The sequence below is a fragment of the Anolis carolinensis genome, chromosome 5 (genome assembly GCF_035594765.1).
Source record: "Anolis carolinensis isolate JA03-04 chromosome 5, rAnoCar3.1.pri, whole genome shotgun sequence".
NCBI classification, from domain to species: Eukaryota; Metazoa; Chordata; class Lepidosauria; order Squamata; family Dactyloidae; genus Anolis; species Anolis carolinensis.
Window position 1 is genome coordinate 97,998,712 of NC_085845.1, and position 121,896 is coordinate 98,120,607.

At 40.8% G+C, this 121,896-nt stretch overlaps 2 protein-coding genes and 1 long non-coding RNA gene across 7 annotated transcripts; 2 read left to right on the forward strand and 1 right to left on the reverse strand.

Annotated features, from left to right (window-relative positions):
• Window positions 1-9,517: 9,517 nt before the first annotated feature.
• nup50 (nucleoporin 50) lies at window positions 9,518-29,452 on the forward strand. Of its 4 annotated transcripts, none has more exons than XM_008111393.3 (10): window positions 9,518-9,860; window positions 12,152-12,223; window positions 15,172-15,228; window positions 16,609-16,689; window positions 17,937-18,020; window positions 20,891-21,089; window positions 25,682-26,332; window positions 26,881-26,959; window positions 27,846-27,964; window positions 29,065-29,452. In XM_008111393.3, exons 4-10 carry the CDS (start codon window positions 16,621-16,623, stop codon window positions 29,265-29,267), a joined length of 1,404 nt encoding a protein of 467 aa, XP_008109600.1. In that variant the 5' UTR covers window positions 9,518-9,860; window positions 12,152-12,223; window positions 15,172-15,228; window positions 16,609-16,620; the 3' UTR covers window positions 29,268-29,452. The 4 variants fall into 4 exon arrangements, with proteins under 4 accessions (XP_008109600.1, XP_003221458.1, XP_062838034.1 ...); XM_062981964.1 differs by lacking the exon at window positions 9,518-9,860 and adding an exon at window positions 9,894-10,153; XM_003221410.4 differs by lacking the exon at window positions 15,172-15,228 and having other exon boundaries at window positions 9,519-9,860.
• A 9,222-nt stretch (window positions 29,453-38,674) lies between these two features.
• Window positions 38,675-97,817, reverse strand: kiaa0930 (KIAA0930 ortholog). Of its 2 annotated transcripts, none has more exons than XM_008111392.3 (10): window positions 97,512-97,817; window positions 71,735-71,883; window positions 55,479-55,583; window positions 54,223-54,300; window positions 53,626-53,727; window positions 51,939-52,079; window positions 51,611-51,805; window positions 50,863-51,025; window positions 49,323-49,478; window positions 38,675-45,023 (listed from the first exon to the last, which is right to left on the reverse strand). In XM_008111392.3, the coding sequence occupies exons 1-10, from the start codon at window positions 97,666-97,668 to the stop codon at window positions 44,983-44,985; spliced, it is 1,287 nt and encodes a 428-aa protein (XP_008109599.1). In that variant the 5' UTR covers window positions 97,669-97,817; the 3' UTR covers window positions 38,675-44,982. The 2 variants fall into 2 exon arrangements, with proteins under 2 accessions (XP_008109599.1, XP_003221457.1); XM_003221409.4 differs by having other exon boundaries at window positions 55,479-55,586; window positions 97,512-97,816.
• Window positions 97,818-98,222: 405 nt separating this feature from the next.
• On the forward strand, window positions 98,223-105,542 carry LOC134299344 (uncharacterized). The gene is made up of 3 exons (XR_010006532.1): window positions 98,223-98,328; window positions 103,778-103,820; window positions 105,330-105,542. It is a non-coding gene; the product is annotated as an uncharacterized LOC134299344 (long non-coding RNA).
• The last annotated feature ends 16,354 nt before the right edge of the window (window positions 105,543-121,896 follow it).

Here is a 121,896-nt window from a genome sequence, read left to right on the forward strand (position 1 = left end):
AAATACTGTAAAAGTGCACTTGATTTCTTTTGTTGGCCATCTACTGATATCTGCACACCAAGTATTTTTGTTGCCTTCAAGTGCAAGTATACTGCAATGTTGGTTGCCCTCCTGCTTCATTTCTCGATCCTAGGCCAAATTATCCAACATTTGGTCTACTTCATTTCCTTCTTTTGAATGCCAGTTACCTAAAATTATCATGTCCTCTTTGGGTATATGCCCCATTTTATCCTGGGCACCTACATCAAATGTTTCGATATCTTTCTCGTTTGCCTCTACAGTTGGAGCGCAAACTTGGATAAGGTTTATATTCATTGGTTTTCTATGCAGTTTTATTGATACTCTTCAGATTTTCCATTTGCTGTATCATGCTTATTTATTAACACAACACTGTTTCATCATATAACCGCAACCACTCTTTTGTGTTTTCTGGACTACCTCTTTGGGTTTACCTGGACTGGACATAAAAGTTAATCATGGGACTATTTGCATCTGACGTGAACACACTCCTGGCCTCATACCCCTCACGGGGACAGACGTTTAAACAGAACTGGACTTTAAACTAGACAACCACTGTTCCTTTTCCCAGCTAGGGGGGAACTCCTACATCCAGTGATGTCAGAAGGAATAACTACCCAACAGAAGCCCGGATACAAATTGGATCGTTTTTTCAGCCAATCAGGGGAGGGCAGGGTATTTTGAATGGCTATCAAAGTTGATAAAATGCTCTGCATCTCCATGTATGCTTTATTGTTGGCTTTTTTGAGCACCGCATCTGTACTGCCAGAAAGAAAGAAAAAACTTCTGTTTGTTTTGCCTTTAAGCCGGTTCATATATTGATCTGGCCTTTGGAGTAGTGAAGCATGCCGAGATCCAAACCTGTGTTTTAGCGATTTACTGAATTCACTCAACAATTGTAAATTCTAGACAGATTCAACTGGGAGAGATAGCATTTTAAATATCTATGCCTGGGCAATTTCAACATACTAAAATATTTGAGCAATGAAAGGATGTTCATATTTCATTGACACAAGAAAAGATTCCAGTTTCAGAAAGATCTTAATAGATACAGCAGAAGAATTTATTGTTGTCTCAGGGGATCTCATGTGAATCTCATATAGTCATTTAGAATTGTGATGCTTCTCCCAAGGGCACTGTGAAGTTTCTGTACAATGGAAGGGCAAACAATGATATCAAAGGATAACAGGTGACTACAGATTGGAAAACTTACTTTTAACACTATAGTTTTCAGATACTTACTTCTTGTGCCATAACCACTGTTTCTGCTATAATCAGTATTTGACTGCAGTGAGTTACAAGGCACAACCAGCAGTGCTGCTCAAAGTTATTTTATTGCACCTCAAGGATTCTTCACATGGGCTTGTTTAGTGGAAAAGGGAAACCTGAAGAAGACAGGCTTGGACAACATTTTCACTTCTCTCATATATTCTTGTGATTGAAAAGACATTGTAGCCTTATCTATTTAAAAGGGATTGAGGTACCTCTTGACAGAGTCTTCCTTCCAAGTACCACCCATCAAAGGCATCATACACAACATTTCTATATTTTATTGCTGAAGGTATTTTCCACATGAAGCAACAAGAGAGCATAAACAGTCATAATTCAGAAATTGTAGATGGTATCAGGATTACATCAGGGACATACAGAAAAGACCAAATTTGCTGGTAGACTTCTAGGTGATTTGCAGTTTGGAACCCATTCTAGTTCCTACTTGTATATTAATACTTGTAAAATCTCACCCTATCCCCCATTTATAATGCTGAAATTAAGTGCAGTTGGGCACTTGGGAGTGGATTTTTGTATGATAGGATGGTGACCTCGGTTGAGTTCCAACACTCAACACACATTCCTTATGCATGGCTTCTGCATCAGTTTCTGGTTTAACTAACTATAGAAAAATCAGATTACATGGCAAAATAAGGAACATCATACTTGCCAAGAATGCAGAACTAAAGCAGAGGTTTGGATAGAGCTGAATAATAAGCAAAGATTCATAGCCAATGTGAAGCTATTATTGGTTATCTTGGCAATGCAAATAATTGAGAAGGAAAAGAAGTCTCTTCCAGAAGTCTGCAAACATGGAAGAAAATGTGTCTGCACTCCTCACAAACACATTAAAATGTCTCCTCTGTATTATTTATTAAATCTCAGCAACTCAGTATGGCTGTTTGGAGTGAGGTACTACTTATTTTTTGATTTAAAGCAAGAAAGATATGCCCCTGAAATAACTTGCCCCGAGTCAGAGACCACCTATTGAAACCTACAATTTTCAGCTGCCCTGGTGTGATGGCTGATGAGAATAGTGTGGATAGTAACCTTTTCAATGTAAATAGAATGTGCCTTCCAGTGGCAGCTCTGGATTACCTTTTCCATTCCTCTTTATGTCCCCTTGACTCCCTGTAGAGACAAAATCTTTATATTCAGCATTTATACTGAAGATAGTGTTGGCTGTAGCTCCAGGCTCCTTGATAAAGCACAACTAATGTCTGAGGAATGAAAACATACTCTTGACCTATGATGACACTTGGAGAGATGTATTTACCTTTGGCATGCACCACCATGCTCCATATAACAGCATTCTTTTTAGACACAATATAGAGACCTGAAAAATCAGGTCATATTTTGGATCAACACTACTTTGAAGGTCTACACAAATGTAAAAGGAGCTATTTTCTCTGATACATGCCATTTTTAAAGGAATGTACAGTTTGAATGCAAAAAAATTGTGATCAAGAAATTTAAAGCATGATTCACAAAAATCATACTGAGTACATTAGGCCTACCATCACTATTTCATCATCATTTTTTGCTGAAGGAAAATAATAATGTAATTGTTGTTGGAAATGACAACCTTCTTCAAGACTCCTCTAGTAATGTTTATCTATGATCCTGTTGCTTATTGTTTCTTGTAAGTATGTTCTGATAGGCAGCTTCCTTTACACTATGGTCCCTGATAAGTTGTAGGAGGGGCTGCAGATCACATGATCACTCTAGCGGACTACAGACTACTTCAGATCTCAGATCACACACTTGCATGCTGTTTTGCTCTAGGAGAGACATTCTGGCCAGATGGCACAGAGAATTATCTCAAATATTTCTGAAACTAGACTGATAAGTTTTGTACATGTGTATGCTGAACACATAAAGGTTGTGAATAAACCAAATTGTGTTATGTTTTATCAAAGTCAACTTCGTTTTTGTCTCTTGAGTGCATGATATAAAACAAGTTGTTTTATGGGACAGTATATATTTTTGGGCACTGAAAACACTTCTAAAGCTCTGCTGTTTTTATGCACTGACAAATCTGTTTTTCTAACAGATCAGAGATAACAGGTTATTTAGTCTAACAACTGAAACCATTTTTAACCAGTTTTATCCATACCTCACAACCTCTGAGGATGCCTGCCATAGATGTGGGCAAAACGTCAGGAGAGAATACTTCTGGAACATGGCCACACAGCCCGAAAGACATACAACAACCCTGTGATCCCGGCCATGAAAGCCTTCGACAACAAACTGAAACCATTGCCTTTGATAATTATATCTGGTTGTATACCACAAGATTCTACTCTAAAAGGTTTTTGGGTCTTCTCTGAAAGGTCATGCTTTTCTTTAAAAAGTTAGGATCTCCAAAAGGTGTTTATTATTATTATTATTATTATTATTATTATTATTATTATTATTATTATTAAACTTATATACCGCTACTCCCGGTTTGGCTCGGAGCGGTTTACAAAAATAGATTAAAACAATACACTTGGCTTTAAAATAGCAATAAAAACAATAAAAGCAACAATAAAAGCAACAATAAAAACAGACATAGCCCCGAGTCTTTCACCCATTGAATGGTCGGAAGAGCAAGGTTTTGCAGGCTTTCCGAAAGGCAAGTAAGTCTCGGGTGGTTCGAGTTTCCACTGGCAAGGCATTCCATAATTGAGGGGCTACAATCGAGAAGGCTCTCTGCCTAGTGGAAGACAAATGATAAGTCCGTATGTTAGGGACTTCAAGCAAATTTTGGTCTTCGGACCGAAGTAATCTCTGGGGTTGGTAGGGTGATAAGCGGGCCCTCAGGTACGCTGGCCCCAGACCATGTAAGGCCTTGAAAGTTAGTACTAGTATCTTGAAAGTAATCCGGTACTCAATCGGTAGCCAGTGCAGCTGTTGAAGAATTGGGGTGATACGCCACCTCGCCGGCACCCCGGTGAGAAGACGAGCCGCCGCGTTTTGCACCAGCTTCAGTTTCCGGATCACTGACAGAGGAAGGCCAATGTAGAGGGCGTTACAGTAGTCGAGCCTCGAGATGACCGTCGCCTGGATCACCGTCGCCAGGTCGTTCCTAGATAGGTAGGGAGCCAGTCGCCTAGCCTGACGTAGATGGAAAAACGCAGATCTGCTCACAGCAGAGACCTGGGCCTCCATTGTGAGCAGAGGGTCCAATAAGACACCAAGACTTTTTACCGAAGATGACGGACGTAGTGTCTCACCATCCAGGGTAGGCAGCTGGATCTCCCTCCCACCCGGACGGCCCAGCCAAAGGATCTCCGTCTTCGCTGGATTCACCCTCAACCTGCTGGCACGCAACCATCCAGTAACGGCTTCAAGGCACTGATGGAAACTATCAGGTACGGAGTCCGGCTGGCCCTCCATCCTCAGAATGAGCTGAGTGTCATCAGCGTACTGGTGGCACTCGAGCCCAAAGCTCCGCACCAGTCGGGCAAGTGGTCGCATATAGATGTTAAATAATAGAGCAGAGAGAATAGCTCCCTGTGGGACCCCACAAGTTAGCAGAGACCACGCGGAAACCAACCCTTCCCTCACCACCCGCTGTTCCCGATTTTGGAGGAAGGAGGACACCCATTTCAGGGGTATCCCCCTAACCCCCGTCATGGCTAGGCGGTGGGTCAATAGATTGTGGTCGACCATATCAAATGCTGCTGTGAGATCCAATAACACGAGCAGCGCTTATCTGCCTTGATCCCTCTGGCAGCGAAGTTGGTCTGTGATGGCGACCAGCACAGTCTCCGTTCCGTGCCCCTTACGGAAGCCGGACTGGAAGGGATCAAGTCCGGCTGTGTCATTGAGGAACTGCTGCAACTGTTCCACTGCTGCTCTCTCAACCAGCTTGCCCAGAAACGGAAGGTTCGACACTGGGCGGTAGCTAGCGGGAACCGAACGATCTAAGTCTGGTTTCTTCAGCAGCGGAGATACCGATGCCTCTTTTAAACCCTCTGGGAAAACTCCTTGCTCAAGGGAGCTATTTATTATATTCAACAGAGGTTCACGTAATCCATCTAGGCAGGATTTTACTAGCCAGGAGGGACACGGATCGAGGGAGCAGGTGGTCTGCCTAGCTGCAGTCATGATCCTGTCAACAGCCTCTGCATCCAGCGGGGTAAACCGGTCCAGGATGGGCCCAGAGAGTGACCACGGAGTCTCAAGTTCAGTTACTGTATCCATCGTGGCAGGGAGTTCCCAACGAAGAAGCGAGATCTTGTCTGCAAAATAGCTCTGGAAAACCTCAGCAGAAGGAGCCAGGTCATTATTGTTTGGAACAGAAGGGACCTTTGTCAGGGATCTAATGATCTTAAATAATTGTGCTGGGTGTGAGCTCGCAGACACTATCAAGGAAGCATAATACGACTTTTTTGCCTCGCTGATAGTCTGCTCATAAGACTCTCTGGACTTCTTATAAGCTGATTCCGATTCCTCATCACGGCGTTCCCGCCACATGACCTCTAGCCGTCTCTTCTCCCATTTCATCGCACTGAGCTCCTCAGTGAACCAAGGAGACTGATTCTTACGGGGTCGGAGAAGGCGTCTAGGTGCGATCTCATCGAGTGCATTGGCTAATTTGGTGTTCCATGTATCCACTTGCACCTCCAGTGAGTCGCTGACAGGTTCTATGGCCATTAGAGCATTCAGGAACCTGACCGGTTCCATTAGTCTCTTTGGGCGAACCCAAATAGGTTCGGCGCCCAGGTTGGGTGGGTTGGTGTGCTCTATACAGATTCCTAGTGCGCAGTGGTCCGACCATGGAACCTCCAAAACGGAGGTTAGGATCACTTGGATTCCAACCCCAAAGATCAAATCTAGTGTGTGGCCAGCCTGATGTGTAGGCCCAGTATTATAAAGTGAGAGTCCTAGTGTCGCCATGGTAGACACTAGGTCTTCAGCTGCTGAGGAGAAGGAGCCTGCATCAGCGTGGACATTGAAGTCCCCCAAAACAATAATCCTGGGGAACCTCAAGGCCCACTCCGACACAACCTCTAGCAGCTGTGATAGGCTGTCCACTGGTGCATTAGGCGCACGGTACACCAGTAGAAAGGCTATACTCTCCTGTGAATCCCACACAAGGCCAATGCTTTCCATACCAGAGATGTTCGGAGTGGGAGCCGCCCTCAGAGATAAATTTTCTCGTGCGAGCATTGCCACTCCACCCCCCCGTCTACCGGTCCGCATCTGGTGGGTGATAACAAAATCTGGAGATGATAATTCCTGGAGGAGGACCTCATCGCCCTCCTGCAACCAGGTTTCTGTGATGCATGCTAAGTCAGCCCCACTTTCAATAATGAAGTCCCTGATGGTATTGATCTTATTCCGCACTGACCTAGCATTCACCAGCACCAAAGTAGGAGGGGAGCTATTTGAAGCCCTGTCACCGATGTGCCTAGGGATAGCACACAGGTCAGAGGAGGGTCGAGTCTTCAAGTGACTCAGCCTCCCTCTCACATACGGCCTGCGGCCACCGCTAAACTTCCCCCTCCCACAGATTACAGGGATTTGCAATCCTCTGTTTGGCCCTGAATGGGATGTGGCTAGGTGTCTGGTCGTCTGCCTGCCCACTGAAAAGGGGCTTGTGGAGAACGGTCTACATCACACTCATTGATGGTATTTTCAGGTTGATAGATAGTCACAGTAGCTGTTGGCTCGGTGCAATCCGATAATTGTTCACAAGATAAGTCTTCTGGTAGGGCTCTTACGAGGTTTCGGTTCTCAACGCATTGCGGAGTAACCCTCTCCATTGTGATTTCAGAGGGTGGTAGTTTGCTCATTTGCCTGACTTTTGGCTCTTGAGGACGTAAAGATCCCACTGACCTAGAACCACGTCTAAAACCCACCCCCCAGAAAACTTTGGTCTTAAATTTTCTCAGGCTCTGCCTCTTTGGCAGCCTATTAAATTTGTTTCCAGTCACCGCTCTTCTCTTTCCCAGGTTATCCCTGGGGGCTACTGGGGCACTGCTCTTACTTGGAAAAGCCGCTTCCCCCTCGAAATTAGGGGGATCTCGAACCTCTCCCTTAGGCAGAGGTGGAATATCCGTGTTCTCACCGGGGGAACATAGGAGTATCGTCCGTTTTTTTCCACTTCCGGTTTTTAGGCCGCCGATAACTGCGCCAGTGTACTGGCCCTTCTCGGCTTAAAGGGGCAGATGCTTGTTCGCCAGTGGCACCAAAGCCATCCGCCTTTTTAAAGTTCTGCCTCAGTTTCCCAAAAGGTTATAAATGCCATTTTCCAAAAATCATATTGTCAAAGGCTTGCATGGCCGGCCTCACTGTTGTGTGGTTTTCAGGCTGTATGGCCATGTTCTAGCAGCATTTTCTCCTGACATTTTGCCTGCATCTGCGGCTGGCATATTTAGAGGAATTCATGGTAGTAAAGCAGGTGGAATATATATACTTCTGGAATGTCCAAGGTGGGAGAAAGAACCAGTGTTTATTAACCATGTGTGAATGATGCAATTAGCAAGCCTAATTTGAAGACATCTGTATGGAAGTTTCCAGGCCTTTGTTACCTTGGGAGAGTTGATTGCTTGTGGATTTCAATGGCTTGTCGAGTAGTCTGACAAAGTGGTTGTCAGAGTGGTCCATAATTTCTGTGTTTTTGAATAATATTTTGTGTCCAGCTTGTTCATCATGCTATTGCTGATATTTCTGGCTGAAGTAGTCTTCAATGCCTTTCATGTTCTTTGATTCATGTTTGGGCAATGCTGCCTTATGTAGACTTGTCCACAGCTGCATGATATACAGTAGACTCCTGCAGAGGTGAGAGGATCCCTCTTATACTTTCCTGAACGTAGCATTTGTTGAACTTTCTTAGTGGGTCTGTAGATAGTTTGTAGTTTGTGTTTCTTCATCAGTTTCCCTATGCGGTCAGTGGTTCCCTTGATGTTTGGTAAGAATACTTTTCCTCTGGATGGGTCTTTGTCTTTACTCTAGAGGCTTCTTCTTGGATCTTGCAGCTCTTCTGAGGTCTGTAGCGGGATATTCATTGGCCTGCAGAGCCTGGTTTAGGTGGTTCAGTAAACCAGGCAGCAACAGCCATGCTTTGAAGCTGGCCAATTGCAACATTCACGCTTGCTTCAAACATACAGAGTTCTTTCGTCCACCTTGGACATTCCACAAATATATAAACCCCACTTGCCTTATTTTCACCAGACCTCACAACCTCTGAGAATGCCTGCCATAGATGGAGGCAAAACAAAGGATGTCCCCAGACAGTAACAGCCAAGCTTTGAAGTTTTTTTTTCAGTGTCAGGAGTGACTTGAGAATCTGCAAATCGCTTCTGGTGTGAGTGAACTGGCCGTCTGCAAGGGCATTGCCCAGGGGACGCCTGGATGTTTTGTTTTTGATGTTTTTACCACCCTTGTTGGAGGCTTCTCTCTATGTCAACGCATGTAGCTGGTGCTGATAGAGGGAGCTCATCTGCGCTGTCCCTGGGTTGGATTCGAACCGGCAACCTTCAGGTCAGCAACCCAACCTTCAAGTCATCAGTCCTGCCGGCACATGGGTTTTACCCATTGCGCCATCGGGGCTCCTAGCTTTGAAGCTGCAAGACTATTCAATGCTAATCAAGTTGGCCAACTGCAACATTCACATTTGCTTCAATCAGACAAAGAGTTTTTCTCTCATCCTGGACATTCCAGAAAACTCTCATTTCCAACAGACCTCTGACCAAACCTCCGAGGATGCTTGCCATAGATGTGGGCGAAACGTCAGGAGAGAATGCTACTGGAACATGGCTATACAGGCCGAAAAAACTCACAGCAGCAACCCAGTGATTTCGGCCATGAAAGCTTTGTTTCACTACCAATATCGCAAGCTCCTGCTTCCTTTTACGTTTTGGTGGATATAGGATAGGATATCATTGTGCTCTATGTACACTTATGTGAACCTGCTCCAGGAAGACTGAGGGACGATTCTCTCACGCTGCTGGCCTTATTCTCTGGCTATGGCAGAAAGCTCTCTCTACCATTGTGCCAAATACAAGACCCGACCCCTCTCCCCTTTATGTTTCCCCCTGAGCCCGGGGCTGTGCGGGGCGACAAGAGCAGGACACAAGGCACTTGGCGTTCAGGAAGGCGCTGGAGAGAAGGCCGGCCTGTTCCAGAACCTTCGGGCCCCGGTCGCGTGGCAACGGCCCCCCTTCCCTCGCGCTAAGCCCCGCCCCCTCTCGGCCTCTCCGCTTGGGCCCGCACCTCGCAAGCTCGCCCCTCAGGGCATGTCTTTCAATCGCAGTTCTGTGGGAAGGGCTTCATGAGGCACCCCTAATGTGTACACTCCGTCCTCGGGGCTGTGGGGTGGGCAAATGTCTCGTTAAAGAACTCAAAAGTGAGGTAGAAGGGGAAGACTCTCTCTCCTCCGGCTTCCCGACAAGAACGCGCAAGGCGCCGAGCGGGAAAGTCAAGGGGCGACGAGCCAAGGAGGGCGAATGACGGGCCGCGCTGTGAGGCCCCGCCCCGTGAGGAAGAGCGAGAGCGGAAGTGGCGGGGCTCCGGAGCTGCGCGCGAACTGCGCGCCCTCCCCGAGCCTCTGGGCGCGAGACGCAGCCGGCTTCAGCGAGGTAGAGCCTCCTCCGCGCGCGGGGAAGGGAATGCAAAGGAAACGACGGCGCTTCTCTTGGCGAGATAAGGCTTCGCGCAAAAGGGAGGGGAGGAGGAGGGACCCGGCCTTCGTCTGGCGCTGCCGACTTGTGGGGAGAGGGAGGGAAAGGCTTGGGCCGCGGAGGAAGTGGGGGTTCCTAGACCGGCTGCCTTAGCGAGTGGGCCGCAGCTGCCTCCTTCCTGTTGTCCCAAGAGGAAGACGCCAACCCTTGGCGCGTGGGGCCTCGCCGTGGTTCCGCCTCCTGGGAAGCGGGTAAGGAAGGGGGCGAGGAAGGAGGGAGGGAAGGGAGCAAAGGCGGCCAAGGACCTAGACCACTTTGAATCCAGTTTCTTCCTCCTACAGAATCCTGGGGTTTGTAGTTTAGGGAGAGGCGTTTACACTGTTCAGCCAGAGGGGTCCTTGGCCCCCCTAAAGTACAAACCACAGAATTCTGCAAGAAACGGAAACTGGATTTAAAGTGGATCCATGCTCCAGAGCAGGCATGGGCAAACTTCGGCCCTCCAGGTGTTTTGGACCTCAACTCCCACCATTCCTTACAGTCTCAGGACCCTTCCTTTTTCCCCTCACCGCTTACGCGGCTGAGGGGGAAAAGGAAAGGGCCTGAGGCTGTTAGGAATGGTGGGATTTGAAGTCCAAAATACTGGGAAGGTCGACGTTTGCCCATGCCCGCTCTAGTGTGATGAGGCACAAATGACCGTGTTTTTCTTGCGTCTGCCTCTGCCTGCTACCTTCACTGGTGGCGCCCCAGTTCCACGCCATTGCTCTGCGACTAGCCGGCAAAGCACACAAAAGGCATCCTGGAAGGGGTTTGTTTTCTTGTACACGTGACAGGAAGTCTTACGTTTGTGTTGTCGAAGGCTTTCACGGCCAGAATCACTGGGTTGCTGTGAGTTTTCCGAGCTGTATGGCCATGTTCCAGAAGCATCCACTCCTGATGTTTCACCCACATCTATGGAAGGCATCCTCAGAGGTTGTAAGGTATGTTGGAAACTAGGGCAAGGGAGGTTTATATATCAATGGACTGTTCGGGGGGGGGGGGGGGGGAGAAAGAACTCTTGTCTTCTTGAGGCAAATGTGAATGTTGTAATTAGCCACCTTGATTAGCACTGAAAAGCCTTGCAGCTTCAAAGGTCTATTCCCATCCCAATTTGCACTTCCAAGAATTTGCAGCACTTTATCAGTCACCTCGTATTTACAATATTTATATGGTGCACCTTACCCAGACTACTTTTACAACCTCTCCGTTTTAATCCATGTTTTTATTAGTTCTTGTCATTTGTTTTTATTGGCTAATGTTTAAATTTTTATAATTGTGCATGTCTTTTGTCTATTGTTGTGTTTTATATTGTTTTTATTCGGGCTTGGCCCCATGTAAGCCGCCCTGAGTCCCCTTTGGGGAGATAGAGGCGGGGTATAAAAATAAAGTTATTATTATTAGTAGTAGTAGTAGTAGTATAAAGCTGGCTGCTTTTTGCCTGGGGGAAATCTTTTGTTGGGATGTGTTAGCTGGCCCTGATTGTTTCCTGTCTGGAATTCCTCTGTTTTCAGAGTGTTGTTCTTTATTTACTGTCCCAATTCTAGAGTTGTTTAATACTGGTAGCCAGATTTTGTTCATTTTCATGGTTTTCTCCTTTCAGTTGAAATTGTCCTCATGCTTGTGGGTTTCAATGGGTTCTCTGTGTAGTCTGACGTGGCTGTCAGAGTGGTCCAGCATTTTTGTGTTCTCCGATAATATTCTGTGTTCAAGTTGCTTCATTAAGTGCTCTGACTTCTCTGGTTGAATTAGTCTGCAGTGCCTTTCATGGTCCTTGATTTGTGTTTGGGTGCTGTGTTTGGTGGACCCTATGTAGTCTTGTCCACAGCTGCATGGTATATGGTAGACCTGGACCAACCTGGCTTGAAGCTGCAAGGTTATTCAATGCTAATCAAGTTGGTCCATTACAACATTAACACTTGCCTCCAGCACCCTGGACATTCCACAGATATATAAACCCCACTTACCTAGTTTCCAACATACCTAACAACCTCTGAGGATGCCTGCCATAGATGTGGGTGAAATGTCAGGAGAGATTTGGAACATGGCCATACAGCCCAGAAAATTCACAGCAACCCAGTCTTTCATATTTTTTTTCATATCTCAGTATTAAAAGTCCATTGAATATCAATGGGTGGCTTAGAATTGTGTCAGCCGCAAAGCACTGCAGGCTTTGTACCTGCTTAGATCCTTATGATGTTTGTTTGCTTCCCCAGTAAAGATGTGCGTGCGTGCTGGATGAGAGGTGCTTGGTTTGACCAATCCGTGTGTGATGCCTGAAGTCAAAGGTATGTATGCTTTAGTCAGTTAGAATAGTTTTCAGCTTGGGATTATAGGAAGCGGCTGTGTCCATTCAGAGTATCAATAGTAATAATAGAATAATTGAGGTGGAAGAGACCACATGGGCCATGTAGTCCAACTCCCTGTCACTCGGGAAAAGCACAATTGAAGCAATCCCAACAGGTGGCCATCCAGCTTCTGTTCAAAAGCCTTCAAGGAAGAATCCATCACCACATGCTGAGGCAGAGAATTTCACTGTTGAACAGCTTGTACCGTCAGGAAGGTCTTCCTAATGTTCAGGTGGAATAATAATAATAATGAACCTTTATTTATATCCTGCTTTTCTCCCTAAATGGGATCCAAAGCGGCTCACAACATTTAAAAAACAATACAAATCTCCTTTCCTATAATTTGAACCCATTGCTCTGAATTGTAGTTTCAAGAGCAGAAAACAAGCCTGATCCCTATTCCTTCTGACACCCTTTCACATATTTATGTATGGCTATCATGTCTCCTCTCCAATCTTCTCTTCTGCAGTCTAAACATAACCAGTTCTTTATGACACTCCTCATAGGGCATGGTCTCCAGATCTTTGATCATTTTAGTTGCCCTCCTCTGGACACCTGATGATAGTGCTGATCTCTGATGCACGCCAACAGTGATTTTGAAGAGAGTGAAGTCCCTGCAGGGCAACAGACCATACTTGTATTATTGTATAATAGCTTTATCCATGTTACATAGTCTTCTGATATTCCGTGGGACCGTAGTGCTTGCCAGATCAGGTCATGGGGGACCCGATCAAATGCTTTTTCGAGATCATAGAATGCAAAGTGCAGTGGTTTCTTCTTTTCTTGATGTTTTTTCGTGAGTAACTGGGCAGCATGTATTGCATTGTGCCACACCCCTGATAAAGCAACACTGATTTGGTGTAACAGCTGTGTGACTTCTTTGCATTTTGTCCAGTATTCTTTCAAATCTCATGACACAACAGGTGTATTGGGTGGCATTTTGAACAATTGCAGATGTTTCCCTTCCAAATTGGTATGCTTATACTGGTCCTAGTCCTTGGGGGTTGATTTTTCTGTTACCATTGTGTTGAATAGTGATGCTAGAAAGGTAGTACCACAGTCATCTGTCAAAGACTCGGAATAAGAGCGATCAGCAAGAAAATGCAGGAAGCAAGATTATGGTGGTACAGCCGTGTCATGAGAAGAGAACCAATATCAGTAGCACAAACAGCACTATATTAGGGGATTGCAGGATGGTGACCATGTGGACGGTCAAAGAAAAGATGGATGGGCACCATCAGTGAAGACATGCGTGCTGCCAACCTAAGACCTGAGGATGCCCAAAACAAAGCCCTGTGGAAGCCAGAGACACAATGCTAACCCCATCCATTGGGAAAATAGCTTAGAAAGAAGATCATAGGAAGCCTTTGCTCAGATTAAGACAAGGCCGTGGCTTTAAGGAGAAAGAGTAATCGAGGCTAGAGTTGCTGTAGACCTGCCAGGCAAGGCTTCCACATTTTTGTGGTGCTAATGGAAGCACAATCAGTAAAAGAAAATAAGCAAGTGATTGATGCAGTTGAAATAATGCTAGGCTACTCATTGCATTTTCAGGCCCCTTCTACACTGACATACAAACGAGATTATCAAAGCAAATAATCCACTTCATCTGCTTTGGACTGGATTATCGAAGGTCGGTTCTACACTACCATATAAAATCCAGATTATCTGATTTGAACTGGATTATCTGGCAGTCTATACTCATATAATCCAGTTCAATGCAGGTAATATGGATTATCTGCTTTGATGATCTGTATTGTATGGCAGTGTAGAAGGGGCCTGAGTCTACACTGCCATATAATCCAGTTCAAAGCAGATAATTGGGATTTTATATGGCAGTGTAGAAGGGGCCCCAGACTTGAAAACAATTATACCTATAACTTCAGATGTTTCTTACTGGGAAAAGGAATTGTTGAACCAAGAGCATTGGGGAAGACTGCGAGAGCCCTCCAGTCCACCCCCCCCCCCCCACCATGTCATGGTAAAAAGTGGTAGTGGCCTTGTTTGTGCTGACATATACAGTTCAGTGCAGTTATATTGCATTATATGTCTACACTGACAGTATAATACAATCAGACACTGTAGATGACAGTGTAGATGGGACCTTTATGATATTCCTTGGGAAAGTCACTTCCCACTCCTTTCAATTTTCTCCTGCTGTTTTACAGAATGCTTTGAACCTTTTATCTTTCAGCTGTTTTGGATTTTTAGAAAGCTCAGCCAGCATTGCTAAAGATATGGGTCTGTAGAAGTTGCATTGTCAAAGGCTTTCATGGTCGGAATCTCTGAGTTGCTGTGTGGTTTTTGGCTGTATGGCCATGTTCCAGTAGCATTCTTTCCTGACGTTTCCCCTGCATCTGTGGTTGGCATCTTCAGAGGTGCTGTTGCTAATGAGGCACATATATATACGCCCCACTTGCCTCACTTGCAACAGAACCTCTGAAGATGCCAGCCACAGATGCAGGGGAAACGTCAGGAAAGAATGCTACTGGAACATGGCCATACAGCCCGAAAAACTCTCAGCAATCCACTGTAGAAGTTGTAGTTCAAAATATCTGAAGAGCCAGAGATTTCCCACCTCTGCAGAAGATAATGCATCTTTGCTTTGTTTAAGTTATACATAAAAGTGGTAGCCCTCCTTCTTTCAAGCATTCTCATAGAATCGGGAGGTATCTTGGAAAGGGGTAGTTTTTGATGGTATAGTTTAACAAGTAGGAAGCTTATTCTTATTACATGAGACTGCTGTGCTCGATCGTGCGATGAATGTTTTGACAGGTGGATTTATTCCATAACAAATGGCCCAAATTCATTCTTAACCATTTTTCTTTGGAAGTGAAGGAAAAGTTCCAAAAGTTTTATTCATTTTCAATGTATATCTTGCCTTTTTGTAGGTAGTACTCAAGACAGTTGACAGTAAAAGTGTAAAACTATAATAAAACAGTTTCAGAGTAAGTAATGTTGATTTTTAAAAAAAATATGTATAGATATTTTAGCATACTGCAGAAAATGTAATGAAATGTCTCGCACCTTAGAAGTTGAGAGATTGTTTCCTTTTAACTGATGGTAGTGATGCATATGGCTCTGCTTTATTCTCAGTGTTATTATTCAGGTTAAGTACAGTGGCTATGCACAGCAGCAATTAAAAAGCCTCTTCCTTGTTTTCTTATACTAACTTGATAGCTATGTTGAGAGAGGTCCTTCATGCCCTCGTTTTTGGTGCAGAGAAGTGACCTGGTCAACTGGTGATCCAGGAAAGTCATTCTCTCCCCTGGAATGCAGCTTGTTACCTTTCCCTTGATTGAGGCTGTTGAATGTAGGTGTAAACCTATATTTCAAGGGATTGGCACTGCCTAGGTAATTGCTGGTGTGTGTGCATACAAAGGTGTGAGCAGGTTTATATATGCCAGCACCATCACTGCTGCTGGCATGTGAATCCTGTGGCATTTTCCTCTAGTGCTGATTGATAGCCAAGGATTTATCTCCCAACATATGAGTCGGTTTCATTTATTCAAGCAAGAGAGAACAATCAACAATTGTTGCTACTGTACATGGTCAGTGCACATATCTTGGACATATTTTAATTTAATATTTATGGTCTTCTGTATTTCCTGTTTATACCCCTCCTCTCAATATATAGTGCTGTGAATTGGAATTGGAAGGCGAATTTAAACTGTTGTAGCTGTTTGAGTGGGTATGGCATTCCTCAGTACTTGAGCCACAATAAGGTTTTTCTACTTTTTAGAAAGAAAATTTATTCTTAGTAGCAGATGAAAGAGACAAAATTTAATCAATACTCAGGAGACAGTGTGCCAGTTCTGATAATATGATAAGCCAGTGGCACGCATGAACCCTGGCTTATTGGCCACAAGCATTATGGCCATATATTCTACCCTACTGCTCTTGTTTGCCATAAGAGCAAATGAACATGAAGCACCGAGCTTTGTGTCCTGTTGTTTGTCTCTGCCCCCATGGCTTCTCTTGATGAGAGGGGCTGGAATACTAACAGAATGATCCCCCCTCTCCTACAGCTACAACACATCCTGAAAAAACTTTTCTCAGATATCTGAGAGAACTAGAGAGGTCTATCACAAGTATGACACTGAAATGTATCCCCTTATGAATGCATGAGGGTCTATCCATTCTATTTAATTTATATATAATAACAGTTTTTCTCAAGTTCTTTGATTGCCAATTGTGAAATGCAGGCTTTTTATCTGATAGCTATTTATTACATAGACTGTCATTTGTAAGTTGGTTGTTTTGGCCAACTGTTTAATAAGTACAAGATTTGAAGTGTGGATAATTTATAGTTTTCCGTTCCACTACAGCACTGCTATAAAATGGCTAAGAGAATGGCAGAAAAGGAGCTCACTGATAGAAATTGGGATCAAGAAGAAGACACTGAGGAGGTAAGCAATACCAGTTGTTCTTACTGCTAAAATTGAAATAGCTGACAAAAGAAATGTGCACATGTTGCATGTAAAATTATGTCATATTACTTAGTAGTCCTGTATTTGGGTAAATCATGAAGACTGTAATAAGAAATTGCCAGTTTGTCTTTGCTGCATTTGCAAATTTCAAGGGCAAATATGCTGGAGGGAAATTGCATTGGAATAATCTGTATTAATATATTAAGTCTTTATTTGTAAAGTATGTTTCACACAAATAGCATTTTTGTATTAGAATTCAGTTGTTTTATATAATGAAGAAACCATTGTTCTGATTGCTTTGTTAAATGAGTTGAGAGGAGACACTTTGAAATTCCCTTTGGTGTTTGTTGCTGCTTTTCAATAGTTGCCACTCTCACTATTTTTCCATGGCTTAGTGTTGAATATTTGACCAGTTAAAACATTTCGTCAACTAAGCTTCTTTAAATTTTTCATGTTTCAAACTGTATGCATTATTCTTTCAAATGTTTGTAACTATGATTATTTCCCATCAGCTACTAGTTAAAAGTCCATAGTTAAATCAGTAAACTTAAACTTCACATGGCTTACATAATCTTATTGATCTTGGGAGCATGTTATATAGAGAATGATCAACATCTTAAATGATATTGAAAATGATTAAGTAGTAAAGATTCTGATATTCTATTTTAAATGGATGTATGAATCTCATTATGTGAATAGTGAACGTATTTCAGTATTAAATGTTTGTAACACAATAGATTCCTGAAATATGGCTTCAGAGTTCCTGCACCACTATTACATAGTGTAAATTTCCATATATGTGTTATGGAGCCTTTGTGTGGAATAGCAACATTGAACAATTGAATTCCCCTCTAAATGTACAACCAGGTGGACATGCTATCAATGTGGTCATGCACCGTAGCACCATGTGCATTACACCACTTCAATCTTGAACTGAATATAGACAAAAATGTCCAAACATCTCAACAGAAGATCTCTAGCTAATGACTGACCTCCTGACAGCTCTGTGTGTAGGTACACCAAGCGAATTATCCACTAACCCTTTGTGCTGTGTTATGTTTTGTTTCAGATTTCACTCAGCCCCCACAGTTGTTTAGGGGATGGATGGGTGAAGGGCTGTAGTAAGTAGAAGGGTGCTCCAGTGCTGTGCATTATCTTTTGGGATTCCATCCAGTATGTTAAATGCTTATACCTTGTACATTCTAAGAATGTGATGTTTTTTGTAGGCAGGAACTTTCTCAGTCGCCAGTGAAGACATTTTGAAGAACAGAGCTATTAAGAAGGCAAAACGGAGGAACGTGGGGTTTGAGGTACATAAAGACATCTATAAGCATTGAAGTTCTTAATCAGAATATTCTGTATTGTTTTAAATTAAACATACATTCTCTAAGTTATGAACAAAATGGGTTTATTCTTAAGTTAAATTTGTTTGTGTGTTGGAACAGATACATTTTAAGTGTATCTACAGCCAAATACATATACATGTATATGTATATATAAGCTTTGGATAGCATAGAGAATGGTCAATACCCATGCAGTATTTGTTTTGCTGCCTTTGCCCCTGCTCAGAAGATTTCACCCCACTTTCTGTCCCTGTGATAATTTAATTTTGAAAAAAAAATGCTTGTTTGTGGAAACATGGATTGGTGAGGAAGCTTCAGCGGAGACCCCTTTTCCCCATGATAACTCTTTCAGGAGTGAATTTCCCTTCCGAGGGGCAGATTTCTCTCACTTCCTGTTGTATCACCCCCATTCTTAGCTATGAGTCATTTGAGAATGACAAGGATTTTTCTCAAATGTCTGTAACTTGGCAACTGCCTGTACATTTAGTGTTAAAGTGTGGACAGCTGAATACTTAATTTTTCAAATGTTCAGTGACTATTTAATGCCTGGACTTTCCTTGTTAATATTTGTAGTTGAAGAAAAGATAAAAGAAAACATATACATTGCTTATTATTTGCATTATCCGCCTGCTTGCCCTTCTGAAATCTGCACATAGAATCTGTCTGAAAAATTGCATAACTTTTAAATAAGACTATAAGGTTAGTTTGTCAACCTGTAATCTATTTTTCTTCAGAGTTAGTCTTTTGAGTACATGTTCAGATTTCTGATTTGTTTTACTGAGAGCCTGGAGTCAGAAATCTATTACTTTTGGAATAGCAGGTAGTTTAATTCTCATTTGTTCTTTAGAAGTGATTTTATTGCTGATGGTTTACATCAGTCACATGATAGCTTCTTTACTGCTTTAGGGATCACTATATCAGAATTGTATGGGAGCACAAGGAAGGTCCTGTAAGGGAGGTCCCAGAAGCAGGAAGTGCGCACAGAGCAGTTAACAAACATAAAGAACCATCTATCTGAGGCTGATGACAAAATGTTGGGGGCATGGCATAGCATTTGAGGCTGGGTCTTCCTCCTCTCTTGGGGATTGGGAAAGTTTGAGGTGCTGAGATGGAATCCATGCCTTTCTCTCTTTCAGAAGCTTTTGAGGTGGTGCTCGAAAATGTTGCTTTATGTTAGTGGACCTGCCAAAATACCACTTACCCCAAGATTATAGGGTACCAGCTCATGGTTACTTCTTCCTTCCCGACTGTCATAAGTTCTTGTCATTCTTACAACTAGCTATTTACTGGAACCTATCTATGTATGTCCCTGGTCAAATAGACTTATAGTCCCTCTGCACCATGTCTTTTTGGAGGATGACAAAATGGCAGGGAGTTGGTGTCAGCTCTTGATTTCACAGTCTGTCAGGGGAAAGAAGTGATTCTAAGATGCAACCCCCATTTTTAGATATGTTTATATGGAGTGTAAAGTACATCTTAGAATCAAAGTAATATAGTAATTTTTTTCTCTTATTGGGTTCTCAAATTTGGTTAACACAGTATTTGTCTGAATGTGGTGGAAAGCTATAGAATAATGAGTTCACTCATACATTAATATAATTTTTATCAGTGTCTAACATATAAAGCAATTGGAATCTGAAAGAGCCTAACTGAAACAATAGCATTTGGTGTTATTAAAATGTGTCATTATCTTGGCGGTGCATTGCAAATAGAATTAATCTGGTTTGAGAACATTTTAACTGTTGTGGTCCCATTCTATGGAATCCTGAAATTTGTAGTTTGATAGGGCACCAACACTCTTTGGCTATTGCACTGTAGCATTGGAAATATCTTTTCATCCAGCACCACACCAAAGTCCGGTAGTTTCTAACTACAGCAGTTTATTTACAAAAGCATGTACAAAAGGGGAAAAAGGCATTTCCCAAAAAAACAATAGAAATGTTGCTATAAAATAGCAGTAGTCCATATATACAAAGTTCAGTTATCTAAAATGGCAAGGTACATGGAATCCAAGAAATCAAGATCATAGGCATAATTCCATAAACATGAAAATATGAACTTTTCCAGGGCAAAAACTTTTGCAAGAACATAGCAAACACAGGGGACTTGAATCATGAACTTGAGAGCTAAAATTGAATCTATGGCAATGTTGTCTGCTCTGGAGAGACCCATTAGACATCACTTCATTTAACTTCAGGCCATGAGGTCATGCCTTTGACACCTGGATCTCAAGGACTTCTCACAGTCTTTCTGAACAACTAATTAATCTATCCTTCATTCCCTCCATGCGGAGGCCTAAGGAGGCTTAATCTGATATTGCAGAAAACCTCCCCATCTTCTGCTGAAGGTTGATTCCCAAGAGAAAGGACTTTACCACGGTTGCTAAGAAACAAACATTGGAATCCCAAATATACTTGTCAACTGCAACTGCTGTCCTTCTCTCTGATGCAATTCACTTTGCTCACACACAGACTCCTCAGTAGGTAACCCATCACTCCCCTTGTCCTCTGAGAAATCCTCAACATCTTGCTGAGCCCCAACATTGGCAGTGAAATGTGCAAGTCCCATGACTCCATAGCATTGAGCCATGGCAGTTAAGTAGTGTCAAGTTGCATCAATTATGTATGGTGCTCAAAAATGATAAACCATGATATTGTGATTCCGATGTACTCTCTATGTATAAACTTAAGTGAATAATTCATTGTAATGCAACAGTCCTGTGTGGTGCTAAATGATTGTCACTTAGTCTGGGACCTGAGTAAACATATGTTGGATTGAACTTGAGGTCACTGAGCTATAAATTGACAGGCAACAACTGATTTATATTTCCTTTTCAGTCTGAAGGTGGCGGAGCTTTCAAAGGATTTAAAGGTTTCGTTTTACCTTCTGGAACTGGTGGATTTTCTGGTTTTGGCAATGGCACAGGAACTAAACCTTTAGGAGGGCTATCCAATGGCAGCAGCAGTAGCAGCAGCATTACAAAGAATTCTTCATTCTCTGATTTAAAGACAACTGGCGAATCACAAACTGCATTTAGTAAGTGCACATCTATGTTCTACTTTATAGAAATATTTTTATAATGTCTAGGTATTCTGACTCAATAACTTGGTTGCAAGGGTGAGGCTGTGGCAGTACCCGTAGCTATCTCCATTTTTATATGGAGCCCTCGGTGGCGCAATAGGTTAAAGCCTTGTGACTTGAAGGTTGGGTTGCTGACCTGAAGGCTGCTAGGTTCGAATCCAACCCAGGAAGAATGCGGATGAGCTCCCTCTATCAGCTCCATGCGGGGACATGAGAGAAGCCTCCCACAAGGATGGTAAAAACAGCAAAACATCCGGGTGTCCCCTGGACAATGTTCTTGCAGACGGCCAATTCTCTCACACCAGAAGCGACTTGCAGTTTCTCAAGTCGCTCCTGACACACACATAAAAAAATTATTTATAACAATGAGGCTGGGTGGCCATCTGTCAGGGTGCTTTGTTTGTGCTTTTGGTGCACAAAGGCAGAAGGGGGTCGAACTAAATGGGTCTCTTCCAAACCCCTTTATTATTTTTATGATGTTGATGATTATTGTTATTATTAACATTGAGGCTGTATTTGTTCTCGTTTTGTTTTTTTTACTTCAAGATATGTGAAGTGTGCATAGGAATCGGCTCATAGTGTTCGTTAAAACTATAGTCTGGCCCTCCAACTGTCTGAGGGACCATGAACTGGCCCCCTGAAGTTTGGGGACCCCTGTCCTAGGGCATGACACTAGGAGATACATTAAAAATGAATAGCATCTAAAATGAGAGATGAAATCTTTATGCATGTATGGCCTATGTGAGGAGAAAGCTGTAGTTCATTGGTAAAGTTTATATTTTCCAGGTCATGCTCACTCCTTTGTGTAACAGTTAAAATACACTAAGTTACAGCCCAGCAGAAAGGGAGGAGGAAATACTTGGGTGTGTAAAGGAAGAATTACTTGAAATAGGATGTTGCAAAGGTCACACATACCTTTTATAACATGAATTAATGATTCTTGGCAAATAATAATAATAGTAATCTTTATTTATATCCTGCTTTTCTCCCTAACGGGATCCAAAGCAACTCACAACATAATACAATACAAATCAAAGCAGATTTAACATCAAATATAAGACAAAAATCACACAAAGCACAACAAAGTCCAGAATTAAGACCTAAATTAATATTAAGCATTAAAAACATTAAAAACCAATCACAATTATTGTGAAGACTCAATTAAATAGTATATTTCGCTAAGCTCAGTTATCAGTGATAAACATGCGCCATCAAATAAATTAAAAGAAGTCTCCACAATAAAAAAATAAATATTTAGAAATGTAAAAACGTCCCTACTAACGCCCAGGAGGAACAGAGTCAAAAGTTGAGCATCAGCAGAGAAGTCAACGGCCCCAAGCTAAGCCAAGTGCAGTTTCAGTACTAAGTTGATGGTCAAAGGGGAGCTGGTTTGTAAAATTCCCCAGTACTGTTGTTGCTCATGCCAGTGATCGGGTCTGATTGAGACCATAGGCGCCTGATGGAATCAGACCCTCAGTAAAACACTAGACAACCAGGCAGCCGATGGAAAATGCCTCCCCGAAGCTATTTAAGATGACGGGAGGGCCTTTCAGCGGATGTTAGAGGGTGCCTGGTTGGTAGACTGGCTCCCTCCCACTCAGCGGCCGGTAGAATGGCAGTTAAAGATGGCATGAGGGCATCTCAGTGGCAGGAGGACCTCTTAACGGCTGCTGGGGAGTGCCTGGTTGCCAGACTGGCTCCCTGCCACTCAGCATAAGGTGGAACGGCAGTTAAAGGTGGCAGGAAGGTCTCAACGGCTGCTGAAGAATGGCTTCCTCCCACTCAGCGGCCAGTGGAACGGCAGTTAAAGGTAGCAGGAGGATCTTTCAGCGGCTGCTGGATGTTACAAAGGGTACACCTACCTTTTATAACATCTATTAATGCTTCTTGGCTAATAAGGTAGTGAAGTTGATCCCACAACAATGCTGTAGAGCATAGAATCATAGAATCATATAATAGTAGAGTTGGAAGAGACCTCATGGGCCATCCAGTCCAACCCCCCGCTAAGAAGCAGGAAATCGCATTCAAAGCACTCCCGACAGATGGCCATCCAGCCTCTGCTTAAAAGCCTCCAAAGAAGGAGCCTCCACCACAGCCCGGGGGAGAGAGTTGCACTGTTGAACAGCTCTCACAGTGAGGAAGCTCTTCCTGATGTTCAGGTGGAATCTCCTTTCTTGTAGTTTGAAGCCATTGTTCCGTGTCCTAGTCTGCAGGGCAGCAGAAAACAAGCTTGCTCCCTCCTCCCTATGACTTCCCCTCACATATTTGTACATGGCTATCATGTCTCCTCTCAGTCTTCTCTTCTGCAGGCTAAACATCCCCAGCTCTTTAAGCCGCTCCTCATAGGGCTTGTTCTCCAGACCTTTGATCATTTTAGTTGCCCTCCTCTGGATGCTTTCCAGCTTGTCAACATCTCCCTTCAACTGCGGTGCCCAAAATTGGACACAGTATTCCAGGTGTGGTCTGACCAAGGCAGAATAGCAGTGGTTCTCAAACACTGGTCCTTTGGGTGTGTTGGATTTGAACTACCAAAAGCCCCAGCCAGCTTGGCCAGTGATCAGATGTTTTGGGTAATGAAGTTGAAAACATCTGGAAGTAGGCATTTTTTACAACTGTATTTGTTGAAGAAAGCTCTAATACGTTTTCAGCAAGAGAAAAGCTATGCCTCCCTTCTTACTACAGGGGGTAAAACATGGATGGGATAGCAAGCATAACTGGCCTTGCCGATTGTGGGCTTTCCCTCCCTCCCCTAGAATCTTGGAATGAGGCTTTTTGAGGGCAGAATGATTATCGTCAAGAAAATCACATTTACTTTATCATAAAATTATTATTTTATTTTTAATTTTTTTATATTTATCAAAAAGAGCAGCAAAATCTATACATACACAGGTATGTATATATGTGTGTGTGTGTGTGTGTACACATACATACATTTAAATGCAATATTTCCTAACATCTATACAGTGGTTGTACCTGACTATGCGCGTCACCCATCCCGTTGTAGTAACTTCCTATTCTTTGGGTTTGCGATAGTCATGTACAGTTATAGTCTTCCTTCCTGTTACAGTATTTTTCCTTACATAATAGTTATCATTTAAAAATTAAATGCAAAAATTCTGACAGATTAAATTATTAAGCGTTCTATAAAAACCTTTCCCTCTTTCATTTTTACAAAATTTAGAAATGGTTCCTAGTCTTTGATTTTTTTAAAATGGGGTTTTTGGTTCATCATAACCAATCATGAACATATTAGTTTTAATCACATTTCCTATTTTGATAGGAATAGACATGCAAAATATAATAAGTTGCATGCAGACATTCGTATTGGTTTTTAAGATCTGGCCTTTTAACCCAAACATCTCATGTATTACATCCACCCAGACAAGAGATACTTGAAAGGAAATGGAACATGGCAGCTTCCTGGAAGTCCAGGGTTACTATCCTTACTAGAATTGCCTGTTTACTAGGAATGTGATTCTGTTTTAGAAAGTGGAGCCGCTTTCCAAACAAGGATCAAGTTGCAGAGAAAGCAACAGATACTGATAACTTCGCAAAATGAAAGATAGATGTCCATTTTGTTTGGTTAATAGGCCCCTTTTAAAAGTTGCTTAGAATTGTTTTCAAGTGACCTTATTTTTCCTGGCTGCACTGTCATGAATACTTTAAAACTTAAAAATGTTCTTTAATCCGTTTTCAGTGGGACAGATTGCATTAGGCACTTCCAAATTTTCCTGATGTTGTTACCTTGATTGATTGACAACTTATTCTTCAGTTAAAACTTCCTGAAACTCCATCAATTTCAGTCAGATGTTTTTTTTTTCTTGCTTAATGTAAGGAACCATTGTGTTTGACTTCCTTAAATTAAAGGATAATTGTCTCTGATCATGTAAACATGTTGTTTACCCAAGAGATCCCAGATCAATTATGTCAGCAGTTCTCTTCATCATCACTTTTTATGTCCTCCATAATGCAGTTTCAGCCTCCATCTTTTTAGGATACTATCTTCAGTCTTGGCAAGCCTTGCGAGACTCTAGCCATACACCCATCATTCAATTTTATTCAATCCATATATCACAACAGTGGTCAATGTTTGGAATCAAATCTTAATGAGAGAAGTCCTATGGTGTCCAGCCAAGGTCACCCAGGGTGTTTATGTGTTAGTTGTGGGTTGTGTGTGTGTGTGAAGGGGGTCTTGTTTGAAATTGCCATCCAAGTCTTGACTCTAGAGATTTCCAGGTTATTGCTTAAATACAAGTCTGTATTACAGTATCAAGTAAGAAGTTTCACACGCTGAGTGCCCCCATGCTTGTAAAGAAAGTAAACTATTGTCCAGAGGAGGATAGAGGAGATCTTAATAATACTCGAATCTGAGGTAAAAGAAAATCCAGGGTACTTTTGTTTTCTTTATCAGTTTTTTTCCTTTTGTGTCTCCATTCTGGCCAAAAGATTTGTGTAATGACTTTAGGATGAATGTTGAGCCAAAATTAAACTTTGGATGATTTGTTTTGCTGTTAATCACATTGATAGATCACCTTTCTTTCTAATAGGTTCTGTAGTATCCAGTGGCTCAGTCAGTAATACTGCAGTTGAGAAAATGTCTGCAAATATGGAAGTTAATGGCGAATGTCAGCAGCCACTGTCATCCGGATTCACTCAGAGTAAAGCATGCAGCCCTGATGTTTATCATAAACAGTTAGCTGCTCTAAATTGTTCTGTGCGTGACTGGATAGTAAAACATGTAAATGCCAATCCGCTCTGTGACCTGACGCCGATATTCCGAGACTACGAGAAATATTTAGCTGAAATAGAAAAACATGGAACCAGTGGTGACAGCAGTTCTGGAAGCAACAGTAAGAAGGCAACTGGAACTCAGTCTGGCTCTACATTTGGGAATTCATGTCTGCAGCAAGGCTCTGCATTTTTATTTAACAGCAAGAAATCTGAAGATACAGCAGGAAAGAAGACTGATCGGGAAAAGAAAGCAGAACCAAACCTAGGGTCTTCGTCAACTGTCTCATTTACATTTAGCAAGAGTGTTGACAACTCTGGTCTGAATTCTGGTACTGTGTCTAGTTTCTCTTTCTCTTCGGGAAGTACAGGGTTATTTGGAAAAGAAGCAAAGCAGGGAAAGGCTCTTCCTTCATTTTCCAGTAGCGCGTTAGGTACACCAACAGAAAGTGGTAGCAGCGAAAATAAAGGTAAGCAACAAAATAAAGCGTTTTAAGTTTAACTTATATTACAATATTATATATGGATACTGGTGGGGAGAAGAGGTAGGGACAATCCCACTACCATATATACCCCTTTTCTCAGTTTGGTGACAACCTTTTATATGATGAATCATAAAACATCTCAGTTTGGTTTTAAATTGGCTGTTAACGCTTTTTGCTTGTAATGACAATAATTTTTTTAAAAAACTGTTGCTATTAAAAATAATTATTAAGTACATATTGATATTCTATTTATTTAAAATTGACTTTAAAAAGACTTTTAGGTTGGGAGGTGCATATTGCTAACCAATGCATATGAAAATGCATTCCAAAATGTAGACTGTTAACCTTTTACCTCCCCGCCCACTTCCACTTTCTTATGTGCTTATCTCAAAATTCTAAATATCACCATACCGTCATACTGATATCCCCATATTTTCTGTCTTTGTGGTTCATGCAAAAATATCCTCATATATGATACATTTATACGTGGGGAAAAGAAAATATAAGAATGGGCCAAATCTTTCTTCCTACAGAAGGTGATGAAGACGAAGAGGAGCCACCAAAAGTACTAGTTAATGAAGTAAAGGAAGAGGATGCCTTCTACTCAAAGAAGTGAGCTGCCTTCTTTAATGTTGAAGCTGTACTAAGATTACACTGTTGGGATGGATGCATACTGCCCTATATCCCAGGATCTCATCCCAGATTATTTGCTTTGAATTGTATTATATGAGGCCCCTTCCACACAGCTAAATAAAATTCCACATTTTCTGTTTTGAGCTGGAATATATGGCAGTGTGGACTCAATATAACCCAGTTGAAAGCAGATATTGTAGGATTTTCTGACTTTATATTCTGGGTTATATGGCTGTGTGGATGGGCCCTAAATCTCCACTGCCATATAATCTGGGGATAAACAGATAATTTGGGATCAGATACTGAGATATAGGGCAGTGTAGAAAAGGAGCCAGGAAAACTGTTGTATTAGATATTGTATTCTTCTTTTCATATGTTTCATAGCTTTGCTAATTTATTTAATTTGGATGTAGTTGTCTTTACTCTGCAGTGGTCCTAGGTATCAAAAAGCCATCTATAGACTTTATAAATTGCTTGTGGTTTTTAATTTCTTGTGTTTTGTTTTTAATGATAAACAGTATTTCCCATAAAAACTCCCCAAAATTGCAAAGACAGTTTCCCATTAAACATAGAGAATGCTGTTCCCTAAACAGCCTTGTAGCCCACTTGATGTTGTATCGCCATTATTTGATTATTTCAAGTTTTTGTTTTGAAACATTTTAATAGGTCATATGATCAAAGATTATTGATGTTTACCTGGTCTTTTCTGCCATGTGATTAAATGTCTTTAGTATTTATATGTTGGTGTAAAAGTAGTGAAGCCATACAGAATATTTTATTATACTGTCCCTAATGCACTTCCATTCTGTGAAATATATCTTCATCTTATCTGCCTACTCATGGTGTATAATACATGTATTTTCAGATGTAAAATCTTTTACAAGAAAGATAATGAGTTTAAAGAAAAAGGAGTAGGAACACTACACTTAAAAACTGCAGGAAATCAGAAGACTCAGCTCTTAGTACGGGCAGATACTAATTTAGGTATGTAACTTTTCTTATAAGTAATTGTGAAAAAAATGATCAGCTGAAGGCTGCTTGCTCCCTTCAAATAATTAAAATATTTGCTCTCAAATCTATCATTTGGCCCCCAGAAGTATTCATCCAAGAATATTACATGTGTTTGTATCGTTCAGCATTTGTTATGGTCTGTGTACCTAGTAGATTGGATGCATTGGATAGTACAGGTTTTTCAGAGGATTTGTGCCTAAGTCTTGGTGAATTGACAAGTTTGTCACTTTGGCTTTTCCATCATCTAATACTTGGCAAGTGGATTCAAAAGTTAATCTCACTGTTTTGTTTTGTTTTTCAAATGATGAATGGCAACAATATGAATAAAATATTCTTCAGTGGCAACTTAACTCTTCTTCAGGAATAGTGGCCAATGCCATAAGACCATTATGTTAATGGACAGAATTTAACTGTAGCAGAACAGAAGCTATCAAGCATTTATTGCTATTATTATTAGTAGTAGTATTATATTTATTTATAATATAATAAAAATATTTATCTCCCCAAAGTGGATTCAATGAGACCTTAGAGTACAGTTGCTCTCCACATTTGCAGGTTTAACTTTTGCAGATTTTATTGTGGAAATTTATAATAGTCTTGTTCTAGAAGACCTAGGCTGGATCTACACTTTCATATAATGCAGTTTCAGAATCCAGATTAACTTCATTGAACTGGATTATATGGCAGTGCAGACTCATATAATCTAGTTCAATGCAATTAATCTGCATTCTGAAACTACATTATATGGCAGTGTAAATGAGGCTTTAGAGATTCCTGACGCGATGCTCCTTCTGACTATTTTTTTGTTTGTTATTATTCATCAAAGGTAGTATTTATATCCCATACCACAATATTTCTGCCATGCTTCCCAAGTATTTGTGTTTTGTCTTTCAAAGACAGAGCAATGTGAGTCTGTATCAGTATGCACAAGGCTCCTGCAGTAGTGCCTTTCAGACTGAGAAAAAGAAGTTTTTACAGCTTAACTTTACATAGGATATTTTATGTTTTTACCTTTCTTTGTTGAATGGTGGCACAGAGTAACCTGCTGTTTTGTCCACCTCGCTTACATGTAGGCAACATACTGCTGAACATTTTGGTGCCCCCCAAGATGCCATGCTCAAGAACGGGAAAGAACAACGTCCTCATTGTCTGTGTCCCAAATCCTCCTGTTGATGAGAAGAATGCCACCATTCCGGTTCCTATGCTGATAAGAGTGAAAACAAGCGAGGATGCAGATGAGTTGCACAAAATTTTACTGGAGAAAAAAGAGATCTAAAATTTGGCCTGTTGAATGTTACGAGGGAAACTTGCCAAATTGCTGCTTCTCATTTTTCCCCCTCTCCTTGACTATATTTTAAACTTTTAAACTCACTTCTGGGACATTCTGAGGACTGTTTTAGGAATTCTGAAGGTTTTCGTGAGGGAAAGAAACTAAGACGGCCAATAAAAGCTTTAAACCTGTCTCAATCTCTCCTCCCTTTTAATTTGAAATATCTAATGCATGATTCATATTAAGTAAGAATTGCATATCAAAAAAAAGAAAGCATCATATATAGCAGAATTCCTGAAAGCACACAAACAGTTGTACAATTTTGCACCAGAAATGCATAGAAGTAAATTGTAAAGGTAGGAAGAAGAGGATGGACCCAAGCTTCTGGGACTTATTTCCAAATCTGAATTACAATTTCTCTCCTTGGAGTAAAACTGTGCTTTAGATTTTGTTGAAAGAACAAATATATCAAATGGGATTGTTATAATTTTGTGTTTCAGTAACACTGATGCTGTACAACACTTGATTTTTAACATATTTGGACTTAGACATGCTTATAGAGTTCTGGAAAAATGGTCTATTCTATGTATGTCTAACCCAGTTACAGAAGAACTCTATGAGCATTATCCCTTCTATATGCGTATAATCAGTTACACAGCTTTTAATGTGATGCATATGTTGAAGTCCTCTAAGAGAGGCCCAGACGCCAAAGTTAGGTGCAGTTTCCTATCATTCCATTGAGAAATAGTTGAAGGGAGATCATAGAAGGACTATATTCTTCTTCTATTCATGGATTGGCTGTCTCTTGGATGTTGTTGCGACATCGGCAGCTTTTGTTGTAATCCTTCAGTGTCTCTTGTCCTTGGGACCTTTTTATTAAAATCCTTCTGCAATGTTCATGCTTGAAAACCCAGTCCCCATTAATGTCAGGGGACTTGTATAGGAGGACTGTGAATTGTGCCCACCCCATTTTTGTATGTATGTGTATTCCACGTACAGATGCACACATGCTTAACATGATGAGCAGTCAGGCCTTTAATACCATGCTATTTATTATACGAATATAGTAGTAAATAATATAGCCACACAATAGTCTAAAAGGTACTGAATTACCGTGTGTTCTGAAATGTCTGGATTTTTAATGTATCTAACTCTGAACTGGAAGGGAGCTGAAATGCTGTAAAATAGAATTCATTTTAAATATGAGTTTGTGCCTTTCTACATCAGGTTTAAAATGTTAACCTTCTAAAGTAGTATGTATTTGAAGAGTTCACCAGTATACGCTTGAAATATTTTGGTTTGCAATCCAGTCAGTTGCCCTACACAAGCCTTACTGAAATCAAAGTAAGATCCTATTAATGAGACTTGTTGTAGTAAATTTGTCACTCATTTTTAATATTCAACTGGATATGGAACCACTGCATGTGATTTGTTATAAGTGGATATTGACTTCAGTTTTATAATTAGAGGCTCAGCTATATAGTCAAGAGCTTCAGTAATGCTGCTTACTCTTATCTTTGAGAAATAGTGTCTTAAAAATCTCTGGGAGTCTGGGTACTGCAGGTATCTGGAGCAAATAGTTTGCTTTTTTAGTAAGCAGATAATGAGTTTCATTCCTACACACACACACACACAACACAGTTGTCTTACATTGAGACTGTTAGTAGTGTGTGTTTTCTGTGTTTTGAACTTGTCTGATTCTGTAGTGCAACTGCTATGTTTAACAATTCTCAAATTACTGAATAGAATAAGAAACCTTTAACAATTCAAGAGGGAGTTTATTTTCATATCTTTTTCTATGTCATGTGTGATGCTTTTTCTGTATGAAATCCAGTGGTACAATACAACTCCTGTATCTGCAGAGGATCCGTTCTAGGGTTTTGCATGGATATGCCTGACTTGGGAAAAAAGGACATGATGTCCAAGAATACTCTGGAATAGTATGGGAAGGCTTGGGGGAAAAAACGGAAGAAATGTGAAAAAAAGTTTTTTCGTTTTTTTCCAAACGTATGGAAAAATTGTATAGTGTGTAGAAGATGTTCTTTTCCAATGATAATGTATCTGTGACATGGTATTCAAACTATATAACATTAAGATCTTAATGAAAGATTTCTGAAACTTTTTGTTTCTACACACCTTTTCCCCAATGTTGCCAGAAAAAAATGGCTTTCGGGAAAAACCTCAATATTTTCCTAATTTTTTTCTAGTTTTTTCCAGGCTTTCCCATTATGCAGAACTACAAAAATCCTAGAGAGTATGTGTTTTGTCAGACTTAGATAAATGGATACAGATCCTACAGATATGTCATTTCTACTGTACACACATCGCTATTTAAAAACTTCTCTTTTGTGAAATTTCAAACTGAGTGGATGAGTGCTTCTTATATCCATTAAATATTTGCCAAAGGTGCTCAAAATTGGAGATTCAGTGTGTCAGTACTGACAAGTAATTAAATTTGATGGAAATACCAAATTACATCATATACAGCATAACAAAGATAATAGTGGTAGCATTTCAGAAAACCAGTTCCTATGAAACACTACAAATCACAGGTATCAATACCAAAGCTATTACAATTACAGGGTGTCTGAAAGTTATCTTTACAATTTTGCTTTGTGAAAGTGTATGTGGGAGCAAAGGGTCTGCAGTCTGGATACATAAATGGTTAGAGTGGTTAGAGTTCTGGAGTTTTCAAAGTAGTTTCTAATGTGATGTGAATGACTGGTAAAACATCATAGAACAGAAGGACGCCAGAAATTACAACTAGAAAAAGAGGGCAAGAAACATGTGGCCTCTATATGAGTGGAGTTCATCTTTTACCTTAATATTCTGAATGACTTTGCTCTGTTGACCTCTCTTGCCTCACTGCAACATGTAACATTGAAGAACAAACCTGTCACATTACAGTCATCCTGGACATGCAAGTATGAACCTGGCTAGGTGTGGAAATCCAAAAGTGAAGCCATTAAAAGACACTTTGGGAGCAGCATTGATCAGAGCAAACATTAAAAATTACATTGCTGAGAAGGAAGGCAATCCGTTGAAAAACATTTGGAGCTATGCATTGTATGTTGACATTTCTACCTTTCCCATGGTACATACTGTTTAATAACATCAGGATAACTACTATATGTGCCTCAGTCAGTCTATGCTGTGTATGTGGATCATAAGAAAAGATGTACCAGTTTCAGCAAAAAAACGGAAATAAGTACCATTTGTCCTCTTCCCTGATTTCCTCTACACTAGTGAATTAAACGTATAGGAAAGTTGATTTTAAATAGAAAAGTTTAACTTTGTAATTAGCCCTTCATTTTAAATTACAGACATCAGAAGTTTAACTTGTAAACCAAATTACTGCTGTTTTATTAGGAGAGACTAGTCTTCACTTGTAAAATTTAGATGGGGCCCAGGTTGACTTGCTCCCATTGAAAAATAAGTTTTTGGTTGTTTGGTGATGATTCACAGGATCTGTTCAGAGCAGGTTTAAAAGCCTACAAAACTAGATGACAATTTTTCCTTTTTGCACAGAAATGTAGCTTTAAATGATTTTTTTTAAAAAAAAACAATTAAAACAAGCTTATTGATAAGTGCTACCTAATGAGAGGATGTGGTCTTAAGTTGCAATTGTCGCCTTGTATGCAGTGTTTGTAGTCTTTTATTTCTGTGGGATTCATTTATTCTCTTGTCTGTTTGCAAGATTTCCAACTCCACTTACAGAGCGGTTTTTGTTTTATGATAACAGAAGTGAGCCTAAAGTTCAATCCTCGGTTTTGCTAAATGTTGCCGTTTAATACATGCAGAGTTCTCTCTTGGAACATCAGGATTGAGGTCTGGTTCTCACTGAAGTGTGAAAGCTGTGTCTGAGGTGTGTATTACTTTTGGCAAGAGGTGAGCACTCTCCAGAGGATCCAGGGCCAATTGCCAGCCCCCTCCCCAAACGTTACCCCAGGAAAAAAAAAAGTTAATGGAGTTAATGTTGCCCACTCCTGTTTTTCAGATGTGCCAACTGGGTGATGATAACTGGGGGTAATGGAAGTTGCTGTCCCAAAATCTCTGGTGGATCTCTGTTTTGGGGAGGCTGCTCCAGACTGGATATTGAATGTAAGCCAAGTAGAGTTGGACAGTTGAATATTTCTTGATTTGAATGGTGTTCGGCCTGATCGTCTTCCAGAAATGTAACATACGTGTAGGGAAATGCTTGCAGGCTATCCAGGATGCAAGCTTATCACATCACTCAGGAGTAGGGCACAACTATATGTTTGAGAACAGGGCTGTGAGAGTCCTCTTAGTGTCTTACGTTAGAGTAGCACTACGTAAGTCACATGGAGGAGCAGTGTAATGGCCGTCAGGGAAAGCTGTCTCCATTACCAGAGAATGTTTCACTGCTGGCTCTTGAGCATCTGCAGGACAGTTTTCTCCCAACAGAAATGGCTTTCACTGACATCACTGTGTTGCGGTAGCTTCTTCGTTCAGGTAACAGGAGCATGGCCTCTATTTTTTTTTTCAAAAAAAGTATTTAACAAGTTTGTCATCTGATGAATTCTTGTAAGTCTTTCCATGAAACAGAAAATGAGGGATGTGGGGGGAAATGCAGCTACTTTTTATTTTCAATCTGTACCAAAAGTCTAAAAACAGTTACCTATAATTAAGTGTAAGGTTTTGTTCCAACATCCTGTGCAACATTGTGTAGCCTATTTAAAAACACTAAAGACTGTTCTGTTCTAAAGCCTTAAGTTATCTTTAGCAAAAGTTGCTAAATTGTGTACCATAAAACATTGGATATACTGCACAGTGCATGGAAATAAACGCTTAATGAGCAGTTGTCTAAACAATCAATTTGAATCTTTCTGTCCTCTTATTATCAAAATAAGCTTTGTTTTTGTTCCCACCATGATAAGCACCATCTTAAGAAGTGAGCCAGCCTAACATTTTTTTCATATGTAATTTGCTAGTTGTGCTTTCTTAAGAAATGTACAAAAATCCATGGAAATGTGAATAAAAAATGGGAGACATACATTTTGATTTGTGCATTTTTGCATCCTACCTGCCTTGGGTGTGGTTGGATGGGAAGAGTACGGGGTCAGAAAGGACAAATACAGTGCGCTCATAAATTCAGTAGCAGAATAATACTTGTTTTGTCTGCAGAAGGTCCTACATTCAGTCCACAGCTTAAAAGGCATGTTATTTATAGAAAGAGTGAATTGGCCCACCCTTGTTTGAAAAGTCTTTTCTCCTCCTTGATCAGGGCAATTTTCTAATTATTTAATAGTATGCTAGTACCATCCTCAATGACTTTTAGTTTTTATTATAGAAGAAAAATATTGCTTTGCATTCTAGCACAAGTTCAGGATGTTTAGTGTCCTCCCACATCATAGGTGATCACTTGTGGAGGAGTATAATTGTTTTCCAAAGGTAGAGTCTTGGCGGTGGGTTAGGGTCATTAAATCTATTCATATCCACGGGCCTGTCCAGAGCTAGGGGCTTCCAGATTTCACAAACCAGCACCTGTTATCACTCGCCGATTGCCATGGGACTTTTGTTAGTTTTGGTTTGTTTGGGAGATACCTGTGCGTGAGTTTGTTTTATGTGTGGAGATTGGTGCACAGCAACCAACATGCAATCTTCACAGAAAGAGAATCTAGTCCAATAGCATGGATACAATGATTGGTGGCCTGATTTGTTGCATATTTCATCCATCATTACTACCATTATAACATGCACCATGTGATTATTTGTCTGTTCTGCCATTAAGGGCTGCCTCAGATCATTCCTATTACATACAAAATACAATATAGCTTTGTTTTGCTGGCTGCCTCCCTCCTCTCAATTAGTGGTACGGCATTTGAAGGTGGTGGGTTGGGCTCCCATCAGCTGCTGGATGAGACACAAGTCCTCTCGCAATCAAAGTGAGCCACTGAGGCTTTCATGGTCTATATTCTAACTTTAAAAACTAACAAAACAAGACTTTGTAATATAACTAAATGGTGCTTCTCTTATAAATAAACATGCACAAACAGAACACACAAGACTTAAAAATCCTTTATTGGTAGTAGAATCTACTATTCATCATGGCCTTATGTAAGATTAGGGCACTTTTTAAAAAGATCATATACAAAATGTTCCTGTTGCATTTTCCTTGCTCAGTGGGTTCAGCTATACAACTGTAGGACAAAGTAGACTGAGGAAAAACCAAGCAATACAGATACTGTATGAAACACGCACAGGTATGTGCAGAATGAGGACCACAGTGCTTATACTAGTCTCTTTAGCTTGGCCCCTCAGTATCATAACGTTGCATAAATAATTTTTCAAGAATTGAATACAGGCCACTTCACTCTCCTGTACATACATATCCAGCTACTGCTGCACTGGCTTATGGGGGGTAAAATTGAAAGATAAATAATTATGGGTAACTATTAGGATATATACATGTGGTCCCAAAATTGCATCCAAACGTCACTTTGAAAGGCATCATATATTCTGTATGACTAAAAAAATCAAGTACTTGAGAATATCACTAAGACTTAAAACAAGCCCAATACTCTGTGGTATACAATATTTCATGGCACTATTATAAAACGGAACTAATTAGATTAAGCCTAAGCCTTACTTCTGAAGTTTACTGACTGCTTTAGTCATGAACAATCAAAAACAAGTGAAGTTACACTAAAGCCAGCTGACTCAATGGGTTTCCTCAGCTGTTTGCTAGAGTGGTAGAATCATGGAGTTGGAAGAGACCTCGTGGGCTATCCAGTCCAAACTCCAAGAAGTTCTTCCTAATATTCAGGTGGCATCTCCATTCCTGTATTTGAAGTTGTTGTCCTAGTCTCCAGGGCAGCAGAAAACAAGCTTTTTCTTCAACTCACTCTCAAAATGTATAGCAAATGAAAATAGGATTGTGGGCTTTGAAATTATTTGAACTGTATTCAGGTGTGCTTATTTTCTTGTAGAGGGATGGGAATAATAAAACTATTAAAATGATGTTGGACTTCAGTATTTTTGCCATTGGCTATGATGGTTGGGATGGATAGGAATTGTATTCCTACTCCTGGCATGTGTCTATTTAGGATTGTACTCTGAATTAGGATTGTAACCCAGGATACAAGAACAACCAAATGGATGAAATTGAAAGATCGCACTATAATTACGCAGAAATGTGACTGCTGAAGATATTGAGAAATGTTGACTAGGACTGGAAACAGCAGCAAAACCTATTGTTTCTTAGCTTTTAGTGTATGTTAATCTAAATGCACATTTTGTTTTGGATATTGTAAACTGTTTAGTGACTAGCACCAAGCAAGACGTTAAGGTCTACAATCTTTAAGAAGTTCTTCAGGTTGGATGTTACATTAATTGAAATGGCAGAAAGTGGGAAAGTATTTGTGAACACAATTGCCAAACACTAATTTCTAGTCTCAGAGTAGGCTCATTGAATAAATGACGTAAACAAGTGTTGCCTCACCAAGTTGTCATTGAAGTCTAACTGTAGTTGGACACAACAATTAATTTTATGGCTGAGTGCAGGCTATTGGCTAATTATAGAGATGCATAAAAATATTCCATGATTCGTAAAAAAAAAAATGACTCTTAGGCCCTGAATCTACTATTGAAAACTCCCACTAAAAGTGTGTTTGTGATGTGTTTAGTAAACGCAATACTAACCTTAGATGATGAGTGATGTAGTCATTGCTGACAGAGAGATCAATCTCTCTCTTATGACTTTTTTTTTACATAGGCAGCCATTCCTGACATTGCTGGCCTGCAATTGCCAGCAGTGCTAAACAATATAGTCAATAGTGGGGGACCTTGGAGCTGTAATCCAAAGTATCCCTAAATATGGGAGCGATGTCAAGAAGTTTATGCAAACCTGTATTTCACTTTCTATATAACTCTACAATATTTTAACAGGGGCCCTATGAGATACTATTCTTGCAAAACACTTGTGTTTGAACCGAGTGGAAATGCTGTTAAAGTTGCAGTGGAAGCTACACTTCTAAACATGCCTACTGATCACTGGAAGTGGTGGATAAGATTCATGATTTTTGTGTGTCAGGAGTGACTTGAGAAACTGCAAGTTGCTTCTGGTGTAAGAGAATTGGCCATCTGCAAGGATGTTGCCTAGGGGATGCCCGGATGTTTTACTATCCTGTGAGAGGCTTCTCTTATGTCCCCGCATGGGAAGCTGGAGTTGACAGACGGGAGCTCACCCCACTCCCTGGATTCGAACCACCAACCTTTCGGTCAGCAGTCCTTCCAGCACAAGGGTTTAACCCAGGGGCTCCTAGATTCATGATTATCAAGAGACTGTTTGCATCACAGAAAGGACATATGTTGAAAGTATTGAATTCATGAAAAGGCCAAAGAAAGATGTGTCAATATATGCCACTAACAAGATGCAAGCCATAATTTTATTTATTAAATGTTGTGTTGCGGACATTGATGTCGCTGACATTAACCATAGAAACAGCTAATGTAGTAACCAGCAGAGCAGAAGAACAGAATTAAAGATACAAGACAATGGAGTGTGGAGATAATCTTCAAATTACAGTAGAGTCATGCTTATCCAACCTTCGCTTGTCCAGCGTTTCGTATTATCTAACGAAAGTCAACCTTTTAGTAGTCAGTGTTTTTGCAGTCAATGTTTTCAATACATTGCAATGTTTTAGTGCTAAGTTCGTAAATACTGTAATTACTACATAATGTTACCATGTATTGAATTGCTTTTTCTGACAATCTGTTGTAAAACATGATGTTTTGGTGCTTAATTTGTAAAATAATGTAATTTCACATTTAATTGGCTTTTCCTTAGTCCCTCCTTATTATTCAACATTTTCGCTTATCCAATGTTCTGCCAGCCCATTTATGTTGGATAAGTGAAACTCTACTGTATTCAGAAACTTTAGTGGTCTTATAGAAAATAGTGGGAACTGAAGAGCCCAGTGTCCTGTTTATTCTCTCCCTCTTTTCAAAGAAATGCACAGCTATGTTGGCCTAAATCTCAAGAAAACTCCAGCATTTTGTTGGTTTCTGTAGTCAACTTTTTCCAAAACCTTTTTTCCACCATACAGATCCATCAAATATGGAAGAAGGTGTCTTTCTGCATTTTATATCTCCAATATTCCCCCCTTTGGGGTTTATTAATTTTAGCCAGAAACCAACAAAATGATTACTAAGAAAATTAAGAAAAATTCAAAAATGTGCTTATTGGGCTTGTTTCAGGAGAGAATTGGCTAAGATGATGTAGAAATTTGCCAATATAGTTATGTGGCAGTGAGAATTATTATGGCAAAATCATGAAAAGGGGGGAAATATTTATTAAGAATTGGAGAAGTAGTAGAGTATATCCAAACAACCAATCTCTCCAAAGACTGGCCTTTGCTTATTTAAAAAAGAAGACAAAATAGATTTTGAAATAGCTGAACAGGTGATTTATTAGTGTAATGACATGGACAGATTTTTGTTAGATACTAATTCCATATGGGGTGATGTCAGAAATCATGGGTGGTGGTTCATGGGTGTGAATGTGGAGGGACTGGGGAAACAATACTTGTATTTTTATTGTTGAATCTTGAAGATTGCATGACTTCGTTTTTTTCTCATATATCACAATAAATATTTATACATAAAAAAGAAAGAAAACACCAGTTAACTTTGTTGGACAGTAGTGAACAACAGGTTATAGCTGTATGAACAGTTACCCTGTTCATTTCATTCAAAGGCATAGCTGTACCAAGGGATGTTGTAGCACCTTTGAGTCTGAAAGAGATAGGTAACATCGGCTTTCACAGACTTAAACTGATTCCATCAGATACATAGAGTGCAGTGCCTGGGAATGAAGCTTTGGTGAAAAGGTGATAAATTCAAGTTTCATTTTTAAATGTTCCTTTAAAAATGTTCATTTATGAACAAGAGGGGTAACTATGGCCCTCTGGTTGCTAGACTTTGACTCTCATCACTGTGGTTGATGGGAGTTGTAGTCCAACATTGTGAAATCCATATGATCCCAATCAGTGATGTGCATACATAAGATTCCTGCAGAAAGCTAACAATAGTTTTGACATCTTGAGAATGAAAGTTTCCACACCCAATCTTAGGCCCTTTCTACACTGCCATATAAAATCCGTATTATCTTATTTGAATTGTATTATATGGCAGCATAGACTAAAATAATCCAGTTCAAAGCAGATAATGTGATTGTTTAATTTGATCATCTGGATTATATTGCACTGCAGAAAAGGCTTTAAAGAAGTGTCTTGCATGAAGTCTGCAGCCATAGCACTTTTCAAAATCACCTAGTGATCTGTGAGAACCAGATTTACTTCTCATGCTTTAAAGCAGTGGTTCTTAACCTGTGGGTTAGGGTTTAAAGCAGTGGTTCTTAACCTGTGGCCTTCAACTCCCAGAAATCCTAACTGCTGGTAAACTGGGAGGGATTTCTGGGAGTTGTAGGCCAAAACACCTGGGGACCCACGGGTTGAGAACCACTGCTTGAAAGAGAATATCAGGAACTGCTTTGTAGCTGCAGCTATGTTCTTAGGTGGAAGCTTAGTTCTCACTGGCTGGGATACAGGATGTAGACAGTGACACCTATAGCTTTATCCTGGACGTAAACCAATATATTCTAGGTAAAGGTAAAGGTTTCCCCTGACGTTAAGTCCAGTCATGTCTGACTCATCTCCATTTCTAAGCCGAAGATCTGGCATTGTCCGTAGACACCTCCAAGATCATGTGGGTGGTATGACTGCATGGAGCGCCATTACCTTCCCGCCAGAGCGGTACCTATTGATCTACTCACATTGGCATGTTTTCGAACTGCTGGGTTGGCAGGAGCTAGAGCTAACAGCGGGCGCTCACGCCGCTCCCGGGGTTTGAACCTGGGACCTTTTGGTCTCCAGCTCAGTGCTTTAACACACTTCGCCACCGGGGCTCCTAAACCAATATATTCTAGAAGAGTTAAAACGCTGCTTTGGGAGGCAACAACTCAAAGTAAGGCCAAAACCTTTCCCTAAAATTCTCATCCACTGAATACACCAGTCCACATGGATGCACATTTCTCAGATGGAGTTATATAGCTGGATGTGTGGGCAACATCCCAGCTCTTACTTAGTGCAGTCAAATGTACTGCTCTCAAATTGACTGGTATAGTTTACCATTAAGAGGCGAGTTTGAAAAGGCAGTCTTTTAGAAAAATGTATTCCCTTGACTTTAAAAAAAATTATAAAAGCACTACTCAAACTAGAGTGTTTCTATAGCACTCGAGTCACCAAATGAACTGATCCTACAGAAAGGCTTCCGTGGCTTCCGTAGAAAACTCTGCATTGAGAAGGATTTAAAGGAACTGCATAGTGCCCATTTAGTTCAGAAAGACACTTTAGCCAAACCTGCTGCATTTCTCATTAAACCCTATGAACTCAAAGGGTGACTTTGAACATCAGCTGATTCCACATCTGCCCCCCTTACTGACACATTCATGGAGGAATTCCACAAGGAGTCTGAGAAAGCCAGGGCATTCAAGCAAACAGTGCAAACGTTAGCTTATGCTTATCTCAGAAAATCTTTACTTTTCTACAAGACGTTCATATGCAATAATTCTTTACACCATTAGCATGTTTGAAATTTATGCGGGTGTCCCCAATATGCAAGGACCCAGTTTAAACATTCCAATGTAATGAGTAGAAAAAAGAAAGAACGAATGAGCAAACCCAAATAATCAAGAGAAACACACTAGTTTGACACTGATTAATACACCAAATTTGAAAAATGTAAACTGCTGACTCTAGTTGTGACATCTCTTCCTGTTTTCATTCTTTATGTGGCTGAAATTTGCAATAAAAAAAACAGATGTCCATCCTTACAAAAAACACGAGATTACCAGCCTTTTAAAAGCATACTGATTGAATCTGTCCACAATCAGTTTAATGAGGATTACTAATAAAACATATTAAGATTGTATTGAAATCATTTTGTCAAGAGTGCTTCATTAGTCCCTTCAAATGTGTTCACTGGCACCTGCATTGAAAAAAAAATGCACTTCCAAAATACATCCATACTAGTCTAAGAGCAGGCTCCACTGAACATAGTGGGGCTAATCTTTGGGGTCGCATACATACCACTTCACTTTAGGTTCAGTATTAAGTGTAGAGAAAAACCTACTATTTCATCCTCATATTACTTGCATTGGCCCGTAGCATGATTCAATAAAAGTAGTTTTTGGATTCAAATCTCGTTCTCTCATATATAATTTCACTTACTGATGGCCACTCAAATAAGGACATGCAACTGTATAACAAAGCAGTATCACATTATGAGCAAGTGAAACATGTTCCAGAGAAAATGTGACACTGTTTAGAAAATCCTGGCGGCAGCCCCTCATCTTTTGTTATACATAGTTGTATTCCATAATGTGAAATGTTGAGGCTTTGTTGTTTCAAACAGCAGATTGGGAACTGAATACCACCAGAATGCCAATTACTCTAAGTCTAGAAAAGTGCATTTTCCCTGTACAGTAGAGTCTTCCTTATCCAGCATTCTGTATTATCCAACGCAATCTGCCTTCCACCCGGATCCACAGCTGTTTTTCTCTAGGCAGCAATGCACAGTGGGCCAGCATGTCCAACAACAACACAAGTGCAGCCACACTCCCAAACAAGTGGTAGACTTGATGTAAAACATGTTTTGGTGCTCAATTTGTAAAGGTAAAAAAGGTAAAGGTTCCCCCTGATGTTAAGTCCAGTCATGTCTGACTCTGGGGGTTGGTGCTCATCTCCATTTCTAAGCCGAAGAGCAGGCGTTGTCCGAAGACACCTCCAAGGTCATGTGGCCGGCATGACTACATGGACCGCCGTTACCTTCCCTCCGGAGCAGTACCTATTGATCTACTCACATTGGCATGTTTTCGAACTGCTAGGTTGGCAGAAGCTGGAGCTAACAGCAGCCGCTCCCGCCGCTCCCGGGGTTTGAACCTGGGATCTTTCAGTCAGCAAGTTCAGCAGCTCAGTGCTTTAACACACTTTGCTACCGGGGCTCCTAGGGATTTTACGTTTGTAAAATCAACGTAATTTGACATTTAATAGGCTTTTGCTTAATCCCTCCTTATTATCCAACATTTGCACCTATCTAACTTTCTGACGGCCTGTTTATATTGGATAAGCAAGACTCTACCGTATATACAAAATAAGTATGTCAGAAAGAAGGCCTGGCCCTCTGTACCGTACACTATTTTTGTCCGTGAAGGGAAGGTTTTGCTATAAAGAATAGAACAGACATTTCAAACACCCAGTGTTTCACCTATAGTAATCTAGTCAATTACACAATGTTATATAAATACAGCATTCTCTCCCTACATTTGACAGGATTTCAGTCAGCTGAGATTAACAGCATCCATTCATTTTAATGGGTCTGTTCCAAAGTATGACTAACCCTCAGTTTTGTTCTATGTGAGAATGTTAATGAGTCCACTCTCTACCTCGATCAAGCTTGGGATAAAGAGAAACTGCAGCTGCTCTTGAAACAAAAAAGGTCTAAAGCAGAAGAGCAAATCATCTGGCCCACCAGAAGTTGTTCAACTGCAGCTTCTAACATTCTTCACCATGGGCTATGCTGGCCAGAGCTGTGGGACATGCAATCCAGTCATTGTTATTTATGCACAAAGAAATCAAATGGCATAACACTCATTAACAACATCATTTGTAACAGTACAACAAAAGAAAGAAACAGACATTTTAATTGTGTGTCGTGCTGGTAATCTCAGTACAGAGTGCAAATTCCAAAGAATCGGAGGAGCACTTGTTTATGTTCCTGATCTCTACATGCAATCTTTCTGCCAAAGTATAATCTTCAAACATTTTGTTCTAGTTGCTCTAGAATAGAAACAGAACCCACTTCTCTTTGTTGCTCTTATTTAAATAGGAAGAACCCACACACAAATACATAACGTACATATTTTCCCATTTTAAGTTGTGAACAAAATCTGTTCAACAAGGTTCTTGCAGGACGTGCCGCGAAGGCAGAATGAGATTTACAATTCAAAGAGCAATTTCAAGAGGAAAACCATCACTGAATAGGTTGTCTTCAGCTGTGGAGACAGCCCGTCTTAGCCACAGTGTCATAAACTGGCTGGAGTTAGAGCAGGAAACACTCTTGATCAACCCCCTTTGAAAGCAGTGCATACGAACTTCTAGAGCTTGAATGAAGTTCCCTTTTTTCAATGAAAACTCAGTGAGAAAAATGGCTGGAAGAAAAGAAAATCCCGAGGCTCTGTCTTACTTTACATGAAAGCAAAAAAAAGGGGGGGATATTTAATGTACAAATGCAAAATTGCTTAAGATGGGGAAGGGAATTTGTAACACTGCAAGCACCAATCAGCTACAGCCAAGATTTAAATTCAACTCTTATAAATATTGTTTTAAAAGAGCGAACTTAATAGGTGACATGTTCACGATACTATCTTCACTACACTCCAAATTGCACTTGTATGCATCGTCTTTTTATAAATACAGCAGCCTTGATCTACAGTCCACATGCCACAAACAAATATCCACCAGCATCCCTTTCCAATGCTTTTTGTTTGTTTTTGTTTCAATTATTATGGTAGTGTTTTGGAGAACCTAAGAGTTAGGCTTCTTGTATACCAACGTGCAGCAAATTACAGAAGAAATACAGCAAAGATCTACGGGAACCGGTTGAGTTTGTAAAGTATTCACATCTATTTTAAAAAATTAAAGTATGATGCTTTTCAATAGCCCATGTCAGTGGGTCCCTGTTTTCTATAGTTAGGATAATGTGACTATTTGAGGCCTGCTGGGGTTGTTTTGCTTTTTGTTGGGTTTTTTTCCTTGTTTTTTTTTTTTATAATAGTCTTTATGTTAATGTTCTCCCACTTCTTATCAGAGATACCTATTCTACTGGAGACAAATTGACTCTCCATACTGGACCCAAATCAGTCACACACCCAGCAAGTACATTTCTTGTACTGTACATCAAAGTCACACTTTTAGATATATATAGCTGGGTATTTCACTAATCTTTGGTAGATGAAGAAAATATAATTGTCGACTCAAGTTTCTGCAGCAAACTTTAGAATTATACCACCGACGGAACTGGGGGCCAAGCCACTTCATTGCAGTTGGGCTACTACATTGTAGCTTGAGATCATTCAGTTTAAATCTGTAACTTCCCTTTGCTCTTACACTATACTGCTATCCTATCAAGTTTAAACCATATTCATAAAGTTGTTTTTAATGCAATAAGGAGGGGATGTCAACAGTCTATTAAACAAAGTTCATTGGTACATCAGTAAGAAATCCTATGGACTTTTCTCTCAAAGTATATAAAGAGTAATACATTCTGTACAGGTTGGTTTGTTTCCAGTTATGAAGTAAACACTGTAACAAATTGTTCATAAAGCATTGTTTTTTTTAAAAAAACAAAACAAAACACAGGCCCTACTTTTGTGGTGATGTGTGTGTGTCTATCAGAAGTCTTCTGCCAGTCATCTCTATAAAGAGGTGGTGTCTTTAATTTAAATGGAGCACACAGTATTCTAGCAAAGGAAGGAAGAGGCACTTTTGATTGGCTGGCTGGTAATCCTAGACATCCCTTTTTTCAGTGTAATATTGTATCTCCAACACTAGATGGTGATGCTGCAACAGAAGATCACTGTAGTTAGGGTTTTTTTTAGGCACTTGGCTGCACATTTTCCAAGGCAGTGCCCAGTTCTCTGCTATGTCATCAAAATTGGTTTCTGCCGCATCTCCAGAATATCTAAATGGGAAAAAATTGGAAAACATAATGGTCAGGATCCAGCTGCGAAGTTTCTTCTATTACAGTGATACCTTGACCTAAGAGTTTAATTTGTGGGTTGCTGTGAGTTTTCCGGGTTCAATGGCCATGTTTCAGAAACATTCTTTCCTGAAGTTTCACCCACATATATGGCAGGCATCCTGAATCACCTAAGCGTGGCTCTACAGGCCAATGAATACTCCACCACAGACATCAGAAGAGCTGCAAGACCAAGAACAAGCCACGAGAATAAAGATGAAAATCCACCCAGAGGAAAAGTGTTCTTATCATACATCAAGGGAACCACTGACCGCCTAGGAAAGCTGATGAAGAAATACAACCTACAAACTATCTACAGACCTACTAAGAAAATCCAACGAATGCTACGTTCCGCAAAGGACAAGAGGGATTCTCTCACCTCTGCAGGAGTGTACTGTATACCATGCAGCTGTGGACAAGTCTACATAGGGACCACCAGACGCAACATTGCCCAAACATGAATCAAGGAACATGAAAGGCATTGCAGACTAACTCAACCAGCCAAGCCAGCCATAGCAGAGCACTTGATGAACCAATCCGGACACAGCATATTATTTGAGAACACAGAAATGCTGGACCACTCTGACAACCACCATGTCAGACTACACAGAGAAGCCATTGAAATCCACAAGCATGTGGACAATTTCAACAGAAAGGAGGAAACCATGAAAGTGAACAAAATCTGGCTACTAGTATTTAAAAAACTCTAAAATAATGAACAACACTTAAAAAAAAAAACCAGGGGAATTCCGAACAAGAAACAATCAGGGGCAGCTAACACCTCCCAACAAAGGATTCCTCCAGGCAGGAAGTAGCCAGACTTTAAAAGCTCCAACTGATTAGCTTTTCAATGCTAATCAATTTGGCCAATTGTAACATTTGCACTTACCTCAAACAGGCAAGAGTTCTTTCTCCCACCCCACGGATATATAAACCTCACCTTCCTAGTTTCCAACAGACCTCACAACTTCTGAGGATGACTGCCATAAATGTGGGCAAAACGTCAGGAGAAAATGCTTCTAGAACATGGCCATACAGCCTGAAAAACTCACAGCAACCCAGTGATTCTGGCCATGAAAGTCTTTGACAACACAGTTAATTTTTTCAGGGATCGAGCTCTTAACAAACCACTCTTATCTCAAAACAAATTTAATTCATTCCAGCCCCCCAAAATCTCTCCCCATTTTTCTTATGTGTTTTTTAAATAAGAAAATGTACTTTATAAATAACAAATAATGTATAAAGGCACATTCAAATGGAACAATAAAAAAGAACGATCAACTTTAAAATGGTAGAAGCACAAAGTTGTGGCAAGGAAGCACAAAGTGAAGAGGCAGAAGCATCATTTTCTTCAGTAAAAAAACATGACCTCAGGTATACAGCCATATAAAAGACCAATAAAAATGAAACATTTGCTGATAATAAATCAGTATTTGCAAGCCTTGCTATAAACAGGTTCATTTTTTTTCCTTTTGGGGAGTACAGCTGAAGCATTTTCTGCAGAGTCCACTGTAAACACTGCATGTCATTGCTAAAGATTTGTGTAAATGAGTGGACTTCAGAAACCAAATTTTTGTGACTCCAATATTGAGCTAAGGGGTCCCAATTTGGGGTCAGGATCCACAGTTTAAAAAACCGTGGCTTGTTCAACCTTTCCGCTTCGGACCCTCTTCTGCCTGAGAAATGTTTACATGACCCTGGATATATAGGATAAATAGGTCTAAAAATCAAACATTTACTGATAAAAAGTCAGCATTTGCGAAGCTGATTTTTCTTTTTATGAAGTACAGCTGAAGCATCTTCTGCAGAGTCCATTGTAAATACTGCACACCAGATTCATGTAAATGTCTAAAACAGCTACTAGGTGACATTAAGAAAAAATTGGGATACCCCAACATGGAGCTACAGGGACCTCACCTGGAGTCAGGTCCCACAACTTAAGAAGCAGTGATTTAGATGACGGAAAAAATAAGTCTAACTTATTATGAAGAATTCAAACGTATAGCCAACACCTGTAGGGAAAAGGTTCGCAAGGCTAAAGCACAAAATGAGCTCAGACTTGCCAGGGACATAAAAAACAACAAAAAAGGCTTTTTTGCTTACGTTGGTGGAAAAAGGAAGAAAAAGGAGGCGATAGGGCCATTGCAAGGAGAAGATGGGGTGATGGCAACAGGGGACAGGGAAAAGGCAGAACTACTTAATGCCTTCTTTGCCTCGGTCTTCTCACAAAAAGAAAGCCATCTTCAACCTCAGCAACATGGAATGGACGAAGGATTGGGGGAAATCCAACCCCAAATAGGGAAACAAGTTGTCCAGGAACACCTGGCCACTCTAAACGAATTCAAGTCCCCAGGGCCAGATCAGCTACATCCAAGAGTATTGAAGGAACTAGCGGAAGTTATTTCAGAACCACTGGCAATTATCTTCGAGAGTTCTTGGAGAACAGGAGAAGTCCCAGCAGATTGGAGGAGGGCGAATGTGGTCCCTATCTTCAAGAAGGGAAAAAAGAACGACCCAAACAATTACCGTCCAGTCAGCCTCACATCAATACCAGGCAAAATTCTGGAAAAGATCATTAAGGAAGTGGTCTGCGAACACTTAGAAACAAATGCGGTCATTGCTAATAGTCAACACGGATTTACCAAAAACAAGTCATGCCAGACTAATCTGATCTCTTTTTTCGATAGAGTTACGAGTTGGGTCGATACAGGGAATGCTGTGGATGTAGCGTACCTGGATTTCAGTAAGGTCTTCGACAAAGTCCCCACGACCTTCTGGCAAACAAACTAGTAAAATGTGGGCTAGACAAAACTATGGTTAGGTGGATCTGTAATTGGCTAAGCGAACGAACCCAAAGGGTGCTCACCAATGCGTTGTCTTCATCATGGAAAGAAGTGACAAGTGGAGTGCCGCAGGGCTCCGTCCTGGGCCCGGTTCTGTTCAACATCTTTATTAACGACTTAGACGAAGGGTTAGAAGGCACGATCATCAAGTTTGCAGACGACACAAAACTGGGAGGGATAGCTAACACTCCAGAAGACAGGAGAAGAATTCAAAACGATCTTGACAGACTAGAGAGATGGGCCAAAACTAACAAAATGAAGTTCAACAGGGACAAATGCAAGATACTTCACTTCGGCAGAAAAAATGGAAATCGAAGATACAGAATGGGGGACGCCTGGCTTGACAGCAATGTGTGCGAAAAAGACCTTGGAGTCCTCGTGGACAACAAGTTAAACATGAGCCAACAATGTGATGCGGCTGCTAAAAAAGCCAATGGGATTCTGGCCTGCATCAATAGGGGAATAGCGTCTAGATCCAGGGAAGTTATGCTCCCCCTCTATTCTGCCCTGGTCAGACCACACCTGGAATACTGTGTCCAATTTTGGGCACCACAGTTGAAGGGAGATGTTGACAAGCTGGAAAGCGTCCAGAGGAGGGCGACTAAAATGATTAAGGGTCTGGAGAACAAGCCCTATGAGGAGCGGCTTAAAGAGCTGGGCATGTTTAGCCTGCAGAAGAGAAGGCTGAGAGGAGACATGATAGCCATGTACAAATACGTGAGGGGAAGTCATAGGGAGGAGGGAGCAAGCTTGTTTTCTGCTGCCCTGCAGACTAGGACACGGAACAATGGCTTCAAACTACAGGAAAGGAGATTCCACCTGAACATCAGGAAGAACTTCCTCACTGTGAGAGCTGTTCGACAGTGGAACTCTCTCCCCGGGGCCGTGGTGGAGGCTCCTTCTTTGGAGGCTTTTAAGCAGAGGCTGGATGGCCATCTGTCGGGGGTGCTTTGAATGCGATTTCCTGCTTCTTAGCAGGGGGTTGGACTGGATGGCCCATGTGGTCTCTTCCAACTCTACTATTCTATGATTCTATGATTCTATGAACTTCATTCCTTTCGAACAATGGGCTGTCTGGGGAGCATGGAAAAGCCTGCATCACATGTCCTCCATGTGCCATACATACACCATGGAGGATGTAGACACTGAAAGTAAGTCTTCATTACAAGTTCGCCTATGCTTCCTTTTCTGTATTTTCTAAAATGCTGAAACATTGAAGCTGATTAGTTTTTGGATATCAGTGGCAGACTTTGGTGGAAATTTCTCTTGCTTGAGTCCTCTTGATACTGAATGGGAGGAGCCCTTTCACACCTACTATTCATTTCAATGAGATGGGAGCAAGAGCACATACACATTAACTTCCAATTTCTCCAATTCCAAAATACAGACGAGGGTTCACCTGTTAAGATTCGATGCATTGGCAACGTGACATAAGTTAAGTGTGCATAGAGTAGAAAGTTTTCGTCTGTCCTGTTCAGCTTCAGCCACGAGCCCACAAGAGACCTTCCTGTTCCAGACAGAGACCGTGACCGGAGGTTGCTTGCATTGTGTAAATCTGTTACAGCAAAACAAAAATGTGGGGGAGATATAAGATTATTATTCATACAAATAACCACAGACTCCTGAATGAGTCTAGGAGGCCTGTTCTGGCCAACACAGCTTTCCCCAATGGGCAGCCAGTTACTTTTGGAAACGTATAGGCAAGATATGGAAGTCTTCTCTGGGATCTCTTTGTCACCAGCAGGAGACATGAACACAAGGCCACCTATATTTTTGTGACTGGGAGGAGAGTGGAGAGAATCCAAGTAAGTATTCACACACACACACACACACACACCAATGTATGTTAGCACTGGAGTGTTTTTTTTCCAAATTCTTCGATATTCATCCAGGCAAAAATATTAAGATGTCCAGAGGACATTCTTCTCCCATTACCATCTGTGAGAGAAATACATTATGCAGAGAGGTTCATGTCTGAGGGGATACCCTGACAGAAGAAAGCTTTCCTAAGAAGATTGTAACCAGCACTAATCTCACTTCCTTTTTTGTAGCAAATTGAACATTTAGGGAGGGTAAATCAGCAAATGATTTCTGCATGTGGTGACTAATACTTTTTACACATTGTGATACAAGTTGAGTATCCCTTATCCAAAATGCAAAGATGCTTTGGATTTTGGATTTTTTAAAAATTTTAATTTTGGAATATTTGCATATACATAATGAGAGATCTTGGAGATGGGACCCAAGTCTAAACATAAAATTCATTTATGTTTCATAGGTAACTTATTCACCTGAAGGTAATTTAATACATAGTGCATTTAACAATCTTCTACATGAAACAAAGTTTGTGGTATTGAACCATCATAAATTAATGATTACTTACCTGTAACAGTGTTTCTCAGAGTGGTCACCTGTGAAATTTACATATATGGTATTTCCTGCCATATGTGTGATTTTATGGGGATCATGATGGAGAAGTAATGGCTGCTTACCTGTAACCATGTTTCTCCGAGTGGTCACCTGTGAAATTCGCACATATAGCTGGAAATACCATATGTGCGATTTCACAGGGACCATTATGGAGAAGCAAAGCTATCACGATCTCAGTCAGCCATGTGAACTGTTTTGGATTTTAGAGCATTTTGGATTTCCATTTAAAGGACATTTAATCTGTTGTTGACACAAAGAGTGCTTTTTAAAACCAGTGTTACTCAAAGTGGTGGTCCATGGATTAAAATCAGTCCATGAACTGTGGGCTGTCTGTTTGCAGCAGTTCCCAGGAGCGAAAGAAACCTGTAAACCATGGACAGAAATGTGGTATTGGACAGGTCTCAGGCATACCAAGGGGGAACCTGTTGTTCTTTCACACAGGATAACTTCAGAAACACTTGTTTAAATCATTTTTTAAAATAAGCTAATTCATTTTATCTCTTCCTCACCATCGTCATCATCATCCCTGAAGAACTCCTCACTATCATTGGCAGAATGGGATTTCTTCATTTCAGCAATTCTATTCCGGGGCACTTTCCTTTTAAGAGATGGGGAGAAAAAGGAAGGGCGGTTGTTGCGCTCTGGAGTTGGAGGAGTGCTGAAAGAGGTGACCTGAAGGCAAAAAGAAAGAAAGAAAAGCAGGTGTATTGTAAGGGGTGACTTTTCTGTATGAGTAACTGTCTATGGTCTTGGATATCATTCACTAGTGATCTGATCTAACCTACAGTCCAGTAGAACATGAAAAGTGTATTTTAAAAACCATACATTTTTGCAGTCTGTAAAAGCATTAGGCAAGCACAAAGTTCTGTCCACAGATATTTAAATATAACAAACATGAAATATTTTAATGTAAAGTTGTCTACGAGATATATCTAGCCTACAAACTTTTAAAAATCTGACTACAAATAGCCCTGCGGGGATATAATATTAATGAAGGCAAGTTAAAAGACTGCTGACAGCTTTACTCATGAAGTTCCATGTTACTTTTCTTTTCCCATTCTTACCCCCCCACAACTGTTTTGATGTAATGCCTTTGGTAATGCCCAACAGAAAAATCAACTACAAAGTGCAAAGAGGTCAAATTGTACTGTAAACTCCACTTTTCAATGCCCATGTTGCACTGCAGTCGCAAGGACTTTGACTTGAGGGAGCACAAAGAGAGAAAAAAAGAAACCGTCCAATTTATCATTAACTTACTCTCTCATGCAGAGGGGAATTTGGGTTTGAACCATCCTCTGTACCATAGGGAGAAGTGTCACCTGTTGACACACGGCTCACTGCCATTTCTGCATGCCCTTTTCCCTGTGGCCCCTTCATTCGCACAAATTCCATGTTGTTGTATTTATAAAAGCCAAAGGACATCCTCTGTGCCATTTTTGCTGCAACACTAACCTATGGTGGACAATAGAAAATGTAAGCCACTTATAAAGCATATGTGTGAACAACAAAACAAATGCTTTTTTTTCTCCCCTACAAACTCAACACACGATGTAAAAGAGGGCAGATAACCACAGCCAGTTCTTACCCTATTATCATAGACCTTCTTCAAGGCCTCATAGCGGATGGATCCCTGAAAGATGACACCTTGGAAGGTGTTACTTTTGTCACTGGCCACCAGCTCCACACAGACCATCTCGCCTTCCCCTACAGTCATGTCACTGAATACCTAATGTGATAACCAAACAAACTGAACATTTATAAGAAGAAGAAAATAGTTGCAGACTACAAACTCATTGGCCACAGCACAGCTGTGAGCTATCCAGAGTAAAATGCAAATTTGACTCATATACAGCAAATGACAGTGTAAAAGGGGCCCCAGAATAATTTCTGTCCTCGCAGGGGTCATTTCCACCCTACAAATGCCTTATTGGGGCAAGATGGGCATTTTTATCATCTTTTTGCTCTCCCTAAAGCAATTTTGGCTCGAGAGAAGCATTTTTCAAACAAAAGAAATTGAGCAGGAAGTGATTTCTGCTCACTTCATCTTGTTAAAAAGGTTTTCTCCTGCATCTAAAGTAGCCTAGGGGGACAAACATCATGAAAATTCCCCCACCACCCCCTGCCCTATATAACAAGGCTTACTAAAACAAAAAATAACCATGGAGGTCATTTGTGAAAGAGAGGAAAGCAAGTTCAAATAAGTGAGATTGGTACTGGGAAGGGCGCACTGAACAAGTGTCCAAACCAATGCTCCTTAATATCATACAGCAGAATTTAGGTCATGCAGTTTATTTAGGCACATAAAGTAAGAACTGGAGGTGTTGAATTTGCCTTCCAGCATTCTGCATGTACTCTCTCAGCGATTAACATCATATATATATTAGCCATATATAAAGCAAATTCGTGTAGAGATTATGGGCAGGATGTGCCACCAAAATTATATATTTTCTATGACTTACGGATAAATTACGGGGAAACATGGCTAAAGGGGGCACACCTAGAGAGGATAAAATTTAGTATCACACCTAAGAGACACAAACAGGATCATGTATGTGAGGTGTTATTATGCGATCTTGACTGACATTACTGCTTAAGTGCTTGTAACTGTCCAGGACAAACTCGTGTCTGCGAAAAAGAAAGGTAACTCACCCACCTTTCTCACCTTTGGCCCGAGTGGCATCCAGCAGCAACATGGGGGAGCCCAAATAATGTCTGGTGGTCAAGAACTGCCACCACCTCAGCTGCTGCCCTATGTCATTTTGAATGAGGGCCAACTGGGTAAGTCTTTCAAGGCTTTCATAGTAAGTTTCCATTAAAATGGCTACCAGCCCTACAATGTTTGAACAGTAATCCCCTAACAAAAATTACTGTCACCACTGCACACCATCTCAATCACAGATAATAGCAGAGGACACAAAGCTCATGAAGCTGTTGCCATATCATGTTTCTAGCATGGGTAGGGTTGCCAAAAAACTGCCTTAAGGACAAGTATCTATGAGATATGAACAAATCTTCTAATACTGAAGTATTGCAGCTAAGAGCACGTGGGCTAGAAAATACCAGGGAACCCTGCAATAACTACATACTCTGAGTTTCCAAAGGAAAGTAGAATACAAGCATTTAATATATGAAGAAAAATTTACAGATGCTAGAATACTACGATGTTACACAATTTAAAGAAACAGGACTGTATGCTAGAACTCAGCTCGATGAATGAGCTCCATAACAACTGGAACTATAGAGAACAAGAAATGGCACATCCTTGAACTTACCTCTTCAAAGTTGTCAATCATAAAAAATATGTTTGGATAGCTGATCTTTGATTCCTCCCCTTTGCTGTCCATAGGATGTTTACTTGGAGAGGCAAAGACTTGCTGGAAGAAATCATTATAATTTATTATGTATCTTTCAACATATAAAGCTTTGAATGCCAGCAAAAGAGAGACATTAGGATGCGCGGTCAACCATTGCGGGAGAGGGGAGGGAGAGCTCTCCCTTTCTACTACTGGTGGAGCAGCAAAGAAGCAAATGTGTGGATGGGTGGAAGTCAAGGACACAGTGAAGGCTTGTAATCTTCTTTAGATTTGAATTCAGACGTAACACATAGTGATACAGCATGAGCTTTATATTAGGGCAAGCTCCACAAATTCGTCTGGATTCATGCATCCTTCAACCAAGGTTTGCCATCACTAGTTATAACTGGTTCAAAATTTACATCTTCTTGATGAAATGCAGGTGATGAAGAGTCTTTAAGGCTGATAGGAATATCATTGGTTTTTGCAAAGTTATTTTGAGTGAAAGGAAAGGGGGAGCATCCGAAGCAAAGGAATTTGTTCTTCAAGCCACTTGTTGTGTGGCATGCATCTCACCTGGGATTTCTTCCTATGAATGTGAATATCCCCTCCATCAGAACGGGTGCAAACAGCACATGTCACTATGTAATCCAGCTGAAACAAAACCAGGCATTTTGAGAAAGAACCATTGAGAACATATAAACAAAGCAAAAATCACAGAAAATATAATTATAAAACAGATTCGATCCTTCTCAGTTGAATATTAATCTATTGCAAGAGACAAAAAAATAAGAGTGCTTGTATCAATAAAAACATAAAATTGTAGAATCACAGAGTTGAAAGAGACCAATAGAGCAATGTAGCCCAACTGCCTGCCATATAGGAACACAGAATCAAACTGACAGATGGACATCGTCTCTGCTTAAAAACTTCCAGAGAAGTAGACTCGGCCACAGTAAGCATATTCAACTATTGAACGGCTCTTACAGAGGTTTTTCTAAATGTTTAGGCGGAATTTCTTTTCCTGCAAATTGAATCCATTGCTCTGTGTCCTGGTCTCTAGGAGCAGCAGAAAACAAGTTTTCCCCCTCCTCAGTGTTGCATCCTTTCAAATATTTAAATATGGCTAACTACGCTTTTCCAAGCTAGCACATTCCACAAGATATTTCTGAGTCTGTCTTTATCTGACTTAATTGTTTTCAGATTTGAAATCCGCTTTTTGCACTGTAACAGAAATGTTCCAAGAAATTGAGAACATCACATTTGTATTTGCATTTGGGGGTAATGAATAACTGTAATTTTTTGTATTACCTTTCTATTCTGAGTTCAAAAAATAGATTCATAATTTCAAACTTCAATGTTTCTAATTTACACCTTTCTTTACTATATTTTACGAAAAAGGTAGAAACATTAATACATATATCTTTCTGTTTAATTACTATTAAAAAATTTAAAAATTAATTTCCAGGGCGCGCTGAGTAATATTTTTTATGGAAAGGGGGCATTAGGTCAAATAAGTTTGGGAACCACTGCTATACACTATTGGCTTTTGTTTGATCCTCAAAATCCATTCCATTCCAGTGCAAGTACATACAAAGGCTACAAACAAGGTGACATTAAATCCACAAATAACTGTCCAGGCCCCATTAAGAAACAGACAGCACTGTAGCTAAATGGACAATGTCCAAAGCTATGTTTTGGGGACTACAACTTTCAGGCTGCATCACCTACCACCATGGTATGCTAGTTTCCTTTTCCTGAAAAGTTCAATCACTGTCCAGGATTCCTATGAATACAAGAAAACTCTCAAAGAACAAAATGCTTTCTGTCACCTTTTGCAGAATGAGATTCAGGCAGACACTCTCCTCCCAGTCAATATCTGGGTCTCCCAAACCAGGCAGCTTCTTAGAATCCCTGCGGTACACTTCAACTTCAACCTGCTGAGAGAAAATCCAAGCAATAAACAGTGATCAACAACAGGAAAGGAATTTCTAGGAGGCATGTGTTTATTAAGGTGGGAACAATAGCTTACTTCTCCCACTGCTTATGTGTCATGTAGCAGCACATTAAGTCGAGCTGAAGAAACCCAAGACATATTATTTTGCTGAAAGTAACCTTGCTGAGAGTAAGATTTCCCAAGGCTATCTACAGAGAGAGCAATGCCTGAGGTATAATGCTTCCACAACATCAAAGTTATGGTATAGGGGAAAGAGGAGATGGTTTGAGTGCTGCTCAGTAACAACAACAACAATTTTATTTCTTACCCGCCTCACTTCGTGGTGGGTCACAGCACAGTCAATCACACAAACACTGCAAAAATTCTATAAACACACATATAAAAATTCAGCTCTACCCTGTTTCCCCGAAAATAAGACATCCCCTGAAAATAAGACCTAGTGGAGGTTTTGCTGAATTGCTAAATATAAGGCCTCCCCCAAAAGTAAGACCTAGCCAAATTTTTGTTTGGAAGCATGCACGCCAAACAGAACACCTAAGCATGCAGGATCGGTAAATGTACATACCATAGATTGTTGTACATGGAAATAATGATAGTAACAAGAAATTCTTGATAAGATTCAGTGTTTGTCTAGTTATGCTGGTTTGTGATGACAACTACTGTACAGTGTATAATAAATGTTCATTTTTTTGTTCAACAATAAATGTGAATTCTTCTTCATGGAAAAATAAGACATCCCCTAAAAATAAGACCTAGTACATCTTTGAGAGCAACAATTAATATAAGACACTGTCTTATTTTCGGGGAAACATGGTATAAAAGACACACATTAAAACGTATTTCTATAAAATACATATTAAATACACAGGACAAAGATTAAAACACAGGACACGAGTTTAAAATTCATGCTTAAAACTGGCTGGACTAGTAGAATAGGAGGAGAGAAGAACTAGCGGGTCACTGTTTTCTCCTTCTGTTTGGTGACCTCGCTACTTCTGATCAATGTTTTGGGACTGCAGTTCAACCTATTTCTGTGATAACCCTATGCAAGGGATTCATCCACGTCTTGAGAAGAGAGATCAAAATCAGTCTTAGTTGACAAGACTGTCAACACATTGCAATATGTAGAACTATTTTTAACACACATTGCTGCTTTCGAAGGGGGGGGGGACCCAAAACTGGAAAATGTGGCAAAAGCCTCCCTGCACTATTATTTGTCATAGATACTATGCTGGTGCTTAAAAATTTGAATTAAGGATGCCTATCAAGCTGAACTGACGTCAATTTGCACAGCAGGCTTTCAAGATGAGCCAAAGTCTGAACAGATGGAAAGAACATATGCAGCCTTCATGGATGGATGCAGAGTCCAAGGTAACAAAGCAGCTGCAATTTCTAACCTGAGGTGTGCTGGGACTCTCAGACAGCCAGAGCTCTCATACGCCTGTAGACCGTTTTCGCCCAGCTACAGGTCCACTGTTTTCTATCAATGAACATAAGATACCTTACCAAGGTTTCCTCCTTTACTATTAGAGGTTGCTATTTACCTGTCATGACAAACCCTTAGGAATATTTTAAAACTAGGCACAGACCCAGCCCAAGATGTTTGGCTGAATTATATTCAGACTGCGTGTATAAAGTAGTACATATAAAACATAAACAAATTTCATTTTAAGACTAGGGTCCTATCTCCAAGGTATCTTATTATATATATATATATGAAAAAATTCTAATTTTTTAAAATAAAAATCTGAAATACGGAACACTTTCAGTCCCCAACATTTCAGGCAAGGGATACTCAACCGGTAATACTTTACAATAGGATCTCCATAAGTTGGGAGTCATCTTGAAGGCGCATATTTAAGAGGCAATGTATCATTTAAGATACAATTAAAGACCTAGCTTTTCTAGCAGGCCTACCCAATCAATTTTTAACTATGAATTATAAACTAATGTCCTGTCTTCACTGTATTTTAATCTTTGTTCCCTGTATTTTACTACATGTATTTTCATTATATGTTTTCTTTATTTCTGAATAAAAATTAAGTCTTAAGAAAAAGCACATAAGTAGGTGATAATATGCAAAAGATAATAAGAGCAAAATAAAATTCTCCCATGCACTCATATCCTCCAGAGATTGCAATTCCTTGTTTCCTGTCCCAACTCTGAAAGCATAAATTGTCATTCTTTGCAAACAAAACAGCTGCTGTGCAAACCAATGTCAGCATGCATAAACACATCCAAATTTGCACAACAATAGAGGCTGTCCTTCTATTGGAAACAATGGTATTGAGCCTTCCTAACCCAACCACCTCTGCATAAGATACAGAATCCCATCAATAAAGTGCTTCCAGCTTTGGAGTCATAATCATGTCAAATCAATAAACAGCTGATTGGACATGGCCTTCAAGAGGACTCATAAAAAAGAAGAGACATTTCGTCAACCTGTAACCCTTCACCAAGTCAAGCTTTTACATGAGAAGCGAACGGATATTGTACTCATGGGTCACTGAAATAGTGACAACTCTGCTTTCTGATAGTTCAACACAGAGAAACTCAAAATTATTGAAAAATATTAAAAGTATGTTCAGGCTATGGGTTTCCTTTGTGAGAGAAAAAGTAGGATATAAATAGATAATTCTGGTGATTATTATAATGATTACAATGATGATGATGATGAGCAGTTATATAGGACACATAAATGAATTCCGTGCTTAGATTTGGGTCCCATCTCCAAGATATCTCATTATACATATGCAAGTATTCCAAGATCCAAAAAAATTCAATTTTGAAAACATGTCTGGTTCTAAGTATTTTGGATAAGGGGTTTCCAGGTTTCCATCTTCAGAAAACAATCTTCCTGTAAACCCTTGAATTAAGGGTTTGAAATCATTTTCCAAACTCAAGTCATAGCCCTATATAAACCAAGAATATGTCCCCCAAAAACTTACATTGCAACTGAAAACTGTACAAGAATATAAGCTGCTGAGCAACAATTTTGTCAAAGTACTTTGCCCATCCTTATCACAGTTTTCATGACAGACACCCACAAAACATTATAAGAAATTAAAAGTGTTCCTGTAACAGCCACAGCTGAATGGTAGTAAGTATGTGTGATCCAGGAAAAAAAATGGTTCTACACTCTGTTCAAAAGTAGGGGGTGCTGGTGTTTCTAAAGTCATTTCCGAATTTTGAAGGCAAAAAGTTTGAAACTTTCCGAAACTTCCAAATCTTCGTATGTACCTCATTAATGGTAGACACGCATGTGCATGAAGGAAAACATTACTTATCAATGGGGAAAATTGAGGGGCTTCTCTCTCCCTCATTTTTGAGCTATCCTGATGAAACTTGCTACAGTGGTAGAACACATTTACCACTGTTAGCTCACCAAATTTCAGAATGTTTGACTTATCCTCAGATTTTTGGCGAATTTTCAAAGTTTTTATAAAAAAAACATTTTGTAATAACAAAAATTGGTTCCTGGTTTGAAAGTGCTATTTCCTGTTTAATTGGGTTGTCTTTACTTTGAAAGTTGTTGTTCTACTTCAGAAACTTTGTTTTTGTGGCTGAAACTTTGTTAAATTTGTGGAGAGACACTCAACAAACCATAATGTGCTATTAATAGAAAGATGTCACTAGCACAAAAAAAACGTTTTGGCAATGTTTTTATGACAGAACCAATTAGGAAATGGCATTTATTACCCAGGAACAGAAATCACAGTACACCATCAAACCGCTCCCTGAAGATGGCCATCAGCCTCTGAATAAGGAAATCTGTTCCTTGTTTGAAATTGTTATTTCCTGTTTAATTGGGTTTTCTGGGGCTGAGAGTGTGGTTTATATATACTATTATTTCCTTAACTCCTCTTTGCAGATTCCATGATTGTATATATTATAATAATTAGACTGTCCCTCAATGCCACAGATAGCTGCTGCAGCCCAATGCTTTCTGAGAAATGTAGTTCAGTGCAGGCATTATGGTGTCTCCTCGCTTCCCATTAAATTACTCACTTCAAAAGCGATTTAGATCCAAATTAGATCTGAATTTAACAAGCATACAGTCTACTGAACAGTGGTGTATACAGGCAAGTTCACTAGTGCTTAGAAGTTGAAGAAATGATTCACTGGAGGGAAAAAAGGATTCGTTATTAATGTGCCCTACTATAATGTCAATGATTAATAAGACCATTTGCAGTTACACGGCTAAAGAGGCAGTAATGGAAAAATATACAAAGCCATCATTTCAGCTAAGATAGTGAATAATAGCAGGGGAGGGGCAAGAGATAAATGTTAAGCAATATAAAGCATTTATAGCCTGTAAGGAATTAAAAGCTACCCTGTAAAATTTTCACTTGACACTTTGTTGTCAAACTGAGAAACAACTGGACAGATGATGGCAGAGGGGAGTTTGTGAACAGGCTCCCAAATAATCTGCATTTAAGACTAACAGATCCACTCATTCTTTCTTTCTTATATATATGCAAACACAGAGAGTTTTACATTAATGTGAGAAGATAGATGAGAAGATAGCTAGCTAAGAATGAGACCACCATTTAAGAACTCAGGGCTGTTACAGGGCTGAGCAAGGAATAACTTGTTTTAATTTGTACTTGGGTCATTAACTTGCTGGAGGACTTATTTGCAGGTCAGTGATCTTCCCAGATGATGACCAAATATAAAGATAATGCTTCATCATTTCCAATGTGTCACACTGTCATCTCCCCTCCACAATACTTGCTCAAGAGTCATACTATTTATTTTAAGATCTTTATGACAAATTCCATATTTTTTGTTTTCCATCTACTTCTGTCCCCACGTTCACTTGCACTGTTAAGAATGCTGTTAGTAGTAAATTCCTTATCACTCATAACCCTTTCTTTTGTAGTGTGTTGGATCAGAAGCAAATGGCACATGCTTAGACCTCATTAGAAGGTTGGATATTTTAGCCACCTTCAAGTTTTTTGGGTTCTTTTGTTAGGGGAGGAAGATCTTAAGGATTTATTTGGGTGGTATGTAGGTGTGTGTGTCTTAAAGTTCTCTGCCCACTTATGGAGACTCCCATAAATTTCGGAGGGTTTTCTTAGGTAACAGCAGGGCCGGCCCAACACGGAGGCCACGTGAGGCTGCCGCCTCGGGCGCAGGCCCGGGGGGGCGCTGTCAGGCGCCCTGGCCCCGCCTCCCACGCTGCGTGAGAGGCGGGGTCAGGGTGAGCTGCACGGGAGGCTCCCGCGCAGCTCAGCCTCGCCGGCCTGGCCTTTTCCAGGGGGCCAGACTGCAGCAAAGGTCCTTGCAGGCCGCGATCGCGGCCTGCAAGGACCTTTGCTGCAGTCTGGCCCCCTGGAAAAGGCCAGAGCGCGCTGGAAGGGAGGCAAGGCCCCGTCTGGGCGGAGCCTCGCCTCCCGGCCTGAGCGCCCTGGCCCCGCCTCTCACGCAGCGTGAGAGGCGGGGCCAGGATGAGCTGCGTGGGGGGCTGGGCCAGGGTTGGCCCCGCCTCCCGCGCAGCTCAGCTTGCCAGTCTGGCCTTTTCCAGGGGGCCAGACTGCAGCAAAGGTCCTTGCAGGCCGCGATCGTGGCCTGCAAGGACCTTTGCTGCAGTCTGGCCCCCTGGAAAAGGCCAGACTGGCAAGCTGAGCTGCGCGGGAGGCGGGGCCAACCCTGGCCCCGCCCCCCACGCCCTGGCCCCGCCTCTCATGCAGCGTGAGAGGCGGGGCCAGGGCACGGGAGGCGGGGCCCGCCGGCGGGGCGCAGGAGGCGGGGGGGTGCAATTTCCCCTCCCCGCTTTATATAAAAAAATATGTCCGGCCGGCCCTGGGTAACAGATACTCAGTTCCTTCCTCTGAAATACAAATACCATGTGCCATCCATTCCGATATTAACCAGGGCTAACCATGTTTAGTTTCCAAGAACAGAAAGGATCTGGTATGGTGAGAGTCTTTAGGCATAATTGTTATTCTAAGTAAACAATCAGATCTCATTTTCACTATTAGAAGAACTATAGAAGTTCTTAATCCAACAGCACCAACTTTCATACAGGAAATCCAACAATTCCTTGTAGCAAGATATATGGTATACATCCCAATTGCAATATTCAACACAAATCTAGCAATTGGTAGATATAATGATACCACTGCCAGTTGTTGAATTTGTGTTCACAGAAGGTCCATATACACATAAAATATACCTCTGATTAAATACCTAAAACCTGTCTGGTCAAGGGACCAGTAGCTTGACATGAAACACTTCAGCTACATTAGCCATAGTCCTGACTTGACACCAAATATGGAGATAATGTCAACACAGGAGGGTGGAACATTTATGAATTAAAGGTGTCACAAACCTATGCTAAATCCTTTCCCACCTTTGTCAACTGGAGACATAGCTATTTAGAAAGCTGTAACAAACATCAAATGCACAAAGACAGAGCCTTATTAATAACCAGCTATAACCTAATTCAGTTCCCTCCCTCTCACTCAGCAAGCTGGGGAGTGAACTGGCAGAAGGTTTCATACAATACAGACAATTGTCCTCTGTAGTCAATGCCTGTATGATTCATAAATGCAGTATTCAATTATTCATTACAATCTATTCTGTTTTTCATGGGAAAGCCACTGATTTTCTTACTGTATATAATGAAAACAGCCTTGTGATAGAGCACACTGATTTTATACATGTGCTCCAATGGCCCTTATTTACCAGGGACAGACACAGCTAAAGAGTACTTGTCACTGTTACATCACTATTCCTATTTTGAAAATGGAAAAGAATGGAGAGATATCATGCTTTGGAGGTGCAATTTTTCAGGGTTCAGTAATTTTTCCATGATCTCAAGAATATCAAACAGGAAAAGCCAGATTTTCGAGAGGGTAAAGTAAAAAAATGTACTTGACTCTACTACATACATTTGTAAATGCAGGCACATAGACAATTATTTTTATTATTGTATTTATTTATACCCCACTTTATCTCTCCCACAACAAACTATGTGCAAACCACTATCTTTGTTGTGATTTTATCAATTGCATATTTTAGGGCAGCTAGATATTTCAAAAACACCAGAAAACAGGCACCTCCTTTATTTTAATACACCCTGAGCAACTTGTTGCAATTAATGAATACAAATAGTTGGGCAGGCATAAGAAATTGAAAATAAAATAGTTGATGCTCTTTATCAAAATCTGGAGCATTTTCTAGAGGTTAATTACCACACCTTTAAAATAATATTACAGAGCTAAAGCAGAAGCAGAATAAGGGGATCAAACTGATGAAGAAGATGGTGGATCTTCTCTATTAGGAATAACTACAATATTTGGAACTGTTGAACTTAGAAAAATAATGAATACAAAAATTATGTATATTGGGCCTATTAGTGTGCTTCTTTTGCCATGAGGATGAAGACAGGGGCTCAGGTATCAAAATAACTATGTTGATGGTTGGGGATCAGGACCTCAGACACCAAGATCACTTGGGACAGCACTATATAAAAACTCTTACGTAGAAAAGCTGAAGAACTATCAGTCAATGAGGAACCATGCATATTAAATTATTAACAGTGTGGAGAAAACAGAGAAGAAACATTTCTCCTTATCTCTTTAATACCAGAATCTAGATGACCACCCACAATACAACTAAAAAGAGATCGACTCAGGATTTCAGCCTTGTTCATAACAGTCTAGAACTGAGGAACAATTGGCAGGAATCCTACCGTCATTCTCAATTGTGCATATTTTAGTGTGCAAAGCTAAATTCCTCAGTTCCAAATCTGCTGCAAGAGAAACAACGAGCAGATGTAAGTAGATGAGAGAAGAAACCTTTCTCCTTCTCTCATTGATACTAGAACCGAGGGTGATCCTACAAGTCAGCAGGCACTGCTACATTTGTAGTGGCACAGGTCACAGGACATTATCACATGAGAGTCAGGGTGTGCATTTGTGACTGTTTAACAGTGTGTTATTGTGCTGTTTATTACACAACATCATTGCACTAGTGGCATTTCAGGGTCACTCCCATTGTTTGGCCATACCCTTTAATTTAAGAGGGAAACCTGTGGATTGGCTCCTAAAAACAGTACATTTTAGTGTTGACACTGGTGCTATAAGTAATTAGCACTACTTCTGCTATACTGGATGAAGCCACATGATGGTGAGCATGCATTGTAGCTATAACTTTTCTGCTTCCTTGTTCTCAAGCTGTGGCCATTCAATGGAGAGGACCTCCAGCTACATTGCCATAAGGTTCCCCTTTTGCTCAATTCACCTGCTTTATCTCTCTCTCTCCCTCTCCCTCACACACACACACACACACACACACACACACACACACACTTTCTTTTATTCAGCTGTGCAATTTTGCAGGTTTTTCTGGTGCCATTCTGCTTTTTCATGTCTTGCATAAGCATTCCATTATCATGTGATATACTGCTAATTGGTTGGGTCTCGCAGAAGCAGAGGCAGCAGGAGGACATTTTTGCTCCCTGGCTTCAGGTCGGATTTGGCTAAGATTTGGCTAAGATTTTAAACTGAATGTGGGCTTGGCTCCTGTGGTCAAAGTCTAACTGTTGTGTGACTGTTGTGTTGAAAGAGAGCCAGGTACTTAAGTTGATTGTCAGCAGGCATTGTCCCCTGTTAATTGAGTTTCTGGGAAAGCTTTATTTGCCAAAAACAACTTTACTAACTATCCTTTGCAGTACATACAGGAAACAAAACAACATCAACAAATACACAAAGAGGTGGTTTGGGGCAGTCTGCACATAAAGTGCATGCATATTACTTAACTGTACAAAGATCCCACTTGGCCACCACACTCACCAAGAGATGCAACAAAAGCAAAACATTCCCATCACATGCACCAGCTGTGGCATGTTCCGCTTTTTCACACAAAAACTACTCAACTACATCTGCTCCAAATGCAAACAAATGACTCTGATGGAGCAGAGGATCCAACAGCTCGAGCACCGTATTAAGACCCTTAAGGACATTCAGGCACTCGAGCTCTTCTTGGACACTGCACAACACGCTGCTGTAGATCTGCAGCCTGCATCACACCAACACCACCATGACCATGATCAGGAACCTTATGGGGAGATCAACTCAAAGGTAGACAACCCTCAGGCTTGGAAGGAGGTCACCCATAGGAGGAGACACAGGACCAGGCAGCCTCCACAGAACTCCTCTGCTCAGCTGCATTTACACAACAGATTTGAAATTCTTACATCATTAACATACAATCAGGAAACACATCTTGTGGAGGACCACAGTTTCTTAGATACCACTCAGTGGACCAGCCTTGATCAATGCGCAGGGGATAGCCCTGACGGGAACAGTGCATCACCACATTCACACTTATGTAATCATGCAAATGCTCCATCCCCAATCGTAGACCAGGAGCAACAGGAACATCCTTGGGAGAGTAATGGGCTCTTGGATGTATCTCAATGGATTGTCATTGATGAATGCATTGGGGATGTTGAGGAGGAGGACAACACTTTACACCTACATGATTCACTTCAACAGGAACACTCTTCAGGGGACATACACACTGTCTTGTACAAAAGGGACCCTGTCAATCTTCAAAGGAAACAGGTCTTGGTAGTAGGTGACTCCCTCCTTAGAGGAACGGAAGCCATCATTTCCAGACCGGATGGGATGGCTCGAGAAACATGCTGCCTCCCGGGGGCAAAAATACACCATATCACTCAGAGGCTCAGCAGGCTCCTAAAGCCCCACCACCCTCCCCACCTCATGTTGATTCATGTAGGTACCAATGACACCGCTAGGCATACTTTTCAAAAGATCACAAATGATTTTCGAGCTCTGGGAACAAAGCTAAAACTGTATAATGTACATGTGATCTTTTCATCCCTCCTCCCCGTTGTAGGACACGGCTCTACAAGGGCTGGAAAAATAGTACAGGTCAATAACTGGCTCAGAAAATGGTGTCAAGAGGAGCATTTTGGCTTCCTTGACCATGGTCTACTCTTCCAAGAGGATGGACTACTAGCAAGTGATGGGGTGCATCTCACACAAGTAGGAAAACATCTTTTTGCACACAGACTCACAAACCTCATCAGGCGCACTTTAAACTAGATCCACTGGGGGAGGGGAACAACAGCCTAGCGAACACTATATTACCCACAATCATAGGGAACCGCCAAAAGGCTAAACAGAGGGCTGCACAAACACAGCAAGGACCAAGTACAGAGAGCACAATAATCCCAAATAAACAGCTCGAGGGGAGGTCACAGGGGCTTACATGTCTTTACACCAATGCTCAGAGCATGGGAAATAAGCAAGACGAACTCCAACTCTTAGCACAGCACCACACATACGATGTCATAGGCATCACTGAAACCTGGTGGGATGACTCCCATCACTGGAATTTAGCCATTGAGGGCTATAACCTCTTTCACAGAAATAGAACAAAGGGGAGAGGAGGGGGAGTAGCTTTATATGTCAAAAACAGTTACGTTGCAGAAGAAATGCAAGACTGTAATCCGGGAAACCAGCTTGAAAGCATCTGGATAAGAATCAAGGGAACCGGGACTCAAAAAGATCTTGTTGTGGGTGTCTACTACAGACCTCCGAGTCAGGATGAAGGACTTGATGAAGCCTTCTGTCAACAGCTGACCAAACAGGCACAAAGAAGAGATATAGTAGTCATGGACGATTTCAATTATCCCGATATCTGCTGGAAAACAAATTCAGCCAAGAGTACAAAGTCCAACAAATTCCTCACTTGCCTTGCAGACAATTTTATGGTACAGAAGGTAGAAGAGGCAACAAGGGGATCAGCAACTCTTGATCTAATCTTAACAAATGTGGAAGACCTGATCAATACAGTTGAAGTGGTTGGATCCTTAGGGGCAAGTGATCATGTGCTCTTGCAGTTTGCAATAAAAAGGAATGCTGAAACTAAGACAAGTCAAACACGCATTCTGGGCTTTAAGAGAGCTGACTTCCAAAAAATGAAGGAATTACTGAGCGGCATTCCATGGACACCAATATTAAAAAACAAGGGAGTTAAGGATGGATGGGAGTTTTTCAAAAGTGAAATAACTCAAGGCGCAAATGCAAACAGTGCCAACAAAGAAGAAAAATAAGACAAGTGCAAAGAACTTCTAACTGAGCTAAAGCTCAAAAGTGATATGCACAAGAAGTGGAAAAGGGGAGAAATCACCAAAGAAGAATTCAAACGTATAGCCAACACCGGTAGGGAAAAGGTTCGCAAGGCTAAAGCGCTAAATGAGCTCAGGCTCGCCAGGGACATTAAAAACAACAAAAAAGGCTTTTTTGCTTACGTTGGTAGAAAAAGGAAGAAAAAGGAGGCGATAGGGCCACTGCAAGGAGAAGATGGGGTGATGGTGACAGGGGATAGGGAAAAGGCAGAACTGCTTAATGCCTTCTTTGCCTCAGTCTTCTCACAAAAAGAAAGCCATCTTCAACCTCAGCAACATGGAATGGACGAAGGATTGGGGAAAATCCAACCCCAAATAGGGAAACAAGTTGTCCAGGAACACCTGGCCGCTCTAAACGAATTCAAATCCCCAGGGCCAGATCAACTACATCCAAGAGTACTGAAGGAACTAGCGGAAGTTATTTCAGAACCACTGGCAATTATCTTCGAGAGTTCTTGGAGAACGGGAGAAGTCCCAGCAGATTGGAGGAGGGCGAATGTGGTCCCTATCTTCAAGAAGGGAAAAAAAGAACGACCCAAACAATTACCGTCCGGTCAGCCTCACGTCGATACCAGGCAAGATTCTGGAAAAGATCATTAAGGAAGTGGTCTGCGAACACTTAGAAACAAATACGGTCATTGCTAATAGTCAACACGGATTTACCAAAAACAAGTCATGCCAGACTAATCTGATCTCTTTATATTACAAGTTGGGTCGATACAGGGAATGCTGTGGATGTAGCGTACCTGGATTTCAGTAAGGCCTTCGACAAAGTCCCCCACGACCTTCTGGCAAACAAACTAGTAAAATGTGGGCTAGACAAAACTACGGTTAGGTGGATCTGTAATTGGCTAAGCGAACGAACCCAAAGGGTGCTCACCAATGCATCGTCTTCATCTTGGAAAGAAGTCACGAGTGGAGTGCCGCAGGGCTCCGTCCTGGGCCCGGTTCTTTTCAACATCTTTATTAACGACTTAGATGAAGGGTTAGAAGGCACGATCATCAAGTTTGCAGACAACACAAAACTGGGAGGGATAGCCAACACTCCAGAAGACAGGAGCAGAATTCAAAACGATCTTGACAGACTAGAGAGATGGGCCGAAACTAACAAAATGAAGTTCAACAGGGACAAATGCAAGATACTTCACTTCGGCAGAAAAAATGGAAATCAAAGATACAGAATGGGGGACGCCTGGCTTGACAGCAGTGTGTGCGAAAAAGACCTTGGAGTCCTCGTGGACAACAAGTTAAACATGAGCCAACAACGTGATGCGGCAGCTAAAAAAGCCAACGGGATTCTGGCCTGCATCAATAGGGGAATAGCGTCTAGATCCAGGGAAGTCATGCTCCCCCTCTATTCTGCCTTGGTCAGACCACACCTGGAATACTGTGTCCAATTTTGGGCACCGCAGTTGAAGGGAGATGTTGACAAGCTGGAAAGCGTCCAGAGGAGGGTGACTAAAATGATCAAGGGTCTGGAGAACAAGCCCTATGAGGAGCGGCTTAAAGAGCTGGGCATGTTTAGCCTGCAGAAGAGAAGGCTGAGAGGAGACATGATAGCCATGTACAAATATGTCATAAGGAGGAGGGAGCAAGCTTGTTTTCTGCTGCCCTGGAGACTAGGACACGGAACAATGGCTTCAAACTACAGGAAAGGAGATTCCACCTGAACATCAGGAAGAACTTCCTCACTGTGAGAGCTGTTCGGCAGTGGAACTCTCTCCCCCGCCCTGTGGTTGAGGCTCCTTCTTTGGAGGCTTTTAAGCAGAGGCTGTCGGGGGTGCTTTGAATGCGATTTCCTGCTTCTTAGCAGCGGGTTGAACTGGATGGCCCATGAGATCTCTTCCAACTCTACTATTCTATGATTCTATGATTCTAATATTCCTGAAAGGTTACTACTTCTTGTGTTCAGCTAACAGTGTTGTGTTGTTAACCAGGACTGCCTTGTGAATGTGAATACACATCTTTAATCATGATGTGATGTGCTGCATTCAAATTGACAAATATTGTCACTGATTGGAACTCTGAGTTCTGTTGTGGCCTCAGCACTCCAAAACCAGATTTGACACTAATAATGAAACCACCCCCCAGCAGCATAAACTAATGTGTATAAAGCTGGGATTTGCAATTCATTGACATACATATCTATTATGATGGGAGGTACGAAGAGATATGTTATCATGCAACTGTGAAATTATGTACTTTCAAAAACACAAATGGCATGTTCAAGTGATAATGAGCCAAATGCACCAGGAAAGGACAAGGAGGGGTGTTTTGCAAGGTGGTGCGGTAAACAGAACATTCTGTTCACAGAGCACTATTAGAGCAGGGCTGAGCTTCTATCCCTGTCCCGCGGTGCCTGCCAGGACACAGGGGGTGGGGCTAGAGGAGGGGTAGGGCCTCTTCCCAAGTGCCTGACAGGGCTGAACCTCTATACCCCACCCCCGTGCTCTAACAAGCGCCTCAGGAAGGTATACAGAGGTTCAGCCCTGTCTCGCGCTCTTGGGAAGAGGCCCCACCCCCGGCCCTAGCCATGCCCCCTATGTCCAACAGGTGCCTCAGATGCTCAGCCCTGTCTCTGGCACTTGGGAAGAAGCACCACCCCTCCCCTGGCCCCGCCCCCGTGTCCTAATAGGTGCCATTACCGCCCCCTGGATCACTGCAGCGCCCACCAGGGGGCGATAGCACCCACTTTGGGAATCACCATATTAGAGGGACCAAGAGAAAGGAAGAAGGGCGATATCAATGTGTTCCAGTTTTCACAGAGAATGGGACTGTGGTGCTAATAGACATTATTAGACCATCATGCAGTAATGGCCACTGTACAACTATGCACTACATACTAAATAGAAGCTGACTCAGAATGGACAATAAAAGAAATAATTCTTAATTTTCTGGCATTTGTTACTATAAAATATAGTAGTGTCCAACTTGTAACTTCTAACTTTCTGAGTAATTATAACATGTTGCCATCACAAAATATACTGATTTGAAACTAGGTCCATCATTTTGAAACACCCTGTATTCCATCCATAACTCAGAAATTGTTACTTCCAGATAACATTACGATATCAAGACCTTTCCTTTCAAATTTATTTTGGAAAACAAAACAGTTCCTGTTCTTTCTGTTTAATATGTTCTTAATGAGCCACACTGAAGTCAAAGCATTCAAATACTGTATTTTTCGCTTTATAAGACACACTTCCCCCCCCCCCCCAAAATAGAGGGGAAAAGTCAGTGCGTCTTATAAACGCAATATGACCTCACGTGGGGCTGTCCTCCTCCTCCTCCTCCTCCCCCCCTGGCTGCTGAGGGCGGGCCTCTCTCGCTCTTTCTTGCCTTCTCCTTCCCTCCCTTCCCTCCGAGGCAGAGTAGGCCCCGCAGGAGCGTGGGGTCATCTTTTAGTTCAAATTATTTTTCCCCATTTTCCTCCTCTGAAAACTAGGTGCGTCTTATCATCAGGTGCATCTTATAAAGCGAAAAATACGGTAATTACTTCCTAGTCTTCAGTTCAAAATGATAAGATGCTAAAATTTGTCATCCAAATTTTGAAAGTAAATGTATTACTTGAATAATACAAGTATCAAGCTATAATTTTAGGAATCAAACCTTTTCAGTGATAGAATTTCTTCAATTCACTATTAAATGCATTTATCTGAAACTGTAAAATGTATTGTATAAAGTTCAATTTTTATTTTAAAATTGTTCTTGCTTGGTGACACTGTTTGATGCACATAATACTTTGCCCAAGAACATATTCAGGAATCTAACTAAAGAATATCTAGATCTGAAGGTGGTTCTTATTTTAGTGAGCCCTCTAGGATGCAGTTAGGCCTTGGACACAGAAGGAAACAAGGCTGTACAACACTGGCAGCAGAAGGCTGTGGACTGTATGAAATGCCTGGATAAGCCAGGCACTGCACTAGCTATTTCTTTCCAGTATGATGAGGAACCATTGCTGAGCATCGGTTCTCCTTCCTTCCTTTCATATGCTTGTTCCAAGTTTTAAAGAAATGTTTACACATGACAAAATAATGTCCCTCTTCAAACAAATCAACATATAGGCATTCACAGCATACAATGTTTATATTTGGGAAAGATGGTGTCAATTAAGAGTGAGTAGTTCCTAGGGATGTAAATCTAAACTATTTTACTCTTGCATGAGAAAATGAAGAATTTGAAAAGTTTTCTCTCCTTCTAGTAAGCCCTATTATATTTTTTCCCCGTGTGCATTTTTCTTTTTTAAACAGCTTTCATTTGGGACATTTTCCCACTCCCACATACCGTTTCCCCTAAAATAAGACATCCCCAGAAAATAAGACCTAGTAGAGGTTTTGCTGAATTGCTAAATATAAGGCCTCTCCCAAAATTAAGACCTAGCAAAGATTTTGTTTGGAAGCATGCCCGCCGAACAGAACATGGAAATATTGGTAGTAACAAGAAATTCTTGATAGGATTCACAGTTTGTCTGGTTATGCTGGTTTATGATGACAACTACTGTACAGTATATAATAAATGTTCATTTTTTTGTTCAACAATAAATGTGAATTCTTTTTCATGGAAAAATAAGACATCCCCTGAAAATAAGACCTAGGTCATCTTTGGGAACAAAAATTAATATAAGACACTGTCTTATTTTCGGGGAAACACGGTAGAGATTTCAAAAATTCATGCCACTGTTTCCTTTTCTCCAAAGCTCAAAACAGGAATGGGGCAGAGAAGTAAAATAATAAATACTATTTTAAATCTTTATTCAGGTAAAGTTTTTAACAATGAAATGTAATATAAACAGATTTTTCCTTTATGTGCGAGTGTTGCATGCTGAAGCCTAGCTTTAAAATGTAAATGTCAGCTAAAATTAAATTGTTTAAAATGACTATCTTGTAGTGTAAATGCAACTAAATTAGATTTTTTAGCCCAATGATTAGCTCAACATGCTTTCCCCATCTCTGTAGCCAACATACCTTCTTCCCATCTCCATTATCCTCACCAACATAGGAGAGTTTCCTCCGGACATAGAAAAGCATATCATCCTGCCGGGAAGCCAATTTCTCCATAAAGTAGGTGGAAAACATCCATGTCCAAAATACGATGCGGTCATCTTTGAAACATCCTAAAAGAAAAAAAATGCAAATTAGGTACTACTGCACTTGTTTTGTTTCATTATCAGTCTCTTCCGATTCATTTCGAAATCTGATCCTGTTTAGTCATAGCAGTTGGATGAAATCATTATTATTCAGATGCTTACCATGATGTGAATGAAAGGTGAATAACATGCCCTTTAGTATGGAAGAGAGCCAAAATTCATCACAACTCTGCTGTGTGTGGCAGTGAAGCAAGCTACTGCAAGCAAGTCAAATCAAATCAAATCCATGAAAGTCACACTCTGTTTCCCACACTGTTTGACAGTTATATCACTTAGAATATTACCACTCAAAGGGGTGTCAGGGACCAGTGCTGGTCCATGAACCATCAGCTGTCAGTCTGCAGCAAGTTTCCAAGGAGGAAAGAAAAATGTTGCAGCCAATGAATATAAATATAATAGCACATAATGGCAAATCCCCACATCAGATATCCTGAGAAGAACTCATTTGGAAAACACTGATCCTACTCATGGACAGACAACAGTACTGACTACCAAGATCAGAGACTCTGTAGCAGGGAATTCATGAGCAAAGATGGATAAAGAACAACTTCTTCAACACTGAAGAACTGTAGACAACTCTCATCGCACCCAACACATATGCATATACATTCACAAACATGTGGACAATTTCAACAGAAAGGAGAAAACCATGAAATTAAACAAAATCTGGCTATCAGTATTTAAAAAACTCTAAAATCAGGACAATAAAGAGCAAGACCCAAAAAGCAGGGGAATTCCAGAAAAGAATCAATCACGGCCAGCTAACACCTCCCAACAAAGGATTCCCCCAGCAGTAACCAGCCAGGCATTGAATCTGCATTAAGCTTTTCAGGCCAACTCTGCTCTCCACTTAATTAATGGCAAGTTACCCAAGTCCGCTCCATTCATCTGTTTCTAATTCCTGGGACATATACCAAATTCAAAACAGAAAAAACTACAGAACTGCAGTCTAGCTCATCATATGCTTCACATTCAGGACCATGACTCTATATGCAGCAGGATTCAGTCATGGTCCTGAATGCTAAGTGTATGATGATCTCCAGGCCCACCAGGTAAGGCTGGGAAAGCCCTATCCAATTCCCTTGAAATCACCATTGTGGTTTTTTTGTGACACCTGGAACCTCCATCACTCTTGGTGCTGCAATGAAAGTGATGCCCTGGAATTCTCAAGAACAGTGGTTCTCAACTTGTGGGTCCCCAGGTGTTTTGGCCTACAACTCCCAGAAATTCCAGCCAGTTCATCAGCTGTTAGGATTTCTGGGAGTTGAAGGACAAAATATCTGGGGACCCACAGGTTGAGAACCACTGCTCAAAAATGTGTAATTCTATTTTAAAACAAGATATACTGGTTTTCTTAGAACAAAAATTGACTTCCCATCAGTTCTCCCATCCAATTTTGTTAGAATGAGTAAGAGGGGGGCAAGTTGGGGTGGAGGGCAGAGAGCTGAAGCAGTGGGAAAACTGCAAGTTAAATATCTCAGTATTGTATTTACCTGAAAAAAAAACCCTCTCTAGAAATCTTTAGGCCTTCCAGAATGTACGTTTGTAAGTTGTGTCACACTAGAGGACCTAGAAATTCCTAGAGAGAAAATTTTAATCTGCAAATAATCGGATCTACAGAAGTCATCCTCACAAACGTGGAGGGCCATTAATATACACGTATTAATCTTTAATGTATTGTAAGGTCTTTTTCTTTCATTGCAATAGTATATTAGAGAGCTTTACTGAGACTTGTTGGAAATAAATCTATTTTTAAAGAAGGAAATAGATTTTCTGATCATTTTCGCAAAGGACATGTAAATTAGAATAAAGATGAATGGAAACGAATACACATCTTTGGTGAATAAAGCCAGTTAGTGGTATCTTATTCCAGTAAGATCAAACTGGAAAGATGTTTTCAATATCAATCACTTTGAATGCAATTTTCCTGCTTGGTAGGGGGTTGGACTGGATGGCCCGTCAGGTCTCTTCTAACTATGATTCTAAAATATTTCCTGAAGTATTCTTAAAATTAAGAACACAAGCTTCTTCAAAACATCAAGGAACGGAGCTGTATCTAGCTGGCATGTCAAAACTAACTATGGCAAAAGGCAGGAGCTGCTTCAGCCTTGCAGCAATAGACCAAAATGTCTCAAAAAGCAATCTTTTAACTTCTCAAAAGTCATCCTGAAAAAAATACCCTTCATTAAACACAGCAAATTTCAACAACACCAACAATTTATTACAACCTAGAGGCCTTTGGGCCTTGTTAGAAAACATGGACCACTCCAACCCTAATAAACATAAACAAACTGGAAGCAGACTGATAGTAATGTTCATATATGACATGTGCTAATACAGCCTACATTTATACTCCTGATGCTAACAGAAGTTGCCCATCCATGCAACAATTTCTGGATATCCTCTGGAGAAATGCTGATTTATTTTGTGCAAGATTTGTAATTTGAATTGGATTGCTTATTGTAACATGAAAGCTTCCTCCACCCAAAGAAAGGCTTCAAACCTGCTGTAAAGGCATCTCTTCCCTGCCTGACCCCCACCTTGGCTTAAGAACAGCTTTTCATATTGAATTAAAGTCTTGTCCAATTTACATTTATTTTCTAGCCATTTTTTCTGGAAATATCAAGAAAGAAGCAGGGCTGGAAATTTTCTTTTTCCTATTTTAAAGCCTGAGACAATATTGAGAGTACTGCATATTTAACAAAAAGCATTTTTTAAATTCAACTCCTGTGGACACAAAATTACCTTGGAGAACATGAAGCACATGGGCTGATCATTTCCAACTTCTATTCTCTTGTGTTCTCTAGCAATTTAAACTGAATATGATGTACAAGCAGTCTTTAGGGTACGAACAATATAGGTTCTCTAGGTTTGTCTCACCCCCGTTTGTAACTGTGAGTTGTTTGTTAAGTTAGATGTTTGTAACTCGGGGATCACCTGTGTATTTATATGGGAGGAAATTTCAATGATTTGAGACTTACTTGAGAGATGAAATTGAGATAGGCATGGTACTACACTGCTGGTATTTTTTCATAATCTAAACATGATTGGAGAAAGACTGCATAATTTGCTTCAATTTAATGGACCAGGCCTGGCTCAAAGTTCCCCAGAATTTAATAAGGTTTTCTTTTCCATATATGCCTGTGGGATTGGCTGTCTTAGGCTGGCTTTCATTCCTTCCACTTTATAATTTAAATGGTAGCTTTTTAGCTCCTTTCATATCTACTTTATTACTTTGTGGATTCTGAACTTGTGTCACATATACTTTCAGACACAACATTTCCTCAAGCACCGGCTGTCAAAACAGACCAGGAAGAGTGAAAGCCACATCACTTTGCTATTTCGATTGCTCTTTAAAAGGATGGAGCTGAAAGAGACCTTGCTGAAATTACTGCATATAAAAGAAATATACATATATAGTAAACTCAGGAACGAGGAATCTGAGACACACAGCTCAAAGTCAACTGAAATGCAACACTAAACCACTGTTTAGAATTATGAGAATGGAAAGAATCAATAGCAATTATTACTGTGGGTTTAGCTTCTCAGTTGAATTCATAGTTTAACCCCTGGGGGCATAACTGTGATATTTCATGAACCATGGCAAGCAATTATTCCATACATTCATATCAGCTTCAGGGCAGTATTAGACCTGATCAGTGAATTAGTCGGCATGGCAAGCAGTACTACTGATATGTAGGAGGCATGTCAGAAACGACAAGAGTTAAATACATTCACCTTATACCATGCCCTTCAATAGTATGCCCACAAAAATATGGTTATGTATTCTGAATATAACAGTGTTTATTTTTTAACAACAGAAACCCATCTGAACACATATGTACACCAGACTTCCTGAACAATCATAATAGGCTGCTGTTACTTAAAACTATCTGCTAATTATCAGTATTATGATCATGTGTATTACTTTGATTGCAATATAGATTGTGTTAAATTGATTTTTTTTTAATCACATCAGTAGCAAATAGTTCCATGACATCAAACCAAAGTTCCAAGTACATTACGTAACCCAGGAATATAAGCCAGCTCTGCAGAGTATATTCTAGCCAACTTAACTAAGCTGGGAACATTCTTTGTATTTTGAGATCAAAAGTTAGTTTTACTCTTCCAACGATCTGTAAAACTGGCTACAAAAACTAAATGCACTTACATTTTCCTTTTCTCCTTCAAATACCCACCACCGCCACCTTGGCCTCAGTTACATCAGTGTTGCTATATATTATCACAATATCAGATCATTCCTTATATTGTCATTAAATAGTAGGGATCACTTGTCTGATTGTCTAAAACAAGAGGAGGGGACAGAACAAGTAATTAGAATGGGAGGACTAGATGAAGAAGAGACATAATAGCCATGTTTAAATACAGTATTTGAAAGGAGTCATATTGAAGAGGGGGCAAGCTTCTTTTCTGCTGCTCTGGAGTTTAGGACACAATGGAGGAAAGGATTCAAATTGCAAGCTGTAAATCACTGCTAAACCCAGTGTAAAATGCATATGTATTTTCAAAAAGGATAGCAGCCTAGAATCTCACAATCTCCTTAATTAAGTAACACTACCCGCAAACATGGATAGCCACTGCTCCAACCAAAGCGGTGTCTGTCATTTGATTTGGAAGAGGTTCCCACACTGTCTCCTGAAAATGTGCCCATTTGACAACATGCCAACTTATCATTCCAATGTCCTTTAATAAACTGACCTGCTCTACTTCTTCATGTTTTAGTATGCCAGCACAATTTCCACCATCTGTAATAATGAGTCATAGGAAAACACACTCCCACACCTCCCTCCAAGCTTGTTACTCATAAACTAAGAACTCATCAAGCAGAAAGAGGAATGGTAAAGTCAGACATTATGACTCCAAATGCTTCAGCGAAGGACTAGAGAACTAAATCTTTTGACAGCCATCTTTTCACCTATAGTACCAATGAGTCTTAGAAGACCTTGGGTGGGTTCAACAGGAGTAACAACAAGCAGGAATTAAAACTAAACAATGCCAAACACACAAATGTTTATATGGATAAACACACACATATATGCAGGCAGTCCCCGAGTTACAAACATCCGATTTACAAATGGCTCACTGTTACAAACAGAATGAGACAACAGGAAGTAAAAGGAATCTACCCCTCGGAAGGGACATTCATTTCTGAATAAGTTATCCTGGGGAAAAGGTGTCTCCACTGAAGCTTTCCAAAACAAGCCACATTTTTCAAAATGAAATGATCACAAGGACAGAAATTTAGGTGAAATCTTCTGAACCGAGGACGGACAGCAAAACAAACGCCACGGGGGTGTGAACATTTCCCTATGCCATCCAAAGCTTATGTATATATTTGTCTGGAGTTACACTTACAAAATGTACCTGTTCCTAGTTACAAATTTAACTTAAGAACAAATCTACAGAACCTATCTTGTTCGTAATCTAGGGACTGCTTGTATAAGCATTCTTGCTCCCTTACCCTGAAAGACAGTTGTAAGAGTAACAATGCTTCCTTCTTAAGGACAGGAAGAGGGCTAGGGTCTGAAGAGGTTGTTAGCTGCCTTGAATCCCCATGGGGAAAATATGAAGTGTAAATAAAAATACGAGCTTTGGCAATTGCCAATACTGTTACCAGCATCTGTCTTCATTTCCGGAAGGAATCAGCTCCTGGCTCCTGCAGTTTGACTATCATGCAATGGCAACTATTATGCAATGTGATGAATTATTGTACATGGTTTAGTAAAAAAAACTAAACCACGTACCATATTTCATCGCATTGCATAATAGTTGCCATTGCACAATAGTCACACCCCTTTTGGTACTTTGCCTTTCCCCACGTAATAGTCGCACACCTAGTTCACTATCACAGGCAAGTGAATTAAGTGACTGCTCTTTTGGCACTACAGGGCTTGACTCAACTGAGAGCCGAGTCAAGCCCGCAGCACCAAGGAAAAGGGTGGGTGGGGGGAAAGTGGGTTTGCCCACCCACCTCTCTCCTCCACAGCTATAGAGCTGGGGAACAAGTTTGCCCATCCACCTATTCTGCAGCTACAGAGGAATTTAGACAACCTTCCCCCCAGCTTGTCCTTTTCAAGCTATACTTGTAAGCTCAGCAGGGGCAGACATTCAGACAGGATGAGGGGGCTTGCTGGCTTCTCTCTTCCAAGCTATAGAGCCTCAGTAGCTTGGAGGGGAGAGATGGGTGGGAGGGAGAACTCACCCACTTGCCCGCTTGCTTCTCCCCTCCACAGCTGCACCCTCAAAGTGACTATGTGGCAAAAAGGCCCTTCAAAACCATTTTTGAACTACTCACACCAGATGCAACTTGCAGTTTCTCAAGTCGCTCCTGACATGGAAAAAAAAACTACTACTCTCAAGATCATACAGGCTTGGAGCCACACAGGCTTGGACACTTTCAGTGATCTAGTCTAATCATTGCATCTTTTCCAGCAAATTCCATACATTATACATTCTATGACATACCGGTAGATAGTTTATTCCTTAATTCTACTTCCAACCAATTTCACAGAATGCAGAATATGTAAAAAGGTAGAGAGAGAGAGAGAGAGAGAGAGAGAGAGAGAGAGAGAGAGAGAGAGAGAGAGAGAGAGATTTCACACTCCCAGTCATTGTTCCTTAACTGAATACCTGCCTCCCATGAACATATTGCAATCTTTATTCATAGGGGAAGTATGATCCTCCCCTAGTAATCTTTTTGTGCCAGGTTTCCAATTCTAAAATTTGTAAAAGGGATGACTAGAATTGTAGATGGTGCAATGGAATTTTGATTTGATTTTTTTCCATGCTAATCCCAGATTTATTTGTTCTATTAGTGATCTATCATGTTGTGAGTCTACATATGTATCTTGCCTGTCTTCCAAGGACTTCTAGGCCATGTATGGAAGATGTTACCTAATTTTACTGTCAGAGCTATTTTGTCTCAGGAAACAATGCAGGGAGGGTAACACAAAGCTGAGCTTCAGAATTGAGCAGGAATTTGTCTCCAGGCCTCCCTTGTGCATTTTGTTCCACTAGCACAGCGCTCCCATGTTATCCCTTGCCTTCCTTTTCTGTAAAATCTAAGCTGCTGATGAAGCTCTGCTCCTGCAGCTCCGTTTCAAAATTTCTTTTGGTGGCTACTATATCAAACTGAAGGAGCCCCGGTGGCGAAGTACGTTAAAGCATTGAGCTGGAGACCGAAAGGTCCCAGGTTCGAGCGGCGTGAGCGGCCACTGTTAGCTCCAGCTCCTGCCAACTAGCAGTTTGAAAACATGCCAATGTGAGTAGATCAATAGGCACCGCTCCGGCGGGAAGGTAACAGCGCTCCATGCAGTCATGCCGGCCACATGACCTTGGAGGTGTCTATGGACAATGCCGGCTCTTCGGCTTAGAAATGGAGATGAGCACCAACCCCCAGAGTCAGACATGACTGGACTTAACGTCAGGGGAAACCTTTACCTTTTATATCAAACTGACAAGAATCAAAATAACAAAATCCAAGACAAACTTGGTGGGATGTTAAAAGATGTGCAAGACTTCCTCAAACAGTCTGACGTTCTTAGGACAGAGTTCATGTCCTAAGAACCACGAGTTAAGCCACACAGGCGCTCCAGCAGGAAAAAGACAAACACTTCAATCTATTTGCAAAATGCTATGACAGCAGAGTAGACTTAGGCTTTTACTGATTTGAATATCCCAGTCTAGACATACAGGCTGAAAGGGAAGAAAAGCCAACACCTGCTGTATAAATTCAGCCTTCTCCCAGCCACTAAGGACATATTTTAAGTCCCTAACATTTTATTTGGATTAGTGGTATACAAACTGAAGGATCCTAGGTGTTCCTTGCAAATTTAGCAGAAGTTCCTTAATCTGAAAGTCAACAGTGGCAAGATGGCACATATGCCTAGAACTACCAAGGCCACCTTTTAGTAACTTTTCTAAGCTCTGTTCCTCCTCCAATTCTTGCTTGGCCAATTCAAATCCGACCTCCTATAATATGGGATCACATATTTAAGTCCTTCGTATACCCTTGTCAAGGGGGATGAAAAGGAAGTTGAAATAAAAGCGAAGGGTAGAAAAAAATAGATGTAAGTATCCCCTGATTCAGGAGTTGGATACAATGTAAATCTTGATCAGGCAATCCACCAATTGTATTGTATATGGGTATACTTGTACATAAGTCTAAAAAATGTTTTAAAGAAAAGTTGTTGTTGGGTTGTTGTATGTCTTTCGGGCTGTGTGGCCATGTTCCAGAAGCATTCTCTCCTGACGTTTCGCCCACATCTATGGCAGGCATCCTCAGAGGTTGTGAGGTTGTCATACCTCACAACCTCTGAGGATGCCTGCCATAGATGTGGGCGAAACGTCAGGAGAGAATGCTTCTGGAACATGGCCACACAGCCCGAAAGACATACAACAACCCTGTGATCCCGGCCATGAAAGCCTTCGACAACACAAAGTTGTTGTTGTTGAGGACACTTAAACCACAATAATTTCTAGACAGAAGAGGCCTCATATACTATTTGTCTGAAAGCATGCATGGGTATATATTCTTTTTATTGCAAATGAGGGTTCATTAATTAAATGTTTCCATTCAAAGCCTGTCCATCCTTTTTACTAATTATAAAAAGTCTAACTAAGGAAGTGGAAAATGTGCTGGAAAAATCTACATCACTACTTAAGAGGAATAGGTCCCCAAAAAGAGGCAATTAGCAAATATATCTTGACATATGGGGAAACTATTAAAAAGCCAAGCTTTGAGATGCTTACATTTCCCTTTAATTCTTAAGTTCAGAAAAAGAAGGAAATACTTCAAGAAGCCCTCAAACTAACTAATGCTCCATATTTCATGTGGATGAAGAAAATTAAGGTAATCATTTCAGAACACGCTAGGGAACAAAGCCTGGCTTGTTCCAAACCATTCCCTATGGCACTGTATTCACCCACAAGACTTACAAATTCATCCCAGACTTTTGATTCTGTTCTCAAATGAACATTGCTTCTTATGCTGACATGAAAACAATGAAGCTCAAAGACCTCAACTACAACAGTTTATACAATAGGAATTGTATAAGCCTAGAAAGCAGCCACATTCTATGGCAGTACATTCCTACAAAGTATTTACAAGACTGTTTTTATAACTGATCTTGTGCATGTCAGTCTCTAGATTTTATCAATTTTCAGAGTTGTCGAACACCCAAAACTGCCATCCCTTCAACTGGACTTATAAATGATCCATCTCTTCTTAAATCCTTTTCTCTAAAAGTTGACTTTAAGATTGCCAGTCCAATGTAAAGCTCCTAATTCTACTACAAGGCATCTCTGGAAACCCATCTCAGCATTTTTGTATTAGTGATAATACAAACAAAATCTAATGGTACTCTAAATACAACTCAGGGAGTTTACTATAGAACAAATTACATTTCACAAAAATTACAGAACTACAGCCAAAAGTATATGTGGGACTTTGCTTTAGACCTGTAGCATCCTGATAGATGAGAAAGTGTCATTTGCTACAAGGAAGAAATTACAGTCAACTGAATAAAAATTGCTTTGTCACAATGCTGACCACAAAATCAACCAGAACAAGAATGCTATAGCTCCTAAGCAGAATACATGCATAGCATGGAGGATATTTCTGGTTTAACCTCCACCAAGGAGTCTTGCTAAGACCTCTTGTAAAGAAACCTTCCCTGAACCCTACTGTGTTTAGCAATTATAGAACAATCTCTAATCTCCCATTTATTTATTTATTTATTTATTTATTTATTTATTTAGCTATATTTATACCCTGCTCTTCTCAGAGCGGCTTACATATCATGGCAAAATTCAATGATACAGTGTATTTCTTGGCAAGGTACTGGAGCATCTTGTGGTTTTTCAATTCCAAGGGTTTCTCGATGAGGCTGATTATCAATTTCAGTTGTTTTTTTCAGGTCAGGTAAGGGGCAGACACAGCTTTGGTAGCCTTGGTGGATCACCTACACAAAATACTGAACAGAGGGAGTGTGATCTACTGGTTCTATTTGACCTTTCAGCACCTTTTGCTATAATTGACAATGGTATCTTTCTAGTTGCCTTTCTGGGATGGGACTTGGAGGTACTGATTTTCAGTGGCACTGCTCTTTCCTGAAGGGATAGTCGCAGAAGGTGGTGCTGGGGAGTTCCTGTTTGACTCCTTGGCCATTGGCCTGTGGAGTTCTTCAGGATTCAGTCTTGTTTCCCTCGTGCTATTTAACATCTCCATGAAATTGCTGGGAGGGGTCATTGGTTTTGGTGTTGGGTGTCATCAGTATGGTGAAGAAAATTAAGGTAGAAAGTTCAGAGGCAGATTTACAGTTGAACAGGAAGAAGACAACCAATGAAGACACTGAAATAGTGTACAGTTTCATGTGCCTAAGCTCTATTCATTTATCAGAATGGAGACTGCAGAAGATTGCAAGAAATCAGAACACTGGGATTTGGAAGGACAACTATGAAGAAACTTGACAAGATCCCAAAATGTCAAGATACAGTATATCTTTGAATACTAAAGGTAGTACTGTCCATACTATTATACAGTATTTTCAATTTATCTATATGGCTGTGAAAGCTTGACAGTGAACAAAGCTGACATGAAAAAAATAAACTCATTTGAAATGTGGTGCCTGAGAAGACTTCTATGTGCTAAAATAAATAAACAAATAAAAAATTAGAAAAACAATAAATTATGCTAGAACTCTCCATAGAAGCCAAGATGGCTAAACTGACTGTTGTACTTTGCACACAGAATGAGAAGACATGACTCTTAGGGGGGGGGGGGGGAGACAATAATGATTGGAAAGATAGAAGGCAGTAGGAAAAGAGGAAGACCACATTTCAGATAAAGAGATTCAATCAAAGAAAACATAATCAAGGAAAGCACCCTTTATCTGTAAGACCTGAATTCGAGACTTGGGGGTCTCACATTCATTGGGTCACGCAAGTTTAAATAAACTTGACAGAAAGAAACAACAACAGACTCGAAGGATTGTCTATATAGTAATCTTGTTTTTCTAACCAAACAAAACCAGTGTTTACAGATACAGGACCAAATTCCAATAATACTAATACTTCGTATTTATTTCTTTAGGATCCTGAATTCAATAGGCAATAGCAAAATTCTGTTTTCCTTTGAATATGCTATAACTGCACACTAACAACATACTTCATTCTAGTCCATCTTCTAATATATTATCATACTACTTTGAATCCACTCAATGCCACCTGGCTTTTGAAGCTAAGCAGAGTCAAGCATTGGTAGTACTTGGATGGGAGATAACAAGGAAATACCATCGCTCTTCAGCTAGAGTTGTGTAAGAATCATACCTCAAACACTGGAGAGACATTGCAGGTAGTATTGACAATAACGACCAAAGTAAACTAATGGTGTAACACAATTTAAAGGAGCTCCCTTTGTTCCTATGTTTACAGAGAATTCAGAGGCCAAGCATATATACTGGAAAAGGACAACAATGTCTTTATATGTTGGGGGAGAAATCTCAGCCCACCCCTATAATTCCCACCCCTGGGTAAATAATAATTGTATATGGCTCAACTGAGTTGTTTGAACTTTTATGAATGCAAATGCATAGGACACACATTCTTTCACAAAGAAACACATTCATGAAGAATGATTGCCTCATATGAGAAGTCCTGGAAGGAGGAATGGAGATAATTATCACTCGCCTCCAACCAAGCAAACACACTGCCAGCATAGCATTTCAAAGTCAGGTTAAATTAATGTTGAAGGAACTTCAGGAGAAATCTTTGCAACTGTCTCCAAGCTAGACAACAAGCTACCAAATCAATTGTGAAGCAAGCTTTGCTCCTATCTAGCGGGGGAAACAAAAATGGTTTGTATAGAGTAGAAAACTGAATAGTCTCATGAACAGATCTCTCATTTCTTCACTCAAAACTACATAGTATCCTGTTCAAAGTGTCCTTTTAATTCCTTTCACAACATAAACATTCTTGGATAGAAATTTCAACCAATGTATATAATAACATTGCAAGTAGACTTATTACAGATAGCCTGGAGAATCCTTGAGAACTCCATATATAGACATGGAAGAGTCCTGTCCCTCCTCCTTCTTGAAGCCCTTCCTACTCCTTATGCTTATGGTGACCCTAGGAATGAGATGTAGATAATGCATATAATACACTACAGTAATTGTATGTATTTATGTATGGATAGACTTAATCAAGGAAGCCAAGGTCCTGAGACTGTAGGACCTGGTAGTTAATGATAGGGTTACTTGAAGGTCTCTCATTCATAAGGTGACCATAATCTGAAGTCAACCTGACATCAGTTAACAATAAATGTATTTTATGTGATATATGTACTTTAATGACCCAGTAGCATAGAGTGCATCAATAGTGTAGAATGAATGCAGCTTGACACCACTTTAACTGCTTTGGCTCAATGCTATGAAATCATGGGAGTGATAGTTTCACAAGGTCTTTTGACATCTCTGCCAAAAAATGCTGGTGCCACCATGAAACTATTTGACATATACAATATTGGACCAAAATACGCCTGAGCTAGTATAAAAGTAAGATTGAGGGTTGAGAAATTTGATTCAAATGTCCCACCAACTATATACTTACTACCAGAAGCTTAGGGATTTTTTGAAGTATTTATTTATTTATTGTCATTTTGGTTTTTAAAAGTAACCTGTTGCAATCTTCTGCCCCTTCAGCACAGGTTTGTGAAGCTCTGAAGGTTGTCACTGGCTGGCTGCTGCTGCTGTTATATTTATGCCCTGCTTTCCCCCCAAGATTGGGACACAAAGCAACGGACAATTAAGAAATCAATAGGATTGATTTAGAGGTATATGTCAAAATGGAATTACCGTATACCCATAAATATAAATATAGTGGTGGGCGGGGTCTGTGGCCCCGTTACAGGCACTTTTCCCTCTTTACAAAATGTTTCTTGTCTTACCCATGGGTCATATCCAAATCCATAATTATGGTCCCAAAACCCTACTTATCCATGAGGTCAACTTATACACAAATATGTATAGTAAAGTTGTAGAATTCTTAAAATAATTCAATTAAAATACAATTAAAACTTAAAATAAATTGTTTTAAACTGTTCACCATACCAATGCACACACTCTGGGCTGTTCTTTAAAAGCATTTTGCCTTAAAAATCATTCTAAAAAAATAAGTGCCCCACCAGAAGGACAAAAGAGTGGGGGCATTCTATCCTTCCCAGGAAGAGAGATCCAGCCTAGAGGCAACTGCTGAGAAGGTCTTTTCTTGTGTCCTCAGAAACCGTGCTTGAGATGGAGGCGGGACTGAGAAAAGGGCCTCTCCTGATAATTTTGGGTCCCAGACAGGTTCATGCCAGGAGATACGTCTGCCAAATAATCTGTATTTGATCCATAGCTATATAGGGCATAACCATCACTTTGAATTGTGCCCAGAAACAAGCTGGCAGACAGCAGAGCATTTGCAACAAGAGAGTTATGTGTTCCTTGTTAACAATCTGGCCACAGCTATTTGGGTCAGTGGAAGTTTCCAAACATCCTTCAAAGGCAGTCACTAGGGGCCCTTCCACACAGTTGTATAAAATCCTACATTATCTGCTTTGAACTGGGCTATATGTCAGTGTCGACTCAGATAAGACAGTTCAAAGCAGATACTGCCTTGATATTCTGGGTTATATGGCTTTGCAGAAGGACTCTAGGAGAGTTATTGGGAATTGTAGTGCAACATGAGCTGGAGAACCACACCTTTCTCTCATCCCCCTGTTTGTTCCTTCACATGGACCCTCTCTCAGGGCATGCACACCACTGGTCATTCATCAGGATTGCTGCCTATCTTGCAGAACATTGTATAGTACTTTGTTTTCCAATGGAGCATTTGGTTTTTAAGCAGATATATAGGTTGGTGAATAATAGCTGGTTGAGGTTTTGCTTCATGCATTTATTTTTGAAGAATTCTTTTTCACAGTTGCTACTGCAAGCCATCTTGAATTTTTTGAATTAAAAAGCAAGCTCTGAATAACATATTACTGCTTTTAAAAGGGAGAAATCACACATACATGAACATAATTTGTTTAAGGACGGATACTCCAAGGTCCATGTCTAGTTTAATTTTAACCCAATAATATGCCTCATAATGAGGCCAAATAGAAGCAAGTCAAGCAAAAAAGGGGTTTAAAAAAAAGAACAATGAAGACAGACTATGCCACCAATCCATGCACACCCGTCCCATCCCCACGCAAACTGAGCCTTCAGTCCTAGTCCCCTTCACCCTGCCACATAATCCAGATTATCAAAGCAGATAATCCACATTATTTGATTTGACCTGGATTATATAAATCTACATAGCCATATAATCCAGTTCAAAGCAAATCTGGATTTTATATGACCGTGTAGAAGGGGCCTATGTAAGATAAAATCATTGAGAGGAGGATCCAATTTCCAACAATATTCAGCCAACAAAAAGAGCAGCAACAGAAGCACGCATACACAAATACCCAAATATGTCACTAGCTCCTGGAATTCAGGTGTAATCTATATTTCTTTTTCACATAGAATGTCAATGAACGGATTAATAGCATTTCAACGGGTAAATCTGCTTTCAGATAAGAGTAATTTGAGTTAAGAGCTCAAACGAACAAATTAAACTCTTAAGTCAAAGTATCACTGTACTGAAATCGTTCAATGTGAAAGGGCCACTAGATTTGAATTTCTGATCAGCCATGGAGTTCATATGCTGAACCCATGAAATCAACTGAACTAATCAACCTACCCTGTTTCCCTGAAAATAAGACATCCCCTGAAAATAAGACCTAGTAGAGGTTTTACTGAATTGCTAAATATAAAGCCTCCCCCAAAAGTAAAACCTAGCAAAGTTTTTGTTTGGAAGCATGCCCACCAAACAGAACACCTGAGCATGCAGGATCGATAAATGTATGTACCATTGATTGTTGTACATGGTAGTAACAAGAAATTCTTGAAAAGATTCACAGGTTGTCTGGATATGCTGGTTTGTGATGACAACTACTGTACAGTATATAATAAATGTTCTTTTTTTTTGTTCAACAATAAATTGAAAAATAAGAAAAATAGACATCCCCTGAAAATAAGACCTAGTGCATCTTTGGGAGCAAAAATTAATATAAGACACTGCCTTATTTTTGGGGAAACACAGTAGAAGATCTCATGGAAGGGCCGTGAGGATGAAACAACATGACATTAATAAACCTCATAGAGAAAGGGGGAGGAGGGAAGACAATATGAATAAGTAAATTAAAAAAACATTCTCATTTATTATGTTTATATCAAGTGATACATATGTCTTTTTGATATTAGTGTTCTGAAAACATCTAAAGGCTGATCCATGCGACTAGTTGACACACTCATTTTTTACATGTGCCAGAGACCAAAAAAGGCTAACTGTGCATATTCCTAAGATTTGATTTAAATAAAAAAGGAGAAGGTTGAAACTATCACCAATGGTTCTGACATTATCTGAGCAAACAAGAAAAGGGAAGGGGGAAACTGAGATCTGGAAATGTCTCATTATAGTTCTAGGCAGAATATGAATACCCATGACAAAGCCAGCGCCCAGCGTGCAGCCCAGACCTCGAGTGACATCATTGTGTCTGCGGAGCAACGTGATTTAAAAGCATGTCGCTCGCTCCAGACTGTAGAAAGAGACACAGCATGCTTTTATGCCACCATTCTGCCACCAGGGGCTTTTAGACAGAAATCTATCAACATGCCAGGAGAAACCACTATTAACATCCTGCTCACATTCCTCTTAAAATAAAAAGACTCAAAGCCACTAGAGGCAACATGGGAATCTTTTCCTTCCCAACTCCTCCCCTTGATTTTGCAAGAAATCTACCACCAAACCTACACATAAAAGCTTTTGATCCCATCTTTCCTTTCGGTGAAATGCAAAGTTCCTTTGTATAGTTTGGCTGAACACAGAAATTCAAACATTGCTGTAATTAACCAAATAGTAGATTTACCTTAATTAAAAATCTGTGTGAAATATTCATTAAGGTCCAAATAATTTTATTCAGTTGCTTTTTAATCAATTAAAATCAATTAAAAATTAAGAAGGTGGAAGTCTTTCTAGGATGTGGGGCTCTCAGAAGCATGCAGGACATAAGAATGCCCAAGCAAGTTCTTAGGTAAAGGTTTCCCCTGTCATTAAGTCTAGTCATGTCCAACTCTGGGGGTTGGTGCTCATCTCCATTTCTAAGCCAAAGAGCCAGCGTTGTCCAAAGACACCTCCAAGATCATGTGGCCAGCATGACTGCATGGAGCGCCGTTACCTTCCTGCCAGAGTGGTACCTATTGATCTACTCACATTTGCATGTTTTCGAACTGCTAGGTTGTCAGAAGTTAGGGCTAAGAGCGGGAGCTCACGCCACTCTCCAGATTCAAACCACCAACCTTTTGGTCAGCAAGTTCAGCAGCTCAGCAGTTTAACCCGCAGACAAGCAAAAATCATGTAGCACTGAGATCACAAAAGAAAAATGTCAATTTGTACCCAAGAGGCATATGAAAGTTCCAGATGCTGAAACAATGTACTAACATGAGACAAAATTATGTAAACGGCTGATAAAATACGAAGAGCAAGTGAAAATGTAGGCAGACAAACAATGGGAGAAAATCTGGACCAAGAGTATGAAATTTAGACGGTTGTTGTATGCCTTTCGGGCTGTGTGGCCATGTTCCAGAAGTATTCTCTCCTGACATTTCGCCCACATCTATGGCAGGCATCCTCAGAGGTTGTGAGGTATGGATAAACTAAGTAAGGAAAGGAAAGAATATATATCTGTGTAGAGTCCAGGGTGTGGCAAGAGTCCTTTGTCACTGGGAAGCTAGCATTAATGTTTCAGTTAATCACCCTAATTAGCATTGGAAAGGTTTTTGTCTCTTGCCTGGGGGCATCCTTTGTTCAGTCATTAGCTGTGCCCTCAGAGTGTTGGTTCCCATCTACTGTTTTGATTTTAGAGTTTTGTAATACTGGTAGCCAGGATTTTGTTCATTTTCATGGTTTCTTCCTTTCTGTTGAAATTGTCCACATGCTTGTGGATTTCAATGGCTTCTCTGTGTAGTCTGACATGATTGTTGTTGGAGTGATCCAGCATTTCTGTGTTCTCAAATAATATACTGTGTCCAGAATGGTTCGTCAAGTGCTCTGTTATGGCTGATTTCTCTGGTTGAATTAGTCTGCAGTGCCTTTCATGTTCTTTGATTCTTGTTTGGGGCGCTGCATTTATTTTTACTATGAAGCCAAGCTTGGAATTTAGAAATTTGCTAAAAGATAGAAAAGATCAGCAGCCTCAATCTAAGCACCAAGGACATCCTGATCAGCTTCGATGTGGTGTCCCTATTTACCAAAGTCCCAGTAACTGACACCCTCACACTAATCAAACAAAACTTCCCAGAAGACATCACAGCCCTGTTTCACCACTGCCTCACCACTAGCTACTTTCAGTGGGACACTGGATTCTATGAACAGAAGGATGGAGTGGCCATGGGGAGCCCTCTCAGCCCAGGGGTAGCAAATTTCTATATGGAATACTTTGAAAAACAGGCCCTAGAAACAGCACCAAAAAAGCCAACTGTTTAGTTCAGATACATAGATGACACCTTCACAATTTGGAGCCATGGAGAGGAAGAACTCAGCAAGTTCCTGGACCATCTTAACAGCATCCACCCAAAAATCCATTTCACCATGGAAAAAGAAAAGGAAGGAAAACTGCCATTTCCAGATGTTCTGGTCATCCGCAAACCCAATCAACAATTGGGCCACACAGTTTACAGAAAACCTACGCACACAGATAGATACCTTCATAAAAACTCCAACCATCACCCAAATCAAAAAAGGAGCACAATCAAAGCCCTGACAGACCGTGCACAAAGAATCTGTGAACCTCACCTCCTCCAAGATGAACTAAACCACCTAAACTGGGCTCTACAGGCCAATGGATACTCCACCACAGACATCAGAAGAGCTGCAAGGCCAAGAACAAGCCATGAGAGTCAAGACAAAGATCCACCCAGAGGAAAGGTGTTCTTACCATACATCAAGGGAACCACTGACCGCATAGGCAAACTGATGAAGAAGCACAACCTACAAACTATCTACAGACCCACAAAGAAAATCCAACAAATGCTACGGTCAGCGAAGGACAAGAGGGATCCTCTCTCCTCTGCAGGAGTCTACCGGATACCATGCAGCTGTGGACAAGTATACATAGGGACCACCAAACGCAGCACCCAAACAAGAGTCAAAGAACATGAAAGGCACTGCAGACTAATTCAACCAGAGAAATCAGCCATAGCAGAGCACTTGATGAACCATCCTGGACACAGTATATTATTTGAGAACACAGAAATGCTGGATCACTCCAACAACAATCATGTCAGACTACACAGAGAAGCCATTGAAATCCACAAGCATGTGGACAATTTCAACAGAAAGGAAGAAACCATGAAAATGAACAAAATCCTGGCTACCAGTATTACAAAACTTTAAAATCAAAACAGTAGATGGGAACCAACACTCTGAGGGCACAGCTAATGACTGAACAAAGGATGCCCCCAGGCAAGAGACAAAAACCTTTCCAATGCTAATTAGGGTGATTAACTGAAACATTAATGCTAGCTTCCCAGTGACAAAGGACTCTTGCCACACCCTGGACTCTACACAGATATATATTCTTTCCTTTCCTTACTTAGTTTATCCATACCTCACAACCTCTGAGGATGCCTGCCATAGATGTTAGATGATAAACCTATCAGGATTTCAATGGGAAGCATGTGCCCGCTTCTGGCCAATGAGATAATCAAGTTACTGTATATACTAGAGTATAAGCCTAGTTTTTCAGCCCTTTTTTAGGGCTGAAAAAGCTCCCCTCGGCTTATACTCGAGTGAGGGTCCTGGCCGGCTTCTATTCAGGTCGGCTTATACTTGAGTATATAGGTATTCAGAGTTGGACAGTCTTATCTTATTAAAGTCTTATTATCTTAAATTACAGTTTTATATAAATACTCAAAAACATTTAACCTACTGATGCCTCAAATAATGCAATTTTATTAGTATCTATTTATTTTTGAAATTGACCCATAGCTGCTGCATTTCCCACCCTCGTCTTATACTCAAGTCAATAAGTTTTCCCAGTTTTTATGGTAAAATTAGGTGCCTCGGCTTATATTCGGGTCGGCTTATACTCGAGTATATATGGTAATTAGAATTATTGTTGTTGTATGCCTTCAAGTCATTTCAGACTTTGGGCGAACCTAAGTCTAAAACTGAGGGCTGGGGCCAGGTAAATGACCTTGGAGGGCCACATCCGTCCCACAGGCCTTAGTTTGGGAACTCCTGCCATAAGGCATCAGCTGGGAAAGGGTAGGATTCTAGGGTTGTTGTGTGTTTTCCGGGCATAATCCTGAAGTATTCTTTCCTGACGTTTCATCCACATCTATGGCAGGCATTCTTGGAGGTTGTGAGGTAGGATTCTACTTCAATTGAATCTACAGTTGTTGTATGCATGCCTACCTTCAACAAAGTAAACAGCAGCTGCCTTGTGAATCCCTGAGTGTGCATGAGCAGAATCACAGGGAAAAGGGGAAAAGGGATAAGAAACCATATGAAAAGTGGAAACTGATAAAAAGAAAAACCCCATTCCTGGATATCTTTTAGAAGACGCTCTCAAGTGGTCTCTAGCAAGCTCAAATGTCCTTGTTTACTTTGCAAGATTTACATGACCTGGTTGTTTCATTTCAAACATGCATACTGAGCCTTGGAGTATGACTGCAGATTCGAATCTCCACTGGGCTATGAAAGCCCATTGAGAGACCCTGGGCAAGTCACTCTCTCTCAGTCATAGAGGAAGGCAATCCTCAAGAACAAATCTCGCCAAGAAAGTCCCATGACAAGGTCACCTTAGAGTCACCATACATAAGAAAGGACTTGCAGATTAACATTAACATTAAACAAAACATCTACAAATATTTTACAGAAGTAGTCACATACATTCTTGCACTGGAAAATTTCCACCCTTAAACTAGAGGGAAAAAGAGTATCTAAGCTGAGTCATTTCAACATAAACTAATATTGCATTTAGAATCCCAGTTATTCTTACTGGTTTCCTTGGCAGTTATTTCACAACATGTTTCTTAAGAAACGGATGAAGCCACACACATTTGCTGAAGCTGACTAGTTTTACTATTTTCAAAAGGAGTTCCTAAAATGAGAAACAGTTTGAAAAAGGCATAGCAAATCATGAGGATCCATTTAACAAAGGCAGCTTTGCAATGCAATGCAGACCTTAGTAGATGAAGTCACTGATTCAATGCAAGTGAGAGACTGATTCAGATGGGGTACAGTTGGTGGTGGGGAAAAGCTTTTTAAAAAGATGATCAAATGACGTAATAACCATGTGTTTTCTAATTAGGACTGAAAGGTCTATAAAATAACAAAAAATATTGTTAACCTAATTGTTAAGAATTAAATATATGCTGATTTATCTATATTAAAAAGATAGTATGAGTACTGTATAACTCACATCCACAGGTCCTTTATGCACAACTTCAGTCATTCACATCTTATAAAATATATTCTCCCTAGACACTTTCTAGGTCTTTCCGTGATTATATGATATTTTTGGACCAGAAGACCTCCATTTCCAAAGAGTTTGCTATCATTCACCATTTTGCATATCCACATGAATTCTGGGAGCATATCCACCACAGAAGTCATAATATATAGCCAGACTGCTTGGCCATGCTAGCGGTTTTTAAACTTCCAACCTTGAGAAAGTAATATCAACGTCTGTTCTATTGAAGACACCACAAACATACATACCATGGATATTCACCCAAAAATGTGGCAAGCATAGGGTGAATACAGGTTGCAGTGTGGCCTCACCATACCTTTCCAGGGCCAACTTTAAGTAGAATTGACTAGAATTCTACTAGCCTTTTAAGGAAAGCTTATCTAGCATTACTAATATTTTTTCCATAAGTCTTTATTCAGCATTTCAAAAAGATTTTTCCAACAAAGAAAAAAGAAGAACTAAAAAGAGGATGAGGGTAGCAGTAGTTACATTATGTCACTAAGAAAGGGGAATTGAGAGGGAAGAGAAGTAATAATTTCTTATACGTATGGCATCTATATCTTCCTCTCAAGTACTATTATTTTCTAAAGTTTTTAAAATTTCATATATCCTCTATAACAGAAAACAACCCACGCTTGTCATCCGACACCAGAGCTGGTAGTCATGTCTTCCCATATTGTCCTTTCTACCTTCTCTTCCAGTTCTTTACTCGTCTTTTATCTAATTTTAACAATTGCCATTTAAATCTAAAGATTATGAACATTTTAACCCCCAGTTACAAAATAACCCCACCACCCCATTCCCAATTTCCATGATAATCCTTCAAATGAGAATAAAAGGTTTTTTTAAACAAATTATTCACAGGATTTGGAAAAGTATGTCTGTATGAGATAGTAATTTATTTAAAGAACACAGGAAGCAACAGGAAAGAGATTAAGATTTTAAGATCTTAAACGAATTACCTTGAGATTAGACCATACACCCTCAGCATGTGCAACAAGTCTTGGGCCAACATCATGACAAAGTAACAGAGTCCGGTTTGCTGAACAGAGGCCTACTGTCATTTTGAGGTTGGAAATGAATGGAAGAAAACTACCTTTTGTTTACATTGTCTTTCCTGACTCTAAAATGCACACCAGCCTTTATTGTTCATTCTGCATGAAGGTATGGCTTTGTTTTTGTTTCTCTCAGAGAAAAGAAGTCCAATACTGCAATCTCACATTGCTTCACAGCTGGCAATGGGTTGTGCCTATGTGACATGAGCTGTCAAGCAGGCCCAACACACAAACTGCCCTATGCGCTCGGGTGAGTCTAACAATAGGGTCCACGCACCGCATGTTACGGCCTCCAGTCAAAACAAGGCAGATAGGCAATGAAGAAAAAAGAATTTGAATGAAAATCCTGGCAATTTGAGTGAGCATAAGTAAAAGCAATATGGGAGAAAGAGTAAAAATCAGTCTGTATGGATTCAAGTGAAATGCTGCAGCACTTTTTAATAAGCCATCCAACAGGGCCCTTCCCTGTTGCATGGCTATCTCCTTCCATCTCAATGAAATGTTGACTAGATCAGACACACCTACACGACCCCTTCCTGAGACAAAGACAGACTGGAAGGAAACAAAACCATCACCACCCTGACTATGTTTAAATGCATCCTGGAGCTAGGAAGATTACACTCTCTCTATCCAGGGGAAAGCCTCAAGATTAACATGAAACTTTGCTTCTTCCTTAGCCATCTCTAAGACTATAGGTTCATCCACATACAGGGAAAGCATAGGAATATAGCATCCATAGGTTAAAATGAGCCTAGACTTGTGTGACTATCTTAACATCAGGCCTAAGAGCAATTCACCACCCAGCAACCTCAGGTAACCTGCTCAAAAGGATAGAACCTGGCTTAGCTAGCCCTAAAGCATAATGCCTGGCACTTGCCAAGTCAATACACCTTTATGAAGAGGTGGAAGACTGCAGATTAAAAACAAAGGGATGACAGCTATTATGATTTAGTTAGTCTGGAAGATCAAAGGGAATGTTCTGTATATTTTGATCCGTATTTTTATAGAAATGCATTTTAATATATTTATGACTTAATATATTTAATATATTTATTTTATTCAGACAGGCTTTTAAAGAAGATTGTCAGTGGCTGCTGTGATTTTATATACTTTTAATGATGTTCATTGCTATTTTAATACTTGTATATCTGTACATTTTTTCAGTGCTGCTTATGTTTAATTCTATTCTCATGTTTGCATTTTTGTATATTTTAAATTGTATATTAATGCCTTGATGTCAAGCCGCTTTGTGTCCCCCCTTTGGGGAGATAAAGAAGGGTCTAAATAAATATAATAAATATAATAATAATAATAATAATAATAATAAATTTCAAGTTGTATTGCAATGCTTTTAGTTGTAAGCTGCTTTGAGGGCCCGTCCAGACAGGTACTATATCCCAGGATCTGATCCCAGGTTTTCTGCATTAAACTGGATTATATGAGTCCCCACTACTAGATAGTCTGGGATAAACAGAAAACCTGGGATCAGATCCTAGAATATAGAGCCTGTCAGGGGGCCCTTCCACACAGCCGTATAACCCACAATATCAAGGCAGAAAACCCCACAATATTTGCTTTGAACTGGGTTATTCGAGTCCACACTGCCATATATCCCAGCTCAAAGCAGATAACATGGGATTTTATTCAGCTGTGTGGAAGGGGCCTGGTAGTGCCCTCAGTCTCCATATGAAAGAAAAAGCAGGATATAAATAAACATAATAATAATAATAAGTGTATTCCTAGAATTTTTACAATGTTTATGTGTTTTAATTATGCTGTAACCAAGCCACAAGAAGAGGTAATAAATAATAATAATAATAATTTTAATTGCACCATTTAGCAAGTAGTCATGCTGGAAACAGTTGATTCAAATCTAGTCTGCGGAACAAATGTCAATAACTGTTGGCATTTTAAAAAAAAATCAATTCAGGGGGTGCTGTGGTTTTTAGCTTTGAACATGCATCAGATACATTTGAATGGTTTTAACTGTGAACATTTTAATGCAGTTTACATTTAATTCTGTTTTAATATTTATGTATTTGTAATGTTGTGCCAACATTTTTACATCAAGTACCCTTTGGGGGAGATAAAGCAGGATATCAAAATTATTATTATTTTATTTATATCCCGCTTTATCTCTCCTTACAGAGACTCAAAGCAACTCACAATCAAAAACATTAAAATTTAAAATATACAAATATACAATCATAAAACAGTATATCATTCTATATTCTTATATATTACCAGTAGTAATTATATTTAATATATTAGTATTACTATATTATATATATATATATTGCATTATTAGTAGTATTGTATTGTATTACATTATAACATTATCAATATTATATGTATATATAATATCTAATATAAGCATAGCACAATACTAGTACTGGTGGGGATGAGGTACAGAGCCTTCTCCGTGGTGGCTTCTTGGCTTTGGAATTCCCTTCCCAATGAAATTAGATCAGTTTCCTCCCAAAACCTGTTAAAACCTGGCTATGAAACCAAGCATTTGGAGAGTAGTACAGTGCAATACGCAGCTATGGTAACATGATTGGAATGGCTCTTGGATCATGATTTTGTGTCTTTGTGTTAGGCTTTTAACAGTTTATTTAAAGTATTGATATGTTGTGGTTTTTATGATTGTTAGTTCATAAATGCATATTGTAATGTAAGTTTATGTTTTATTGTGGCTTTGAATTATTGCCAATTTGGAAGCCGCTCCAAATCCCCCTTTGGGGTTGAGATTTTTTTTTTTCTCTCGTGTCAGGAGCCACTTGAGAAACTGCAAGTCGCTTCTGGTGTGAGAGAATCTGCCATCTGCAAGGATGTTGCCCAGGGGACTCCCAAATGTTTTAGCATCCTGTGGGCTTATCCAACATTCTGCCGGCCCGTTTATGTTGGATAAGTGAGACTCTACTGTATTGTAGTAATAAATAAATAAATACTATATCTATATATTGTAATACAGTAGAGTCTCACTTATCCAAGCTAAACGGGCCGGTAGAACTTTGGATAAGCGTATATGTTGGATAATAAGGAGGGATCAAGGAAAAGCCTATTAAACATCAAATTAGGTTATGATTTTACAAATTAAGCACCAAAACATCATGTTAGACAACAAATTTGACAGAAAAAGTAGTTCAATACGCAGTAATGTTATGTTGTAATTACTGTATTTACGAATTTAGCACCAAAATATCACGATATATTGAAAACATTGACTACAAAAATGCACTGGATAATCCAGAATCTTGGATAAGCGAGTCTTAGATAAGTGAGACTCTACTGTATATATATTATATTATTAAAATAGCACAGTATTAGTATTCTATATAACCATACTGTATTATACCATTATACTGTGTTAAATCTTTTATAGATTGTATTTTACTATGTTATTTAACTATTTTAATGGTTGTATTATTTTATTGTATTATGATATACTGGTAGTGATCCTGCCAGTTGTGTAAGCTGCCCTGAGTCCCCTCGGGGAGCAGGGCGGGGTAGAAATATCAGAAATAAATAAATAAATTATACTGCAATATTATTAGCAATGTTACATGTAATATATAACATACAAATTATATTATAAGGATGGGAGGTGAGGAGAAGCAGCAGGCTTGGGGGACGAGATGCCATAAAAGGTCCCTCTTCTCTTTGTAAAGGAGTCCAAGAAGTGTGTGCCCTTGAGCAAGTGCAGAGGGCCTGTGGAAGGGAATAATAGAGGAAGTGGCTTGGAAGTGGCGCCAGATTGGCTTCTTGATTAGAAGGGGCTTGACATTCTGGGGCCGAGTTCAGGCCCGCAATGCAACCGACCTGCTTTGGGGGGCGGCAGGAGGGCCCACGCTGAGGCGCTCAGGCCGCCCAGGCTGCTGCTGCTCCCCTACCCTTTCCCCTTCTCGTCCCCTCACCAAGGCCGCTGATCTCGTGGCGGATGCTGAGGCGGCTCCTCTCCTCGGCTATGGCCCGCAGCATCTGCTGGAGCGAGCGGTCCAGCTCGCCGACGCCAATGCCGTCCTCTTCACCGTCCCTGGGCCCCGCCTGGGCGAAAGTCCGGAAGGATGCCATGCCCACCCCCCCGAGGATGGTCTCATCTCAGGCGGCCCACGGAGGCAGAGCCCGGAGGGATGCCGACGATGCTGCAGGAATCCCCTGCTCCCTCCTTCTGCCACTTCCTGCAACACAGCTGCGAGAGGCGGCTTCAAGAGGCAACCGGCCCCCGCGCGCCGGCCAATCGGGAGCCGCGCTCGCGCCCGGCAGACAGGGGCGGGGCTAGGCTCCCTGAGTGCGCGCGCGCACCCGGCCAATCAGGAGCCGCGCTCGCGCCCAACAGGCAGGGACGGGGCTAGGTTCCCTGAGTGCACGCGCGCACCCGGCCAATCAGGAGCCGCGCTCGCGCCCAACAGGCAGGGACGGGGCTAGGTTCCCTGAGTGCACGCGCGCACCCGGCCAATCAGGAGACGCGCTCGCGCCCAACAGGCAGGGACGGGGCTAGGTTCCCTGAGTGCACGCGCGCACCCGGCCAATCAGGAGACGCGCTCGCGCCCAACAGGCAGGGACTGGGCTTGGCCCCCTGAGTGCACACACGCGCGCGCGCCGCCCCTTCGCCCCGCCCCACCCAACCTGCTGGCTTGAGGTCTTGACATTAGGCAGAGCCCAGGAGCCTCCGGTGGCCCAGGGGATAAAAGCCTCGTGACTTGAAGGTTGGGTTGCTGACCTGAAAGCTAGGTAAAGGTAAAGGTTTCCCCTGACGTTAAGTCCCGTCATGTCTGACTCTGGGGGTTGGTGCTCATCTCCATTTCTAAGCCGAAGAGCCGGCGTTGTCCGTAGACACCTCCAAGGGCATGTGGCCGGCATGACTGCATGGAGCGCCCTTACCTTCCCGCCGGAGCGGTACCTATTGATCTACTCACATTGGCATGTTTTCGAACTGCTAGGTTGGCAGAAGCTGGAGCTAACAGTGGGCGCTCACTCCGCTCCCCGGGTTTGAACCTGGGACCTTTCGGCCTGCAAGTTCAGCAGCTTATTGCTTTAACACACTGAGCCACCTGATTTCACATGGATAATGACCTTTGACATATATCTAATGCTAAACAAGTTTATTCTCGTGTCACTACTACATTGGAGGATGCCTTGTGCATATATATATGTGCACATTGATATCTTCTCATAGCTGCATTTGAACCACTATCATGGAAGGTGTTCAAAGAATTTCAAACTCCGCTCCCCGGGTTTGAACCTGGGACCATTCGGTCTGCAAGTTCAGCAGCTCAGCGCTTTAACGCACTTCACCACCGGGGCCCCATCAGACCTGAAAGCTGCCGGGTTCGAATCCCACCCGGGGAGAGCGCGGATGAGCTCCCTCTATCAGCTCCAGCTCCATGCGGGGACATGAGAGAAGCCTCCCACAAGGATGGTAAAAACATCAAAACATCCGGGTGTCCCCTGGGTAACGTCCTTGCAGACGGCCAATTCTCTTACTCCAGAAGCAACTCCGGTTGCTCTTGACATGAAAAAAAAGCTCCCTCTATCAGCTCCAGCTCCATGCGGAGACATGAGAGAAGCCTCCCACAAGGATGGTAAAACATCAAAAACATCTGGGCGACCCCTGGGTAACGTCCTTGCAGACAGCCAATTCTCTCACTCCAGAAGCAACTCTGGTTGCTCCTGGAAAAAAAAGGCAGAGCCCAGCGCCTTCCTGATTGCGGATCCCCGTCCCAACCTCTAATAAAGAGTCTCTTACAAGAGTGGTTCTCAGCATGTGGGTTCCCAGGTGTTTTGGCCTACAACTTCCAGAAATCCCAGCCCGTTTACCAGCTGTTAGGATTTCTGGGAGTTGAAGGCCAAAACATCTGGGGACCCACAGGCTGAGAACCACTGCCTTACAAGGTGAACTGGACCACCTAAACTGGGCTCTACAGGCCAATGGATTCTCCACCACAGACATCACAAGAGCTGCAAGGCCAAGAACAAGCCATGTACAAGGTTCTGTAGATAAATGGCTCGAGTATTTTGTATTGTTTTAAATCTGTTTTTAACTGCTTATGTTTTATTCTTTTGTATTGTTGTGTATTGGCATTGAATTCTGCCAGTTTTGTAAGCCATCCTGAATCCCGTCAGGTGAGAAGGGCGGGATAGAAATTATGGAAATAAATAATAAATAAATTATTAAATAAATAAGTTTATTTATATCCCGCCTCCATCTCCCCCGAAGGGGACTCGGGGCGGCTTACAGCAAAATCAGATACAAAACAATAACAAAATACAAAACATCAAAATACAGTAACAAAAACCAGTAATAATATATACACAATGACCAAAGGGGGAAAAAAAAACAGAAACATAGTAATAAGACATCAAATTAAAACAATGAGGTTGCAAAAGTGGATAAGCAAAGTGCACATTATGAGTTGCAAATTCAGAAATAGATAAAGTGCAACAGATTCAATTAAGGTCACATTGGGTTGGGAGGAGCCCTGAATTAATATCAAGTAATCAGGAGAAGTGCGACCAATACAAATGGAAGGAAAGACAGAAATCTGCCCAGAGGAAAAGTGTTCATTTACCATATGTCAGTGATTCTCAGCTTTCCTAATGCTGCAAACCTTTAATATAGTTCCTCATGTTGTGGTGACCCCCTAACTTACATAAACCATTATTTTCATTGCAACTTCATAACTGTAATTTTGCTACTGTTGTGAATCATAATGGAATATCTGTTATGCAGGATGTATTTTCATTCACTGGACCAAATTTGACACAAATACCCGATACGCTCAAATTTGAATACTGGTGGGGGTTGATTGTGTCATCTGGGAGTTGTAGTTCACCTGCAATCAAAGAGCATTCTGAACTCCACCAACGATGGAATTGAACCAAACTTGGCACACAGAACTCCTATGACCAACAGAAAATACTGGAAGGCTTGGGTGGGCATTGATCTTGAGTTTTGGAGTTGTAGTTCACCAACATACAGAAAGCACTGTGGACTCAAACAAAGATGGATCTAGACCAGTGGTTCTCAACCTGGGGTCCCCAGATGTTTTGGCCTTCAACTCCCAGAAATCCTAACAGCTGGTAAAGTGGCTGAGATTTCTGGGAGTTGTAGGCCAAAAACATTTGGGGACTCACAGGTTGAGAACCACTGATCTAGACCAAACTTGGCACCAATACTCAATTTGCCCAAATGTGAACACTGATGGAGTTTGGGGAAAATCGACCTTGACATTTGAGCGTTGTAGTTGCTAGGATTTATAGCTCACCTATGATCACTTTTTGCTTGATATTCAAGCAGTGCTTCTTGTAGGTCAGAGCACTTGGTAACTCCCAAGTATTTTGGTTTGCTGCAATGCTCCAGTGGGATTCCTTCCCAGGTAATCCTCAGAGCTCAAGATGCTTGTCTGTTCCTAAGGTGAAAGGCACACTTCTGTCTTTTAGATAGATTAAGGATCAGCTTGTTTTCCCTGTAAGGCAGCAAGAGCTGTTGCTGGAAGAACATTTAGAGGAGTGGTGGTTCTCATGAAACTTTTTCTTGATTTAAGTCTACTGGGAGTAGGCTGATAGCTGTGCAGTGGATGGCTTTCACAGTCTTCAACCTTATTTCTCTCGTAATTGGCAGCAACGTTTCGTGGCACATCAGGGGGGAGGGCAGTGCCAGCTTGCTTATAAAGTCTATCAGCAGGTTTAAGACATTAAAGCTCTTTCTTTAAAAACAATCCACTCCTGAAAGTTTTTAGAATAAAGAAAAGGTTTGCATGCTTACAAAATTAGCATTTTTTCTAGGTGGACTTTTTAAGGAAACATGCCCTATGACATAATGGAGCTACTTGATAGTCAGCAACTTTGCCAGAAACTTTGTCACTATAAGTACCTGTGAAATGTAAAGACCTGAAGGATCTATATTGCTTTGCACAACTCTTTGAAAAATTCGGGCCATGATTCGCACCTTTCTGGATCCTATTATACTCTATTACAAAATTATATAGATATGCTTTATACTGGAGGCCTTTTATTGCCACTGTGTACTGCATCAGATGAAGTGGGTTTAGATCCCTGAAAGTTCAAGTGAAAATAAACAGTTAGTCTTAAAAGCGATGTCACATTTTCTCCTCTTTTTTCTCCTCCTCCATGTGAATTTTCAGACCATATTACACTAATTAAATTGGCCCACTTATTGTTTCCTCCTAAGACTCATTATAACTGTAATCATTATAAGCTTAGACCCAGAGCAGATAAAACGCCCTTTTTGTGTTCCAATGGCTACCAATCTCCTTCCCCACTTTCCTATATGTATTAAGAGTATAAGGCTGAGGGCAAAGGACTGTCAATTTAACAATGTGCAAGTCGCTCTGAAAGCCTTTGTGGCTAAATGGTGGGGTAGAAATATTCTAAATAAATAAACAAGCATATAAATATAATATTGCTGGTCTGTTCTAGTGTGTTTCTACAGCAAATAGCTGGAAAGATGTTGGCTTCTGGTCCGTGTTTAATTTAATCTTCACTATTGTTTAGAAGCAACTGTCAGATTTATATGCACCAAGGTAACCAGGTGCATCTGGTTAGCTTATTACACAAAAATGAGGAATAGAAATTAATTTCCTGCCTAGAAAAGATAATATTTCCAAATGCAGGCAGCATAGCTTTGTGGAATAAGTGGTGATAATAATTAAAAACTGCACACAGAGTTTGAAAGTGCTTCCTGACTCATTGCCTTGGTAATTCTTTCAGCGACACGGAAAGGAACGCCAGCACTTTTGGGTGGAAGAGAGTGACTGGGGCAGTTTTCCATTCTAAGCAAGCTTATTATAGAAATGAGATATTAACAAGGGATTTCCTGGTTCTTAAGCTAAATCTCTTTAGCTGTGTTCCATGTATCATGTCTCTCTAACACAGAGAAGTCAAGAGGGCCACAGCGTGGTCTCAGCTTCAATCCCCTGGCATCAAAGAATTCCAAACTATAATCAAATAACAACAAATAAGAGACTATAGTGGCCTGAGGTGAGTGATTTCCCATCTTTGGTTCCCACAGGTTGGGGGACTGCAGGCCTGATAGCAAAGGATTGTAGAGTCTCATTCTCTGGAGATTTTAAAGCAGAGGCTGGATGGCCATCTGTCAGAAGTGCTTGGATTATGTATTCCTGCATGGCAGCAGGTTACACTGGATGGCTTTTGTGGTCTTTTCCAAATCAAGCAGGCTCAACACACATTTGGGAATTTTTGAATGACATTTGGGGGCCCAGAATTGGGAACCGATGACACAACTTTGGTGTTGTGTGCCTTCAAGTTGGTTTTGATCTATGGCAATCCAAAGGTGGGTTTTCTTGGTATGATTTGTTCAGAGAGGGATTAGCCATCGTGACTAAAAGATTTCCATAAGACTGGATCTACACTGCCCAATATCCCAAGATCAGATCCCAGATTTTCTGCTTTGAACTGGATTATATGAGTCTACACTGTCAGATAATCTAGGATCAGATTTTGATATATAAGGCAGTGTAGATCCAGCCTAAAAGATTCAAACTGGCCTCTGCATATACAATCCAGTGCTCAAACATTAGCTTTTGCTTAAGCACAGCCTGCCAAGAATTACTCATGGTTCTTCTGCCCCATTCTCCTATTGCACAAACTTGATCTTCATTACCTGATTATGCAAAAACCTCAATCATGCTTTGCATACAGAGTCGTACAGTTTGGGGGCTTTCACAGCAGAGACCCTCGTCTTTTGCATGCCAGCCTAGCCATTTTTAACCACAGGAGCCCCGAGCTAGGATTGTGTAAGTTTAGCTGGTCCATAAAACAACCTGCTCCCAAGCAAGTTAGGATTGTAAATATGAAGGCAAGAGGCATACCTGCATAATCTGGATGGTCGAGAGAGTATATTGGGGGGGGGGGGGGCGTCCAATGCTAAATGGCCTAAAGATACTGTAATTGTAATTCAATATTGAATTGTCAACATTTTAAAAGGAAAATGCTGTACATACATAGTTCATATTTATTTTTGTTTATTTCTGTATGCCTGGAAGGGTTTTCCTGCTGCAGCTATATTGGGGGGGGGGGGGGGGGGAGAGCGAGAAGAAAGGTGGGCTTTTGTTTTAGTTAACTCTATAGGTCAAGGCTGTAGCTGCAAGAAATCCTACCTTAAAGAACAGCTTCTAATCATACTTCATTTTATTTATAGGAAGGCACTTTGAATTCTTGGCAGGGGTTTGTTTTGCTTTCTGGTAAGAGAAACTATGTTCTTTGTAATGTGCCATTAATTTATAAGGAACTGAATGAATATAACTTCTAAGCAGAAATGTAAATGGAAAGGGGACAGCATGTGGTAAGCCTTCCCTTTTGTCCTGTATGCCTTTGTACTTCATGCTGGTATGTGTGTTTGTGTAGGTAAGATTGCTCTTGATCAGTGGAGATTAGTCAACAGGGCTTCTAGAAAGAGATCATTTCTGACAAGTGAATCATAGCAGGTTTACAAACAAAAACCCAGCACCTGGAACTGTTCAGGAGGAAGGAGTGGGCAGATGCCTAAAGTTTGATCTGCATCTTAAGTGCATACATAAAAACATCCCATCTTCTGTGCATTTGTAATGCCCAGGTCATGCTAGATTTGCTAGAGCCAATCAGTCAATTTCAGATGATCTGGGAACCTCATAGAGATGGTCTAATGCAGGCCTACACAACGTACGGCCTGCGGCCCACAATCTTTTAAAGTTCCACAATGTCAAAGCTGCTGGAGGCTCAGCAAGGACCCAGCAGCAACTGTACCCCAAACTATGTCATAACTAAATTCTTTAATAAATGTGTTAAATGATATTTCTTGTGTAACTTGTATGGCTTGTGCACTGTATCAGTTTCTAAATGTGTAAAACAGTATTAATTGTATCCTGAAGTCATCCGCTTCCCAGTGGCCCCCTAGGACCCAAAAGCAGCTTCAGAGGTTCCTAGGGTTTGCTAACTTCTATAGGCAGTTCATTACAGACTTTGCAAAATTCGCTTTCCCCTTAACAGGCTTATTAAAGACCAAGGGTAGAGGAGAGACCAAAAAAATAAAGTCACCTGGGGCAAAACTGATGTGGACCCCTGAATGCCAAAAAGCCTTTGAAGAGCTAAAACATAGATTTACCAGTCAACCTATTTGGATACATGCCCGGTTGGATAAACCTTTTGTTGTCCATTGTGATGCATGTCAATAAAATATCACCAATTTTAGTTTACTTAATGTTTAAAATAGTTTTTAGTATGCTAGCTGGGTTTTAGCCATATTTTGGTTTAATCCGTGTTTAATCTATCTGCAATGGCCTTTCCCAATCATTTTCTTAAAAGAGCTGGAAAAGCTATAAAGATTATATAAAGCTTCAGGACAAATCTATCATATTTCTCTAAAATGAGAGGTTAGGAAGAACAATGCTAATGAAAGCTCTGTGACCAAACTGTATATTAGAAAAAGTAGTGGATCTAATCAGTAGATGAGGATGAAGGAGGGTTATAAGGGGTAGTGGGGGGCACATACCTTTTCTCTCAGCACAGTACTGAACTGTGAGGGGACACAGTAAATTGGAGCCAAAATAGCAGATTGCTCTTCACTTTAGGGCCCTTCCACACAGCCATATAACCCAAAATATCAAGGCAGATAATCCACTATGTAATCTAGTTCAATATGGATTTTATACAGTTGTGTGGCAGGGGCCCTTGTTAAATGGTTTTTAACATCCACCTCTTCTGACCCCCACCAGCCACAATGGACACAAGCTATCACACTACGTGGAGATGCAAAGTGAGCTCTATACGACTTCCTATACTACCGGTAACACAAATTAAAATATAGATGCTGTGATCACAACATCACACTCATGCTCCTGCACATTTTACCTGGTGAAGAAACCAATGCAACTTCAAAAACTAGAATGATGTGCTTTTGGATTGGCTAAATAAAGGTATTACTTCCAGGTGGGTTTTGGATTATTACTTTCTTTGTTTTTTTATTTCATGGCTGACGTGGCTGCCTTGAAATGTCTTGTGACAAGACTATATTTGAACAGAAAAGTTCAGCATAGCGTCTTTAAGGTGAGCACAGCTAGAAGAAATGGTTAGAAATGTATAGAGAATTTTCTGCAGGCTGTTTAAAAAGAAGTTAAAAACAGGGGAGAGAAACAGAACCAGGGGCAGAGTATAGTAGAGCTAGATTTTAATGTGACAAGAAGTGTCCCGTCCCCCCTCCCTTATGCCATTTTCCTGATTTAAATCTGAGGAAGGGGAAGTTGACCATAACCTTGTGACTTATGCCTTTGTTGCATCAAGGCTGGTCCTACTGTCCTACTTTCTTATATATTCCTTCAAAAAACTCCAGAACATAGCAACTACAGGTGTTCTTAGAAACATGGCTATATGAGCTTGTTATCCACTGGTTGTCAAGCACAATTCAAAGTGCTGTCTATTGCTACATACGGGTGTATGTGGCTCATATCTGGGATGCTTTAACAGAGCACTTCCTCCCAGACATCCTATCCCTACTCTCATTTCAAATGGAAAAAAACACAGCACAGTAATGAAGCTCTTTCCCAAAGAATTCTTCTGGGTGGTATTTTAATTATTTCCCATGCTGTTGCCACTTTTTGGTATTTAATTGTTATAACTGCTTAATAATGGATTGCTCTTTTAGTGTTGCCAGCCCTTTGAGAACTACTCTGGGGAGTGAAAAAGCAGGATAAATAATAAATAAAATTATTCTAATAAAATATCAGCTCACATCATCCAAAGGTGCTACTTCTCCCTTGAAAGAAAATGTGCCTTCACAGTGACCCTTAAAGATTTAAGAAATGTTATGAGCTTTTACAATTAAAACGGGGGTTGGCAGGCAGGCAGGCAGGCAGACTTTTATACTATAGGAAAATATATGGAGAGGCAGGCAGCAAAGAGAAAGTGGTTATATTGCACATGTGTAAAGGTCTCTCATTTTCTCCCTCTCTCTCCACCCCAATTATTTGCTGGGCTGTCACTATGCCAACATTTCCCATTATTTTCCAACATAGCTGACTTGGGGGGTGCTGGTAATTAAAGTCGAGAAATTTCACTTTCCTGAGCTTTGCTTTGCTTTTACTCGTTTCTCTCTTCCCCCCAACTTTAAATAAATATTTAAAGACAGCCTAGAGCTCCAAAGATAAGCCTTTCAAAGCTGAAAGATAGCTCCTTCCTCTATCTTATCAAGCTCAGAAAATCAGTTCTTTTTCCCTTTGAGATACAGATGTAGAATACACTTTTCTCCAGCTATTTGGGGTCATTTAACTGCCACTTTTTTGACAAAAGATGCTGCTGTTACATTTGCTCACTGACTCTAGGGTCCATTCATCAGTAATCCTGCCCACTTAACCTCCTTCTTTCCAAACTGAAATGCTTCACAGCGGCCACATTTTTTAAAAATAGTCATACAACAGTTAGTATTAGTTCTTCCTTTGAACTCCTTGCTGCCAAGTAGTACTACAAGGAGGCTATTTCATTGCAGAGCAATATCTGGAGCCTGTTCTTTTACAATGAGGAGTGTTTAAAAGTTCTGATGCATTAGTTCCATGTGGCCCAGATAATAAACTTGTGGCAGAATGAAAATCGTGTATAGTTCACGTTTGGCCAGTCCACACACTGTCTTGTCAGAGAAAAGATATGCCATGCAGATGATCAGTAAAGAACAAGAGGTTTACTCTTTAAAATACAGAGCAACATATATGCAGTCATATGAACAGTCGCATTGACTCAAACAGTGTCCTTTAAGAGAGATTCAAATAGTCTTTAGGTGTCCATGTAAATAGTCGTCTTCCAGCAGCCCAGGAGCAAACCTCACTTGGTAAGCTCCTGCACAGAAAACTACAGTAGAGTCTCACTTATCCAACATAAACGGGCCGGCAGAATGTTGGATAAGCAAATATGTTGGATAATAAGGAGGGATTAAGGAAAAGCCTATTAAACATCAAATTAGGTTATGATTTTACAAATTAAGCACCAAAACATCATGTTATACAACAAATTTGACAGAAAAAGTAGTTCAATACGCAGTAATGCTATGTAGTAATTACTGTATTTACAAATTTAGCACCAAAATATCACGATGTATTGAAAACATTGATTTCAAAAACGTGTTGGATAATCCAGAACGTTGGATAAGTGAGTGTTGGATAAGTGAGACTCTACTGTATATGTAACCGTTGCCAAAACTCCCAGACACAATTAGCTTCCCAGATGTAGCCCAACCAATCAGCTTCATGCTTTGCATTTTCAGTTAATACACTCACCAACTGATTTTACATGCTCTAACAAAACTGGGGACTTTATCACATTGGGATATAATTGTTTATATCAGTATGCATCCCATGTTTTTTAGGACTGAGTGAATACTGTATTGAGATGGCATGTATACTTTCCTCATCACACATGATTATTACGATTATTGTGATTTTAAAAAACTGCGCTTTGACTCATCACAGTACAGAAGGCTGGCTCCTTCCAATCCATTCAACGCCAGCAAAGTATTGTTGCTGGTGGAATTTTCCTATCACACAAAATTTTCCTTTCACCCTGTTGGGTGTTATAGTTCATCCACATCCAGAGAGCACTGTGAACCCAACCAGCAATGGATCTGGAACATCCTTGGTATGCACATCGAACATGACCAACTTTAAGTACTGGCACTGTGAACCCAATTGATGATGGATCTGGACCAAGCCTGCGACACATACCCAACATGGCCAACTTTGCATACTGTTGGGGTTTGGGGGGGATTGACATGTGATGTTGGGAACTGTAATTCACCCACATTCTTATGTATTTTCTAATGGAAGGATTCATAAAAAACAAAAGCGAAGAATGACTTTTTCTAATGAATAGCAGTACAAATTACCTAATCCAGGCATCCCTGGGTGCCTAAAATAGTTGTCAATAAAATCAGTTGAATATTCCTATCAGTCTATTTAACAGATTGATGAGCTAAAGCCTTTCTCAGTTTATTAATGAAGTTTCTTAGTTGGTAGAAGCAAATAACACATTTTAAATAGGAGGTGCTATTAAGAATATATTGGCAGTAGTACAAAGGTTAGGCAATATACCAGTTCTTTGAAAATGTCCTAAATCCATATCAACTATTCTTGGTATCTGAATGGATAAGAACAAAGACAACATTGTAGCAAGTAGAATACAAGAGGAGCAGCAATGAGTATAATTGTAGATTAGGAAATACCTGAGCTATTTTAGAAGATAATGATAAGAAATGTGTTCATCAAACAATGGAAAGATAATAGAAAGAAGTACTGGTGCTCTTTCCCTTCAAAGGATTTTGGGAAGTTACAGGAGTAACTTGTTTGTCCAGTATGGAATTGCCTGCAGTATCCCATTCCCTGAGGTTTATAGGGCAAATTCTGGAAAATTTATTCACCATGTTAGGGTGAAAAGGCCTTGATCTGTGATAGGGGCAGGACAGGCATGAAATGAAAGGCAGAACTGGGGCTCCATCTGCACCGACCATTTAATGCAGACAATGGCAAACCTGTGTATAAGGTCCCTTCCACACAGCTGAATAAAATCCCACATTCTCTGCTTTGAACTGGAATATATGGCAGTGTAGATTTGGATAACCCAGTTCAAAGCAGATACTGTGGGATTTTCTGCCTTGATCTTATGGGTTATATGGCTGGGTGGAAGGGCCCTAAGTCTTGTCAAAAAGCCCCTAAAACAAGCACACAATAATAACAACAGTTTGTGAAAGTGAGTTTCACTTTGGGATTTATAATGCCTGCATTACCCCATCGTAATTCAAAAACATGTTTAACAAATCGTGAACAAATACTACTGTCCAAACCATACGGGATAACAGAGGCAGATAAGCACAAGGAAAAGAAGCAGTCTCATCAGACTTGATCAACTGTAACCCATGCAAACTATTGCACATTTTCTGCCTGTAACATGTTTATCAGTTAGCAGTAAAATAAAAGAGGGAGATTAGGACAACCTAAAGGACGACCCAAATAATTACTACAATACGAGGCAGGATTCTGGAAAAGATCATTAAGGAAGTGGTCTACAAACACTTAAAAACGAATGCGGTCATCACTAATAGTCAACATGGATTTATCAAAAACAAGTCATGCCAGACTAATCTGATCTCTTTTTTTGATAGCATTATGAACTGGGTAGACGCAGGGAATGCTGTGGATGTAGCGTATCTGGATAGCTAATACTCCAGGAGAAAGGAGCAGAATTCAAAACAATCTTAACGAGGTTGTTGCATGTTTTCCGGGCTGTATGGCCATGTTCCAGAAGTATTATCTCCTGATGTTTCGCCCACATCTGTGGCAGGCATCCTCAGAGGTTGTGAGGCATGGAGAAACTAAGCAAGGAAGGTTTATATATATCTGTGGAAAGTCCAGGGTGAGAGAAGAACTCTTGTCAGTTGGAGGCCAGTGTGGGCGAAACGTCAGGAGAGAATACTTCTGGAACATGGCCATAAAGCCTGGAAAACATACAACAACCTTGTGATCCCGGCCATGAAAGCCTTCGACAACACAATCTTAACAGATTAGAGAAATGGGCCAAAACTAACAAAATGAAGTTCAACAGGGACAAATGCAAGATACTCCAGCTAGGCAGAAAAAATAAAATGCAAAGATATAGAATGGGGGACGCCTGGCTCGACAGCAGTACATGTGAAAAAGATCTTGGTGTCCTCGTGGACAACAAGTTAAACATGAGCCAACCATGTCATGTGGCGTCTTAAAAAGCCAATGGGATTTTGGGCTGCATAATTAGGAGTATAGTGTCTAGATCCAGCAAAGTCATGCTACTCCTCTATTCTGCCTTGTCCAATACTGTGTCCAATTCTGGGCATCATAATTGAAGGGAGATGTTGACAAGCTGGAATGTGTCCAGAGGAAGGCGACTAAAATGATTAAGAGTCTGGAGAACAAGCCCTATGAGGAGTGGCTGAAAGAGCTGGGCATGTTTAGCAAGCAGAAGAGAGGGCTAAGAGGAGAAGTCATGGGGAGGAGGGAGCAAGCTTGTTTTCTGCTGCCCTGGAGACTAGGATGCAGAACAATGGCTTCCAACTACAGGAAAGGAGGTTCCACCTGAACATTAGGAAGAACTTCCTCACTGTGAGATCTGTTCGGCAGTGGAACTCTCTCCCCCAGACTGTGGTAGAGACTCCTTTTTTTTTTTGAAAGCTTTTAAATAGAGGCTGGATGGCCATCTGTTGGGGGTGCTTTGAATGTGATTTTCCTGCTTCTTGGCAGGGGGTTGGACTAGATGGCCCACAAGGTCTCTTCCTACTGGATGATTCAGTGATTCTATGATTATGGAAAGGCTAGGACAGGCTTTGCAATCAAGGTGACATTTGACAGATATGTATACAATTATACATTTATACTAATGTGAAGAGAAGGTGAGATTTTTTTTTCTGTCCTGTGTTGCACCATTGTATTGTCTGGAGTGGAAACCATATGCCTCTTCCTCCACTGAAGGAAACCCTTCTTCACACATATTTAGCCTAAGAAACTATCTATCAAATCTACTAGCCACAAAGCAAACTATAAATCCAAGCCCTAGAGCACTACAGCTCTCTCTTTTGTTGTTATGATAGGGAGTGGAGAATGCATTTTTTTCTCAAGAAGATTACATCAGGCCTTAGGCTATTTGAATATTACGTTCTGGGAAAGACGTGTGTGTGTGTGTGTGTGTGACAGTGGAAGATACTCTGAAACTGATTCTTCACCACTGAGTACCTGACAAGTCATCTTTTGCTAGAAATAAAGTACTGGTATAACCGAAAGGTCCCAGGTTCAAACCCCGGGAGCGGTGTGAGCGGTCGCTGTTAGCTCCAGCTCCTGCCAACCTAGCAGTTCGAAAACATGCCAATGTGAGTAGATCAATAGGTACCACTCCGGCGGGAAGGTAACGGCTCTCCATGCAGTCATGCCGGCCACATGACCTTGGAGGTGTCTACGGACAACACCCCAATTTCCAAGCTCTTCGGCTTGGAAATGGAGATGAGCACCAAATCCCAGAGTCAGACACGACTGGACTTAACGTCAGGGGAAACCTTTACCTTTTACTAATCATAATAATCATGTGTGATGAGGAAAGTATATATGCCATCTCAATACAGTATTCACTCAGTCCTAAAAAAACATGGGATGCATACTGATATAAATATCACAATGTGATAAAGTCCCCAGTTTTGTTAGACTTAACGTCAGGGGAAACCTTTACCTTTTTTTTTACTATAACTTAATTTATGTTTGGATTTGGCTTTCAAGAGCATACAACTTATTTTCAGAAGTCACAAGAACAGGCTTCTTCAATCTAGTGTCTCCTGTTATGGAATTCAACTCTCATGAGGCCCAGAAAGCATAGCCAATTGTCAAGACATCACACTCAACTCTTGGAATGATTCAATCAGCTTTGTCTCCGAAAAGTCCTGCAAATCTCTTGGGAAGACAGGCGGACAAATGTCAGTGCTGGAAGAAGCAAAGACCACTAGCATTAAAGCACTGCTCTTATACCATCAACTCCGCTAAAGTGGCCACATTGTCCAAATGCCCAATCACCATCTCCCAAAGCAGTTGCTATACTTCCAATCAAGAACAGAAAATGGAATGTTGGTGGACAGGGAAGAAGATTTAAAGATGGGCTCAAAGCTAACCTCTAAAACTGTGGCATGGACACCGATAACTGGGAAGCCCTGATCCTTGAACGCTCTTGCTGGAGGTCAGCTGTGACCAGCAGTGCTGCGAAGTTCGAAGAGGCACGAATGGAGGGCAAAAGGGAGAAATGTGCCAAGAGGAAGGCGCATCAAGCCAACCCTGACCGGGACTGCCTTCCACCTGGAAACCAATGCCCTCACTGTGGAAGAACATGCGGGTCAAGAACAGGGCTCCACAGTCACCTACGTACCCACCGCCAAAACACTACACTTAGAAGGCCATCATACTTGGGCAATGACGAATCGCCTAAGTAAGTGTCAAGAATGCTAGAAGTTGTAGCCTAAAACATTAGGTGGGTGTTAGGTGAAGGAAGACAGTTGAACACAAAGGATCAGTGAAGAGGGACTAGGAACTCTAGTACTGTTCTCGAAAATTCGACTCCTTTCCTAAAAGATAGATTCCACATGCATTCCAAAATCATATATGGATTTTTATTCTCTTTGAAGTTTAGGTAAAAGGTAAAGGTTTTCCCCTGACGTTAAGTCCAGTCATGACCGACTCTGTGTGCAAAAAAGAGCTTGGAGTCCTCGTGGACAACAAGTTAAACATGAGCCTACAATGTGATGCGGCAGCTAAAAAAGCCAATGGGATTTTGGCCTGCATCAATAGGGGAATAGCATCTAGATCCAGGAAAGTCATGCTCCCCCTCTATTCTGCCTTGGTCAGACCACACCTGGAATACTGTGTCCAATTTTGGGCACCGCAGATGAAGGGAGATGTTGACAAGCTGGAAAGCGTCCAGAGGAGGGCGACTAAAATGATTAAGGGTCTGGAGAACAAGCCCTATGAGGAGAGGCTTAAAGAGCTGGGCATGTTTAGCCTGCAGAAGAGAAGGCTGAGAGGAGACATGATAGCCATGTACAAATACGTGAGGGGAAGTCATAGGGAAGAGCGAGCAAGCTTATTTTCTGCTGCCCTGCAGACTAGGACACGGAACAATGGCTTCAAACTACAGGAAAGGAGATTCCACCTGAACATCAGGAAGAACTTCCTCACTGTGAGAGCTGTTCGACAGTGGAACTCTCTCCCTGGGGCCGTGGTGGAGGCTCCTTCCTTGGAGGCTTTTAAGCAGAGGCTGGATGGCCATCTGTCGGGGGTGCTTTGAATGCGATTTCCTGCTTCTTAGCAGGGGGTTGGACTAGATGGCCCATGAGGTCTCTTCCAACTCTACTATTCTATGATTCTATGATTCTATGATTGGTGCTCATCTCCATTTCTAAGCCGAAGAGCCGGCGTTGTCCGTAGACACCTCCAAGGTCATGTGGCCGGCATGGCTGCATGGAGCGCCCTTACCTTCCTGCCAGAGCAGTACCTATTGATCTACTCACATTTGCATGTTTTCGAACTGTTAGGTTGGCAGGAGCTGGGCTAACAGTGGGCGCTCATTCTGCTCCCGGGATTTGAACCTGGGACCTTTCGGTCCGCAAGTTCAGCAGCTCAGCGCTTTAACACACTGCACCACCACAAGTTTAGCAGTATTGAAATTATAGTATTCCCCCGCCCTGCAATGGACTTCATTTCCAACAGACTTCATTGGAAACTACACTTTCCAAAGGGCATTAATTAACCTTTCACCTGAGGGGAACTGAAGAAGAAATGTGTGCCCACTAATCCCAGACAAACACCCATCTGTAAATTCCCTAACAAAAGGAATTTTTCTCTGTGTCTATGTATCTGAACTATGTATCTGTTTTCTTTAAAAAAAGAGAGAGAGAGAGAGGAAAAAGCAGTTTTTTCAATCTGCCAAAGGCAATTAGAAAAGATCAGAGATTTATGGAGACAAAGAAGCTTGGAAGACTCTGATAAGACATTTCTTTCTTACTGACTAATACCAATTAGAAAAAAAGACTTGAACCAGTTCACGAAAAAAAATCATCTTCCTTATATACAAATATTCACACCTACTTTTATGTTAATTTCTTGATGAATCAATGATGTGATGCTGTTTGCCATAGCCAATCAACAGAGCTTTTATGTAAATACACAAGTTTATAAATTTCCATTAACATTGCTGTACTTTAGGAAAAAAATTACTTTAGAATTGTTGTCAAAGAGCTTTTTCTCCATTCTGCAGAATGCTAAGAATTAAAAGCTGATTGATTTCCCATGTTTGGAAGCGTGTTTTTAATTCAAAAAATTATCTGCAACACGGAATAGATCTGTAATTTGCCTGTATGGTTAAGATGAGAGCCCACATGTGTTTTTTACAATCCTAGCTCATGATAATAATAATAATAATAACAATGATTGTATGACACAGCAAACAAGATAGATATGCTGGATTTCATATCACAAAATCACAAGTTGAACACTTCCCAAGTGTCTAGGACTGTGTGATGTATTTTCAGATGATGTGCGCAGATCCCAGTAGGGTGGACTTTTGCAGTTGGCAGATCGTAATTTTGTCAATGCCTATTGTTTCCAAATGCCGGCTGAGATCTTTTGGCACGGCACCCAATGTGCCGATCACCACCGGGATCACCTGCACTGGTTTCTGCCAGAGTCTTTGAAGTTCAATCTTGAGGTCCTGATAGCGGCTGAGTTTTTCCTGTTGTTTTTTGTCAATGCGACTGTCACCTGGGATGGCAACATCAATGATCCAAAACTTTTTCTTTTCCACAACTGTGATGTCTGGTGTGTTGTGTTCCAGAACTTTGTCAGTCTGGATTCGGAAGTCCCACAGTATCTTTGCGTGCTCATTCTTCAATATTTTTGCAGGTTTGTGATTCCACCAGTTCTTTACTGCTGGCAGTTGGTACTTTAGGCATAAGTTCCAATGAATAATTTGGGCCACATAGTTGTGCCTCTGTTTGTAGTCTGTCTGTGCGATTTTCTTACAGCTGCTGAGGATATGATCCATGGTTTCGCCAGCTTTCTTGCAGTGTCTGCATTTTGGGTCGTCAGCTGATTTTTCAATCTTGGCCTTAATTGCATTTGTTCTGATGGCTTGCTCCTGGTATTATTATTATTAGTCCTACAACATTACTGGAGGGTCATGCATTACACATTTTGATTTTTTTAAAATGCTGTTTAAACTTGTTTAAACAACTATTTCACAACAGAGCCCCGGTGGCGAAGTGTATTAAAGCACTGAGCTGCTGAACTTGCAGACCAAAAGGTCCCAGGTTCAAATCCTGGGAGCGGAATGAGCGCCAGCTCCTGCCAACCTAGCAGTTCGAAAACATGCAAATGTGAGTAGATCAATAGGTACCGCTCCGGCGGGAAGGTAAGGGCGCTCCATGCAGCCATGCCGGCCACATGACCTTGGAGGTGTCTACGGACAACGCCGGCTCTTCGGCTTAGAAATGGAGATGAGCACCAACCCCCAGAGTCAGACATGACTGGACTTAACATCAGGGGAAACCTTTACCTTTATTTCACAATACTGCAACTCCTGACTACAACACTGGCAATATTGTTTGATCATTTTTCACTGATGATGCATTAGAGGTATTGATTATTGCCAGCTCTCTTTAAGAAACTTTGACCCTCAGTTATGTTGAAATCTGTGCTAACCTGGCCAATACTAAGGGATTGTGGGACGTATAGTTTAAAACATTTGAAGAGCAACAATTTAAGGCTATGATTCCTTGTGCTTTCTTCCTTCTGCTGTCTTTTTGTGTCACCTGCATCCTTACTGCTGGATAGGATGACCCCTTTAGAGAGGAGAGTCTGTTACTTGAAGATGTCCTGTTTAAAGAGAAGTGACCTCGAGAAGGGAGTACAGAGGCCTGAAAGCTGCTAATCAATACTTTGTTCGAGGATAGCAGACTCAACAGCACACATCAATTTATTTTGCTTACTTATTTTATGTCCCACTTTTGTGCTGGGAAAATGAACAGCTCAAAGCAGTAAAAGAAGAAGAAAGCAAATTCACTTTAAAAACCTAAATAAATTGAACATTGAGGCAATTGTGTTAAAAAGTATCTGAGTGACTTAATATACAAGGGGCATACATCTTCATGTTGAGAAAAATAAATAGCTGTCATTGGAGGACTTGGAGTCCTTTGAAAAGGCCCACCCGGAAAGGGGGCAGACAGGCAAACATGCATTGAGTCAATATGTAAAACAGTTCGTGATGGGATTATTGACCAAGCCCAGTTTGTACAAAGGCCGAGCCTCAGAAACACCATGGGGCTATTATGCAGATATGATTAGTTCAATGAGGAACATACTGATTTTATCTGAATGCTATTGGTGTCTGGCAGCATCTCATCTCTAGATTCGCGCAGGAGATTGAAGTTTCAATTGACATGATTTGGCTTTTCCAAATACCATTATCTTTCCTTGAAGGACTCACTCACAGTAGATGGGAAACTGGTAAAGCCCCTCAGGCGCATACATACACAAGCAAGATATTTTATTTAAGACTTTCCCGAAGCACTAGCCTGTATCTGTGCAGATATGCCTCCTTGCTCCAGGGCAGTGTTTAATGCAGAACATATATGTATGGGTCTCAAAAGGGTATACCCATGTGAATATTGTAAATGATGCTTTAAGAAAAAACAGAGATGTTTAATTTTGAAGCACGAAGTGAACCTCCTTTTGTTAGGGGATTTGGGGATAGGCTCTTCATTCTGGGTTTTACAGGCATGCAATCCCTCTTCACTTCCTCTCAAGGATTATGTTGATAAAATGTTAACTAAGCCCCTTTGTGATGTGTAGTCTCCATTTATATCCCCATACCAAAAAAGGGAAACGCTAAAGAATGCTCAAACTTCTGTACAGTGGCACTTATTTCCCATGCCAGTAAGGTAATGCTCAAGATCCTGCAAGGCAGACTCCAGCAATACATGGAGCGAGAGTTGCCAGATGTCCAAGCTGGGTTCAGAAAAGGCAGAGGAACAAGAGACCAAATTGCCAATATCCGCTGGATAATGGAGGAAGCCAGGGAGTTCCAGAAAAACTTCTACTTCTGCTTTATTGACTATTCTAAAGCCTTTGACTGTGTGGATCATAATAAACTATGGCATGTTCTTGGTGGTATGGGGATATCAAGTCACCTTGTCTGTCTCCTGAGAAATCTGTATAAAGACCAAGTAGCCACAGTAAGAACAGACTACGGAACAACAGACTGGTTCAAGATTGGGAAAGAAGTGCAGCAGGGCTGTATACTTTCACCCTACCTATTCAACTTGTACGCAGAACACATCATGCGACGAGTGGGGCTTGACGATTCCAAAGCCGGAGTTAAAATTGCTGGAAGAAACATTAACAACCTTAGGTATGCAGATGATACCACTCTGATGGCCGAAAGTGAGGAACTGCTGAGGAGCCTTATCACCAAAGTGAAAGAAGAAAGTAAAAAAGTCCACATAGTGAAAGCAATGGTATTCCCCATAGCAACCTATGGATGCAAGAGCTGGACCATAAGGAAGGCTGAGCAAAGGAAGATAGACACTTTTGAACTCTGGTGCTGGAGGAAAATCCTGAGAGTGCCTTGGATCACAAGAAGATCCAACCAGTACATCCTCCAGGAAATAATGCCCGGCTGCTCATTGGAGGGAAGGAGATTAGAGGCAAACCTGAAGTATTTTGGCCACATCATGAGAAGCCAGGAAAGCTTGGAAAGGATCACGATGCTGGGGAAAATGGAAGGAAAAAGGAAGAGAGGCCAACCAAGGGCGAGATAGATGGACGGTATCCTTGAAGTGACTGGCTTGACCTTGAAGGAACTGGGGGCGGTGACGGCCGACAGGGAGCTCTGGTGTGGACTGGTCCATGAGGTCACGAAGAGTCGGAGACAACTAAAGGACTGAGCAGCAGCAGCAGCATGGCCCCTTCCACACAGCTGAATAAAATCCCACATTTTCTACTTTAAACTGGAATATATGGCAGTGCGGACTCAGATAACCCAATTCAAAGCAGATACTGTGGGATTTTCTGCCTTGATGTTCTGGGGTATATGGCTGTGTGGAAGGGTCCTATGTCAGTGTGGTAATTAAACAATTCAGGGTTTTATTATTTTATTCTTTGTTTGCAATTCTTCTACCAACTCTTTATTGCAGGTATAGTTTGCAGATTTACAAAATGATTCTTTAGTCCCCAAACTAAGGCCCATGAGCCGGATGTGGCCCTCCAAGGTCATTTACCTGCCCCCGCCCTCAGATTTAGACTTAGACTCACCCAAAGTCTGAAATGACTTGAAGGCACACAACAACAATCCTAATTAATTTGACTATCGCATTGGCCAGAAACAAGCCCACACTTCCCATTGAAATCCTGATAGGTTTATGTTGGTTAAAATTGTTTTTATTTTTTAAATATTGTTCTTCATTGTTGTTGTTGTTTTTGCACTACAAATAAGACATGTGCAGTGTGCATAAGAATTTGTATTTTTTTTTCAAATGATAATTTGGCCCCTCAACAGTCTGAAGGATTGTGGACTGGCCTTCTGTTTAAAAAATTTGAGGACCCTGCTTTAGAGTGCATGCCTTTGCCATGTGCCTTAAAGTTAATGCTGACGTATGTCAACTATCTCATTGAATACTCTTGGCAAGATGGATTTGGATGAGGTTTGCCATTGCCTAATGTTACAGCTAAGAGAATTTGACTTGCTTTAAAAACATTCAGATCAATATTAGAAGTGTGAAGACCAGGTCAGAACATTTTTTCATATGTGATGGGGATGTAAAATTGCAAAATCTTACTGGAAAAAATATTCACAAAATTATACAGGAAATAATAAAAATGAAATTTCAAATAAAGCCAGAATATTATTTACTAGGATTGCCAGACATGAAGGTAAGGTAAAGGTTTCCCCTGACGTTAAGTCCAGTCATGTCTGACTTTGGGGGTTGGTGCTCATCTCCATTTCTAAGTCGAAGAGCCGGTGTTGTCCGTAGACACCTCCAAGGTCATGTAGCCAGCATGACTGCATGGAGTCCCGTTACTTTCCTGCCGGAGCGGTACCTATTGATCTATTCACACTGGCATGTTTTTGAACTGCTAGGTTGGCAGAAGCTGGAGCAACAGCAGGTGCTCACTCCGCTCCCGGGATTTGAACCTGGGACCTTTCGGTCTGCAAGTTCAGCAGCTCAGTGCTTTAACACACTTCACCACCGGGGTTCCATTCATGAAACTTGACAAAAATCAAGAAATTTAACTACCTGACCACAGCAGCCAGAATCACCTACGCGAGGAAGTGGAAATCTAAAGATATCCAACAAAGAAGAATGGATATAAAAATATTGGATAAAATGTACATGGAGAAATTAACATACTACTTAATGACTTATTAAGGTAAACCAAAGAAAGCAACAGACTGGACTCTATTGAAAAAATATCTGATATCAGAAAAAATCAATAGAAACATATAAAGACAGAGTGGACAGTAGGACAGACTATAAAACAGACATTTTACTCTGATGGAAAAATTGGAAGTCAAATAACATTTCTTCAAACCATCTGCAACTTTTTTCCCTTTTCTTTTTATTTATATATATATATATTTCTTTTTTTTCTGGTCTTCACACTTCCCCACCAAGAAAAATATCATTTGGTTTTAAGTAAATGTTGTAAGACCGCACACAAAGCTTCTCCACATAGTTTCTGTCTTTTCAATCAGCAAGCTAAGACAATGATTCAGATAATGTCTACTGACAGATTGGTTCCTGTTGGACAAATTTTGGGAATTGGTTTAGCAGTGTTGGAGACCCAGGCTGTTGTGAACATGTATTTTGAGAAGCATGTGTTTGAAATCATTACTAGTTCTGCTTTTAACATTTTCAAAGGCTTTAATAAATCTGGTTTTAAGTATTAACCAATTTCAGTACTGTCTAATCTAATGGGCACCACTGTAATGGAACATCTCGGGTCTTTCACTTCTCATTAAGCTAGCAATATATCCTTGCTGTGGTGGTATGATGGAGCCGTTGTTTAAAACCTGAATCTCATCAGCTGATTTGCAGTTACAGTTATAATAGAGCCTAACTATCTATTTACAGTAAAGATTTGATCTGCCCTCCCTTTCACATACACAGTAATGTATAGCAGGATGACGGGAACATAAAGGTTTTATGTTCGGCTCGGACCATTTCCCCACGTGAAGACGAATTGAGTAGAGTTTTCATAATAAGGTCACATTACCATGATGCTGCTTTGTATTGTTGTGAGGCAGGATGGACTGAATGAGTAGCTTGGGGCCATTAATGTTTCTTGATGGTTGCGAATGGATTTCTGAATGAACAATTCACCTGCAGGGTGGGAAAGAGAGTGCACAAGAGAAACAGCCTGTCTGGGCATTTAAAAAAAAAACAACTTAAGGCTGCGACAACTAAGAATTTGTAGCTGGGCTAGGCTATGGATTCTGACATTTTGATATCCATTCCACTACATATTTATCGTACACTAGAATCACAAAATCCAGAAAGGATGGGAAATGCCTGGCTCTTTAGATTTATGTATTACTAGCTGTGCCCAGCCACACGTTGCTGCGGCTTATGGGAATCATTTGTTGGCCAGGTGAAATAACAGTAAATAGCCTTGCAGCCTCAAAGCCTGGCCATTTTCTTCTTATGTGAATCCTTGTTTGGTGAGCTGGAATACAATGGAATAGGCTTGCTGCTCGGAAGGCATTCTAGGGGAATGTTTTTTTGGCCAATTTGAATTGCACTGAATAGCCTGGCTGCTTTCTATATAGGGGCATCTTTCCTTGGGCAAGCTGAATGGGACGGAGTAGCCTCGTAGCTTCCAAACCTGAGGGTTTTCTATCTAGGGGAAATCTTGGTTGGCCAGGTTGAATTGCACTGAATAGCCTCGCTGCTTCAAAGCCTGGCTGGTTTCTACATAGGGCCATTCTTCGTTGGCCAGGTAGAATGGGATGGAATAGCCTCATGGCTTCAAAGCCTGGGCGTTTTCTATCTAGGGGAAATCTTGGTTGGCCAGGCTAAACAGCACTGAATAGCCTTGCTGCTTGCAAGCCTAGCCGCTTTTTACCTTGTGGAATTCTTGGTTGGCCAGGTTGAATAGCAATTAATAGTCTCAGTGCGGCAAATATGAATGCTGCAATTAGCCACCTTGATTAACATTTAATGGCCTTGCAGCTTCAAAATCTGCCTGCTTACTGCCTGGGGGAATCCTTTGTTGGGAGGTGTTAGCTGGCCCTGGTTGTTTCCTGTCTGGAATTTCCCTGTTTTCAGAGTGTTGCTCTTTATTTATTGTCCTGATTTTAGAGATTATATTGTTCTGTATTATTATACCACAGTAATTATTATATATTAGAACTGGATTATATGAGTCCTGTTCTACACAACTGTATAAAATCCACACTGAACTAGGTTATATGGTAGTGTGGACTCAAGATAATCCAGTTCAAAGCAGATACTGTGGATTATCTGCCTTGGCATTCTGGGTTATATAGGTGTATGGTAGGGCCTTCCAGCAATTTTGACTCCAGCCTTGGATTCTTCAAGCCCCGCATGTCGCATGATGTGTTCTGCGTACCAGTTGAATAGGTAGGGTGAAAGTATACAACCCTGCCGTTTCCCAATCTCGAACCAGTCTGTTGTTCCATGGTCTGTTCTTACTGTGGCTACTTGGTCTTTATACAGATTTCTCAGGA

What these genes read in the sequence shown, in the direction of transcription:
- nup50 (XM_008111393.3), top strand. Translation starts at nt 16,621, where the DNA reads ATGGCTAAGAGAATGGCAGAAAAGGAGCTCACTGATAGAAATTGGGAT. An exon ending in AAGAAGAAGACACTGAGGAG is followed by an intron (nt 16,690 to 17,936) that starts GTAAGCAATACC and finishes TGTTTTTTGTAG; the next exon opens with GCAGGAACTTTCTCAGTCGC. An exon ending in TGGTAGCAGCGAAAATAAAG is followed by an intron (nt 26,333 to 26,880) that starts GTAAGCAACAAA and finishes TTCTTCCTACAG; the next exon opens with AAGGTGATGAAGACGAAGAG.
- kiaa0930 (XM_003221409.4), bottom strand. Translation starts at nt 97,668, where the DNA reads ATGGCATCCTTCCGGACTTTCGCCCAGGCGGGGCCCAGGGACGGTGAA. An exon ending in CAGGGATGATGATGACGATG is followed by an intron (nt 49,479 to 50,862) that starts GTGAGGAAGAGA and finishes TTGCTGTAACAG; the next exon opens with ATTTACACAATGCAAGCAAC. An exon ending in AATGCATCGAATCTTAACAG is followed by an intron (nt 45,024 to 49,322) that starts GTGAACCCTCGT and finishes TTTCCCATTTAG; the next exon opens with ATATTCTGGAGATGCGGCAG.